The following is a 144,179-nucleotide window of genomic DNA, read 5'->3' as shown; positions in this document are numbered from 1 at the left end:
GAAATGAGGAAATGGGGATGCACCGCTGTCATTAAATGACCGATAACTACAGTGGATCAGGAGACTTCGGCCTGAAAACGCGGCTCCTGGAAGGGGCAAAGGTTGAGGCTGAGAAAATTGCAAAATCTTTTCCCGGCGTCTCTTCCTGGCCTGGTTCAATGATTTTATTTCACTGCCCTCAGGCCGACATATCATTCCCTGGCCATACTATCTGTCCTCAACTGTGACATTCCACAGCACGGGGTCTGCCTCTCCCTCACCGCCTCGGGACTAGGAGGAGACACTGGACACACTTTGTGCCGGCAGGAGATGGGGGCAGATATTCCCAGCGTTCAGGTCTGGGATCCGGTGGTTTAGGAGAGGGCCTCGAGGCGCGAGGGAAGCTAATCAGGACCGAGCAAAGTTTGTGACATTTGTGAGGGTAAATACGATTTTCTTTTTAAAAAGGCTTAATTCTTAAGCCTTGTTGAAAATAAGGAGACTTCTCTTTCCCCTTGTTTTTCTTTCAGATTGTCTCTCTCCGTCCTTTTCAAATGTGCATATACCTTCATAATGGCTACATAAGCTTCTTGCCAGCCTCCCAGCTCAGGCGTGTTTCCCCCAGGGCGTGAGAACCATCTTTTGGGAGTGCAAACATCAAGAGAGAAAGCACCCCTACTTCCAATTCCTGTGGTGCCTAAATTCCTAAGTTCCATGGGCATCTGGCTCTGATTCGCAAAACAGTCTCCGGCCGTAATGATTGGAGAAGTTTGGTTCATGAGTTCGAGCCCTACGTCAGGCTCTCCGCTTGGATCCTGCGTCCTCCTCTCGCTCTGCCCCTCCCTCCCCCATTTCTCTCTTTCAAAAACAAATAAACACTTAAAAAAAGAGGTTTGAGAAGTTTGTTTCTCCTGCAATAAAACCAGCCGAGGAGTCTCCCCAGTGACCATGCTACTTAGGACAATCATGTGTAACATAAGATGCTGTCGGGAGTCTGGGTTAAGCCTCAGTCGGTTAAGGCTCCGGACCCTCGGTTTCAGCTCAGGTCATGGTCTCCCGGCTGGTGAGTGGGAGCCCCTCATGGGGCCCTGCACTGCCAGTGTGAAGCCTGCTCCCGATTCTCTCTCTCTCTCCCTCTCTCTCTGCCCCTCCCCCACTCTCTTGTTCTCTCTCTCAAAATAAATAAACTTTATTTTTTTTAATTTTTATTTGTTTTTGAGAGAGAAACAGAGACAGATCGTGAGCAGGGAAGGGGCAGAGAGAGAGATGCAGATCTTAAGCGGGCTCCAGGCTCTGAGCTGCCAGCACAGAGCCCGACGCGGGGCTTGAACTCACGGACCGCGAGATCATGACCTGAGCTGACGTCCGATGCTTAACCGACTGAGCCACCCAGGCGCCCCTAAGCTTTTTTTTTTTTTTTTTTTACTTTTAACGTTTATTTACTTTTGAGAGAAAGAGATCTCTACTATCCTTGTGGAGAGGATTTGCGGGTCAAGAGAAGATTTTGTTTTTAATCTATTTTCCCAACACCTTCTAGTTTAGGGTTGGTGGTGTAAGGGAGAAAGGGGGGGAAATCCTTCTCTTCTACGGATCATGGGTTCTCCCCTGGGCCTAATAAATTGGACTGACAAAAGACAGATCTACCAGAGAAAAGTAAAGAGAAGTTTATTGACATATGTATCTCTCATACAGATGAGCATACCAGGGATGAGTAGTAGCTCAAAGGAATAGTTAGAATTGAGGCTTAAAAAAAGCCTACATTGGGGCGCCTGGGGGGCTCAGTCGGTTGAGCGCGCGACTTCGGCTCAGGTCATGATCTCGCAGTGTGAGTTCAAGCCCTGCGTCAGGCTCTGTGCCAACAGCTCAGAGCCTGGAGCCTGCTTCGGATTCTGTGTCTCCCTCTCTCTTTGCCCCTCCCCCCGCTCATGCTGTCTCTCTCTCTCTCTCTCTCTGTCAAAAATAAAAATAAACATTAAAAAAATTTTTTTTTAAAAAGCCTACATTTTCAGAGAAGTGGCAAGACAGGAAAAAGCGTTTTGAATTCTAAAGGCAGCAAACTGGGGTGCCTGGGTGGCTCAGTCAATTAAGCATCTGCCTCTTGATTTCAGCTCAGGTCATGATCTCACAGTTCAGGAGGTTGAACCCTGTGTAGGGCTCTGTGCTGACAGAACAGAGCCCGCTTGGGATTCTCTCTCCCCTCCTCTCTGCCCATCCCCCACTCTTGTGCGTGCTCTCTCTAGGGCGTGCGTCCTCTCTGTCCTCTCTCTCTCTCTCTCTCTCAATGAATAAATAAACATGAAAGCTTGATGAGTGAATGTTTGCCCTGGGGAACAATACATGGTCCTGAGAAAGGAGCTCTTTGCCAACTGTACAAATCCGGTTACGGGAATTCCCTGACACAAATGAGGAAGCTGTTGACCGGGTCAAAGCCTTCATTCCCAGACAGGAATTTTCTGGAGTGGACAGGTGATCTAATTCTCTGTCCTGATTGCTAAGCTATATGGATGAAAGTGGTCTGGGTGCTCACAAGAAGAGGCACGATAGGACCTGAGCTTTCAGCCCGAGCAGATGGTGATCCCAGCAACCAAGTCTGGGTCTGGAGGATGAGGGAAGGCCACACGGGGCCAGAATTACACTTGAATTTGGAGGTGTTAAGACTGAAGTGGCTATAAGCCACCAAGGTCGAGAGTCTGGTGGGCAGCAGGTGTTTATTGCTAAGAGCTGAGTTGTTGTCTAGGGGAAGGGAGTGCTGTGAGGTGTTGGCGGTTTTAGTCAAGCCATAGGAGCATTTCAGTGAAAAATGGCAGACAGTGCTTCTATCCATAGTCCTCCATAGTGCTTTCAGGTGTGGGTCTGCTGGATCCCAGATGGAGCCAGCTTTCAGCCTGTTCCATGGAAAGTTCTCTTTAGAAGGAGAATTCTAAAAATTTAAAGGAACCAATTAGCCAAATAGAGCTAAAGAAGTCTATGTTCCAGACTTGACTGAAGACTACTTTAGTTTGGAATCCAATGAGCCTGTCTTCTGAGGACTAGGAGTTTGGATGAGTTTGTTTTAAGAGGATGGGTTTTGTAGAATTGTCCTAAAAGAGATACTTATTTCGTAAAGACTCCCTAAGATAAGTCATGGTTGATGGTCTCTCTTTGCAAGAACTGGTTCATCAGGGACAAGGGTAAGGCCAAGGAGGGGTCTGGAGAGGGGGCAGAGAGGAGCCTGAACAGGCTGGGGTTATGTGGGGGCCCCCTACTGAATGCTAGCCTTGAAGTAAGAAAGTAAGATCAGCAAGATATTTCCCCCCCCACAGGGAGCCAGGAACTTCTATGTGGTAGTTTCCAAAGTATGGCTCTAGAACCATACGCTTAAGCATCACTGGCAGCTAGAGAGGGTTGCTGGTTAACAATTCACCTCCTGAATCTAAATTCTGCTGGTAAGACCAAAGATCTTCCTGTTCCACACATCCTCAGGCTGAATCTCAGGAACGACAAAATTTGAAAACCACTCTCTGGGAATAATCTATCTGTGTCAAAATCTCAGCCAGGCCACTTATAGCTCTGTCAATGGTGGCAGATTAGTTAACTTCTCAAAGGCCATGTTCCCACTTCCATTGAGACCCTGACAAAAGGTCTCCCATGGGCCAGACTCTCCTCAGGCTCCTCTGAACAAGGCCTGACTTTTGGACTTCTGCATTCGTCGTGGCATTGTCCAATTTTAGCAAGAATATTTTGCTCCTTTAACAACTGACCATCTATCAGCTATGAGAATTGAATAAGATTAGGTACATAAAGCAGTGAGAGCCATCCCTGGCACTTAGGAAGTGCTAAATAAATAGTAAGTAGCAGCAGTGGGAAAATTATAAGGAGAGCCCCGAATTATTAGGAAGGAAAATGCAGACCCTTAAAGTCACCACAGTTGAAGACAGATCTTTTGTCTTTTGCTACAAGTATGAAAGCCTAGAGGCATCCGGTGGCTACAGACCTAAACTTGATCCTATATGCCAACACCAATGGGTTAACTACCACACTCAAGATGATCTGTGCTCAATAAACTCACTGTCTTAGACCCTTCAGTACTAATGGTTTCCCTAGGTTTGTCCTTTCCTAGATGAAGCCTTTTGAACTCCATTCTGCTTATCCCCAACTCTCTGAGACCTGGCTCCAAATCTGAGTAGAGCTTACATATGAATTGACATGACCCTTCCAAGGTACCACGTCGGGGAGGTGAAGTCAATCTGGCTGCAACATCTGTCAGCCCATTGATTGTCAGGGTTGATTTGGTTGATCTGGCTGGTTAGGTGAGTGTCCCTTTCCTTCCTCACCACTCCATTGTGTCCTTCCCAAAGTGGTACACTTGGTCAAAGAAGACAGCCTTCCCTAGTAGAAGGCTGTTCTTTGCTAGCTGTGCTCCTCTGCTTAAAACCTTGAAGATGTTCGGTCAGAATCCTTGCAGGGGCCCTGAGTGGAGTTCTGTCTATACCGCTTTCTCCAGCACGTTGATGCAAGGAGCTGCAGGCTCCCGTCAGCAATAATTCATTAGAAACCTAGGCTGGGGATCAGGGGTCCCTAATAGATCAGTTTTCACTAGGATACACTGTGGCCACAGATATCCCGGTGGCTTATATCAGTGGTTTATTTATCACACATCTGGCATATCTTCTGCAGCTCAGTTTTGACTTTTCTTTGTCGTTTTCATGGAACAGAATCCATGGCTAGAAAAGCAAACCCTACCATGGCAGAGAAAAGAGAACAAGGTCACGATAGCACAATGGCTCCCAAAGTTTCTACGGCAAACAGCACACATCGGTTCCATTTACATTTCCTTGGCCAGAGTAAGTCATTTGGTTAAACCTGATACCCTTGGGATCAGAGACTCTTTTCCTCCTACATAGAGGACACTGCCGGTCACATGGCAACCATCAAAGATAAACGTCCTCTCATAAGGAAGGACAGCCAATAATTAGGACTGATAATGCATTCAATACGTTTTCCCTCTTGGTCACAAATACTCGCTTCTTTGCCTTACACAAGCAGAATCCAGTCATCATTCGTCCAAGGCAAATATGCCAGAAATTCTTTTTAACTGCAGCACCAGGCTCAAAGTCCCGGATCTCATTATTGCAGGTTATAAAAATAACCATTAATTCCTGCCCCTCCTCCCGTCTTCAGCCTTGCAAAGGGATATTGCAGATCCACAGATGTTCCCATAAAAGGGCAAGTTTATCTCTTCACCCACCGAATCTGGGCTTGGCCATGGGATTTGCTTTGGCCAATGGGACGTTAGCGAACATGACACAGGCAGAGGCTTCAAGAGAACTTGACCATGGGGCTCGCCCTGTTGCTGCACTTCGATTAGGACCTTGAGACCACTATATAAATAAGCCGAGGCTCATTTACTAGATGGTGAGATAAATAACCCAGTGATCCCTGCCTTAGCTAGCAGCCAGCCAAACACCAGACAGGTGAGTGAGGCCATCTGAGACCAGCCAACCTCGGCCAACCCGCTGGCTGAATGCAGTCACTCAGCCGAACACAGCCCTAACTGCAGACCCGGACAACCATGAACTAAATTCAGGATTGTTGTTTTCAGCCGTCAAGTTTTGGGGTAGTTTGTTATGCAGCAAAGGCTCATTCAGGATGGATTCCACATCAGGTCTCTAGGTGATTCCTCTTGATCGGATCACCCCCTAAATACACAAGGTATCGTGCCTGTACCGTCAACTCTGGTTACGTTATGCTGGGAAAAAACACCACCAACAACCACCTAAAGATCTCCGTGGCTTACGGCAGCAAAGGACTATTGCTTGTCCATATTACACGTGGGCCATGTCAGCTATGGATCTGCTCCACATACCTTCTTCATGCTGGGATCCAGCCTCTCCCTGGGACACAACACTCTCATGGCGGAGGGAGAGGCAACGGTGGAAACTCCGATGCCTTTAGAGCTTCTGTTTACATGTGGTAAATGGCACAGTCCATTGGCCAAAAAGCCAAGATGGCCAACTCTGATGTCATTGGTGGAAATGTCGTCCATCCACGGGCAAGAGCAACAAGATGGGCAAATGAGAAACCCGGGGAAGAGAAAGAGCTAACAACCAGGAATGATACAATTTACCAAACTGGCGTCCAGTTCTCTAGCTCCAACTTAGCTCTTCCTTCCCTGACCTCAGTTCCTCTGCCACAAAGTGGGGAGGGAGGGAAGGAGCGGGGTGGGGGGGGGCAGGGGAGGAGTGAATCTCTGAAGTTCTTTTCCAGTTCTGGGCACCTGGGTGGCTCACTGGGTTGAACGTCTGGCTCTTGATTTGGGCTCAGGTCACGATCTCACGCTCATCGGATCAAGCCCTGTGTCAGGCTCTGCGCTGAGAGCGTGGAGCCTGCTTGGGACTCCCTCTCTCCTTCTTTTTTAAAAAAATTAAAAAAAAAAAAACATTAAAACTCTTTTCCAGGCTTGCTGCTTATTTCTACAGTGACCATTCCCAGTTTTATGTTGATAGGCTATCGATCGCACATGTGATGCCAAGTGGCACAGCACCCCACCAGTGTCCCTCACCTCTGTGAAGGCAGTCAAGACGCTTGGACTTCCTGTCTCTCACACGTAGGCGTCTGCTAACACAACCAGCTCCTGGCTCCTTCCACCGTCCCTAGGAATTCCTGGCGACTCCCCCTTGAAATCTCACAGCTGTGTGAGAGTTCGTATGTGGCTGGGGGGAAGCCTCACTCCTCCGGTCCCATTGCTTCTAGAACCTCACCATATAATCAGGGTGGATTCTGTCCGCCCATCGTGAGCCTTCCTGAATCGCTAGCTCCTACCCAGACCAAACCACTGCATCACAACATACACGTATGATTTTCTGTACCAAATGGTCGGGACAATCTCAGAGTACTGGAAATTTGAAGGAGTACCAGAGCAGCATGTTGAGGAAGGTCATTAAAAAGATGTGTCCACCGGTTGACCCGTGAGCTAGACCCAGGAGCTCAGCGACTCCTTACCCCTTCCTCTTCCTTGGAATGTGGGTTGTATTTGCCCTTCCTGCTCCCAGAGCCTGATGCGAGCACACAGCCTTGAGACAGCGATGTGTTGAAAACACCTGCACGGTATACAGGGGGCTTCCAGCCTTTTCCAGAGGGATGGTCCCTATGGATGTTCCCAGCTTCCTCAGTCAGTCTTTTTCCTACTGGATTCCATTTTCATTATCCTCAACAAGGGTCTCAACTCAGTGTCCCGGACTGCTACCTGATTTAAGTAACTTTACCCTTCTAGGGCACCTGGGGGGCTTGGTTGGTTAAGTAACTTCACCCTTCTCACAGAAGGAGGGGGTTCCTGCACCTTACAAACTTTCACAGTGCTTCAGGCCCTTTTATGGCTGAACCATGGACATGAGAGGTGTCCCAAAAGACAGTACAAAAGATACAGCCCTTACAAGATGCAGAAAGTTTACTCGCAGAATAAGCCTAAAAAAGCAAAGGGTTTCGGGGCACCTGGGTGGCTCAGTCAGTTGAACATCTGACTTTGGCTCAGGTCATGATCTCACAGTCTGTGAGTTCGAGCCCCGCGTCGAGCTCTGTGCTGACAGCTCAGAGCCTGGAGCTGTTTCAGATTCTGTGTCTCCCTCTCTCTCTGCCCTTCCCCCGTTCATGCTAGGTCTCTCTCTCTCTCTCTCTGTCAAAAATAAATAAACATTAAAAAAAAAAAAGCAAAGGGTTTCGTTGTCACAGGTGGTAAGAACTGTGCAGGGAAAACCGTGTCTCCAGTCTCTCGTGGGAGCGTGAGATGTCTTCAGCCACAGACCCACTAATCTGTGACACTGAGCAAACACTACTGGAATGAGAATTTCCAGCATAGACAAGATTACAAAGGTTGAGATGACAAGGGTCCTTATGCGCCGGGACCTCTTACGACAAACTCCCCTGAGAGCTGGCTGTGTGCTGTGTGTAACTGTATGTCTCAGAATCCCTGTCTATGTGACAGGCCACCAATGTACACTGGTAGGTATGCCTTCTGAATGGCAGAAGCCAAAGAGAACATTCTCGCTGGTCACAAAGCTGAGTTCTCAGGACGCAGAACAAGACAAAAGGGAAAAACCCCGTCCGTTTTTTATGCAGACGACCCACCACAAAGCTTGTCTAAACAGACGCCAGTCTGATTAGAACCTTGAACTCACCAGTCTGTTAGACCAGCTTGAACAGCAGGCTGATGCATCCTATGCCTGTGTCCTACCCTTTGGGTTTTTTTTTTTTTCCCTTATGACAAATGACACAACAGACAGAGACAAAGAAATATAGTAACCATCCCTGGGAGGAAAGGGATCCGTAAAAAGCGAGAGTACGCGTAGCAAATCTTTAACAGAGTCACCATACCCAAGGGACTAGTTCCACAAATATTTTCTCCTGCTGATTTAAACTCGGACAAAGACTCTTGCACCTCGGGGGCCACCACACCCTGCAGACAGAGATTCAGGAGGCTGACGTAGCAGGAATTCTTACCTTCCTTAGGCTTTGTGTCAGAGGTCCCAGGATCTCTCATCCACAACAGTCCCGGGAGCGAGCAGAGCCTGCCAACTGTGCCCAAACTGTTGGGGAAGGGAAGTTTCTTCCTACCTTTCCTGGTTCTTTTGGCTGGTGTACTAATTAAATCGCTCCAAGACACAGTAACAGGAGAAAAAAGAAATTTAATCCACGCGTGCGGAATTCTCATAGATGCACAACCCGAAGAAGCGACCAAAGTAGGGAGCTTTGATACTTTTTAAACAAAGACACAATAAATTTGTGAGGAGTTGACGAGGCAAAGAAGTTTGGGGTAGGGGTAGTACATTAGTAAAGAAGCGACAAGTTGCATTTTGTACATTCTTGGCCTCCAATTCCCCATCTCCGGCAATAAGGGTGTCGTCTCCTTTCCTCCTGGTATAGGGAGGGTCCCGTCCACATGGGAGATTCATCGTCCTGCTTCCAGGGAGACAAAAGAGGGTCTGAGTGTCCTTCCCACATCAGCTGTTTCTTAAGTAACTTTAATTAAAAATAATCAATACACCGCTTTGGCTATTTGGGGGCAGACTGACCTGGGCCCAATTACACCTTTTCTGTAAGTTTGAAATTGTTCAAAATAAAAAATGCTAAAAATAAAGCCAGAGTGAGGAAAGCTAGGGGGGAAAAAAAATCCCAGAATGCTGATTTACAAAATGGGTAAAAAAGAAACAAGTTCTCTCTAAGGGGCCACCTCTGTGTTCAGTGGTTTGGGTAAAATGGCCGTCTGCTTAAATTACACTGATTCATTCATACAATAAATATTCACTATGTCTGAATATATTCTATGTCAATGCTATGCCCTGTGGATACAAGAGTGAACAAAACAGACGCGATCCCCCATCTATAGAAGTCAGTGAGCTAGCTGGGGTTACAGGCAAGTAAAAAGGCAATCACAGCATATTTTACGGGCACACACAAGTGCTCAAACCCAGACTTTGGAGATGATGTAGTCTTCCCAAAGGGAATAAGGACCAAGGAGAGGGTGAGCAAAAAGCCAGAAAGGAAGCTGATTTGCAGTGTGTGCAAGTATGTATTAAAATATGTTTTCTATGTTCTCTGACCCAAAGGATAGTGAGTGCTAAAATCTCAGCCCTCTTGGAATCATCTGAGCCCTGATGTGGCAAGTATTTGAGCAAAGCAATGATGTTCCTTTAGAGATGTCTCTCCAGGCATTGTTCGGCTCTCCATAAAGCAGACTCACCCTCCTTCCCCCATTCCATGGAGGTGGGCATGGGTGGTAGACCAAAAACCATCTTCCAAAAGTGACACAGCAATGCATCCCCGGAGCTCTGGGGATGTATCCGCAATGCCTTATAAACGGTTGCTATGACAACAACCAACCGAGGCAGTTACCTAATGTGTGCTTCTCAACTGGCTCTGACCCACTTGCTCAGTGCTCGTGCTCCCCTAAAGGTTGCTCCCACAGACGCCGTGTTTTACTGGATATCTGGGGAGTCCTGTGCTGAGATAGTGTTACGGAGACTTGGCGTATGGAATGTGAAAGAACTCAAAAAGGAATAGCCACGGCATTTGGGAAAGAGACTAGTAATATAAAGTGATACGCATCTGTATTAAAATAACAGATTAAAGCTTAATGAATCTGGGGAGTTCATTGTGCATGAATCAGCATAAATTCAAGACTTTTAGACGTCTTGCCTTCTTTTGAAATTGCCATGCTCTGCTTGGAACATGCCTAGAGCAGTCTTGCAGCCCAGGTTGTAGGACGTTGACCATTTTGCATGAAGGCACAGAGTCCTAACTCTCGGTCTATGAAAGAAGGTAAGACTGAGTCACTTTTTGTACATCAGCAATGCCATCTGAGTTTTCTTGTTAGGAGCAGCATTGGGCTGGACCAACTGGGGACAGCCTAGAAGCAATCCATACTGGTGGGACTGGACACAGTATACTGGTGGCATTGGTCAAGCAGTATCTACCCTAGCCCCTCAGAGAAGCAGAGCTTGTAAAAGAACCTTGAGTCCCTGTAGGCTGGAGGAAAGATGTTCCTTTTTCTCTCGCAAAACTGAAGAACTGAGTGGGCTGCCTGCCTACAAGGCTATGTTGAATAAGAGCCTTGTAGACGCTTCAAATGTGATGCAGCTGCAAAGCCAGGTAGTGCCTGGTTGAGATCATGAGAAATCGGGCTAAAATGTGGGGCCACACCCAGGTTAGCTGGGATACGCCTGTCACCTTAAATGCCTTCAGACTTGTCTGGAGGGTTCCAGTCCAGTGGGCTTGGAGGGCCAGCATGCTAATAATGAACACTAAATTCTTTCTGGGAACTTGTTCAGGAAAAACGTAGAGAAGAGCCATGGGGATCCGTACTTGATCTATTCCCACGGAAGGCTTATACCAAGAAGTTATACCAAGTATAACTGGGGATTTTCGAAAAGTAAGCTCTCAGAGCAGCTGACACAGAACTATTTGCTGTGAACGTCACCTGCCACAGTTGTGACCCTTGGTCCTCACATCCAGCCAGTCCCGACCCCTGGGCTGATCTAGGGCGCGCTCCCTAGCCCTACCTCCTCTTTATCTTTTATAAGCTCCCTTATTGCGAAACGTTGACAACCCAGCCTCTCTGCACCCTTGGGAAAGGATGGAGGGAAGTTTAGACAGGCTCTGGGAGGCTCATCACCCCACCCCTGCCCCTCCAATCATTCACTTGTTCAAGAAATATGTATGAGGGCCCTAGGGGCGGACACTGCTAGGTGCTGAAGATGTAGAAGTGAATAAAGAGATAATTCCAACTCTCAAGGAACTGCCATTCCGTTGGGAGAAGACAGACAGTAGAAAAGAAAACAAATACACAAGATAACTTCTAATTGTGAGAAATTCTCTAAGCAGAAAGCTTGACAGAAAGTGGCTGAGGGGCTAGAGAAGGTGGACCTCTCAGTGGCCTCTGGCCTAGTATGCTGGTGGCAACCAAAGGCTGCAGCCCTCAGCCTCCATGGAAGAAGGGAACCACCTTGGGGGCGGGGGGTGGCATGGGGGTGGATCCCTCTGTCACTTCAGCAGATTTTGGCATCTGAGCCTTGTGGTCAGGCAACCCAGCCAGGCCACGGGCAATCTTGGCCATGAGTTTGGAGCCCAGGTAAGCGAAGCCAACCTCTGCTAAGCAGGAAAGCTCTCATCCAGAGCATCTTTGTGCCCGGGTGGCCTTGCCCCCTAGGTCCTTGAAAGAGAGAGAGGAAGAGAAGCACTTTTGAGGGGGCAGAGTCAGAGGTCCTAACCCTTGGTCCGTGGAAGAGGCAAGATTGAAACATCTTTTCAAAACGGTGAACGTTGGAGTGCCTGCGTGGCTCCGTCGGTTAAGCCGACTTCGGCTCAGGTCATCATCTCTCAGTTTTTGAGCTCGAGCCCCACGTCGGGCTCTGTGCTGACAGTTGAGCCTGGAGCCTGCTTCCGATTCTGTCTCCCTCTGTCTCTGCCCCTCCTCCCTCTCAAAACTAAATAAACATTTTTTAAAAAAACGATTAATGTCAACAGCAACAATGCTTAGCAATAGACTAGGTAACTCTTGGTCAGAAAGATCACCCCCTGTCTCTTTCGATTACCTTTCCCCCCACCCCCTGCTTTCAGCTGATTGGCCCTTGTCTTCCCTGCACTCCCTGGTCCCACCAGGGAGTCTGGCAAACTGACACTCGGGAGAGGCAGTCAGCAGCAGGGGCTGTCCCCAGATGGCCAAAGGGCTCCGAGGTGTGGACACCTATACTGAGCAGGAAAGATGCCCCTCCCACTCCCATGCTGACACCCCCCAATCACCAGCATTAGGTACATTCCTTCAACCTCAGCGGAGGACGGTGCAAGCATACTACTCAAAAATCAGCTCTTAAATCTTGTTGAGGATCCCTGGTATGTGACCAGTTTCTTCTCTGTTGCTCCTTTCAAGATTCTCTCTTTGGCCTTCGACAGTTTGAGTATGGCATGTCTACGTGTGATTTCATTTTCAGTTACACTTTTCACCTCCAAAATTTCTATGCATTTCCTTTTTTTATCAGTTCTGTCTCTTTATCGATGTCCCCTATGTCATGAGAGCTTGTTCGCCTGGTGGTCCTCAGATCTTTGCCTGTGATTTCTTTTAGCTCCTTGAACATACTTAAGACAGTTGATTGAAATTCTTTGCCTGGTAATTCCAATGTCAGGGTTTCTTTGGGGGCAGTTTCTATTAATTTCTCTTTTCCTACAAATGAGCCAGACTTTCTTGCTTCTTTTAATTTTTGCAGAAATTGTACTTTTTTAATGTTATAACCGGCAACACTGGAAATCTGATTCTCTCCCTCCCCTGGTGTTTTCTGTTGCTGCTGTTTATTATAGTCGTTTATTTAGGGAACTAACTTTACAGTCTGTATCATTTTTCATGGGTGGTCTGAATTCTCTGTTCCCATAGTGGTCAATTAATGATGAGACAGAGGTTTCCTTAGATGCCTTGAACGACAACGCTTCTAATCTTTGGGGAGAAGTTTTGTGTGCTTGGTGAGGCACCTGTTTAACATGCAGCCACACGCTTTAGAACCCTACCTTAACCTTCACTTCCGGCTTCTTCAGAGCCTCAAGGTCAGCAGCAGGTTAATCCTGAGGACCCTCTTGTAGTCGTTCCTAAGAGCATGCGTACATGCCTGAGTCTGCACGTGGACTTCCATCGTTCCAGAAATTCGTCATAGCTTTTCACAGTCCTTTTAGGTATCTCATTACCCAGCCTTTCCTCCCGAGCTTTGAGGTTACTCTTTGGTTGGCTCTAACCGTTACCTATCACCTCAAGCAGCAACTAAGACGTTAGCCTGTTAGCTTGTAAAGTTTTCTTTTTTGGTGTGTGTGTATTTATTTATTTTTGAGCGAGAAAGAGCACAAGCAGGGGAGGAGCAGAGAGAGAGAGGGAGACACAGAATCCACAGCGGGCTCTGAGCTCTGAGCGGTCAGTGCAGAGCCCGACACGAGGTCCGAACTGTGAGATCATGACCTGAGCTGAAGTCAGAAGCTTAACCGGCAGAGCCCCCCCGGTGCCCCAGTTTGTAAAGGTTTTCGACAAATGGCTTTCGGGAAGCAGATGTAGCAGTGGGCCAGGTCCAAGTTAGGCGAAATAAAGACAAGCTTTTGAGCCAGTCTTCCAGGGAATCACCATACAGTCAGAACAAATAATGAATGTAGTTCTTTGTGAATGAGGTTCATTCTGTTTCCTCTGGTACTAAGAATAAGTACTACTGAAATGGGGAGTAAAGAATGGGGTTGGGATAAGTTAAAACACCGCAAAGCTCCTTATCGTTACCAAGAATCAGCCATTTTTCTTGAATAACTATTCTCTGAGTTGCTATAAGCCTTTGGTTAATTTCCAGAGTTTCAAAACATTGCTTCTCACAGATTTGGCCCATTGTTTGCTGCTTTTATAGAAGGATGGAATTTAGAGGGCTTTATTGCATTGTTTTGTGACCTCTTCGCCATATTTTTGACATATTTTTTCAGCATATAGTTTCCAGCTTGATTTTTTTTTTTTCTTTCAGTACATTAGAGATGGGTTTTCTAGCTTGCATTGTTTCCAACAAGAAATATGCTGTCATTCTCACCTTTGTTCCTCTGTTCACAGTGGGCCTTTTATTCTCTCTGGCTACATTGCAAGTTTCTCTTTACCATTTATTTTAAGAAATTTCATCGTAATGTGCCTTGGTGCGGTTTTGTGTGTGTGTGTGTGTGTGTGTGTGTGTGTGTGTGTGTGTTTTGTTGTTGCTGTAGTCAGTTTTTGGTTTCATTTGCTTTGATGTGTGTGTGTGTGTGTGTGTGTGTGTGTGTATGTACTTGGGTTTCATTGAGCTTCTTGGATCTATGGGTTTATCATTCTCATCAACTTGGAAAATCTTTCAGCTGTTAGTTCTCTCTATATATTTGGCTCCCTCCTTCCTTCAAGGGCTCCAAATGAAGTTACATTTAACCATTTGAATTTGTGCCACTGGCGGGCTCACTCGTGCTCTGTTCTTTTGCTTTGTTTTGTTTTGTTCGGTGTTCTTTTTTTCCCCTATGCATTTGATTTTGGATGGTTTTGATAGTCATACATTCAGGCTCGCTAATCTTTTCTTCTGATCAGCTGTCTGATCAGCTGTTAATCCTAGACAGTGCATTTTCATTTCACACAATATAGTTTTCATCTCTAGACGTTCAATTCAGATATTTTTTTAAGATCTTCTGTGTCTCTACTTAACATATTCAATCTTTCCTCTAGTTTCCTGAACACATGGAGTATAGTCATGACCATCGTTTGATGTCCCCATCTACTACTTCTGTCACTCGTGTCATTCCTGGGTCAGGAATGATTGATTTTTTTCCCCCTCATATGGGCTGCATTTTTCTTCTTCTTTGCCTTCTTAATAATTTTTTGTTGAATGCTACACATCATAATTTAACTTGTTGGATATATCGCAGTCTTACAAATACTCTCGAACATTGTTTTGGGGCACAGTTAAGGAACTTGGAAACAGTCTGATCCTTTTAATGTTAGGTAGGACTGGACAGTCATGTAGCGTAGGGTCAATTTTTCTCACTTCTGAGGCAAGACTTTTCTTAGCCCTTTTGGGATGCCTTATGAATTCTGAGGTATTCTACTCTGGTTTTTGAGAACAGGCACTATTCCAAGCCCTGGGTGAGCTTCGTGCACCATCGCCCCCTCTAATCCTTTTGAATGGCTCTTCCTCTGGCCCCTGGTAGTTTCTCACATACAGTACTAGGCTAAATACCTGACCAGCGCCCTCTGCATATCTCTGGAGTTCTCTCTTCGTGCGACTCACTTGTCTCCGGCACTGTGCCCTGAGACTTCTAGCCACTTTGGCTTTACCAGACTCCCAACTCCATCCCAGCTTAGGGAGACTTCTGGTCTCTGCCTAGCTTCTCTCTCCATGCATCATGTCCTAGGAATGCCCTCCAGGCAGTAAGCTGTGGCCATCATAGGGCTCACCTGATTTGTTTCCCACATCTCAAGGCTCACTTTCCTGATGGTCAGAGTCTGAAGTGCCATTGTGTCATTTACTATTGTCCTTCTTTTGTTGTTGTTCAAGCAGAAAGGTAAGTCAAGTCCCTGTTACTCCATCTTTTTTCTTAATCGAAATATAGTTGACACACAATGTTATGTTAGTTTCGGGTGTATAACATATTGATTTAGCAATTACATACCTTGCACAACGCTCACCACAATAGCTATCGTTACCCTATGTCATTGTACGAAATTATTACATTATGAATAGACACGTCACTGAAAAGTAAACACAAATGGATTTTAAATGTCTGAAAAGGTTCTCATAAGCTCACTGATAATATGAGGAATGAGTATTAAAATTCAGATTACTGGATATAACATTCCATGGGCAAAGGTTAGTAAGTGTAATAACACTTTGGTAAAGATATAGGAAAATACATTTCTCAGACATTGTAAAATTAATCATCTCAATTAACCATCAGCTCATGGCAATTTAGCAAAACCTATCAAAATCTCAAATGCACACACACTTTAACCCACCAGATCCATTTCTAAGAATCTATCCTACAGACATGTTCTCATATGTATGCAGAGATGAATGAACGACATCATTGTTTATGATGGTAAGAGATTGGGAACAATTTAAACATCCATCAGTATGAGACTTGTTAAGCTATGTATGTTGTAATTGTAAAAAAAAAAAAAAGAGAGAGAGGGATATTTAATTAATTAATTAATTAATTAATTTTAATTAATACATATAACGTATGTTATTAAGTGAAAAAGAAAAAGGGCAGTAGTATTGGAATGAAAACTAAAAAGTCAGGAGGAAAGAAACCTTAATATTCATAGTATATTCTCGTGTAATTTTAATGTTTTGTCTTGCATGCATAATTGTTGCGTTTACAGGCAAAAACCCAGTTGAAAATAACCAATTTCAAAATATATTATTCCAAAATCGCTGTTTTCAGTTTAATGATCAATAATAAGAGATAGTTTTATGAAGACCAATCTAACTCTGGATGTAGCAGTATTTGGGGGAAATGGTAGATTTTCATTAATAAGCCCAGTTCTTGGTTCCTCCTTGTACCCATGCCCTTTGTCTTTCTTAGATAACTTGTTCAGGGGTCTCTCACTATGGGTGGGACATAATTCCCCACTCCTGACATCCATGTGGCTGGCTTTGGCCAATACCGTGAGACTGAGGGTGGAGGTAAGCTCTAAGCCTGGGCTTCGAGAGACTCTGAATTTCAGTTTGCTCCCTGTGCTTCTGCTTTCTTCACGAAAAGGACAAGCCCAGGCTCACCCACCGGTCCCAGGAGGGGAATGAAAGCCAGACGGATCAGATCTATTCCAAATGAGACTGCTTGGCCATGCTTAGCCCAGAGCAAAGCCCCCTGGTGACCCACAGACACATGAGCAAGCCTCGCTAAGCTCGGCCAAGCCCTGGCTCATGACCTGTGAGCTCTAATAATGAATGACTGCTGTTCTCAATGGTTGTTAAGGTGGTTTGTTACACAACAACTTCTAACCAATTGGGCTGGTGTCGAGGTGTTTGAGATATTACCCTGGGTGATGTATGGTGAGACCAGAGAGAGAAAGTTGAAAGACTTTTACAGCTTTGTTACTTACCGTTCCCTGGGAGAACACAGCACACCATGCAGGGCCACTCAGGGAAGCACCAGGTTTGGTCAGGAGGCAAAACGAGAAAGGAGAACTGTGGGCACTGTGGCTTCTGAAGGAAGGAAGGGGCAGGCAGGATAAGCAGGTTTAGGACTGGCCAGTGTGAATAATTTCTGGGGCATAGAGTCTGTCCTTGACCGTTTGGTTCCTGGCCCTGGGAAATTGGGGCAGCCGTATGGTAGCCTGTGTGTGTGGTGGCCCAGGTGTAAAAACCTGATAGGATAGAGGGTGGATTTAGCTAATCAGGAAGAAGAACTAACCAGCTTCTAGTTAGGACCCCAAAACTGGGTCAGGGGAGTGTCTTTTAAAACTGCAATACACAGGGTCGTATCCCCTGTGGTCTTACGGACTTTATCCTGTAGGATATGTGCTAAGCAGAAGCCAGAAGCAGGAATCGTGAGGAGAGGGAGGAAGCCGTACCACTTTTTCTGACTTAGCCTTGGAGGTAATAGTTCCCGTCTTCTATATTCTGTCCCTTAAGGTAGTAGCAAAGTCCCACTGGTGCAAGAGGAGGGAAAATGAAGCATCTCTTGGTGACGGGTGTCCAAGTGCCGGTAAAGCATGTGGACTAGAGACATTTCTGTGCCGATTTTTGGAAAACACAATCTGCCACGAGGGGGTGGAGAGAGAAAAGTTGAAGACGGGAGGGGAGCACAGGAGCGATGAGGTGGGGGTGTCTCTTAGGCGGGAACGTGCAGAGGGGCACGAGTGAGTTCAGCCGCGAAGAGCCCAAGGGAGGAAGCGAGCAGTCGCTGCCCCGTCCGTGGTGGAAGCAATGCTGGGAGACGTGGTAGGCAGCTAAGAGCTCCCACATCCTGCCCGACAATGTCATCTTCTGTAAAGGCATCTGTGCTACTGATGCGGGGGCGGTGGGGGGGGTGGGGGGGTGGAGGTTGATGGTTTAACAGGAGTTGAGGGAGTCAGAGGTACCTGAAGCTGTATCGGGTCTGGCTGGGGTGCATGGCTCAGGCTGGCTGGCGGGAGGGGCCAATCCGACTGCTGCCAAGGGCATGGAGGGGGGAGCCAGTAACATCCCTCGTGTCTACCAGTGAGGTGTGGAGCTGTGCTCGGAGAGGGGGTGAGGGAAAGACTCCGGCACACAGCCTCGCCCCCTCACACCTCAGTTTCTACATCCGCAGAGCGTTCACTGCCTGCCTCTCAAGGTCACTGGGAAGATTAAGCACAACGACAGCCCTGAGCTGCCCGCCGGGCACCGGGTGCTCCGCACAGAGGCCACAATTGCTGTGCTTGGGTAGCTCGTGAACATCCTTGAAGGAAAAGGAGCTGAGCGTCCATTCCTTGGCCAGGGACAGACTGATTCTCAGGCGTGGAAAGTATCTCGTGACACGAACGCCTGGGAGCATTTAGGGGGAAGGCGACTAAATTTGACGGGGGAGATGCCCCACTTCTTGCTTTGCACCTGACAGAGCTCAGAGCCTCCCACTCACAGCCGGAGGGCTTGCAGCCTGGGTTTCCCGGAGAAACCAGCTCGTTGTTGCTGCAAGGGAAGTGCGTCTGTTTGAAGCTAAGACTGACATACAGCCCCAGATTCGGGCTGGAAAAAAGCCAGGAGGCTTGCTCTTCCCCCTGTACCGGGGCCTCCGTGCATTTACTCTCTCCATGTCCCTTCTCAGAAGCCAGGCTTGGGGGGGGGGGGGGCCAGCTCCTCTGCCAGCCTGCCCGGCTGGCTGGCAGGGCGGGGCAAGGTAGCACAGGGGGACAGGGAACAAAGCAAGCAGCACTCAAACATTATGACAGTCCCAGACGCAAGCGCTCGAGAGCACGCTCTTGGCCCTGATTCTGTTTTAAGCTGTGAGCCAAAAATGTGTCTCATCCAGATGGGAAAATCTGTCTAGAATAGCAATTGTCTGCACCCACACATACACACACACACACACACACACACACCCCACCACCACCACCGCCAGCACCAGCCCCATCAAATTTAGGGGGCTGTGCATTACGCCTGGCCAAGTAGTAGGTGCTTGGCTCCCAGGCCTTCCCTGCCCTCCCCCCCCCACCCCCCGTCCTTCTGCCCCTCGGGGGCAGCTCCCGGTTCACTCTGGACGACCGCAGCGTTCACCAAAGATTTTGTCTTTACTTCCTCCAAAGCACATGTCCGACTTCGTTCAACAAGCCTTTATGGAGCACTTTGCCGTGGGTCAAGCCCCATGCTTACCACCAGGACAGGCCTCCAGAAGCTCCGGATCTAGAGCTGCGCTGTCCAACAGAACGTTTTGGGGCAATGGCAACGTTTTAGACCACAGGACCCCCAGCCACGTGTGGCTACAGAGCACTGGAAGCGTGGCCGGTGTGACCAAGGAACCGAATTTTCAGTTATGTTTCATCTGAGCTGATTTTACTTAAAATCCCCATATGTGGCTGGCGACTGCTCTACTGGGCAGTCCAGGCTAGATGGGGACAGGCAGGCGCCCTAAAGCCCTATTCCGCCTCTGCTAAAACGGCGCAATGGAGGTGTGGAGACTGCCTGCCGGGGAGCAGCGCAGCAACCCCTCCCCTGAACAATAGGAGAATTTCCACGTGGGGGGTTAGGGAAGCCTTCCTGGAGGTGGCGGCCTGGAGAGGGGGGGCGGGGAGGGGATTAAGGGAAGGAAAAAGTTTCGACAGGTGAGTCTGGCTGGGAAAGGGACTTCCAGGCAGAAAGTAGCAATGGGCAGAAGTGCAGATGCCGGAAAGTGCAGTAAACCCTCGGACCGAGTAGGAAAGACAGGAAGTGCCTTGGGGGCAGAGGAGTCTGGACAAGTGATAGCCTGATCAGCAGGCTGGTGTCCAGGTGCCTCTGAGCAGTGGAACGACGTGGCCAACGTGAGCTTTAGGAAGCAGACGGTGTGGCTAAGCCACAAATAAGCCACAAAGCTGAGCAGCCCCGGACGGGGCGGGTGCTGGTCCACAAACCGGCACCGGTATACTGAGGGCGGTGTGACCAGAGGATTTCAACGACACGTTGCTCTCTCAAGGCAGTGTCCTTGAAAGCCGCTCCCACCATGGGAAAGATGGTTGAAACGAACATTCCAAGGACAGGGGAAGGGGTGGAGGAACCAGATCCAGCTTGGAGGTCATCCTCTCCATGACCGCCTCCAACAGGGTGCCGTAGTCCAAATGAGAGGGAATGAACACCTGAGTCAGGACGGAGGAAACAGTTGGGGGGCAGGGGAGTGTGGACTTGTCTTCCAAGGACACTCCTGGCACCTCCTACTCTGTCCCACATCCCTAGCACCCGGCTACATTTCAGTCCGTGAAATCGACTGTCAAAGCACGTAGTAGGTGTCCAATAAGTGTTTGCGGAAGGGTGGATGACATTGAGCAATCTCTCAGCCTGGGTGATCGATTACAAATTAGCTTTGGGAATAAAACCGAGTTGGAGAGTCATTCCCTCAGTCTCCAGATAGCTCCTGGGTGCCTACTGAAGGATGCGCGCAGAGGCACGGGGGACGCCACAGTGGAACAGCCCAAGTCCTGCCCTCGGGGAGGTCACGGTCTTGTTGAGGGACGCAACCAGCCTCTTCTGAGACTCCTGACTGAAGGGAAAAGGGCCCTTGATGGAAATTGAGAAATCAGGACCAAAACATGGCCCAAGGGGCAGAGCACTTATTTGGGGCACTTGAGTTTAGTGTGCCACTGACACTTCAAGGCAGAAAAAGTCAGCAGGTCCTTGGAAGAGGTGCTGGGGCGGGAAGACTTGCTATGAAGTCACGAGCACAGCAGGGAAACCGAGGCTGCAGGAATGAGGGAGATGTTCAGGCAGTAGGATCAGAAAAACGCAAAGGGAGGCAGAAGAGAAAGCTCACTGGACAGCCTCTGGGTCCCCCGCAGCCAGCCAGCTGTCCACACCCCACTTTCAGCGGTAGAGTCAACCGGATGCCATCAACCCTCAGTCCCCCCTCCACAGCCCAAAGTCACCATCACAGGCTCTGCCCTCTGCACTTGGGCCACTGGGGCTAAGAGCTCCAACCAAAGTCATTCTCCCTCAAGGGTTGCTCAGCAAAGCTGAGGCCTTTACCTGGTGCTATAGGCTGAGCCATGGCCCCCAAAATTCATGGATTGAGGTCCTAATCCCCACTGCCTAAGAGTGTAACTGTATTTAGAGATAGGGCCTTTAGGCTAATTATGATGGGCTCTAACCCAATATGACTGATATCCTTACGGAAAGAGGAAATTGGGGCACAGACACGCAAAGAGGGGAGACCATGCAAAGATACACAGAAATGACAGCCATTTCCAAGCATAGGAGAGGAAGCTTCCAGAAAAACCAAACTGCTGGCACCTTGATCTCTGACTTCCAGCCTCCAGAACTGTGAGGAAATGCATCTCTGTCGTTTTAAGCCCTCAGTCTGTGGTACCTTGTTACGGCGGCCCTGGCCAACTAATTCACCTGGTTATCATCAGTGGCGGGGGGAGGTTTAGCCAAAATGCCTCTAGTTCTCTCCTGTCAGACAGCCCCCTCCCGCTGTGCAGTTTCTCTCCACCCCCAACCCCCACTCTCAATCCCCCCCTCCTCACCCTGACCCCATAGGCCCACTACCGTCCCTCAGGATGAGACAGGGATTTGTAGACCCTTCAGATGGCAGGCTCCCACTTTATTTGTTTAATTGACTCCCATAAAAAGAGTAGACAAAACAGTGTTTGTCCTTTGGCAAAGACTCCTTTTCAGACATATTTGTGGAGTGCAGTTCACTTGAACTAAACGGCAGTGGTTTAATTTCACCTGGACACCCCCGGACAGCCCGTGCACTCTTTTCCCTTTAAATTATATGCAAAGGAACAGACGGAATGAGAAATTCAACCACATGTACCTTCTTCCTTTATATCCCAGCCCTCCATACACACACACACTTGCGCGTGCAGGCAAGCGTTCAGAGATGCTATTCTCTACTCCTGGCAAGAGTCCTGCTCACTCAGAAGCTGTGCCCTTGGTGCCCAGGCCACATTCCCCCTCCTCAGCATAGATGGCCTGACAGCCCGGCATCTCCAGAGTCTATTTTTGTTCTAACAGGATCTCTGCTGCTTTACAATTTTTATTTGAAAGCCCTTGATAGGAGGAAAGTGCTTCCAGGAAAGCACTTCAGTTACAAACCTAGATCTCCCTGAGAACTCTAACCCAATTTGGGTTCTTAAGGTCTGGGTTTTGATGAGCCACAAGAGCTGATGACGAAACTCGGTGATCCTGCGGGTGGTTCTGAGGGCTCAGGTGTGTGTCATCAGGGACACAAAGTCTGGGATGACCAGCTGCCTTTCATGCAGCTCTTCTGGTCTCAGAGCCCTAGCAGAAGGGCTAAAGTGTTTTTCCCCTACGTCTGCCCCAGAAGCTCTGAAAAAGCTTGAAAAAAAAGTTGAAAAAGTCACCCACCTCATCTGTAGTTCCGTTTCCTCCCTTGTGAACTCGGTAGCATTCCGTGTGAGGGACTCTTCCCCTTCCTTGGATGTGCCAGACCCCCTGTATTGTCCCCAGGGCCCTCCCTCGAGGCCAACAAGACCACCAACATGGCGGCAAGAATCCCCAACATCGTAGCTCTCACCAAGACAACGGACTTTGTGAACTGTGACAAAAAAACAGATGCCGCCCCCTCCTTCCCCCAGTGCCAGATTAACACCTGCAAGTCGGCAATCGAAGAAGCCAAAGGACTCCAGAGAAATGGAAACACGCTGACGTCTGCTTGAAGGGAAACTGAACGGAAGGGGAAGTTGGTGGAGTAGGAGATCGAAGAATAGTGTTTTGATTCTCAAGAAAACCTCCACCCTTTCTGTCTCTATACACAAACTAACTTCTCTGTGGTCCCCATGCGCTGGGGCTGGAGCAGGTGGGTAGTCCTGAGGGACAGGGTGGCTAGAGCTCCCAGAGCCTCAGTCTCCCTGGGTGGGATGGGGATGGTTGTGGTGGTAGTTACGTGAGCCAGTACTGAAGTACTTTTTCACTAAGTGACAGCCATTATGATTGTCGTAGCTCTTTGCCTTGTCTTAAGCCCCACAGCTAGATGAGTGTGTCTTCACAGCTCAGGACAGATGCCAGGGAATGTAGCAGGGGGGTATCATCAGTGGGGAGACTCAAGGTCAAGGTTGCTGCCAGGGGGTTAGAAGGTGTAGAGCCAAGAGTGTTAAGAGCAGGAGAAAGAGCCACCCGTGGCTCCCCCTTGACCCAGCACATTGGCGGGGAGGAAGCTCAGGCAGATTTGAGCAGGGGGCTCCTAACTACTGGAATATAATCTGGAGAGGGATGTGGATATGTACTCTTTTTGCAGGTTTGGGGCAGAGCGTTTAGGTAACAGTACAACGTTGTGGTACTTCTCTGGTCATTTCTCCTCACACATCTGTCTCCTTCAGGGTCCTTGCAGGACAGGAATCCAGGATTCATAGATCCTCCTGCCATAATAACCATCTCAATGCCTAACATCTCAAATTCCATCTCTCTCTCTCTCTCTCTGACACACACACACACACACACACACACACGCTCACTAAATTATCCCTGGCCTTCTCCAGCAAGCTGATCTGGGGTCTGGGATGCCTTGAACGTCCTTTTGGACCAACACCATGCAATTGCCAGACATCTGTGTCCCTGGGATCATCCTTAAGTTTATGACCCAAAGGATGGGCAAATCCACACAGCAGGTACAGTGGCCGCTCTCCCTGCAGCCACAAATATCTTTCCGAAGCAACTGAGACTGGCTTTGCCTGATCTTGTCACTCTAAATATGCTTTGGAGATCCTGACCGCAGAGCGCAAAGTCGGATGGCTGGCCAGAGGCCGTCTCCCCACCTGGCAACTTCTGTAACAGCACAGGGGTTAAGAGCTCATGGGAAGGCTCCCTGTTTAACCCGATAAACTTTCAGTCCTTCCCACAGCAGAGAAGCTGGGTCTGCCAACAACAGGAGATAGCTGATCCTCACTCCCACCCACCATCCGGGAAAATGTGTCTCCCACTTGCTAAGGGGGAGGGAGAAGCCATCAGCAAGGTACCGGGCGTTCTTTAGGTGGGTTGTTGTCTAGAAACGTCTCCTGGTGCTGCAGAATTCTCTGTTCTCTGCCTGACACATCATCTGGCCCTCCTCAGTGGTGCTGCGACCCGAATGACTGATAGGGCCTTTTGGGGGGAGGGGTTGCCCTTGGGAAGCAGGGTACTGTCACCGCTGTATCTTTGAAGTGAGACGTAAGATTGAAATTTGGCTCCTTATACTAGTTATGGGAATTCAGACATGCTCTTTAAAGCCTCTGAGCCCATTTGGGCATTTATAAAATGGAAATAAGGACACGAGCTTGTAGCTTGTTTGTAATTGCATTATACTCCCTTATTCCCTGCTTTTCTTCCATCGATGGACCAAGAACGGGAAAAGATTTCAGGCAACAATCTGTTTCCAGGGCAGGGAGGGGTAGTCACGAGTAGAGACCAGCTCTGGGGAAAGAGCTGGGCAGCTTTTGTGTGCCCTTTACGGAGGTGGGGACATTTCTAAGAGGGCTTTGTTTCCAGGGACTTAACCTTCTTTTAGAGACCGAGGCTATTTTTAACCCAAGTTTTAGTGATTCTGCAGGACAGCTGTTTCAGGGAACTATGTAGGCCAGTCCGTGATATTTGGAGTCATGGTTTTAAGGTTAGGGAGTGGGATGGGATGGGGAAGAGCTAGAATAAGTCTGGAGTTTCCGGAGGCATCCACAGAGATCTACACTTACCCTGAAGAACACTGTAACCCAAATTCACTTTGTGGCCACTCAAGTGTCTAGATGGGCTGAACAGAAGAACGTTCTTTCGTTACACTTCAAGTTAAGTGTCAGCTTCTGCCCTCTCTCTGTCCCCATTTGCCATGACCAAATCATGATGGAGAACAGATCGGCAATGCCCATGTTGGAGAGGCTGTGGGAGAAGCGATCTCTCACACCCTGCGGTGGAAACAAGACCGGGACAGCCCCTCTGGAGGCACTTCGCCAACATTATTAAAATTCAAACTGGAATCACCTTTGAACTTGACATTCCCACTTTTTGTTTGGGGGGATTTAAAAAACTATTTATTATTATTAGATTATTATTTTAATCGTGGTAAAATGCACGTCATATACAATCTACTACCTTAAACTTTTGTGCGTGCAACACAACAGCATTAAGTACATTCACATTGTGCAATCGGTCTCCAGAACTTTATCTTACTGAAAGTCTCTACCCATTGAACAACACCTCCCTATTTCCCCTCCCCCCAGCGTCTGACAACTACCATTCCACATTCTCTGTCCACGATTTTCAGCACGCTAGGTGATGCATATAAGTGGAATCGTGTAGTATTTGTCTTTTTGCAACTGGCTTACTTCACGTAGAATCATGTCCTCAAGGTTCATCCATGTCATAGGGTGTGTCCGAATTTCCTTCCTTTTTAGGGCCAAATCATATTCAGTTGTATGTTTATTACCAGCATTCCTACTTTTAGGGATTTAAATTAGAGAAGCGTTACAGCAAGTGTCCAGGAGCATCTGGGACGGTGTAAAATCGGAAGGAACTCACGTATTCAGCTGGGGGCATGGCTAAAGACCATGAATATGGTCCAGTTTTTAAAAAGAGCTAAATGTGCTGGCGTGGAAAAATGGCAAACACCAATGGCTCACTGAAAACTCAAGCTAAAGTGGAGGCCGTATGGTTCAATCCACTTTTGTAAAAATAAATACAAATTTAATTCCAAATTGGTGGTGCTGGTGACTGAGGACTCCGTAAGAGCTGGATTTTTAAAAATAGTTTGGATTATATTTGCCGTCATAGGAAACAGTAAAGATATTTTTAGAAATCAAGACGGAGGGATGCAGTGGACAAATCCTTGTTCAAATAGACGGTCAGAGAAGAACGTGCTTCACCCACTCAGGTGTTTCGGTGAGAGTGTCATATGGCCCGTGCCGATGATAATCCAGTAAGAAAAGAGGCTCTTCTAGAAACCCGAGAGGCCACGCAGATCTACCTTGGTCCCGTGCTTCCTATCCTAGCTGAACCCTATCCCACTGGCATACATGTGCAGCCGGCTGTGAGGAAGAGGGACCCTCAGCGTCCTTCCTTCCTCCAGTCATTACAAGACTGGCCCTTTGTCCCCAGAGAGAATTTGAGGAGAACAAGGGCTCTCGGCTAAGAACAGTCAGGCCAAAGCATGTACGTGTTGGTAGGAGCCATCCAGCCCCTTCCCTTCCCCCAACAATCCTCAAGGGCCCCAAACACCACCCTAAATGGTTAATGCTGACTGCAAAGAAGTGGGATCCATGTCTGAGGCAGTTAGGAAAACACCTGATTGTTCATGATGGGGTTTTGGAAGGTCATCTGTCCCTGAGAATCCACCCTCTTGACTGGGGAGGTAGACACTAGCTATGTCCACACTTGTCCAGCAGCGAGGTACACAGTGGGGGGAAGGACCACAAAGCAAGCTGGGGGTGGGGGTGATCACGACAGAGCTCCAGCCTGGGGGGACCCCTGAGGCGGAAGAGAGTTAACACAGTAGGTCTGTTAGCTTTTGAAAGGCCTGCTCGGAAAGGTGCCCCTTGGCTGGCGTCTGGGAACTTGAATTTCTGGAAGGTTCCTGCCGTCCTCAGAACCGATAACCGCACCTCACAGTGCTCACCGTTTGTACACCGTAGTTCATGCAGAACACCTGCTTTCCGTCTGAGACTCTGGGACTTTGCTACGTGCTAGGCAGAAGACGCCTACGTGAGCAGCCCCCGTCAAAAACTCTGAGCACTGAGTCGCTAATAATTTTTGATCGGCAACAATTCACATGTGTTGTCACACTTGTCAGTGGGGGAATTAAGTGTATCCTGTGGGAGTTCACCGGGAGAGGACCCTCAGAGGCCTGCACTTGACATCCCCCTCGACTCCGCCCATGTGCCTTTTCCCTTTACAGATGGTGCTCCGTAGAGCTTTGGCTGAGTCCCGTGAGCCCTGCTAGCGTTCCCGAACATGAGAGTGCTCTTAGGGACCCCTTACACCTACCCCCTTCCCGGACTTCCAGGCAAGGCCTGGGACACCAAAGCCCCTGGACCGGGTGGGGCCTGAGGATTGAGGTCATCGGGGGAAATTGCTGACCATACTGCTGAATCCCATTCCTCTCTCCCCAGCCTCTGCTCCCCTATGAGTCGAGGACCCCTATGAGTCGAGGAGGTAGATTCTCGGGAGTGGTTCTCTCCAGGGAGTTCTATCAGACAGCGTTGACCCAGGAGGTAGCAGGCTCATCTGGCCCAGTCATGAGCCTCCTGGACCTTGAGGCATAGGATCAGAGGACAGAGGACGCTTTGTTTCTGGAGACTCAGCTGTCCTGCTCATCCAACGCAAGCAAATCCTGAGATCCCAGAGCCAAGACCTGAGGGTGCTCGAACCCATGGCAAAAGCTACAGAGCCACTGGGCATCAGGGCATGCACAAAGGGCTCTGAGACCATTCAACTCCCCTAAAGGGGAAACTGAGGCCCCACTGGGTTATGTAAATGAAGCTGCCACCCACATGATATGCATTTCTATCACTGCTGTTTTTCCATGTCACCGCCTCTGTCCCCCAGCAGACCCCGAGCTCTCACGGACTCAAGTGCCACATCCAGGCACTCAGTGATCTGACCACCCCAGGTTACACGGCTCAGTGGGGTCAGGAGAAGATTTGACCCCGGGTCTCCTGCCTCCCGGGGCAATGTTCTTGTTGGGGGCAGTCCCAATAGGCAGCAGTGACAAAACTCCCACAGTCCACACCCTAAACGCTCAGGAGACACAGGCAAGCCCTCAAGACACCGCAACCAGCTGTGAGTCCCCGGATGTCTTCATTTCAGAAGGCGTCAACCAGCTGGCCAGAGAGAACCAGCCCCAGGATCCACCCCTTGACTGAGTGGAGACCGGAAATAAGTCAACGGACAGCTCCACGTAAGAGAAATGATTTCACTTTATAAAAATGTGATAATACGGCAAGATTTGATTTTTTTTTTCCGGCAAGTGAAATTTATAAAAACCACCTGGAATAAAAATTAGAAACAAGGAAATAGAGTCATTTAGAAAGACGATAAAGAGAAAACGCTAAGCAGCAAAAGCAGCAGCAACACGGCGGGGGGGGAAGTTGGCTCTGCTGCGAGGACAGATCAGGGAAGGACCGACATAAGCCGAGCTTTCACACAGGCTGAGCTGGGGGGCAGGGCAGAGGGTGGGCAGGAAGCGTGAGCGGCACGAAGGCCTCCAGAATGGGACCATACGGATGGCCGCTGGCTCAGTGGGAGTTGGGGGTAAAGCAAAAGCCTCCTTCAACCAAGAAAGTGAGACACATAGGGCTACATACAAACACTTGTGGAATGTCTGCACCATAGCCAAGGCAGAGTTAGGACCGCCTCGGAGAGGCAGGCTGGGAATCCCCCACAACGCCCCCCAAGGCTTGCCTTCTAGGGCAAAGGTCCTGAGGCTCCCACCCATAGGACGCTGGGGAGTTCTTGACTACATTCTGAGGTAGTCTCACCATCACTCGCACAGGTAGCTGGAAATGGTCACAAAAAATGGGGAGAAGGAGGGCAGAAAAGTTGCACGGAGACAAGAGGCCGTAACAGAAGGGCCCTGGCTGTAAGCAGGTTCAGAGATGAGCAGAGGGTGGCCTGGGGGTAAGGAGTGGCCAGCAGAGGGCCTACGTGGACCCTGGGCACACGCAGCTCTTGTAACAAGAATAAAAATCAAAGGCATGGCTAGACTCCCCCTTTTAAGCTAATTTACATTCTTTCCCCCCCCCCCATCTGCCCCAGCACTCGGAATTCTAAGTCAGGATGGAATGTTCTGAAGGCTTAGGAGGCAGCAGCCGAGCGGACATTAGTATTTTCTCGGCTTTCCACCTTTCCGCGAACGCCTTCGAGGACGGAGTTCACCAAAGTCCTCGGCTTCATTTTCGTAATCATCTTCCTGGACAATACCTGTTTCAAAAGCCAAAAAGAAACAAACACAACACTGGGAACAAAGCACAGAACGGTGATTTTTTTTTTTTTTTCACACCACTGTAAAACAGAACGTGCTAATAAAACCTAATGTCTCTGTAATTGTTTTAAATTAAAGGGCAAAAAAGCCTGGGTCAGAGCCAAAGGAAACACCCTTCTCTAGAATTAAGTTCTTGTACAGGCTGGTGCCCCTGCCCTGATTTCAGAGGCCCTTTAAATGGCAAAGAAATCAAACAAAAACCCAAATTCAACCACAAACTCGAGTTGGTATGCCAGTCATCTCCCTTTTGAAACAATCACAAAAATCATGGTCCTGGCAGGGAATATATTCTAAGGATATTTTTCCCCGACACAGATATTTGGGCCAAGTCCCTTTTAGTCTTCCCCGGCTCTGGGGTCTAGATTTTCCAGTAGCATCTGGATTAGGAGGACCCACAGAAGGGCAATCTGGGGCATATGAAATATACGGACTAAGAAAAGATTAGGTCTGGCCAAGAGGGGGTGGCAGTTGGGATGGGCAAGAGGGATGATACAGAATTTGGCAAGATCGTTCTGTCAGGAGAGAAACCTGACTCACTCCGTACAAGCCCTTAACCCTCTAGGAAGGGGTGTGTAAGTCTCCCCTGTGATATTGTTTTGCTCACAAATGCGTTGGCGTTATATCCCCAAGGCCAGAACAGCGCTGACACAGACTAGGCCCTCAATAAATATTCGCGGACTTACATGAATGGTTGACAGAGGCGACCCTGTTTGCCAAAAGACGGCTCTTCAATACTTTGTCTACGCGTGGGAGTCACTGTATTGAGCATGAGTAGTGACTGGGTGTCATCGATAGGAGCCCATGAGCGGCACAAGAGATTTTGGAAAAAGCAACTAACATGAGCCCTCAGTCAGAGGGGGGAACTCAGATGTTACTCGACTCACTGGGGGAAGATGACCCTAGACAGTGAGTGGACGTTATAGGTGACCCCACTTCGCGTTGACCTGGGAATGAGCGGAACCAAGAGCCACGAGACCCAGAGCATCGCCCTGGGATAAAGGGCTCCTTACCTTCCTCATTTAAGTGGAGCTCTGCCTTCATCAGCCACGCCCGCGCATCCCTGACGGACGGGATCAGCATGTTGACCAAATGAGCCATCACCTCCTCTGCTACAGGAACCAAAGAACAAGGGCTCTGAGTGAAGGGGCTGCCGCAGGAACCAGACTAATCGGTACTAGAGCCAGAGCCCCTACCTCCCAAGGGCCGTCTGTGTGCTTCCTCTGAGGGGGACGACGGGATAAGGACCCACAGCCACCTTCTGCCACCTCAGACGTAAATTGCAATTAAATGCTAGCCTGACGCCATCACTGTGTGACGGTAGAGGCTGCCAACAGCAAACCTTTCAGGGAACCTCGTTCAGCATGTCATTAAACCCACAGTCGGCTGAGCATCGGACTTCGGCTCAGACCATGATCCTGCAGTTCACGAGTTCGACCCCTGTGTGGGGCTCTGCGCTGACAGCTCAGAGCTCGGAGCCTGCTTTGGATTCTGTGTCTCCCTCTCTCTCTGCCATTCCCGGCTCATGCTCTGTCTCTGTCTCTGTCCCTCCCCAAAATAAATAAACATCAAAATGTCCTTAAACCTTACACTGGAGTGTCTGGATGACAGAATGAGTTTTAAACACGAAACTTCACTTATTTGGTACATAACACGACTTGCACTCGGTGTTGCTAGGAAATCGCGAACAAGGAAGTTAGAGGAAATCGATTCAAAGGCCACATAAGAATTCTTACTGTTAAGGTCTCACGCCGGGTATGGTTTAAGAACCCTCCTAAAAAGGAAGAGACCAGCTATGCAGCCCCAGATCTTAGTCAAACGTTCAGAACAGAGTAGGTGCTCAAGAAATGGTCACTGGAGAACAGATCGGAAGCTTGAAGAGTTTCCTCGGGACGTTAAACGCCCTCCCTACGTCCTTGTCACAGAACTTGAAACGCCCTCCCGACGTCCTCGTCACAGAACTAGTGAGCAAGGCCCTCTCTTCTGTGTGGTGCCAGGGAAACCATCCCGACTCAAGATAACCACATGTTTTCAGTGGGGTGGGGTGGTTCAAATAATGGGGGTTTGCCGTGGTTTGAGAACACCCGCTCCTCACTTGTATTTCTGCCAACGTCAAGCTCTGTCATTCCCAGGACTTGATCTGACATGTGTTCTCAAAGCCTGGGTTCTGACACGCCCCCCCGGGCCCCCACTTCTGGGGACGCCTTACCGCCAGCCCAGGCCTTCCGCCTGTAGAGGTCCTCCACCGTATCCGAGACCTTCTTGATGTTCTCCTGGACCTTCCTCTGCAACATGTGGCTGTGCTCTTTGGAGCCCAGGTGACTGCGGATCCACACGCTCTGCTCAATGTCCTGCACCAGCAGCTTGCCTTCGTCGATGGCCGGGTCCACCTTCTCATGGAAAAATTCGAAGTACCTCTGGTAGGCCACCTGCTGCCTCTGATGGCTTTCCAGGTGGATGTGCTGCTCGTAAGACTCGCTGTTCTTCTCCGGACCCTCCTCATCTCCCGGCTCGGCCGTGGAAGGGGCCACGGCCTCCGCAGCTGCTCCTTCAAGTGCCTTCCCGGGGCCGAAATAGTTGTCAGGACCTCGGCTGAACTTCACCCCACACAGGTCACACTGGGTCCTGTCGATGTCGGCCTTCTTAAAGTTCCCGGCCCCGGGCTCCCTGGTCTCCTCTCGGAAGCACTCCGCCTGGGTGCTCACCCTTCTCCTCCAGCTGATGCACAAGGACACGACCAGGCACACCCTCCTCAACTTGCGCCGGACGGAAGCCTTCCGCTGCTTCCGGGAAAGAATGGCGGCGAGGATGGGGTCTCGGTCTTCCGATGCCAGCTCGTCCGTCTCGTCCTGACCGATCTCACACTCGGGGTCAGCAAGGTAGTCCGCGGGCTCCACGCTGGGCAGGCGGCTCAGTTTCACCTCCTCGTGGTAGAGGCCGCGGACCACGGGCCCTTTGGCGTGCGCGCTGTCCCACCGCCAGCAGCAGTCCATCAGGTACTCTTCGTCCCGCTCGAAGAGCAGGTCCCGCAGCGCCTCAGCCACCGACTTCACGTTGCCCGCCATCAACGCCCGCTTCGCCGCTTTCAGGAGCCTCTCGGGCACCCGGTCGGGGCAGTCCCTACTCATCAGCTGCAGCCTCGTCTGGATCTCCTGGAAGTGGCGGCACAGGAGAGGCTTGCAGTACGGCTGTAGGACCTCCTCGGCGTTGACCAGCATCACCAAGCACAGCACCAGGGTCCGCTCTGCCTCCCCGGACACCACACAGTCTATCTCACCGAAGGCGTCGAGCAGGACGTTGAAGTTCCCATTCTCTTGGCCGCAGAGCACCTTGACGAGGTAGGAGAGGTGGAACCGGAAATCCTGAATGGCTCTGGCCACGTCCTTAGGCTTGTATTCCTGAACGATGGAGAACACGTCCCCGGGCTCCCTGTCCTTCTTGCTGACCAGGAACTCCCAGTAGTGCAAGAGCGCGATGTAGCTCTTGGGGAGGCGGAGGATGGCGTTCTTCCGCAGGCGGGCCAGGACCACCCCGCAGTGGACGAACTGGAACTCCAACAGGGCCACCGTGTTTCCAATGCTGGGGATGAGCGGTTCCTTGCACCTCTTGACGAGGACGTTCATGAAACGGAAAAAGAGCCTCTTGTAGTCTTCTGGGTTCCTGTACACGTAGAACTGGTCGATGCAATTCTCCAGCAGCCGGATGAAGCACAGGTGGGTCTTCTCGGCACCGTCATCGTCCTTGTTGGGCGCCAACATGCCGAATTTTCCTTCTATTCCCTTCACCTTGCCGCCCCTCCCCCTGCCCCTTTCCTCCTTTTCAGCCTCTAGAGCTTTGAGTTCCCTGTTGTAGTTGTCCTCCTCCTGACGGAGCAGCTTTTCGAACTCCTCCGGATAGTTGGAGGAGACCAGGAACGCCTGCATGGCGTTCAGCCACAGGTCTGTAGACTCCCGGCGGCTTCGTGCCCTCTCGTTTTGAAACAGAAGACGGACGTACTCTTTCAGAGCTGCCCTGTACGACCGAAAGGATTTGTAGTTCGGTTTGAGGATCTCTTTGCAGGCCGTGGGGTTTTCTGACAACACTCTCTGGTGGAAATGCTTAGGGAAGAGGACGTTCAGGAAGGATTTGCAAAGGCCGTACATATAGCCAGACGAAACGTAATCGATTTCTTCGAGTTCCTCTGCTAAGATTTTAGGGAATACTTTCTTGGCTTCCAAAAGCAACCCGCTGATTGCCACCAAGTGTATCTTTGCCTGAACCAAACACTTGGCCTCGCAGCGCCGCAAGGGCCTGTGGAAATCTTTACAGTTTTCGACCTCACATTTCAGGCCCACGATAAACCTCACGCAGACGCCTGCGTAGGTCTTCCCAAGCAGGCTCTGCGTGATCTGACGCAGCCTGCTCAAAAGGTGTTTGTTGAGGGCCAGTTTCACCTGGTCGGTCGTTACCAAGAAACAGTCTTTTGTTTTCTTCTCTCTCAGGTTCACATCCAGGTCAAGAATGATTCTTGATATGGGTCCAGGGTCGTTCTGAGCTATCTGGCAATACTTGGCATCCACCTGAGAAATCCCAAAAAACTCGAAGCAAGACTTGACCATCTCCTTCTCGGCGTTGTTGGTCACTCTTTTGAGGGCCCTGACCAGATTGAGGAGGACTTCCAAGCCCCCCGGAGCCAGGGCCAGGACCTTCTCAGGCTCGACCTCACACTGGCTGGCAGCTTGGTAGAGTGCCTCCACCACTCCCGCCGAGTGATTGAGTGTGTCAAACTTGAAGAAGGCGTCCTTGAGCTTTTGAAAGTCTCTCAGGATTACCCCCTGAAGGAACTGGGCCTCGGCAATGCCGGCCAGCTGGTTGGTTTCATAGCAGAGGTCAAGAGCTTCTCTCAGAATGGCCTTGGTATGTTCCACGTCCGAATCCCTGGCCACATTGAGGCGGGCAGCCCCCAGCAGACACGAGGCCTGGAAGTCCTTGTCGGCAGTCAGCTGGGCAGCCTCCAACAGGCAGCCATGTTGCTTCATCAGCAAGGCGGCCTCTTCTCTCCGACCCTCCCCGTTCAGCAGGTCTGCAGCTTCCGCTAGCCGTCTGCGAGACTTCAGGAACACCAGCTGGTCTTCTATGTCCAGCTTCGAGAGGACCGCCATCATCTCCTTGATCTTGTTTGCATTCAGGTACTTTGCTGCGGCTTCCAGGTAAAACTGACCGGCAGAATAAGACAGCTTGGATATGGGAAGGGTCTTGGCCCTCAGCATTTCCTCGTACCTGCAATGACAGACGACCCAAATGTCAGCTCATTACCACCCAGGAGAAAATCTCCTCCAAGATACAGCACAGAGCAAGTCAGACACAAGTCCCACCCACGTGTAGATCTAAATTACAAAACAGGGCCTAAACTTATCCGGCATCTTTACGAGTGCTTCATTTCGCGGGGGTAAAATGAATTCTTTATTCTCCAAAGGAACGAAGCTTTCGTATGTTCAATTAATGAAATGTTACGGCGTGACCACCTAAGCAAATGGAAGTTAGGTTTGAAAGTCAGTCTGAGAATTTAAAGAAATAAAAGTAAATAAAATTTTGAGAAGAAAACTAAGTAGATAAATGAAAGTCAATCTGAAGGGCAACGATTATGCATAACCAAAATTATCCCTGTAGAAAAAAAGAAACCCTTAAATTTTCATAAAAGCACGATCCTCATTTTGGGCCGACAACCCCACTGAGTTGGAGACAGGACTAAGGAGAAAGGGTGAAGACAGAGCATGACACGCCAGCGTGACATTAACGACATCAGTCTTCCTCTCATCACCCAACCTCTGATTTTTCTCTTCTGCCAGGTACGAGCGTGGTTGATAAGAGTGAGATTAACGAAGCTCCGAATGCTCCCCTTTACTCTGCTGGTCAAAGTCAGTACCTCCCACACTACCAATTTTCAAGGCACTGGAACAATCCAATAAAACATGCGTGCTTTTGAACCCTGATAGGACAAAACCCGTCTCCTCACAACCAGAGAAGTGCCCAGGCTCCTTATGATGGCTCAGAGTTATCCTACAGACATCTGCTTTCCTAGCTTTTCCTCTTCTACGAGAGGTCTCCCATGAAGGGTTGTAAATACAGATGAAGAAAAGGAGTATACTTCACACGTGAGCTTCGGCTAATGGAGTAGTGAGTACTTTCAGCAAGTGTAAAGAACTCCCCGGGTATTTCCTTTTCAAATCTACAAGGTCCACAATGCATTTTGGGTCATGCCAATTAGCCACTGAATTCTACACTCAATATGCACGGTGCTCAAAGGACACTCGGACAGATCTAACGTGAGTTTCCAGTTAATACTCAGATTACACTTAGATCTCAACTCAACACATAGGAACTCTCAGCTGTCTACCTCAATCAAGCTGAAAAAGAATAATGAGAGAAAAATATGTTTCTGGGGAAAATCTGTGACGATTCAATGCTCTGCTGAAAACCTGAGGGCAGAAGTTTAAATAACTAATTAAAACTTAAAAAAAAACAACCACCTCTCGGTCAGTTTTGTCATATGACTTCACAAGGGAATTGGTCTGGTCAATTACTCATATCACGACTGCATAGCACCCTGGTAACTATGTGCCCAACAAATGTCACAGCTGGCACCCTTTTATGGAGTGATAGTTTGTGTCCCCTGAAATTCATACATTCGAGCCCAATCTCCAGTGTGGTTGGATTTCGAGATGGGATCTCTAAAGGAAGTAGACTACGGTTAAATGAGGTCACAAAGGTGGAGTCCTGATCCAACAGGATTAGTGTCCTTATAAGAAGACACCAGAGAATGACCTGTCTTTTGCAGTCTCTCTCCATGTGGAAGTGCCAGGGAAAGGCCACCTGAGGACACAGTGAGAAGGTAGCCATCTGTAAGCCAGGGAAAGAGCTCTCAGCAATAGCCCAACCGGCCGGAGCCTTGATCTTGGACTTCTAGCCTCCAAAACTAGGAGAAAATGAATTTCTGTTGTTTAAGCCCCTCAATCCATGGCATTTCGTTCTGGTTGCCTAAACGGACTACTACATACCCGTTGCATATATCATAAACGTAAGGGTACCAAAGACCCTCACGAAGGAATATGCTCACTTTACCAGCCATGGCACAGAACACCTACTTTTCCATTTCCAAAACTAAAACTCGAGGTACTGGGCACCTTTATCGAGGTGCTGGTTACACAAGTAGATCTATGTTTTGAGAATTAGGTGCACCTTTTTGACTACATATTATACTTTAACAAAAGCTAACTTCCCAAAAACCTGAAGTTTGAACACCTGGGTCCGTTATGTTCATTTTGTCACATGCAGGATTTGGTAGAAAGCAAAGAAAATGTAGGACCAACCCACACCCTGCTTCTCCAGGAGCTGAGAGTAGACTCAAACAGAAACACAGAATAGCGGTGTCTGTCATTCTAGCTGCCCCATACCACCAAGAAGATCTCTTCGGGGCACCAGTAACATGCCGTTTCTGTATTCCTTGTCAACCATTAGCCCTGCCCATCTCGACATCATCTTTGGAATATGAGCTAGATAAAGGCTCGAGAAGGCCTCCGGTGGGTCATGTGTGAAGCTTATGAGGGTATGTGAACATACATTTCGTACACATATGTATGACTGCATGGCTGAGGGTCTGCCCATAGGTCACGGTGAAGCAAAGGCCTGACTGCCCACTAGTGCACTTACCTTCATCCGTCCATTCAGCGAAATTGCTACCTCGGCAGGTAAGGGTAGAGGACAGAACCATCATTAAGCACAAAATTGCCATGTGTCTTATATACACACTTGTAACAAACCCTTCATCATCTTCTGCCTCTTCTCACGACACTGTGTCAAAGCTTATAAAGAGAGTAGAATATATTAAATGTGAATATATTAAGAGCGTGTATGTTAAAGGCACTGGAATGGCTGCCGATGAGAGAGTGGGAACGGAGACCGGCCATGACGAGGAAGAGGATGAACAAACTGAAACCAATGGTGACTCTGCTGGGAACTGGAGATTATATTCCACTCTTTTTCCTCCCGCACTTCCCATTCAGCTCCTCGGTTAATCCTTTAGGTTTGGTTCTTGCTTTCAAGGAGCTCTTGACCCAGCACCGAGGCCACCACTCGAGTGGAAGGAGGGCGACACGGGCAGGCCGCTTCAGAAGAGCAGAATAACACCTTCCAAGGCAGGCTGCCCCCAGAGAGCAGCGGGAGGGAGGGAGCGGGGTGGGGGAAGGGAGAGAATAAAACCACCTACTTTTCGGCTGCAATAGCAGCTTCTTCAAAAAGCTCCTGTTCGCAGTACATTTTGAGTGCTAGATCGAATTCCTGGATCTGCTCAAAGCATCTGAAAGCATCTTTGTAGCACTGGCTTCGCTTATAGAAATAGGCCGCGTCTTTTATCTAGGACAGAGTAAAATACACTCTTAGAGTATTCATAGCATAACTTTTGATCTTAAAAATAAGCCAATACCACGAACAATATGTCTGCTATTTGTTAGGACCCAGTGAAAAATGCTAAGACATAGGCGATATTAGGAAAACAATTTCTTTATATAAAATTACATAAAAATTATATATAAAATGTAATACATATTGTATTATACATATTATATATTGTATAGAATTATTTATAGAGAGAAAAATAAAGTTATATCCCAACCTCACACCATATACAAAATTAACCTTCAGATAGGATAAAGACCTAAATGTGAAAGCTATTGGACGAAAACATAGGAGAATATCTTTGTGACCTTGAGGTTAAAGAAAGTCTTCAATAAAACCCAAAACACATAAACTTCCTTTGATGGAGTCAAAACTGCTGAACAAAGGGTACGTGAAATAAAGTTAACAGAGAGAGGGCAAACATGAACATCCAGACCAGCGCCATCAAATAGACCTTGCAGTGAAGATGGAAATATTCTACAGCTATGCTAGCCAATATGGTAGCCACTAAGCACGTGTGAAGAGTAAGCACGTGGAATGTGGGTAGCATAACTGAGGAACTGAATTTTTCATTTCATTCCATTTCCATTCATTTTAACTTTAATTTCCACATGTGGCTAATGGCTAGCATATTTGACCAGACAGATCTAGAACATAAAATGGATTCTTTCGACCACAAGACAAAGACTTTCCTGAAATCACAACAGAAAACTAGGCAAAGGATACAAACAGGCAGGTCACAGTGGGGGAAACTTGCGTGACTAACAAATCAATGAAGATGCTCAAGCTCACTGATAGAGAAACGTCGATTAAAACCACAGTGAGATACATCCATGAAATTGGCAAAAATTAGAAAACCAGAGCCCACTGAATGTGGTCAAGAACATGGGGCACGTGGAACCGTCCTGCACAGAGTGGTACGGCTGTTCTAGAAAGCAAAGTGGCTTCCACTTTCGCTTGGTGAAATTAAGTATATGCGTACCCTAGGGCCAGCAAGCCCATTTCCAGCAGTACCCAGGACTGGCAGGAGACGTGCTGTGCCACATAGTACTGTGTGTGGCAGCCGGGAGTTGGTGGCAACTTGGACGTTCACCGCTAGGGAAATGGAAAAGTCAAATACAGTGGATGCCCATTCTGGAATACTATCAGGGGTCACAAACCTGGCCGGACCTCAACACTATAGCAGGGGTGGAAAGAGTGAAAACCAGAACAATATGCTATTTACAAAAGCTCAAAACATACATGTATAGAAAATACTAGAATTTGTTATTCAATTAGGCATGCATATGGGGATGACACGTTACATTCACTGGAATGGCTGCCAGTGACGAGAGAATGGGACCGGAGACTGGCCATGAAGAGGAAGAGGATGAACAGACAAAAACCAACAGTGGGTTTGCCGCGAACAGAAGATCATATCCCGCTCTTCCCCCCACACTTCCATCCAGCCCTTTGGTTAACCCTTTGTGCTTGGCTCTCGCAACGTTTCCGCAATTCCCCTTCCCGGCACCCCACCGCCATCATGGCAACCCAAATCACATCCACTGGCCTGTCTGCTTCTACTCTTGTTGCCTACAGACCCCCCGCAGAGCCTCCAAACAACGAGCTCCGTGTGGCTCCTGCCATCAGAACCTTCCACTGGCTCCCTGTCACACGTCAACAAAATCCAGTCCCCACCACGGACTTGGAGGCCCTACATGACTTGCTCCTGCCGCCCTCTCTGGCTCATTTTACCACTTCTACCCCACTCACTCTGCTCTGGCCCAACCAGCTTCCTTGCCGTTCTTCAAGCTCGCCCACACGCTCACACCTCGGGGGCTGCTGCCTGCAAGGACGCTTGGCCCACGGTGCCCTCCAGGTGTTTGCACCGTCTCTGCTCACAAGACAGCTCCCTGCCCGCCCCCTGCCCAAAACAGCAACACCCGACACCCCTCTCCCCTCACCCAGCCTCATCACCACTGGCATCTTCTATGCTACTGGCTTGTCCGCCGTCCCTCTCCCACACTAGGAACGGAAGCTCTGTCAAGGCAGAGGCCCCTGTATTGTCGCCTACCGGCCACTGAGCACCCGCAGTGCCCGGCACACAGCCCGGGCGCGTCTGTTTGTTGAATAGTTCATTTCATAATTCTACTTACGGCACCTGAGGTCCAAAGAGAAAACAAAACCAAAATGAAATAAGCCAAAATATATTCCAGTCCCTCCAGTAAATTTTAGTTGGCTTTTATTTATCTAGACCATCTGCACCAAGTGCCAAAATTCAAAGAAGATTCAGGTATGAGGGGTGTCTGGATGGCTCAGTCAGTGAAGCATCCAACCTTGGCTCAGGTCATGATCTCACGGTTTGTGGGTTCGAGCCCCGCGTCGGGCTCTGTGCTGAGAGCTCGGAGCCTGAAGCCTGCCTCCGATTCTGTGTCTCCCCCTCTCTCTCTGCCCCTCCCCTGCTTGCACTCTGTCTCTCTCTCTGAGGAAATAACTAAACATAAAAAACAAGGAAAGATTCGGGTGTGAGGTTCTTCTAAGTCCCGAGACCTCATAGAGCCGGGAGCATCTAGACCCATCTCGGCCACATGAATAAAACCCCATAACCGGATTACCTACCACCCCACCTCTTTCTTCCCCTGACGATGCTGATTACTCTGAAGGAAAACCCCCCCGTGTGAAGGCAGGCCCTGCCAGGTGCCAAGCGTGTGCCCAACCGGAGAGAGAGCAGAGGGCTGGTTCTATGCAGCAGCTCCCTGAGCGGAGGGCTCCCACCTGCTGTCCAGAGCAGGGGCCTTGAGAAGTTTCCGAGGGAGCCAATGTCGCTCTCAGGAAAGAGGCAAGAAGCGGATGAGGCAGAGGAATCCTTGCAAAATGGTCTTGCATCCCCAGGGTCCCCTCAAAAACACTTCTTGGCAGGGGTGACACACATCTAGGGGCTGGGAACAGGGGGACAATTTGGTCTAAGGATACAGACGAAGGCTGCTGCCCAGCTGGTCAACGTGAATCGTGCCGGTTAGTGTGGCAGGATGACCACGTGAGGTCTGAGGCTGGCTGAGGGCTGCACACCCTTCCAGGGAGGGGGCTGGGACTAGACCCTTCCCTGGCTGGGGCTTGGAGCTGCTAGAATGTACTGGGGAGAGGAAGCAGACGAGGCTGCCACCGGTGGCCAAACCCGCGGAAGGGGAGCAGGGTGGCCTCCACGTTCTGAAGGTGCTGAAGTCCCGGAGGAGGGAGCACAGGCTGTACTTATGGCCTCCTGGTCCCTGAGCCCCCTACTCTCAGAGGAAGAGCTCTCCAGGCTGGGGGTGGGGGTGGGACGGTGGGCAAAGTGAGTCGATAAGGAAAAGGTCTCTGACTCAGTCAAGGCGGGCACTGCTGGGCAAAAACGGGAAGCAAAGGCTGAGGCTGGTTCCCTGTAGTTGTCAGCGAGTAGGTCCAAGGTGGCGACACAGGGCATTGAGGATTTGGTAGCTAAGGAACGTGGAAAGGTTAGAAGCTACGCTAGTTCCCGGAATCTTAGGACCCAAACTCCCTCCCAGAGGGGAATCCCTATCCCATCCCCGTCTCCCACACCCTAACAGGTCGCACACCCTAATAAATGTGGGGCCGGGCAGGCAGCACCATGAGGGCCTCATGCTCTTTACACTGACTTGGGGGCCACACTTCAAAGTCCCCAGCAGGTGCCGCTCCCACCCCACCCAATGCCCGGGATGCTCTGCACATCCAGGAGCTACTAGGTTTCACGGGGAGACGAGAGGCGTGGAAACCCACTTTCCTGCTGGAAAGCCTTTTACATGGGGGAATACCGCAGCCCGAGCTGGGCATTCTAGAGCAAAGCTTCTCGAACCACCTCGCTCTACACCTCCCATCCTTCACAAGGGATACACTGAACGTGAACCGTGTGAGTTCAGATAATGCCGTACCGCACCCTTGAAAGATGCTCCGAGAACAGATCTTAAAAGGTTTCATTGCGAGGGAAAACAATCTTTGTACGGTGATGGATGTTAACTCAACCTACTGTGGGCATCGCCTCGCAGCACGCACATGTATCGAATCATTACGTCGTGCATCTACAACTGATTTTCCATGCCAATTCTGTCTCGAGGAGAAAAAGGAATCGCCAAAAAAATCATCACCACTTGGATGTCACGGCAGTGCCGAACTGCCCTAACAGTCTCTCACTGGTCACTTTGACCTTTGGTGCTAATCTTGGTGCAGACACGTGAAATTGCGTGACCCGCCCGCCAGCCCGCTGACCCCGCAGTGAGTAGCTATGCTCTAGACCATTAGCTCTGCCCAACAGAGCTTTCCGCGATGATGGAAATGTTCTCGTAGCAATGCGCATTTGAAACGTGGCTAGTGGGACCGAGGAACTGAATTTCTTATTTTTCGACATTTTAATTAACTTAAATTGTAAATTAAATAGCCACCTGTGGCTAGCGGCCCGCCAGATGGGTTGGCAACTAGAGCAGTGACCGAGAACGCGGGAAAACCGCCATGTCATGCCGGGCCATCGCCACAGGCAGACTCCGGCCTGGACAGGGAGGACAGGAAGGCAGGACTATGCCAAAGCCCATCGGCCCTTTGATTTGAACACTCGGCCCCTCTGTGACTGACACTGGATCGCAAACCTTCACACGGACGTGGACACGCACACACATCTTTGGAGCCGTGGAAACGCTCGGGCGCGTGGAGAAAACGACTGCCCTGCAGTCCTCGGGGCTGCCGTGTCCCTCTTTGGAGGCCCGGGGCCCCTCCCTGACGCAAGCGGGGGCTGAGGGAGTCGGCTCCGGGGTGGCCCGGTTCTCCCAGCGACAGCGCAGGCTGGGCCTCACCTTCCCCAGCCTCTCGCACAGCTGGGCAGACAGCTGGAACTCCTTGGCGCAGCTCAGGCACTTGAGGCACAGCTTTGGCTCGTTGCACTCCAGATAGGTCTTGGCCAGTTCCAAGAACTCCACCTGCTTCTCCCTGGAGGAGGAGACAAAACAGAGTACCCGCGGACCGGCGACGGAGCCCCCGCTAGGTTTCACCCGCGGCTCTCACCAGAGCAGCCCCGAGATGACCCCCCGGGACTCTTACTTGGGGCTGACTTTCTTGGATTTCATGTTCAGGGCGGTGTTGTGGGCCAGGGCCAGCTTCTCCTTCTCAAACGCACCTCCTTTTTGGTAACACTTGGCTGCCACCTGGAACGGGCAGAAGGCTTTGATTCCCAACAAGGAACTGGAGGTGACGTACGGAACGAGGGTTAAACACACGCACGCACGCGCACACACACACACCCACACGCCCGTGTGTGCACCGACAAGGGAGTGAGTCTCACCCCGGCCCAGCCTGAGGGGAGGAGCCGGAACGTGCCGATGAGCTAAAGAAAACGACCTCACGGGACAAAGCCCAGTAACGTTACCAGCGAACCCTTCCCATTCAAAGGTTCCTTTTGGAAGTGCCCAGAATCCATGGAAAAGGGATTCAGGGCCTAGTTTTACAGGCCGCCGTAAGTAACACCCTCACTTAATCTTCCAAAAGCCACGTGTGAGAAGCTTCATCGGTCTCGTCCTATGCACTGGCAACCTCAGGTCAGAGACACGGAGCGTTGGCCCAAAGGCACCCACACGGGTTTTTTCTAGTCCGGAACCACAATAGCTACCTGGGAGTGTTGGTGGAAGAGCTGGGAACACAGAAAGGGGGGTAGGGATGGGGATAGAGACGGGGATCTTCTGAAAGATAACTGGCCAGACCCCCGGGTCATGCGCCTCTGTGTTGAGCACGTAGAAGGTGGGCATAAAAGCATCACAGGAGAATGGCCTGGACCCCCATCCCGGCCTGCAGAAAGCTGCTTTTCTAAAATAGGAATGCTGACGCCACGTCTCAGCGCACAGGCTACAGGGCAAAAAGTCAGGTTTGGTCCAGCAGGTAAAGATTAGGTCTCAGCGTGGGCGAGGGAAGGATTAAGTAGATGGGACAACATCTTGTTCCCTCAGGCTCTTTGCTTCAGCCTCCCCAGCCTCATGGGCCTCCTTGCGTTCCAATGACCTGTGCCACACTCCTGGCAACCACCCGGCCTTTGCACATGCTGCTCCTTCTAACTGAAACGCTCTCCCATTCCTTCTCTGCCCAGTTAACTTCACTCAGCCCATAGGACTCAGCTCAAGGCTCCTACTTGGAGCATCCTTCCTGGCCAACCTGTCCAGGACAGCTGGTTCTAAGGGCAGCTCATCTCTCATCTGTGACAACTGCAGCAGGAGGGGCCGTGAGCCCTTCCGTGTGTGTCCTGCTCACCATCGTATCCCTGCAACCTAAACGCAATGTTTGGCCAGTAGTTCAACAGGAGCTTATCGAGTGAATGAACCTCTAGTGGTTGCCATTTATATGGTGGTTCTGGAACATTCACTGACATGCAGCCAAAAACTCAATAAACAACCTGGGTCCTGAAGTCCTTTCGCGGAGTCAAAACAAAATCAGGTGAGGAGAAAGCTTTTTATAGCATTCTCGTCGGGGCCAGCTCCCATAAAAAGATTTTAGATTCGAACGTTCAAAAGGTCTTTTTAAAGGGCTAAAGAACTAGAGGGACCCCTGGGTGGCTCAGTCGGTTAAGCTCCAACTTCGGCTCAGGTCACGATCTCCTGGTTCGTGAGTTCGAGCCCCGCGTCGGGCTCTGTGCTGACAGCTCGGAGCCTGGAGCCTGCTTTGGATCCTGTGTCTCCCTCTCTCTCTGCCCCTCTCCTGCTTGCTCTCTTTCTCTCTCTCTCAAAAATAAAATAAACATTAATAATAACAATAATAATTTAAAAAGGGCTAAAGACTTGGAAATGCTTGGGCGACATGTATAGGTTACACCAACACTGTTCTGAAGGGAGTAAAGGGAAAGACCGTCTAGTTTTCCAAGTTCATATCCATACCTGCTGCCCATATTTCCCCTCTCTGCTGCTGCCCCCAAAGAGAATCTTGGTTTTATAACAGCATCCAAGTTATAACAAAGATGGGCAGTGGGTAAAGTTTCAGAGCTCTGTCCACTTCTGGCAGCTAAATCCTACATATTCACCCCTTAGGACGGATCGCAAGGTGGCGACAGTCCTTCAGTGCTCCCGGTAGCGGTCCACACCCCTTCACAGTATAATTCTGCAGCTTTTCCCAAGACTGCTGCCTATGTCTCCTCCCTTCAGATCTGGGCTGTGACCTACTCTGGCCAACACAACACAGCCAAGTAATACAGGGCCAGCTCCGAGGCCAGGCTTCAGGGGGCCTCATGGGCTTCTCTACTCTTTGTTTCGTTCTGTTTTTAATGTAATTTATTGTCAAGTTGGCTAACATACAGCGTTACATACATAGATTCCCGTGACTCATCGCTTACACACAACACCCAGTGCTCCTCCCCACAGGTGCCCTCCTCAATGCCCATCACCCGTTTTCCCCTCTTCCCCGCCCCCCACATCAACCCTCAGTTTGTTCTCTGTATTTAAGGGTCTCTTATGGTTTGCCTCCCTCTCTACTCGGAATGCTGCTCAGCCCAGGCTCATCTGCTGGACGATGAGGGGCCCGTGTCCCCATTCACCCCCATCACCTGAGCCAAATGCCAACTAACCCCCAGAAGCCGACCTGCTTGCCGACTGGCTGCTGAGTTCAGACGTGGGTGGCCTGGCTGAGACTTACAGGAGCTACAGCCGAACTCGGCTGCGGGTTAGCTGCCCACAGCACTCCCCGCTCCCTCCCATGCGTCATGGCAGAGCCCGCCTTCCATGAAGGGCTGAGACCGCAGGATGGGACTGCCCTCCCAGACTCCCTTGCACCAGGCGTGGGCACGTGACCTAGTACCGAGCAGTGAGATGTCAGAAGAAGTCCACGGGGGACTTCCTGATAAAGAAAGAGACCCCTGAGGAGAAAAGTGCCTGCCCTCAGCCCTGCTTGGGTTGCTGCTGGGGAGGATGGGCTGCTTAGCCACCTGCTGCAGTCATCATGTCACCTGACAAGCCGCAGATGACACAGGGAAGGAATGAGACGGGGCCCAAGATGAGCTTGTTGGGCTGAAGGTGTCTGTGCCTTGTGGGTGGAGACATCGTTACCACCGCATCACGGCAAACACACAGGCCCTGGGGCCTCACCTGAGACCGTGTGACGTGTAGGGATGCTGACCGTGGGAGAGGGATGGGGCTTCTCACGCTGGCTTCATTACTTCAAAAGGACCAGCAGCGATAACGTTGCCCGGAGGAAGGCTGCTCACGCTGGCAACACGGCTCGTGGCCCAGAATTGGTCAACTCAGTCTGGTGATAAAGCTTAACCCATGCTCACTAGCCCCAGACTGGCAGTCAGGTCTGTGTCGGATCAGTTTGAGAAACCAGTGACCAACCTGTTACTGTTTTATTTCCTTTAACGTTTATTTATTATTTCCTTTGGGAGAAAGAGACACGGGGAGGGGCGCAGAGAGAGAAACCCAAGCAGGCTCTGCCCTGTCAGCGTGGTTCACCATCTCACTGGCTCATGAGATCATGACCGGAGCTGAAATCAAGAGTCGGCCGCTCCACCTACTGAGCCACCCAGGCGCCCCCAATCTGCTACTATTTTAAAACGCGGTGGGATGACAGCAAAAAAAGTGGAAACGAAGAGCACAGGAGGAAAAGAAAATTAACAGAAGGGTCTGTGGGTGGGGCAGAAGCCATGACACTCCCTCTTCCTACTGGTACATGCTGGCACTTGGCCACAGGGAAGGGACGTCACCCTTGCGCTGGGGAAGGAGCAGGACAGGAAGCTCACTTCATCGCGGGGCGACCTGATGTTTCGGAAGAAGTAGCACAACAGCCATAACCTTTGCCCTATCTTGGTGATAAGCTGGATGGCGGAAAACCTGCCTGTGAGGCCTTGATGAGGTCCCCAGTCACAAAGACCTCACCCCCAGGCTCCTGGTCCAGCACTTACCTTCCAGCACTGGTGTTTAGCATAATATTCTCCTTGCGCGATCCATTCCTCAGGGGTTGAGGTCTTAACAAACATGCTGTCATCAAAGTCTGAAATGAAAAAGAAAAGTGGGTTTGCTTCTCTGGGCATTCATTCCCTTAAATGTGCTCTTATGGGCTGAAGTTTGCCCCCCTTGCACCCGGGCAAGGTGACCCTTGCACCCGGGGGACATTTTACCTTCACAGCAGAGCTCCACAGTAGCTCGGCACAGGGCAATGAACTCTGCCGGCCCATGAGGAAGAAACCCAAAAAACACAGTCACTGCGCTCAGCCCAAGCTCCCCTGCACAGTGGGAACAGATGTTCTCACAGACTTTCCCATGTGCAACTTACAACACAGCAAAGACTGCCCTTTTCTTGTATTCTTCATGCACCAAGATGGAAAATAAATTGTGATCTGGTTTCATTCTGAATGTTTAAATTAAGGAAAATTGCCTCTCCTGATGATCTTTTATAACAGGTGCCAGAATCTATTTTGAGACCAAAAGGAGTTTGCGCTGCAGGAAAGGCCAAGAACAACCACGGGAGGCCAGCCCACTCGCTCCCTTTTCGCTGAAGAAGTGAAAGCCCGGGGTGAGACAGTGTGCCTGAACAAGGTCACGTGGCCGCATAGGTAGAAAGTTCTAATGAGAAGCTAGGGTTTTTTAACTCCAAGACTTCAACTTCCCCTGTTACACCTAACCGCCAGGGCCCAGGAATAGAACGTCTCACCCTGGTCCCCAGCTGAGCCATTGGCTGTAACCAGAAATAGTCTCCATACAACTGGCTGGAAAATGCTCAGCAAATCAGCAGACCTCTGCACCGTGGCTGAGCCCTGCGCCTCCCCCCATCCTTGGAGAAATTAACTGTGGCCTAGAGGAGCCAACTCAACAGCTAACCCACAAGAAAGACAGCAATTTTCTCCTTTATGAAGGGCTGATTGTTTCTCCGTTAGTTCTCCTACTGGGAGACCTCCATTCCGGTTTTTAATTAGCCAGTCTCTGTAAGTTATCACAACAACACACAATATTGGTTTGGCTTTCTCAACACTGCAAACAGCACAGAAGGGAAGAAGTAAAAGGCATCCATATCTACTCAACAACCCACACTCACGTGTCGCAGGACCAGAGGAGCCGCCATAAACAGCTCCTCGTTGGTGGACACTTGACACTTAGGTTGTTTTAGTTTCTGATAATTACAAATGGTGCTGTGATGAACACTCTTGTGCATAAACTTTTGAGGTTTCATACAGGAATGTTCTAGAACAGTCTCCTAGAACAAGAATTGCTGAGTCACTTTTAAAGCTGCACATTCTTTATTTTGATGGGTATCGCCAATCAGCTGTCCAAAGACCATAGCAATTTGTGTTCCCCCAACAGAGCCTATTTCTTCTCACCCTCGCCCATGACCCTCACTTTTGCTTTTTTTTAAGTAGGCTCCACACCCAACATGGGGCTTGAACTCACGACCCTGAGGTCAAGAGTCAGATGCTCTACTGACTGAGCCAGCCAGGTGCCCTCTGTGACCTTCACTTTCAAAGGACCAATAAAAGATCTTCCCTGCAGGAGTTAACCTCCCCCCATCCCATTACAATCACACTTTCCCACATACCTTAGCGGTAAATACGAACGCTCATTTCTCAGAAGAATGTGCAAAGGAAAGAAAGCACGCTCTCAAAAACCTATACCCTGTATAGGTTTCACAGGTATCGTAAGAAGAAGTCAGGGGTAACCGGTTTTGTATCCAACAGCCAGAAGAGTTTAAGGAGATCTCACCTTTATTTTCATCTGTCTTCACAACCTGGACAAAATTTCTTCTCATGAAATATTTGAAAGCAGGAGCCCGCTTCTCTGGGTTTTCGTCAAAGATCCAGAGGTTGACCCGGGCCCGTGTGATAGCAGTATATAGCTGCTTCAGCTCTCCGTTGAGGAGCTAAATCGAGGACAAAGACAGACAGCCTCTTGTTTAAACCTTCAACGCAATACACTTCGATGGGCTTACTCATGTGGGTGAAACACAAAAAGCCAACGTCAGTATAGCCCGGGCACGGGCGGGACACGAGGAACTCAACTGTGGTCACAGCACAGGTAAGCAGAGCTCTAACAAGGGAGCACAACCCTAGCACGGGACTGCCCTTGGACCTAACGTAATTTTATATTTTGAAATATTTACAGGTGCATAGGGAGTTCCAAAGACAGTGTAGAGAAGTCCCACGCACCTTTCATTCAAGTTTTCCCAATGGTTACATCTTACACAATTACTGTAACTTACTTTTAAAAATTAAGCCACTCATACACGTCTACAACCACTGTCATTAGTACAAAATTACTCATGACCTATGCCACGCTTGAGGGCAACAGATATAAGGGTATTATGATTTGAGCGTGGAGAAGGCCTACTTAATTAAATAATGCACATTTCAAGACAAGAGCCGATTTGTGGCTACCTAGAGGTTTGCATAGCTTGGCAGTGATTTAACTTCTGATTCTGCAGTGCCCGATGACTGCTACTCTGCTTGGTTGTTTTGCACTTTGTATGAGACGTTAAACTAGGGCAGGAGTTTCTCCCAAAATTTTTGGTTTTGCTGGCTCAATTTTCTGTGATGTTGCCCTTACTCTCTTGAGGCCCCATCAACCTCCCCCGGTCAAAAACTCTGCAGAACTGTTCGGGTTTAGCCTCTTTCTCAGTGAGGTAGCTGGGGTGTAGGGAAGGGGAAGCCAGGTCCCTTAACAGTATATGCGTGCAAAATCTGCCACCCCAAAATGTGGATTACCATCTCTTTGGCATGTGGATTATTATTATTCTTTTTGAGAGAGAGATAAAGAGAGAGGGCATAGTGAGCGAGAGGCAGAGAGAGAGGGAGGGAAAGACAGAGAGAGAAGCAGGACTCACCCAAAGCAGGGCTCGTGCTCATCCGACATTGGACTCGAACTCACAAACTGTGAGATCATGACCTGAGCTGAAGTCAGATGCTTAATGACTGAGCCATCCAGGCACCCTGGGCCAATTATTTTTAAGAAACGAAAGGCTCAGGAAGAAACTTTGACCTTCTCCCTGACTGCCTAAAAGAATGTAGACAGAGGACCTGCTCCAGGAAGGGGCCAATCACCAGAGACAAGTACAGTATAATATGAACAAGGGGTGGTAAACAGGAACAATGGTAGCAAACTCTGTGTAAATTCCTTTCTGTGTCCCATTGTTTCTGGATGACCCAGCAAACATTTGCTTACCAAACGTTTATCTTTTTCATCTTCTTGTGAATTACTTTCTTTCCCTTTGAAGCCCTAAAGCCCTACCCCCTTCTCCTTGGTTCAGGGTGACGTATACACCTCATTTTGCTTGTTTTTGGAATCTCAGGTCTATGTCGATTTGCTGTACATACATAATTAAGTTTTGTTGTCTTCTGTTAATCTATCTCCTGTCGATTTAATGTTTAGACCAACTAGAAGATAGAAGAATCCTCAAATGTAGAGAAAATTTTTTCTCCCCAACAACAGTTAAGGCTGGTATACAAGTCTCTATTAACTATTGCCCTGCATTTCACGTCTGAGTTCCCTGTCGGCAACATCAAAATTTCCAAAGAGAGCTGAGTGCCAGAGATGGATAGAAAGAACAAGCCTCCCCCCTCCACGTTCAGGACAGTGCCCCACCCATCAAGCCCCACTCTCTGCTGAGAAAAGAGAGTTTGCCAACACTGAGATCCCAGCCATGCCCACTCCCATCCTCCACTCGCCATTGCTGACGTACAAAAAAACCAGTCAAGTACCAGACTCTGTTTTCAACCTCGTCTTCTCATCCAAACCTTGTTTACTGCCTCCCCATCAAACCAGCGTGTGGACAAATGGCAGAAAATCACCTTGTACATTTCTGGATTCATCACAACAGACCGACCCTGAGAGGAGCTGGGTTTTTCCAGGGGCACTTCAATCAGTGGCCGGTTTTCCTGTCTGGAGTCGGATGATGAAGGTGTAAATGAGGAAATGATCTTCCATTCCTTGTAAGCCTGAACAACAAGGACAAATTAGAGACCAAGAGAATATGCTTTTGAACTGTACACACAGCTTCACGGTGAATTAAGCCCCCTTTTCCTGGCCTGGGGCCCTCAGCCCCAGCTGTAAGGAGGCGGCCATCCTATGGCCTCAGTTGGGGGGACCTCAGGTTGCACAGGCAGGGAACGGGGAAGCCACCGTGAAAACTCCCCCGGACACTCGGCCAAGACAGCTGAGAAGCCAGGCACACGTGCCCACTTCCAGAAGGAATGCTAAGCACCCAGGAAGCTTCTTGTTTCAGTAACTTCAGCAAGCAGTAGGGAGGGAGGAATCCAGTGTCCTTCACCCCTTTTCACAACGTGTTAGACATGCCACTTAGTGTCAGCTGTGAAGACATATATGACAACACTTCTAACTATTCAAGCAAAGATGGAACAACATTCAGGAACTGTGGACACGGTAGAATGATGTCAGAAAGAACATATTTATATCTCAGTTCTTTCTCTTCTCAGCTATGTGACCTCAGACAAATTGTTTATTTGTTTCCGCTGGTCTCCCACTCCTGCTCTGAAAAATGGGGGTGATAGAACTACCCAAGTTTGGGGGGAAATAAAAGGAGATCATCAACGTCAAGTGTCTAACAATACGATGCTTGACAAGGAGTTGATATTTTAGCCACGCGTCCCTTTATCCAAACTCATACCACAAAGTGACTACGTAGACCAGAAGTTGGCAAGTTTTTTTCTCTAAACGGTCAGGTGATGAATATTTTAGGTTTTGCGCGCCATGTGGCCTCTGTCACCACTACTCAACTCTGCCTTTATGATGCAAAACCAGCCAGAGTCAATTATGTAGATGTATGGGCATGGTGTGTTCCAATAAAACATTGTTTTCCAACACTGAAACTGAATTGAATGCGATTTCCATGTGTCATGTCATATTATCTTCCTTGGATTTTCTTTCTAACCATTTAAAAATGTAAAAACCACTGTTAGGCCACAGGCGGTACAAAAGTAGACAGTAGGCTGGATTTGGCCGTCACGGCTGGCAGACCGTGGCGAAGCTAAAGTGCCCAGAATACATGCCGGACTTAGAGGGCAGAATTCCCATGAAATTTCAGATTTCAGACTTTACTGCGTCTTGGGAAAGTGGCTAGTTAACTGTCCCTAGCCTTTACCTTTTCCATTTATAAAATGGTGCTACCCAACGTGGATGGAACTGAAGAGCGTTGTGCTAAGTGAAATAAGTCATACAGAGAAAGACAGATAACACATGTTTTCACTCTTATGTGGCTCCTGAGAAACTTAACAGAAGACCAGGGGGGAGGGGAAGGAAAAAAAAAAGTTAGAGAGGGAAGGAGGCAAATCATAAGAGACTCTGAAAAACTGAGAATAAACTGAGGGTGAATGGGGGGTGGGAGGGAGGGGAGGGTGGGTGAGGGGCACAGAGGAGGGCACCTGTTGGGAGAAGCACTGGGTGTTGTATGGAAACCAATTTGACAATAAATTTCATATTAAATAATAATAATAATAATAATAATAATAAAATAAAAATTCATCCTTTGAATGACAATAAATAAATAAATAAATAAATAAATAAATCACATGGTGCTACCTTCTCAAGAACGATGAAAACATGAAGCAGAATACGGTTCATGACGTCCCTCAAGTCACTCCAGGACTTACGCTATAGAAGTATTAGGGTAAATGCTTTATACGCTGCCTACTATGTAAAAATGGCCACGCTACTAACCAATTGTGAGATGAATCACCACGCTCTGAACAAGATGTGAATCATGTAATCATTTGAGTGGTTGGAAGTTTAAAAAAAAAAAAAAAAAAGCCTTCCAGACGTCCTTATGACTATGGGCCTTACAGAGCCGCTCACGGTCACTGAATTGCGTGCCAACGAAGGCAGGCAAAAGACACAAGTGTTCTGACATGTGCGAGGCTCTCCTGGGGGACAGCGCGAGGAGCAGACCGGCTGACCTTAGAAGGGCTTGTGAAGCACCAGCGTATTTTAAAACCACTGAATGAGGAGCAAAGCCACTCATCGGGCATGTGACTAACCTGCCTCCAGGAATAAAACACACTTTACTTTCAAGACAGGGCCTTTGAGGAGTGAGCACGTGTCTTTGTGGCAAGAATCCGGGCCTCCAGCACCTCTGAGCATCAAAGAAGCAGGATTTAACTCTTCCAGCTCCTTCTACTGGGACTGAGAATTGGGAAGGCCAAAGGTGGGCCTGTTCTCTAAGTGATTAACCCATAAAAGCTGTGGTTTCCAAAGTCCCTCCCGTCCTCTTCACAGGCCAGGGTGAAGGAAAGGAGTCCCCACGGGGGCAGAGTAAACGGCAGGCACCCTTCCAAGTCCCCACAGGAGGAGAGTGTGGGGGTGACTGGGAGAATGACTGCTGCTCCCCCCAGTTGAGGCCAGATCCTAGAAGAGAAGGGTTTGGCGTAACCATTCTTGGTCCCTTTCCCGTCTCAGAAGATGGCCCTGGCACCTACAGTTGAACAGGTCACAACAAATCCTCTAGACCGAAGACTCACAACGAGGCAACAAGAACTCCCCACCCCCCACATACACATGCTCAAAGAGAGTGTCTGCCAGAAACACAAACTGGGGGTAGAAGAAGAGGCCAGGGATGGAGAAGGGAACTCTCCACGGTCGCCCGTATCAAAACACCATTGCTCTGCAGCAGCCTTCAGCCAGTCACCCCGAAGGAAACCCCACATGAGGAGCCAGACTACAGGCGACTGAAGACTTAAGTGATCCCTGTCTTTCCTCTGCTTTAATTAAAGCATTTCCTCTCATTTAGAAATGAGACGTTTGTTGGGCTTGAGTTTGTCTGTGATAACAGGGGGTGTGCTCTGTGCCGGGGAAGGCATGGTTACATCCCCCGGGAACGGAGAAGCACCCCATCAGAAGCCTTTTTAGAAATCTTATCGCATGCACAGATGAAGTGGCGGTTACCAAAAGATTCCATTTGGCATTATTTTCGTTTCATGCGACAAACGGAGCCATTGGTGGGAGCACAGGGCCAAGATGTTTTCGCCTTTGTCATTTCCAGGATCAAGGTGAGACAGGATAACTGGATTTTTCTTTCACAAGTAGAACCGACCACAAGTTACAGATCCCTAGGCCCACAGCTCCTCAGGCTTCTTACTGGCACAAGCATACAGCCGGCACTTAATAAAGGACAGGAACAACAAAGTCTTACCCCTTCCTCTTTCAGCAGAGCCTCGGTCCAACCATGACCAATGGATGTATTATGAGAAGAAAAGAGTTAGTCCTCAGAGATTAAAAACGGTTCCAGGGTCAATGAGAGTGCATCTGATTGCCTTAGCAAAAGTCAATAGAAAAAGAATGCACTTAAGGTCTGGCAATGTCATACTCATCGTGGAAGATTCTGGAAGCCCATTTGCATGCAGGGCTTTAAAAGGAAAGGAGTACAGAGGAAAGATCTCGAGACTCAGAACTGAAAGCATCTGAGTTGGTCTCCGGGCTCTGGCACCTACATCATGACTATTTTCCCACAACCCTCAGCTCTACCTGTAGAATGAGGATGATGAAAATACACACAACCTCAGAGGGTTAGAGGAGGATAACGGGAAACAAGGCCTTCAAAAAGTACTTCATAAGCCGTAAAGTACCCATAGCAATATTAGTCCTAGGTACCATCAAGGCAATCATATTTTTTTAAAAGACCAGAAAGAAAACGCTAAGGACCCCCTGTGAACGGTCAGTTCCGGGACAGATTTTAAGGTGTCAAAGCTAACAGTGCTCCTAAATCAAGTACGAAAAACAGCCCCTTCAAGCATGCACGTGTGCAGTGGGAAGTCTGCAACAGGGACAAGGACACAGCCAGCTACGTCCCCAGAGAAGACCCCACAGCACAGTCGGCATCCAGCCTGAGCCCCCATCAAAAGAGAGTGGTGAAGAGAAACCAGCGGCTCGAGTTGCTGACTCTACCCACAGTGTACTGAGCTTGGGAAGAAAGACCCTCCCAAGGACTCGGGAGCCAAGTCAAAGCAGTGGGCTGGCACGGAGGTCACTGGGGGTCAACCCAGGGACTCTTTCACCGCCATCGTCTACACGGGCCGCAAGCAGTGGTGAAGCCATGCCAGAAGGGAGCTCCCAGGCGGGGCAGCTGTCCTCATCCCCCACATTACCTGATGCAGTGGGCAGGAACCAAGCCTCATTTGTCTTCCCGGAGTTTTCTCTTTCTATGAACTGAACTTGCCCAGTTCTGTCCTCATAGGGTGGACACTGCTAACCTTGCCTTCCTTTGTAAGGCTCTCCTTAGAGCTCACTCCAACTGGAGCATCCTTGGGAGTCAAGGATAACAGAGCTAGTGAAAACTGGAAGCTGGCGCTTGGGTACCAGGCACTCGGAAGAAGATGAATACAAGAGAGTAGGGCAGGGCGAACCAGCCCGACACACTAGAAAACCACCCGCAGCCATTGACAAAACCCGTATCCAAACACAACAAGCCCCCCCCCCCACCACCAAATGGATGATGCTCTAAAACGGAAACCAGTACCTGTGACAGACTCACTTCTACTCAGCTCCAAGTTGCCTCTCCCAGAGCGGAAGCCCAGCTCATACATACGCATGCACAGCGTGAACAGAATTCACTATGACATACCTCAGAATCAGTAAAAAAGTTGTAAAGGAGCACATCGTCAAATTCTAAGCCTTTGGCTTCATAAACGGTGAGCACAAGTGCTAACCCCAGCTCTTCTGGAATTTTCTCCTTTGCCACTTCATTAGCTACAAGGATTACCTGGGGAAGGAGGGGAGGAGAAGAAGAAGGTAGGAAAGAAAAAAACCATCAAATTCTACAAAGAGAAATCTGGTAAAAGCTCACTCTATTTCTGTGGGAGGCAAGTAACGTCTTTAAACGAGAAGTGGCCGGCAAGGAATTGGTCAACCAGGCTAGCTGAAATATTTATAACCGTTCACTCGCCCATCTCTGACACTCACCCATTCAGGAAGAGGGGCTATTGAACTCTACACTGTGGAATAATTCGGCCTCCCGAACCTTTTCTCAACTGCACACTGCTTTTTATTTCACAACACGCGTTCCCCAGAAGCTCACCTGGTGGGCTCCAAATTCAATGGGCTGGGTTTTCCTTTTGTTCCCTCGGAGCAAAATTGCCAAGTCGCTTACACTACAAGACTCCAGGACAGTTGGTTTGGGACCATCAAAGAGGCCAGAGTCCCTGGGGAGGCGATCAAAAGATTCTGGGAAATAGAACTGAAGTAAATCCACCACTCCAGAGGCCAGATTAAGGATTCCTGACATAAAGGAGAAAACACATGTCACATAATGAACAACACAACAACACGACTGGTTTTTTTTTGTGTTTTTGTGCTTGTGTGTTGGGGGGGGGGGGGTGGTATGTGTGTGGTTTTGTCCTGAGAAGCAGCATTGGCCCTGAGAGTGTGGATCACTGCAAGCCAATTTCGGGTTCCCATTAGGTTACCACTTTGACCCTGTGCGGAATCACTCTGGGGACAGGGGATGAAGGCAGAGACGCGTTGCTAAGGTGTTGGTGGGATCTCATTCTCGACCTACGTTCATATTAGAGAAAAACACCTCATAAAGAAATGTCAAGGCAGAAATGTAATTTGAACAATCAGTGTTGTTAGGATGCTAATATAAGGGGCTGGTATAGATGGTGAGGAAACAAAAATGATTCTGACCCTTGGAGCTTGGAGCACTGGAAATGTTGCCACGGTAACTGCAGTGCTGGATGTTAGCTGGGGGCAGCAGCCAAGGCCTCCATCACCTTTCCACCACATTTATACCCAGCCGAGATAGGACTAAGATGCAGAGCGGTTTTGCGAAGAGCTTTCTCCCTGGGACCCGTTTCTCACTAAGCTCCTGTCATGTCTTGTCCTGTCTTGTCTTGTCCTATCTTAGCCGGTCAGCTGGCTGAACGCTACCGCACAACAAACACCTTCATAAAATTATCTCATTTAATCCTCAGGACCGCCCAGTGAGATAGACCAGACAATCCCACCTTTATGAGCAGAGACTCCCAGGGCCAAGAAGTTAGCAAACCCCTCCAAGTGACAGGATTTGAAGCTGAATTGAACACAGATCATCTTGGGTCTCTCCGCTGTTCACAGGGGCCACGTGTCCTTTGCCTAACACCAGATAGAATACTACGTCTTTGGTAAAACGCCACGAAATGGGCATACGTGTCCCAATTGCTATCATCACCAAATAATGAGAACTTTTACTATCCAATAATAATATTACTAGATGTATACAGTGAGACCACAGGTGGAAACTATTGAGTCAAAGCAAATCAGCCGCTACTGAGGCTCCCTCCCCCTTAAGAGCTAGCAAAGGCCAGAGATCCATACTCATGGGAGCATCAGAAAAGGGCAGGGAAGTGCTCGCTGCAGTGATAAATGGGAACCCACTTCAATGCCTTCTAGAGAAATTTAAGCGAGCACACCCAAAAAATAAAAGATGGTTCCACCGTAAAAAGGAATGAAATTCTGGCACATCCTCCAACACAGGGGACCCTGGAAAACGCTATGCTAATCACGTAGCCAAGGCCACATACTGGACGATTCCTATGACACGAAATGTCCAGAACAGGCAAATGCAGAGATAGAAAGTAGATTAGTGGTTTCCAGAGGAGGGAGGGTGAGGGGAACGGGGAGTCACTGCTAATGGTACAGGCTTTCTTTCTGGGGTGATGAGTGACAATGTTCTGGAATTAGATGTTGGTGACGGTTGTACAACCTTGTGTATATATTAAAACGACTAACTTCCATATTTTTAACAAGTGAATGCGGGAGCACCTGGGTGGCTCAGTCGGTTAAGCATGTGACTTCGGCTCGGGTCATGATCTCGCAGTTCGTGGGTTCGAGCCCCACGTCGGGCTCTGTGCCGACAGCTCGGAGCCTGGAGCCTGCTTCGGATTCTGTGTCTCCCTCTCTCTCTGCCCCTCCCCCTCTCACACTCTGTCTCTCTCCCTCTCTCTCAAAAATAAGCAAACATTAAAAAAAATTTTTTAATAAAAAAATAAATGAGCAGGTGAATGCTGCACTACATGAATCTCAATTTTAAAAAAAGAATACAGCGTAAGAGAAAATATTCACTAAACACAGTGTATATTCACCACATAATCAATACATACAGGTGCATGATAAATGCATATCATGTATATTTTTAAAAGATCCAAAGGACATGAAACAAAATATTAGCAGTGAGCGGCCCTACAGGTAGCTTGTAATTTTTTTAAACAGTTTCTGTGTTTTACAAAGTCCCTATATCTAGTACATCTAATCCGGGCTTCTCCTGGTTCTATAACCAGAAACGTATACACACAGTCTTCCCTCTATCCCAAGAGAGGAGGTGGGAGGTGGGGTCTATGCAGTCGCTATCCTCACGGGTTACTTAGCCAAAGTAACCAGAACTGGTCCCAGGAACAACTCCCCCTGCCAGGCTCTACCATGCCAACCATAAAGGCTGTTGGCCCCGGACCAGCAGCGCTGAACCAGGGGGTCGACCAGAATGAGGAGCTCATCCAACTACTCGTGCCAGATCCTGCCACTGGATCCAACGACACAAAATGGGTGCCACTGAAGCCACTCCCTGGGGACGAAAAGAGGGAGTCATCCAGTCCACACACAGTGCCAGGCAGGGTAGGAGCTCTGCAAATGATTCCTGAACGGATGAAAAAGGGTCAGGGCTCTAGTTCCTATACGAAGAGCGTAAATTACTTTGTGCCAGCTCTTCCTACACAACCCAAGTCTCAGGGATAAGACCACAGAAGAACAAGAAGTTGAACTGCTCAGGCCCAGCCAGGTCCCACAATTCAAATGCAACATCTGTGAGGTCTTCTGGAGCCCGGGAAGCTGGGCTGAGTTCTGTGGCGTCCCCTGCACTCTGGGAGGCCACCTGCCTTCCGATCATTTTCTGACTCCTTGGCTGAACAAATCAGAATGTTAATCTAATTTCACAGTGTGTGTGTGTGTGTGTGTGTGTGTGTGTGTGTGTGTGTGAATGTGCATGTCTATGTGTATGTGTGGTATGTATGTATTTTCTCTTTCCACCAAACCAAAGCCAATCTGAGATGCATCTAGAAAAAGAGCATCTATCAAATCCTACAAGAAACATCAGACGTAAATGGTGAAATATTAGAAATGGTCCCATTAACTTCAGAAATAACAGGCATCTGTTATAAAGTCTCCAAAATCTAGTACATCTTATGTGGACTTTAACAGATACCTGTTAAAGCTACTACTTAAGATCCTAACCAATGAAATACAACAGGAAAAAAGAATGATCAATATAGAAAAGAAGATAAATACCACCCTTATCTGCAGAAAAATGCCAAAATCTAAAAGTTAGAATGTTCAGCAAGATTGTTAAATTGACCAGATCAACGTATAAAACCCAACAGCATCCTCTATACCAGTCATAACTGACTAGAAATGTAAAATAAATAACTGAACGGGAAAAGGGGGCAGCCATGAGAGTCACAAAAAGTAGAAGATCCCGAGGACCAATCTAACAGCTGTGTAAAATGTCTGCGGAAAATGATAAAATATTACTGAAGGCACTAAAAGATCTGAATAGAGAAACATGCCAAGGTCATGGCTCAGAAATCCCAAGGATGGAGAGATGTGAATTCTTCCCAAAGAGCAATAAATTCAATGAAATTCCAATCAAAATTACAAAGAGTCCGAGAATCTGATGACTATGGTAAATGTGATATCGTGATAATAGTACAAGAACAGACAAATGAGACAAATCAAAGAAAACCGTGAGTCACAGATGCAGGAGAAAAGCAGCCTTACAAATCAGAGGCAAAGGTGGGCCAAGAAGTGAATGGCGTCAACACAGCTGATTCTCCTTACGGAAAAAAGTCAAATTAGATCAGAGAAGAAGGGTTAGTTCAACAAAGACACTGTCACACCACACACACATTTTAGATAGATTAAATTTAGTTAGTTAAATTTACCCAAATTTAAATACCCGTCTACAGGGGTGCCTGGGTGGCTCAGTCAGTTAAGCGTCTGACTTCGGCTCGGGTCATGATCTCCCAGCTTGTGAGTTCGAGCCCCGCGTCGGGCTCTGTGCTGACGGCTCAGAGCCTGGAGCCTGCTTCGGGTTCTGTGTCTCCCTCTCTCTCTGCCCCTCCCCTCCTCGTGCTCTGTCTCTCTCTCTCTCTGTCTCTCAAAAACAAATAAACATTAAATACCTGCCTACATATAAAAAGCAAAATTTAAAATCACTAGAAGATAATCTAAGAGAATATCTTAATAACTCTAGATCAGAAGAATTTTGTAAGACACAAAAGAACAGATCTTAAAAGAAAACATTCATAGGTTAAAATTTAAAGTATCTTCCTACTAAAGAGCACCATTAAGTACATACCGTTTTACCGTAACAAAGTTAAAAAGACATGCCACAGAATTGGGAAAAAGATCTGCAATAAACATACTCAACACAGGATGTGAAGGCAGAATTCATAGAGAATTCTGAACAAATCCGTAAGAGAAACAACTCATTAAAAAGGCAGGCACAGGAGAGCAGACAATTCACAGAATACCGAATAGCCAGTGAACGCAGGAAAGGATGCCACATCTCAGGAAAATGGAAATTCAAGCCACACCAGATGTCATTTCACACCTACCCCAGGAGCAAAGCAAGAGGCTATAACACAGATCCAGAGAGATCTGCTCAGGAAGGTTCACTCCGGGATCACAGTGAAAAACTGCCTAACGCCCGTTACTGGAAAATGAATAACAAGTCGTGGTACAGCCATAAAATGGGACGCTGACAGGAGTCACGACTGCAGGGACTAGAGCTCCACATTGTCCATATGCAGAAATCTCAAAACATAGCATGAAGCAAAAATGCAAAGTGGCAGGAAGATATGTCTGGCACGATGCCATCAGATAAAGTTTCTAAGCGTGTAAAATGATAGTCTCTTGTTCACGGACACATGCAGGACACAGGGGGGTGAACGTGCGAGCATCCTGTAAACCATAAAGGAAGGGCTCCAGCGCGGATGTCGTGTTATTCAAACCCTCTGCCCCTTGGTGTTCTCTGTAAAATGGGAAGGATGCCTAACCGGCAGGGTTTTTGTGACGATCAAGTACAGGTGCTCTGCCTCAGCTGCCTGGCGCCAGGAAGGGGCACAACTGAGGTTCAGGTTAAAAGCACCTGAGTGTGTGCTATTCCCGACTGCCTCCTAGCCCTCTCTTTTGGCTTCTCCTGGAGAGAAGTGCCGCTTTGGGGATTAGTAACTGGTCATCGGCATATTGCCGTATATGGCACAAGCTCCTGCTTCCCAAGTGTTTTAGCAGACGTTCTCGAGCACTTTCAGTGCTCCCCTGGAATGTTCTCACGTCATGGCAAGGTCCCCAAGATGCACCTTCCACTCGGCCGCAGCTTGAATTATCAGCCTAAGGATGAGCGGCAGCCGAAACCACAGGATCTCTCGTTCACGGGCTCATTTCCTCACAGACTCCAAGATACTCCCCTCACTTCAGCTAACAAGGCCCAGCAGTGCCAGGCCAGCACCCAGGCACCTCCCCTGCAGGCAGGCACGAAGCCCGGACATACCCGAATGGGACCTGTAATTCTGGTACAGCTGGTGGATCTTCTTGGGCTTCCGGACGGCACACTGCTTGTCCGCGGTGCTTTTGCTGGCGTAGTGGAACAGAGAGCGCAGGTCGCTGAAGCGGAAGGCCACCCCCTTCATGATGCTCTGGGCCGTGTCCCCCGTGAGGAACATGGCGTTGGGGTCATTGATGCATTTCATCAGCAGCGCCAGCTCGGCTTGAGTGAAGTCCTGGATCTCATCGCCATAGAGCTCGTGGATGGACCACGGGAGCACCTTGACCTTCGACAGCCTCCGGGACAGGTTGTACAGAACGTCCTCTTCGTCGAAATAACCTTTCTGAGACCTGATCTGCTGGTACAGGCAGAAGAGACCGTAGATCTCGCTCCGGTCTTCCTGGAAATTGGGGCACCGCTTCCTCCCTAATTTCTTATATGCTTCTTCCGTGAGTCTCCCCTGCGGGCAGCTGAGGGCCTCAAAGGACCCCTTCAGAAAAGATTTGATCTCTTTCCAAATCAGTGCAGGGTTGTAGGAGGTTTTCCCTTTGGTCATTTTGGGCCATATTTCATTGGCGAACACCTCAAATGTCACATACACCCGGGGGTCACTGTCGCACGGACGCATTTCCGCCGCCCTATCCTCCTCACCATTGTCGCCGTCCGCCTCGGCCTCCTCCTCCTCCTCCTGCCAATTGGGGATGGTCACCTCCTCCTGTGTGGACCATCCCACGATGCTTCTTTTCAAGCTGCCGTCTTCGTTTCTCAGAAAAAATGGTTTGGGCAGAGAAGCGTCCAGCAGGAGGAGCAGCTGCTTGGAAGTGACAAACAGCGGAAAGTTCTCGTCCCTCAGGTCCTGGAGTTTGTGGACGTTGGGTTCCGGGGGTCTGTAGTGACTGGTGGCCTTGGTAGACTTGGAAAGCTCGATGAAATTCCGCTGTACCTCCCGGCACAGGACGTGGTTCTTGGTCACGAAGATCTGATGTAAATGCTCCAGCTGGCGGAGATGCTCTGGGGTGCGCGCTTCGGCCCCCCGGCCAGGCCCCCCCGGCTCCCCGCCGGGTCCCCCCGCACGGGCTTCAGGGTCCTGCTCCTCGTCTGTGCCGTCCACGGCTTCCGCCTCCCGGGAGCCCTCCGCTTCCTCCTCCTCCTCCTCCTCCTCCTCCTCCCCTTCCTCCTCCTCCTCTTCCTCTTTCTCCGGACCCGGACCCTCCTTTCCGGGGTCTACTTCCAGCCTTCTCTTCAGCCACATCTGTCCGGCCAGCAGCGGGCTTCCCGCCTGCCCAGCCTTCTCCCAGTAACCGTGGAAATTCTTCCACAGCCGGTACAGGCAGCAAGTTGTCTTCCCGGTGCCGCTGCGGCCGATGAGGATGATGGGCTCCAGCGGCCTGGGGTTGAGGCCGATCACGGCATGCTCGAGTTCGCCCACCCGGAAGGGGTACTCCACCGTGGCCGTCGTGTCGTTGAGGATGTTGAAGGCCATGCTGGTGCTGAAGCTGTGGAACTTCATGATGTTGTACTCTGTCTCCACCGCGCTGGCGGGCGGGAAGTACTCGGGGTCCGCGTGCCCCCGGCTCTCCTCGGCCTCCGTGTCTTCCACGTAGCAGCGGGGTATGCGCTTGAGGACCTTCACGTTGGCCGACACCTGGCCTTGGTGGATGCCCTTCAGCTTCTTCCGCAGGACGCAGGACCGGCCCCGGTTATAGGCGCTGCAGATGGCCCTGATGGAGTCCGACAGCTTGCAGTGGTCCAAGACGATGTCCCAGATCCGGATGATTTCTGTGTAGACCCGACCCGACTTCTCCGGGCAGCGCAGGGTCCGCTCCGTGGTGATGACCTTCTCCGGGTTCTCGCTGCATCGAGGGGAGAAGTCGATGGCCAGCTCCCAGAGCATCCGGGCCCCCTTGTCCAGCTTGGCCTCGAAGAGCCGGATGCTTCCTTTCAGATGTTTCAGCCGCTTCTGGAGGCCTTGGGTCCACTCGCCGTTCCCCAGCTGCTGGATGGCTAGGATGACTTTCTTCTTCATGACCTTAGTCATTACCTTACTGGACAGCTTCTTCAGCATTTCCGAAGTGCACTCGATCTCCCATGTCATGTTCTCGAAGTCCTGGAGGCAGGCCTCGATCTCCTGCGTGCTCCAGCTGTCCAGATCGTCACTGCCTTCTCTCCCTCTGGGGCCAGCGGGAACGAGCCGCGAGGCCCCGAGGCCCGCCTGAGCAAGTCTGCCCCCTGCCTCGAGGATGGTGTGGCTGTTCCCACTGGAGTCGGAGCCTCGCGCCCCCAGGGCTCGCTGGAGCTCGTCCTTCTTTACCTCCCTACCAGCTCCTGTCTCCAGAGGCTCAGAGCCCTGAGAACAGTCCTCTGGGAGGGACGGATTCGGTTCAAGCTGCTGAATTAAACCCGTGATGTCCCGCACCAGCCGGTCTCTCAGAGAGCAGGGCCTGACGGCCCCCGGCTCCTGCTTCGTTGCCTGTGCACCCGGGAGAGTCTCCCAGCTGTCGGGGACCACAGCTCCTTTGGGCAGGGTCCTGGCGTTGATGCTGCACGACAGAGACTTGGATGAACCCTGGGACCTGAGCTGAGACGTGTGACCGGGGGCGGCGGGCCTCGGGAGCCTCCCCGAGTGGGCGGCAGAATCCTGCCGGCTCCTGTGCCTGGACTCGGCCAGAGCTTTGTTCCAGGCCAAGAGCAGGGCATCGTTCTTCTTGATCCGGTGCCGCGCGTCTTTGCCTTCTTTGTTCTTCAGGTTGATGTTGATGTCAAACTTCACCAGCAGGTCTATTAGCTTCTTCATCCGCTTCAGCATGCCCTTCTGGAAGAGGATGTGCATCAGCGTGTTTCCGTTGCTGTCCTGGGTGTTGGGGTTGAGGTAGCAAAATTCAGCGGGGTTCGACCAGAAGAGATCCAGCAGGTGGCTGAGGAAGTTAAAACCGATGTCAGCTGAAAGACACAAACCAAACCCTGTGAGTGCTCCGTCGCTCTCCCCAGGGCACAGAGACCCCTGGATTTGGAGAGACGCCAGCCAGGGGCATCTCAGAGCACGAAACTTCCCCCAAGTACTTGACAGCCCAGGGGTTCACAAGCAGGGACGGTCTGCTCCCCGAGGGACACCTGGCCTCGCCTGGAGACACCGTTGGTTGTCACACTTTGGGAGGCGGGATGGGCATCTAACGGGTAGAGGCCCAGGATGCTGCTAGACATCCTACAATGCACGAGACAGCCCCCACAGCAAGGAATCGCCTAGTCCAAATGTCAATAGGGTCAAGGTTGAGAAACCCTGAAATAGCTTCATAGCATTCCTGACATAAGATTTTTGTCAGGGCCCCTGAAAATGGTGTCGATAACCGGGAAGTATTCGTCGGCTACGGGCAGCCAGGTGAAGAATCAACCCGCGCCGACCATTCACCGTGACGGTTGCCCCTTCTCATCCAGCTATGGGTGAGGGGCCGGGAGACAACAGGTGGGCCTGACCAGGAAATGGGCCTTTTTCAGAGCGCTGGCTTTCCCCACAGGAAAGACAAAAAAGCACGGCATCAGTTCTAATGCCCAGCTGCCCCTCCGAGGAGAAGACTGCTTAAAAAATAAAGGCCTACCTCTGATATCTAAAAAGATGTGGAGCGCTGCATGCAGAGGGGTATCACCTTCCGTGAGGGTGATACCGCGGGGGTCCGCACCCTTGGTCAAGAGAAGAAAAGCCAGCTCAAAGTCCTCGTGTTTCAGGCACAAGACAAGCGGCGTCTCCTGCCTGTCCTGGAGACCCTCGGGCAAGGCTGAGGAGGCAGAAGAGAAGGACACCCGTGAGCCGCATCCCTGTGACGGGGTACAGCCTGGCTCACCGGAGGAGGAGGGGCCCCCTTCTGCCACTTACTCCGAGAGCTGACGCCGACCCGGCTTCTGAGCCCCTCTTACCACCACCCCTTCTGGGAGGCGAAGGCTTCCCAGAGCCCTCCGGGTGAAAGCCCAAGTCCGCGGGCCGTGCCGCTCCCCACTCTTCTGCTCCCCCTCACATCTTCAGCACTGGCCGGGAGCGGGGACAGGGCCCGTGAACAACGGAAACGCCGGGGCCTGCCCGCCGCCCTCCCTGACACACAGTCGGTGATCAGGTGATAGGAGTATGGCTTCCCCGAATCTTTTGCGTCTACCGAGCTCCTTCTTGAGGCTGCCCTTCTACCCTCAAGTGCCATCTTCCGTGACACCTCTCCACCCCCGACATCGGCTTCCTTCTAGCCCCGTCCGCACCCCCTCTGCACCGCAGGCTGCCGACCTCCACCCCTACACTCCGCACACGCCCCCGGCAGCCACACATTCGCTCCGCCCTTGCCCCCCCAGAACCCGATTCCAGGGAGGCGCTTCCTAAGTGCTCGCTGACTCGGGCACGAAAGAGAAATCCCATGACGGCCAGGGTCCAGGCAAAGGTAGTAGCAACGCTCTGCTCGAGGAATGGGTTTAAAGGCATTAAACTACGGGGGGCATTCCATCTACCTCCTGGAAAACGTGGGTACAGCCAACGCCTGCAGGCTTTGTGTGGCACTTTGAGAGCGGAGGACCAATGAACGGCCTTCCCCCTTAAACAGCCAAGCAAGCAGAAAGCCACACAGCCACGGTGTTCTTCCAAGAACCTGCATGCATGAACTCATTTTATTTTCAAAACAACCTAAGAATGGGGGGGCTGTTATCATTCTCATTTTATAAAGAAGGACATGAAGGCAGAAATAGCATGCCCGAAGCCCCACAATTTGTAGTGGCATTAGTTGGGGGCGGGGGGAGGGGGGGGAGAGGGGGGAAGAGAGGGAAGTGGGAGGAGGCTGGTGCTCCCAAATTAGTTTTAAAATAAACCCAATCCGGGCCACCTGGGTGGCTCAGTCGGTTGAGCGTCCGACTTCGGCTCCGGTCATGATCTCGCGGTTCATGGGTTCGAGCCCCGCATCAGACTCTGTGCTGACAGCTCGGAGCCTGGGGCCTGCTTCGGATTCTGTGTCTCCCTCCCTCTCTGGCCCTTCCCCCGCTTGCACGCATGCTCTGTCTCTCTCTCTCTCAAAAATAAATAAAAGTTGGAAGGAAGGAAGAAAGAAATAGAGAGGAAGGAAGGAAGGAAGGAAGACCAACTCGATGGCTCACTCCGGACATACACTGACCCACATACAGTGATTGTGCTGATTACAATGGCAGATGTTTCCACCCAGCAATTATTTGGCCATGTCTTTAAAAACAAGCACCAAATCCCAGTCCACTGACTAGAAAAGAATGCCAGACTTTGACAGGGATGCACACAGCATCCTGAGCGGAGGGAAGAGTCCGGCCGGCCATCGGAAGGAAAAGACTGCCGTGGGCCACACCCAGGGCCAAGGGCCCCTCCACGCACCTGAGGTTCCTCACACAAGGCAGAGGACAAGACAAGAAAGGTAAGTGGAATTCACAAAGACGCACAGAGTTCCTACAGGCCAGCTACAGGCCAGCACCAACCGACAGGGCATTAACCCGGCCACTGTTGCAAAATGAGACGCTCCCCAAGAAGAGAATGAGGCAACATTTAGAGGAATCTCCAAAACCAAGTGAAAGCCCCGCGACCAGCGGTGGCCTGACATCCCAGGGGACAAGCCTCCAGGGCTCGTCACGGGCCTTCTCACCTCCACTGTCGATGAGGCAGCCCAGGAGCTGTATCCTCCGAGGGTCCCAAGCGCTGAGGCGGGGGATGAGGGCGCAGAGGTCAAGGTCGGAGAAGTTGCAGCCCTTGAGGAGGCAGTCGCCCAGGGGCGGCTCCCCATTTACCTTGCGGGTCAGCAGCAGAAGCACTTCAGGCCACTTCTGTTTCTCCAGCAAAAACTTGATGAAGGTGTTGGCGCAGTCACGGTTAATGTCACAGACCAGGTCAGGAGGAATTTCTTTGAAAAATAAGAATACACCACACGCCCCAAAAAAGGTGCATATGATTTCTGAACGCAAATACCGCTCAACACATTTAGGCATAATTAACAGGAATTTACCGGTCAGTGTTTGTAAGCACTGGGGAAAACAGAAACAAGCCATTCCTTTGAGCACACAACTCAGCCACTCATTAACATCAGTAGCAGCACCGGCCATGTGACCCTCTTGGGAGGGTTAGAAACACTTGAAGGAGAGTAGAGCCTGGCCCCGAAGGAGGGCAGCAAGATGACTGTGTCTTAGAAGAAGACGTAAGTCAGGCCACTCTTCAGAGGTTAGAAGGGCAAGAGCCTGCCTTAAGTCTTGCATAATATAAAGAGTGTCTTCTGCTTAAGGAACACTGAAATGCAACGAGGCACTGTAGAATAATTACATCAACAGTTGCCGGATGGGAGCGAGAGGATGGTTTAACCCAAATTCCTAATTTCACATCACAAGATGCCAAGTGTTTCCATCTGATCTCTGATGTATTCCATCAGAGACAAGATAATGTTATCCCAGTTCATGACGCTGGTATAGCCCATGGATGGGAAACTTCTAACAGAGGTCCTCAGTAAGTAAATTGCCAGATTCAGCAAATAAAAACATAGGATGCCAGTTAAATCTTTCACGTACTATTTGGGACACACTTAAGCTATATTCATTGTTTATCTAAAATTATAGGGGCGCCTGGGTGGCTCAGTCGGTTAAGCGGCCGACTTCGGCTCAGGTCATGATCTTGCGGTGAGTTCGAGCCCCGTGTCGGGCTCTGTGCTGACAGCTCAGAGCCTGGAGCCTGTTTCAGATTCTGTGCCTCCCTCTCTCTGACCCTCCCCTGTTCATGCTCTGTCTCTCCCTGTCTCAAAAATAAATAAAACGTTAAAAAAAAAAATTTTTTAAATAAAATTATAATTCAAGGCGCCTGGGTGACTCGGTAGGTTAAGTGTCCCACTTCTGCTCAGGTCATGATCTCACAGTTAGTTCGTGAGTTCGAGCCCCGTGTCGGGCTCTGTGCTGACAGCTCAGACTGTCTCCATCTCTCTGCCCTTCCCCTGCTTGTGCACGCTCTCTCTCTCTCTCTCTAATATAAAATAAAACATTAAAAAAAATTTTTAATTATAATTCAACTGGCATTCTGCAGTTTGTCTGGCAATCCTGGCAGTAAGAAAGGAGGGAGGAAGAGAAGAAGGGAAGAAATCAAGAGTTACCTAAATGAGAGCAATTTAATGTGCCTTGCTAGTTTTTGCTTCCCACCTTTCTCGAAGATTTCTAAAATAAACACTCACTTTAATATTGAAAATACTCATTTGAAAACGAGAAAAACAGGACCCTGGACGAGGTGCTCTACGCCCATCATCTCAGCAGGTAGGGACCCTAGCTAACCTGCTGCATACCCTGAAGAGCATTTTCCTTCCACTGGCTACTCCTTCCTGCGTTCTCTGGAAAATTAAGAAATCTCAGCCCTTTGGATGGTCCGAGTGAATGCATTACAGCCCAATTTTAAAAGTACTAACTTTCACCTACTTAGGGTTTCTAGAATCTTCCCTAGTTATCTAGAATGTGTCTCTGAAGTTCTTTTCTAGAACTTTCCTGATTTCCCCCTAATGAAAAAAATTACATTCAATTCTACAATAACTTTATATCCCGACATTAGCCACTATCTATAGAAGAGAAAAACATCTGTAGTATTTAAAAAACGATCATATATGTAAAAGTAACTGTTGCAGGATACATGATAAACCGGAAACAGAGGCTGATGCTGGGGGTGGGATTTAGGGACTAAAGTTCAAGGTGCATGATCTAGACTTTCCACTGAATAATGTTCTGTGCTGTTTGAATGTTTTACATGTAGCTCATCACTTTTATTTTTTTTAATTAATTTTTTAAAGATATTAGGAAACAGGGGGAGCCTGGGTGGCTCAGTCAGTTAAGCATCTGACCTCGGCTCAGGTCACGATCTCTCGGTTTGTGGGTTCGAGCCCCCCGTCGGGCTCTGTGTTGACGGCTCCGAGCCTGGAGCCTGCTTCGGATTCTGTGTCTCCTTCTCTCTCGGCCCCTCCCCTGCTTATGCTGTGTCTCTCTCTGTCTCTCAAAAATAAATAAATGTTTAAAAAAATTTAAGGATACTAGAAAAGAGTTTTAGTGAGCATAAATCATCTTTGGCACAACCGAACGTTGCGAGCAAAATTACCTTGCAGAGAAGAAAGGAGGCGTAAGAACCTTTGAACTACTTCTTGCTTCAGAAAGTTTTTATGCAGCAGCTGGTTTCCTGAGTTCATGTACTTGACCAGCTGCTCAGCGGCCTTCCGGAAAGTGTCAGTCTCGCTAGCGGGTCCATCACCATTGGTCAGTCCTACAAAACAAGCAGACGATGCTTCTGAATACAGGGGCCACAGCCATGGCAGGTTGCAAAAACAACCCCAGGTCTCCACCCCTCCGTGTACGCCCGTGCTTTGCCAGGTGACTTCGCATCACCTTCCATCAAGAGGTGGAGCCTTTTCTCCTCCCCACCCTGGCTTCTGGCCTGGCTTCTGGACTTCTAGAATGCAGTGGGTGTGATTTTGATGCTCGTTCTGAGGCGGGGTCTCGAGAGGCCTGGCTTAGTTCTATTTGCTCTCTTGAGACCCAGGCCTCTGCCATGGGAATAGGTCCAGTCTCATCCTTGGGAGGACAAGAGACAGCGTAGAACAAAGAGGAATCAGTCCAGCTGTCCAAACTGAGGCTCCATAGACGTGAAAGGGCCTGGCCAAGACCGGCACGTCCACAGACACTTGGAGGAGGAATTCAGTTAAAGCTACGAGAACAGCCCAGCCTAAACTACTGACCTGCAGGATCATGAGCGAAATAAGTGCTGGCTGCTTCAAGAGACTACATTTGGGGAGCGATGTGTTACATGGCTATAGATAACTGACATAACAACAGTTCAGGGAAGTAAGACAGCAAGAGGAGGGCTTAGCACCACAGTAACATCCAACCACACGCCAGCCACCCGTGAGTCTTACTGGCAAGCAGGAAAAAGCCAAGAGGAAGGAGTCACCTCTCTGGCCAGAGAATGGAAGACAATACCCCCTTGGTTCCATTTACTTGAGAAAGTCGCCATGATTAGAAAACCTCCGCGGAGACAATGTTGAAAAGGACAAATGTTTTATTTTGCTATCAGGTGATACACTCAGAAAGCGCTCGTGCTTACAACGGAATCTTACTGAGCACATAGGTTGTGTGTTTTCACACCCAGTGGAAAGGGCCTGGCCCACGGCGTCAAGTGCCATCACATCGTGCAGAGACGAACGAATATTCAACGTCATGTTCTAATAGAGCAGGGACGCTTTAAAAGAGATGAACTAGTTGAAAATGAGAAAAAGATTGAAAGCATCCTGTCTTCATCAGCTTCCCCAGCAGCAGGCCCCGAGTCAAGGATTTGTGTGCAAGCTGCTCATGAAGGAGGCGACCAGCGGAGAAATGGGGGAAGCAGATTAGGGGTCAGGGAGGAAGCCAGGTGGCCTTGCCTGAACCCACAGGGGAGCTCCAACGTGAGTACTCCTAACAGGTGTCCCCATGAGAAGTCAGGGAGACGGGCTTTCAAATGCTCACCTCACTGTGTCACTGGCTACAGGCTGCCCTGAGAGCGTGTAAATTCCCAAGCACTCCTGGTTTGAAGGAACACAAGCAAAACTGGCTCCATAAGCCGGTCTCCTTGAGAGCAAGCCTTGGGTGTTGGCTTCCCACACTGAAGGCACAGCATGTCAGGGAGCACACAACAATGGTGAAAGGGACCCAGGATCCAAGCACAGTTCCAACATTACCTGCTGTGCCTTCTGATATACACCGGGATCCCCTTTCAACACATCAAGTCAGAGCACCAGAAACACACACACATACACCCACACAGCAATACATACTGACCTCGGGGACAAACGCACTTTGACTTCTACTCAAGAGACCTCCAGGTGCCAGACAGAAGCAAGACCCACTTTACACCATCCTCCACAGAAAAAGAGATGGAAACCACGTGGCAAAGGAAGATCTACATCACCTCAGCCAGAGACCCAGGAAACGTGTATGTGGTGTAACACTGACTGACTAGCACTCCCAGATCGGCCCTCCCAAGTTCATCCTAAGATGCCAACGAACACATAGAAAACAGTGAAAATTCATAGAACAACACAACAGCGTTTCACAACAGTGAAATTCACAGAACAACCGGACCCTTGGAAAAGGAGCCACTTCCATCAGTCTCGTGTGCCCGACCTCACGCCATCAACAGCTTTTCTAGAACATCATTCTTCCACTAGGGAAACTAGTATAAAAGTCTTCTTGAAACTGAACAGAAATATACTAAGCTTGACAATACAGACAATTAGATGCGGTTGTATAATAAACGCATGGTTGTGTGGTTCTGAATAGTCAAGCAGTGGGTCAGAGAAAATTCCACACGTCAGGAAAGAAACCAGAGAATGATATCAACAATGTAAAGGTGCGTAAAAGGGGGCTCCTGGGCAGTTCAGTCGACGAAGCGTCTGACTCTTGGTTTCGCTCAGGTCATGATCTCGTGGTCTGTGAGTTTGAGCCCCACATCTGGCTCCATGCTGACAGTGCGGAACCTGCTTAGGACTCTCTGTCTCTGCCTCTCTGTCAGCTCGTGCTCTCTCTTTCTCTCTCTTTCCCTCTCAAAAATAAATAAGTAAACTTAAAAAACTGTTTAAAAAGACACATAAAAGGAAAGGTGCTAACACACTGATGATGGTGTTTCTGGGCAGACACAGGCGACTTGCTTATTACTCTGAATCTGTTTTGTTCTAAATTTTCCATAAGCTTAATAAGAGACAAGAGAAACATCAGAATATAAAGTTGCTTATACATTATAATCACAGATTTTTTTTTTAAGATGATTATGTAAGTGCTGAATAACAACAACAAAAAGACTGGATAAAATAAATGTTTGTTTTTACATAAAAGTCTGTTTTTACAAATTTTCTACAATGATCAGGTTTACTAGAGATATATATAAGCAGATTTAAAATTAAAAGTTGGGGGGGGCGCCTGGGTGGCTCAGTCGGTTAAGCGTCCGACTCCGGCTCAGGTCACGATATCACGGGCCCCACATCGGGCTCTGTGAGGCCAGCTCAGAGCCTGGAGCCTACTTAGGATTCTGTGTCTCCCTCTCTCTCTGTCCTTCCCCCACTCGTGCTCTGTTTCTCTCTGTCTCTTAAAAATAAATAAACATTTAAAAATTTTTGGAAAAAAATTAAATCAAAAGTTAGAACGAAAAGAGATCTTCTGGAGTTGCAATCGTGCTCAGAAGTGTTAGAACATAGAAACAAACCATTTCAAAAAGAGATTTCATTTTTGCCTGAAATTCTTCTTTCAAGCTAAAAAAGGCAAAACCGGTTAAATTTTAGTACACACATTTTATCAATTTAAATTTATGTACTCATTTCACTTTTACAAAAGAAAAGAAAAATGTATAACCTTAAAAGCATGGAATAAGACTAAATGACCAAATCACAAACATATTAATTTGGGGGGGGAGGGAGGTGAGTTTATGGAAAATTAATATTTTCTTGTTTTCCTTTTCTATACTTTGTGAAATTTTTAAAAAGAATGCATTGTTTTTTTAATAAGGAAAACATATCAGGAACATCTTTTAGGTCGATTCCTGTATGTATGAAAATGGGGCACCATCTCGGTGCTGAGGGCTGGTAAGATGACAAACCAGGGCCTCTGAGCCCCAAGTTCCGTCTACGGGGGAAGCCCACACACACAGAGAGAAGCTTCTCGTGTCCTCCGAGGGCTGTGCACAACACAACGCAGCTGGCTCCCACTGGAGCCCTGGAGGGAAGGCCTCAGAGGCCTGGAATGGTCCTCATTCTAAGTGAATCAGATAGTACAAAATGAGGAAAATGAGGGCTCCGGTCCTGAGAGAAGAGCGACAGAGGCCAGAGCGGTGGGCCTGCCGCCACCTGGTGGTGGCCGTGAGAGGCAGGGAAAGGCAGTTAAGAGTTTCCCTCGCCAAGGTTTCAGTTACACGGTCGACGGTCGACTGCGGTCCAGAAACAGACGGTGCTCCTGCTCACAAATCGTCAGAAGGTCAGTAGTACCCTAAGGCTCTGTCGCAGTGCCCACCTCAGACTCATGTCGCCTCATCAGGCAGGCATTTTATCGTCGCGCATCATCACAAGAAGGGCCAGAAGAGTACAAATAAAGTGTTTTGAGAGAGCGAGAGAGACCACATTCACCTAGCTCTTCTTACAGTCTAGATTGTTATAACGGTTCTGTTTAATATTAGTTATTGTTTTCAATCTCCTGCTGGGCCCTAATTAAACTTTATCATAGGGATGTATGAATAGGAAAAAACATAGGACATCTGGGGTTCAGTACTGTCCACGGTTGCGGGCGTCCACGGGGAGTCTCGGGACGTGTCCCCTGCAGATGGGGCGGGGGACTGCTGTATGTAACCCTGACTCTAGGACTAAAGCTTTGCTCCTCCAAATGGGCTCTAGCTTCCCCAGGTAGTTTGCAAGAACTGCAAAATCTCAGGTCCTGCCCAGAACCTGCTGAATCAAAATCTGCATTTTAACAACCTCCCAAATGGCTCCCATTAACATCAGAAGCTCTGGTTTAGAGAACAGCACAAGTCTTCAGGAAGACCCTTTATTTCTCACCTAGGTGCAAAAGCCATCCTCTCCAAAGACGTTGTCGCCATAATCATCAAAACGGGGCGCAGAGACACCCAGGATGAGCCCAGGGTGACAGCTTCTTTTACCCTACTCTGTACATTAGAATATTGTCCGTCCGGGTACGAAAAGCTAGGGTCTTGAAGGCGCTTTACTTGGGACCCCAGATGTAAAAAACAAAATGATTAAGTTCGTGGACTCAGGTCAGGAGCAAGGGTCCCCAACTCTCTAGCAGCACCCTTCCCAAAGATAGTGTGTTTCGAACCAGCCCATTAATGTGTGAGGATGGGGAAGGATTAAAGTCCATAAAACCCTAATCTTTATGACTGGAGAGTTACCTTTATGCCCATAGCCCTGGGCCCTCCCTCTGCCTGTCTTCTCAACTACTACGCTGCTGAGAAAGACCACGCTGGGGCTGAAGTCTAAAACTACACTGTCCACTACGATGGCCACTAACTTAATTAAGTAGAATTAAAATGCATTAAATAAAATGAAATTTCCAGTTCCTCCGTTGCATGGGTCACACATTTCAAGTGCTCACTAGCCGTATGTGACCAGAAGGCTATCACATGAGACAGAGCAGATATAGAACATTTACATCACTACAGAAAATTATATTGCATGGTACTCGTCTACAAAGATTCCCGGGCCCCACCTTAGATTTTAAAGTTTGTGCAACTGGCAAAAATCTTAGAAATGAAATTTACGCACACTACTCCACACAGCCGTATTGATGCTCAATGACGTTCAATACAGACATATTCCAACGACTTCTACAAGGGTTCCACTGCTCGGAGTCTTTGGGAAATACACTACCAGAAGACTCCAACTCGCTAGCTCGTCCTGACAACTGTCATCCTCCTCTTCTCCAATTTCTATCTATCAGTTTCTTTTGCCTTTTCTGACTCAGGGTTTCCCTATGGTTTCAATACTCTTCTACACGGCAAGAAAATATTCGTGGTTGACGGTCCGGAAAACTTTAAAGTAATATCCAATAAGCTTACCAACGCAGGCTGTAGGTTTCACAGCATCCACCGTCATCACAAACTACTCAGTGAGACAAACGGCAGGCTTGGAACAAGGCACATTCCTCTTGAATGTGCTTTTCTTCCCATGAGAGTATAATTGAATTCTAATAGGTAAGAAGGGAACTGGCTGCTATTCTACTGAATCTCTTCTCCCAGTTCCAAACCTAGGCCACAAATTTAGTTGGTGAAGGTGGAGAGAGAGGAAAGGAGAACAAGACCCTGTCTCAGAAACTGAGATGCTTTTAGGATTAGCAGATACTCAAAGATTCTAGTCTAAAAAAAAAAACAAAAAACAAAAAACAAAAACAAAAAAAAACTTGAAAAAATCAAAACTTTGAAAACTAAACAAAAATGAATGACTTAATGCTAATGTCTGTAGCCCTAAATATAGCATACATACACACATATACAATATTCTAAGAATTAGGGTTAGAACTAATTGCAAACACAAAATTAAACATAAGTGAAAAATCTGCAAACAAATCGGCCATTTTCTACCATCAACAGGTGGTCCTTTTTTGTTGTTATTTTAAAACCTGGAAATTCACTGGCAAAGAAATCTGTTTGGTTAGTGTCAGTTTCTCAAACAGTAGAAACCATCCCGAAGCTGAGATTACAGACATAAACCTCTCAGGAAATAATTTCACAATGATTTATTAATTACACTACCTTACAGAAGAAATCACAAAACCATTTAAAAACTAAACATGAACAAACTGAGGGTGGATGGGGGGTGGGGGGGCGGGTAGGAGAGAGGGGAAAATGGGTGATGGGCATTGAGCAGGGCACTTGTGGGGATGAGCACTGGGTGCTGTATGTAAGCCAATTTGACAATAAATTATATTTAAAAATAATAATAAATAAAAAATAAATAAAAAATAAACATGATATGTCACAGCTTTAAAAGATCATTTATGAGAAACAGAGGACTCTGCAAATACACTTCAGTCCCCTCATTCCCACGATCTCATGGAAACAACAGAAGATATTTTAAACAAGTAAATGAAAATAAAAACATAGGGCAATGAGGGGCACAGGGATATTAAATGAAAAGCAGTTTCTCCCCCAAATAAAACCTTCCATACCCTGGCAATTGTGATGACCTTGCCTGTCCCACTGCCTTTGGTTCCAACACACACACCCAATGGGCTTCCTTCACCTTGTCACCTACTTACCCACTCCAGCGGGGGGCAGTGTTTCCGGGGGAAACACATCCAGATAACTTCAGGAAACACACACTAACCATCTATTGAGGATTAGGCAGTCTAGTTCTTCATTCATGCACAAAAACCATCCAAAGATCAGAAGATAATTAAGGAAGAACAACAGCGGGGCCCCAGGGGCGGGGCAGCGGGGCTGGGTTGGTTGAGTTTCCGACTTCGGCTCAGGTCACAATCTCAGGGGTTCGTGAGTTTGAGCCCCACATCGGGCTCTGCGGTGACAGCCTGGAGCCCGCTTCGGATTCTGTGTCTCCCTCTCTCCCTGCCCCTCCCCTGTTCGCACACTGTCTTTCTCTCTCAAAAATAAACATTAAAAAAAATTTTTGTTATTTAAAAAAAAAAAAGGAAGAGCAATAGCACAAAAGAGAAATAAGAAAATGAATCTACTAACTGCCAAAGAAACAAATAATTCAGAGAAGAGAGGATGACATTCTTTTAGGAAAGAAATTCTTGATATTCTTTTTTTTTAATGCTTATTTGCTTTTAAGAGGGGCAGTGGGGAGCGGGGGGGGAGAGAGAGAGAGAGAGAGAGAGAGAGAGAGAGACAGAGGATCCAAAGCGGGCTCTGCGATGACAGCAGAGAGCCCGACGCGAGGCCCGAACTCACGAACTGCAAGATCATAACCTGAGCCAAAGTCAGATGCTTCACCAACTGAGCCACACAGACGCCCTGAAATTTGCAATATTCTCAAATGCCATTCAAGAACAGGCGCGAATGCGGAACAAGCACGAGCTGCCATAGATAAGAAAAGAAAGAATCAGAGAACAAGAGTTGCTAGAAATTAAAACTGAGTTTCCAAATTAAAATATGCAAAGAGCGAGCTGAGTTATAAAAGAAACGCTGGAGACCAAGTTAAAGATCTGGGAAGAAAAAGCACCTAGAAAACATTTGGGAAAAATAGAGAGACGTGTTATAAATTCAGGAAGCGCAGCCATTTAATGGTAGCACCAAAAAGGCATCGGAGGGGAACAAAATGCTAAAAGATAAATTTCCCTGTGCTAAAAAAAGTTAGATTGAAAGGGGCCAACAAGAGCCAAGCGGAAAGAACGAAAAAGGACCCACACCTAGAAATACCCCGGGACATTTCAAAACTCGAAGGTCAGAGAAAGTCCTAGAAGGGAAAGTAAACGAGACTGACATCAGATTTCTAATCAGTAGCAAATGGAGGCTAGAAGACAATGACAGTTTCCCCAAAGTTGGGAGGAACAAGGTTTTACAGAATATTCTATCAATCTAAGACCCCACACACTGATGGACACACCAGAAACAGCTGCCCCCAAATCGACATGCCACATGTGAAACACACTCCGATTTTAAAGACGTTAAAATGTGGGGGGAAACTGCAATTTAGAATCGACAAAACACAATACCTGTGTTCAAGAAAACACTGCCTATACTCAACCAGTGTAAGGACAACATAAAGACATTTTCAAAAAACTCCATAAGTCTACTATCCATGTCTCTCCTCCAGGAAAAATACACACATCCACACAATAATGTATATGTTTTGTTAAACCGGGATGCTTAAATAGTATCACAATTAAAGAGCAAAGTTTTCGGGACATTTGGTGATTCTTTTCTACGGCTTCAGCTAGGCTACCAGTTGCAGAACATAATTTACATAATCATTTACATAACCACACTACCATGTAAATGCCATTTACTAGAATTCCATTTCTAGAATTCATCTGTGGATGAAGCACAGAAAACTCAGCGGTAAGGAGCAGAATGTAAACGACACACATAACATTACTAGGCAAAATACAACAATTAGAGCTAACTTGTTGCATTTCATCGGATACGGCAGCCAGTCAATAGATGCTGTCCCATACTGATAAACCATATGTGTTTAAGAGATACGAATGTATTTTAAACTGTTGGCTGTAGTTGCTTCTGGGGAGTAGGCTTCATTTTTGTTATCTCCTGTTTTGTATGAATATATTTTTTTTTTTACTGTGTGCATGCGTGGAAAAAAAAAGTCACCTATACCGCCCAAAGGCGGACCTAGCAAAGTTACCAGAATGTCACAGACACTCTGTAAGTAAGAGTTGTCTTACTGTATCTTTCCAAACAGGCAAACAAGTTTTCCAAAGTTGAGGGGTCTCACCTCCATCATCATATACTAAGAAAGCATAAAGTGATTCGCATCTAATATCACAGACCCAGTTTTAGCACCTCCCCCACCTCCAAAAAAGTTATTTCACCGGAAGCTGTACCTGATAGGTCCTTGGAACACGTGGCCAGCTTTTCCAAGTGACTGTTGATTTTCTCGATGGCTTTGAAGTTCTTATTCCTCTTCAGGACATCCATGGCAGACCGGGACTGTCGATCCAGCAAGGTGGGGTCTGCCCCAAAGCTCAGGAGCATCTGTACGTCCTCTGTTTGTGCTAGAGCAGGCCAAAACGACAACAGGGGATTGTCGAGGTTCCTTCTATAAGGAGACGTCCCCATGAAGGCTCTTCCTCCCAGTTCTCTGCCCAAGCAGCCTGGGGCAAGGAGACCAAGGTCCCTCTGCTTCTAGAATCTTAACTGCTGGCCTTGGGCAATCCACCCAACTCCCAGAGCGAGAAGTCCTGTGTGGAGTGGGTAGGACAATAGCTTTTAAGAGGTTCAGAAGTGCTCTCCTCTCTACCTTTCTCCCCTCTCCTTGGCAACACGCAAGGAGAGGGGGGGATCTGGTTACTAAGCAACAGTTACAGCTGTAAGGATAACAGCAAGCTGTGACTTCAGATTTCTTTATTCCCTAGAGGGGAAACAGAATATTCTTCCAGAAAAAAAAAGGGGGGGAAAAAAAAGCCTGTCTGGGGATAGAAGAAAGTGGCAATTGCTTTCGCATCAGGGTCTTTTTGTTGTCACTGTTTCCACCCTCCCAGTCCCAACCCTCTGGCTGCCAGCTCCATTTGCTGCTTTGACATATCTATTTGCCGAGCACCAAGGTGCCTCTGTGGTCACGGATGCAACAGGTTTCCGAATGGAACGGGTGTAGCCCTGGGGGTACAAAGACTTATGTGGGCACAGAGAGTTAAGCAAATCAACGCCTGATCCCCAACTTCCAAGCCCATGTTTTCCTAAAATTCACCACCTTGACAAGGCACCTATCCAGGCATCATCCTGTTCACAGAGCTCCCTTTTCCCATGTCCCCAGTCACAACTGCGCTTCTCCTAGTCAAAAATGAGACAAAATTACAAAGTCAAACTTCTTACCCATCAAGGATCTCACTGGGGCAGGCAGAATTCTAAGACAGCCCCCAACTGCCCAGCTGCACTGGCACAATCGATCAGCACGCTGTTTGTGGGTTCGAGCCCCGCGTCGGGCTCTGGGCTGACAGCTCAGAGCCTGGAGCCTGCTTCGGGTTCTGGGTCTCCCTCTCTGCCCCTCCCCTGCTTGCTCTCTGTCTCTCTCTCTCTCTCAAAAATAAACAAACATCAGGGGCGCCTGGGTGGCTCAGTCGGTTGAGCATCCGACTTCGGTTCAGGTCATGATCTCACGGTTTGTGAGTTCGAGCCCCGCATCGGGCTCTGTGCTGACCGCTCGGAGCCTGGAACTGCTTCGGATTCTGTGTCTCCCTCTCTCTGCTCCTCCCCTGCTTGCTCTCTGTCTCTGTCTCTCTCTTGAAAATAAACAAACATTTAAAAAAATTTTAAACGTCAAAACGTGATGAGACTTCGCACAGGTAATCAAGGCCCCAAAGCACTTGACCTGAAGATATGGAGATTATCCTGACCTAACCGCCTGAACTACATAAAGGTCAAAGGTATACAGGTCAGGAAGAGGGCAAAGAATTAAAATACGAGAGGGGTGTGATGCACAAAAGAAAGTCTCCCCTGCTGGCTTTGGGGGGGGGGGGCACATGACAAAGAATGTATGGGGCCTGTAGAAGCTGACGCAGCCTCTGGCTGCCAGCCAGCAAGGGAACGAGAACCTCAGTCCTACAACCGCAGGGCACCGGTTTCTGCCACCACCGTGTGACCCCGAAAGAGGGCCCGGAATTCCAGATGAGAACAAAGCCCCGTCAGTACCTTGACACCAGCCTCAGGGGACACCGAGTGGAAAACTCAGTCACGTCATATCAGACGACTGTCCTACAGAACTGAGCTGTTTTGAGCCACTACATTTACAGGGATCTGCTACACAGCCTAGAGAACTGACCGCGAATTCATGTACTGCCCCAAGGAGGTGAAAATTCCTGGCCCGCACAGTATCAACAGAAGGGAGGAGCAGGTGACCGCCAGGTGACTCTTTTCGAAGGAACTACAGGCTACCCCCTCGTACTGTCCTCCGAAATTATTATTTTTCTCTTTAATAATTAGTTACAGAAGATTTTAATAGAGTGCTGTGGCTTTGATGATATCTGGAGTAGCAATTTTGTAATAATTAAATCTAGAAAAGAGACTAACTCTAGAGTTTTAAATCACAGGAAAAAAAAATTTTTTTTTTTAATCTAAAGCCATATAAGTATTTTTGTTCCAGAAGAAGATCACTGGACGGCTGATGAGACTTTCAGGCATAAATTATATTAGGGTAAACTTCTCTCTGAAAAGTAAACGAGAGATATGATCCCCCCAAAAAATGAATGAACAATTTGATATTTTTGGCTACTAAAGAGCTGGTCCATAATTTTTTACACAGATGTTAGAGGACATCAAAATTGCTGTAGCATTTATATTCTAGTATATGCAAATGAAAGAGAGAGAGAATAGGTGTATTTTAAAATATCTGTGTACACAATTCTGAAAATTACCTTTTCTTACACATTTTTGACTCACAGATAAAAAATTCTAGATGTCAACATGAAAACATGTAAAGTGCATAGGTTTTCAAGTCTTGAAGGAGATAAAGAGGCAAAATTTGAAGACACACTAGACTTTTTTTTTTTTACTTGACTAGCACGCATTACCCTTTTTCCTGGTAACAACAGCCCAGTTTTCCTTTGAGAAGCACCTTTTCCAGCCTACCTGACTTGATGTGAGTAAACACCAGACAGACACACATTCTACCACCATGACATCCTCCACAACGGCCTCGGCCAGGGCCCCAGCTCCGACCCCAACCAACCCCAGCCCCAGCCCCAGATCCAGGGGCAAACGCCTGATCGGGATCTGGACAATCAGATCATTCCATCCCGGAGCTCTGCCCCAGCCCCAGCTCCGGGGAAAATGCCTCACCAAGAACTAGCCAATAAGATCATCCCATCCTTCTGGCTCTACTGATTGGTTCATGGAGGGCATGTGACCAACGTCAAGTCACCAAGACTCCTTCCTAGGACTTGAGCTGAAATACTGAGTGGAGGTATCCTCTTTGGCTGCGATTGACAAATAGGCATAAGATAAACTTAATATCAGCTGGCTTCAACTGAAAGAGAGCCTGCCTAAGAAGGAACCTAACACAGAAGAAAGCAGAGCTGAGAGGTAGAAAGATTCTTGAAAACACCTTTAGAGTACCTGGACCCAACTCTGGACTCTTGAGTCACATGAGCCAATAAATCCCCTTTCTTGCCAAAGCCAGTTGGAGCGTCTGCAGCTTATAACCAAGTCCAGTGCAACTACTCCTGGCCTGGCTTGATGTCAGTTGTAGGAGATGACCGTTTCTAGGCTTTGGGTCCTGCTGCTGCCGGGCTCTGGTAATTCCCTGAGACTGTACTCCTGGGCCTCCCAAACCACATTGATCCAGAGCCAAGAAGACCACAGTAACAACTGCCACCCACCAAAATGCCGACAGAACTGATGATTTCAGAGGCTCGATGATGCTGCAATTATTTTAAATGGTGAATTTGGAATTCAGGCCACGTTAAAGTCGCTGGAGAGCTCCTGACTCTCCATCTATCAAAAAAGTATTAAAAATGGAGAAAACTCATACACTGTTGGGGCAACCTTTCTGGGGTTCAAATTAGCAATAGCTTTCAAAAGCCAGATACATGCCAATATGCTAACATCCTAAAGTTGCACATATGTTTTTATTTATACATTCATAGAATATTTGTAGGAAAAAATCATAAGATATTGGTAACATTGGTTTTTAAGGCTAAAGGACAAAGACTCTCAATACTTTTTGTATCTTTTGAGTTGTGAATGTAATCTATTTAAAATTTAAATAAAATGAGAGTCATCCAAATAAATAAAATGTACAATTCTTTGAACAAACAATCCCTCAACTAGGAAATAATCCTACAGATACATTCCCAGCAGTGCACAAAGATGTATGTAGGAAAATATTCTCTGAGCTTTATTTTCGGTAGCAAAATAACTGAAAACCATTTACACACCCATCAGTGAAGTACAGCCATGTCAGAAAAAACTGTGGGCTGTTAAAAAAAAAAAATGAAATAGCTATGCAGTTACTAGTAGGGGAAAATGGCCAAGATTATTGTTCAGGGAAAAAGCAAGTTACTCAATAAAATGTAGAGTATGCCCACATTCATATTTAAAGCAGGAAAATAAAAATTGGATACACACACACACGCACATGTACACACAGGTACACACATGTATATATCCCGGCAAGACTCACGAAAAAAATGCTTGGTAGCTGACTTTGTGAAAGAGAATTTACTTTTGATCACATATCTTTTTTAAATGTTTGGATTTCTTTTCAACCAAGAGCATGCCTTTCAATTTTCTTTTTTGCTTTTAAAATATTTTTTAAATATTTTTAAATGTTTATTTATTCTTGAAAGAGAGACAGAGTGTGAGTGGGAGAGAGGCAGAGAGACACAGAATCTGAAGCAGGCTCCAGGCTCTGAGCTGTCAGCACAGAGCCTCATGCGGGGCTCGAACTCACGAACCGTGAGATCATGACCTGAGCCGAAGTCGGACGCTTAACAGACTGAGCCACCCATGTGCCCCTTAAAATATTTTTTGATTGAACATACCATAAAATTCATCCTTTTTAAAGTGTACAATTTAGTGGGTTTCTGTGTATTTATGAAGTTGTGTAACCATCACCACTATCCACTTCCAAAACATTCCATCCCCCCAAAAAGAAACCTTATATGCATTAGCAGTCACTCCATATTTCCCCTGTCCCACCCCCAGGGGCAACGTGGAATCTGATTCTGTCTCTAGGGATTTCCTTATTCTGGACATTTCATATAAATGCGATCGTGCAGTATGTGGTCTTTTGTGTCTGGTTTCTTTTATTCAGCATAATGTTTCTTTTTTTTTTTTTTTAATTTTTTAATGTTTATTTCTGAGACAGAGAGAGACAGAGCATGAGAGGGGGAGGGGCAGATAGAGAGGGAGACAGGATCTGAAACAGGCTCCAGGCTCTGAGCTGTCAGCACAGGGCCCGACGCGGGGCTCGAACTCAGCATAATGTTTCAAGGTTCATCCATGTTGTAGCATGTATCAATATTTCCTTCTTTTTTATGGCTGAATAATATTGCACTGTATGGATGTACTGCCTTTTTTTGTCCATTCAGCAATTGATGGAGATTTGGGTTGCCTGAACTATTTTGGCTCTTATCCGATAAGGCTGCTATAAAGCTTCACGGGCAAGTGTTTGTTGGAATACGTTTTCATTTCCATGAGGCATATACCTAGGGGTGACATTGCCAGATCATATGGTGACGTGAGTACCGCCAGACTGTTTTGCGAAGCAGGTGCACCATTTTTGATTCCCAATTTTTCCACATCCTCGTCAATAAGTTCCTGTCATCTTTTTGTATCTCAGCCATCTTGGTGTGAAGCGTACTTTTAATTTTTAAACTAGTTTTTGAAAGGCGATTCAAAGAAGCCTCCGTGAACAGGCAAAGAGACTAGTAGACCAGGAGAGAAAGTTCAGAATTAGTGGCATCTCAGATCCCTGAGGTCTTCCACACTTTAAAAATAAATGATGCTGAAAAATAAATAAAATAAATAAATAATGCTGAGACAAGTAAGTGGACATCTGGAAAATGGTAAAACTAGATCTTTGCATGAAACTCCAATGGACCAAGGATCTAAATGTCAAAAAGGAAACCAGGCACCTGGCTGGCTCAGCCAGTTAAGCATCTGACTCTTGATTTCAGCTCAGGTCATGATTTCATGGTGGTGGGACTGAGCCTCGCGTTGTGCTCCATGCTAAGAGTGTGGATTCTCTCTCCCTCTCATTCTGACCTTCCCCCGCTCATGCTCTATCTCTCTCTCAAATAAATAGAAAAAAAACTTAAAAAAAAAAGAAAGAAACCATACAGGTACTAGAAAAAAACAGAAGTCTTTAACTTTGATGCAGGTAAAGATTTTCTAACTCTGACGCCAAATACAGAAGCAATAAATCAATAGATCAATAAATTTGACTACATAAAAAGAATCAAATTTGCATGACAAAAAAAAAGAAGGCAGAAGACAACTGAAAAACTGGGAGAAAAAAATTCATAACTTATACCATAGACAAAGAGCTAATGAACAAAGAATTCTTAAAAATTGAGGGCAAAAGACCAAAACTTCTATGGAAAAAGGGGAAACAGACATGAACATATAACTCACCAAAAAAAAAAGTATGTGTGTGTATATGTGTGTGTGTGTGTGTGTGTGTGCGTGTGTGTATATAAATGGTTCTCAAATGTATTTTTCAACATCCAAACTCATACATAATTAGAAGGTAAACAACCTTGAGATACCAAGTTTTACCTCTCAGACCAGAAGAAATTTAGAAATCCGACAACAAATTCTGTTGGTGAATCTGTGGGGAAAGACGCATACATGGCAGGTAGTTGTGCAAACTGACACTGTCCTTCCAGATGGAAATCTGACGATATCTAACAGAACTAAATATGCACTTATGATATGGGGTGACCTTCAGGACATAACTGTTAATGGAAAAAAAAAAAGCCAGGTGCCAAACAGTATCTGTAGAAGGGGACCCTCCATGTAAAAAAGGAGATGTAAGAAAATACACGTGTATCTGCCCATCACTGCAAAGGGAATCCAGAAAAAATAGGCCTGATATAAAAGAAACTGATCGCTTACAGGGAGCGGATGGGAGAGGGGCAGAAAGCAGGGGGGAATTGGGAACTGAGGGTGTCAAGAGAGGAGTAGGAAATGACCCTTCTCTGAGTATATCTTTTTGTAAAGTTCAGACTCCTAGAACCATAATAATGTTTCACATATGTGCCTTTCACATACCAAAACATAAACAAAACCAATCAGGACATGAGAAGAACCCTAGAATGAAATGCAAACACTGAAAAAATAATCCTCGGGGTACTACAAATGAGCTGCATACCTACAGTGAATAGGGTGGGGAGGAAAAGAACTTAATATCTTGACTGGATGCCATAAAGTTGAAGACAAAAAGAACTGAACACAGACGAACATAAAATGAACATAAAACAAACATAAATCTAGTTAGTGGATGTGTTTCTCAAAGAGGCATGGGATAGCAGGTCTGAAACTCATAAAAGTGAGCACATAAGTAAATATATTGTAGAAGAGAGCGGTCACAAATTTTAAAAGGCTAAATGACCGTGGTGTTGGTCTGCAATCAGAGGTATGATAGGGCTCATCAAAGGAACACAGAAGCCAATCCGAAGGAAAGAGTGCCTCATGGCCACAGCTGGAACAACTTGGGCAACAAAATAAATAATGATAGTATTAGAATTAGATTTTATCCCATAGAATAAATATCCATGAGTCCATATTAAAATACACATACATACATACATACATACATACATATATCGAAGAGTAGCTCTTCATAGCAAAACAATCCCAAGTAATAAATGTAGAAGGAAAGAAGAAAATTAAAAATCAACATTAACCAAAGGTCACAGTAATAGTCGATGCTGACAAGATCCACCAATGGATACTAAAATTAGTGTGCAAAAGTATAAAGGGAAACAGTACTTGCATAGACGGTATTTGGAGAGTTCACACTATCTCCTACAAGGTATTTAACAACTATGAAAGGAAAGATGGTAACTTCACAATGGAGAAGTCCCACAGGTCACAACTTAACCAGCCAATCAAGGCTAACGTCACAGGACATACTGCCATCACGAACTCTTGGATATAACGCTGAGAAGAACACAAAATTATTTCCGTAGAATTCTTACCAAAAATGCCTGACTTTATTCCAATGATGAGAAAGCATCAAACAAACTCAAACTGATAGATCATCTACAAAACGACTGACCAGTACTCTTCAAAAGGGTCAAGGTAACAGAAGCCCGAGGAACTGTCAAAGACTGGAGAATACTAGGGAACCCCGACAAGGAAGTGAGGTACAGGTCTCCGAACGGAAAAAGGGCATTCATGAAAACAGGGGTGAAATTCGTATGAGGTCTGTGTATGTTGATAGCATTCTGTCAAAATTAACTTCTTGATTTTGACGATCAAACTCTGACACGTAACATGCTAAGATTAAGGGAAGCTGGGGGAGGGTATACAGAAACTCTCTGAACTATTTTTGCCTCTTTTCTGTATGTTTAAAATTAGTTGAAATTGAAGATTTAAAAAAAAAAAGCTTCTTTGATGAAAAAGAGAAGCATCCTGCGAGAGTAGTGAAGCCTCATTTGTCAATGCCCGGGGGACAGCCCATGTTTACACCTGCATGGAGAAAGGAGCCTCTCTTTACTTCACGTGCTTATTCTCCCATGTTGCAGAAAGTCCGAAGGTTTGTGCCTTTGTAAGAAACAGTATAAAGTTGTGCCGTTCCATATGGCAGCCGTGAGGCACAGATGGCTACTGAGCACTTGAGATGTGGCTAGTCTGCACCGAGATGTGAGCGATCATATGCTGGATAGATGGGCTAAATAACATATATTGGATAAGCTAAATATACTGGCTTATATATATATAGGCTATATATATTGGCTAAATACATAGGCTAAATATATATAAACATATATTGGATGGGCTAAATAACATCTATTGGATAGGCTAAATATACTGGCCTATATATATATAGGCTATACATATTGGCTAAATACATAGGGAAATATATATAAGCATATATTGGATGGGCTAAATAACATCTATTGGATAGGCTAAGTATACTGGCCTATATATATATAGGCTATACATATTGGCTAAATACATAGGGAAATATATATAAACATATATTGGATGGGCTAAATAACATCTATTGGATAACGCACATCGGATAGATGGGTTAAATAACATACATGATGAAAATTAGTTTCACTTATTTTGCCTTTACTTTTTCATATGACTACCAGAAAATTTAAAATGTTATATGTGGCTCTCATTATGCTTGTACTGGACAGTCCTTGTATAAGTCCCAGGAAAGGAAATGCTTGCCAAGTTATCAATGCAGAGAGTTGGCACCCGAGGCGCTCCATGCATGTAAAATACCCCACATTGCACAAACCACCTGGATTTCAGGAGACTTGGAGCTGCGTTTCTTTGCAAACTGAAAAGTCCTGTCTGGAAATACTTTTGGGGGGGGGGGGCATTTTCAGAGTAGGGATGTGTAAGGAGAGCACAGTGATTGGAGACACAGACGTTAACCATAAATTACCAGGGTAATTATCATTAGCTGGAACCAGATCACCCTAGTCCACAAGGGCCAGTAGTCGAATGTCTAGAAATGCTACAAGATGGTTGATCAACATAGTCATTTAAACTTACAATAAATAGGGGCGACTGGGTGGCTCAGTCGGTTGGGCGGCTGACTTCAGCCCAGGTCACAATCTTGCGGTACGTGAGTTCGAGCCCCGCGTCGGGCTCTGTGCTGACAGCTCAGAGCCTGGAGCCTGTTTCAGATTCTGTGTCTCCCTCTCTCTGACCCTCCCCCATTCATGCTCTGTCTCTCTCTGTCTCAAAAATAAATAAATTTTAAAAATTTAAAAAAAAAACATACTTATAAAAAAAATAAATAAACTTACGATAAATAGGTTACATTAAAAACAAAACTCGGGGCACCAAGTCTTGGTGTATTTACACCAAGAAAATTGGCAAACACCACAATTCAGGGCTTTTCCTTCTGAAGAACCCACTTGTCAAACATTTGCCAGGATACCATTGCCTTTAAGAAGGTACTAAAATAGGAAGTGATCCTACATGGCGGAGAAGCAGGGGGATCCGAAGTTCCCTCGTCTCTCGAACACAGCAGTGTTGAGTCCAAAGGACTTTGAACTGCAAGACCCCGGGTAGCAAAGTGACAGAGATGCCTCCAGGGACCTACCAGGACAAATTGGTGGACCATAGGTGCGTGACTGCAAACTGGGAGAGATACAATGGGCGGCAGAGGAACAGAAGGGAGGGATCCCCTTCTGCAGAGAGACAAAGAGAAGAGAAAGGGAGGCTGGGGAAGTGTAGGGCGGGATCTGGACAAGAGAAGAAGGTAGTAAAATACACAGGACACCAAAAAAGACAATAACAAGTGCCGGCAAGGATTTAGAAAAATGAGAACTTTTGTGCGTTACTGGTGGGAGTATAAAATGGTGTAGCCACTTTGGAAAACAGTCTGGCAGTTCCTGAAGGGATTCAACATGGTTACCGTATGGTCTGGCAATACCACTCCTAGGTATCTACCTAAGAAAAATGGAAATATATTCCAACACAAAAACACATACACAAACGTTCATAGCAGCATTATTCGTAATAGCCGAAGGGTGGAAACAAGACACGGGCCCATCCACTGATGAATGGGTAAATAAGATGTGGTTTAGCTACACAACGGGGTATTATTTGGCAATAATAAGGAATGAAGTCCTGATACATGCTACAAGGTGAACATCGAGAGCATGCTCAGTGACAGAAGCCAGTCACGAGACTGTATGGTTCCATTTGTGTGAGATGTCCGGAAGAGGGAAGTCCCCGGGCACAGAAAGTAGGTTAGTGGCTGCTTAGGGCTGGAGAGGTAGGGAGAAATGGGAAATGACTGCTGATGGATCCGCGGTTTCTTTTGGAGACGATGAGAATGTTTTCTAACCGATCGTGGTGATGGTTGCATAACACTGTGAATGTGCTAAAAACAGGGAATCGGACCCTTGAAACAGGTGAATTATATGGCACCTGAATTATATTTCGATAAAGCTCCAAACAGTATCTGTAGCACACCCTTTCTCCGTTTCCCCAGATGTGGGTTCCTGGGACGCAGTTCTTTGGGGATGACATTAGAGAAAGAATCCTCGCTGGGCTTCCCTGGGACACGTTGAGGAAAAAAGACTACAAGTGCCCGGGACGTCCCCAACCAGAGCCCTCCAGGCTGCGTCTAGTCCACAGGCACGTTTAATTTTGAGCAGACATTTTATAATCTTGAGTTGTCTTATTTTTTTAAAAATCCATCTTTCCAGGGGGCGCCTGGGTGGCTCAGTCGGTTGAGCGTCCGACTTCGGCTCAGGTCATGATCTCACTGTTCATGGGTTCGAGCCCCGCGTCGGGCTCTGTGCTGACAGCTCAGAGCCTGGAGCCTGTTACGGATTCTGTGTGTGTGTGTGTGTGTGTCTCTCTGCCCTGCCCTCCCTCGCTCGTGCTCTGTCTCTGTCTCAAAAATAAACATTAAAAAAGTACATTAAAAAAAAAAAAGAACCAACTTCATCCTTGCATGCACCAGCCTCACTCTTCCTCGTGGCCTGTCTGGCCTTGGCAGGTATGGAGGATGCGATCCCCGCGTTCGATTCTAAGTGGCCAGGAAGCAGGACCACTTCTGTGGTCTGGCTCGTTAGCGTAGATCTGGCATAAAATAAAGCGCTTATAGTAACTGTGTGATGAGGGAAGGAACAGGGCAGCCAGAGGCCCATATTCCGGAGACATTCAACCCCACAGAAGCCATCGAAGCCAAAAGAGCATGGGGACCCCAGCCCATCTTCCTTCCCTTGACCCGCATCTTTCCTGCATATAGCCTGCCCTCCCAGTCATGCTTAGGTCGACAAAAGGTTTAGCCCTCTTCAGCCCATCCCAGGAGGAAAAGGGTAAAAACGTGTGGTCAGGCTCTCTAACGCCTGAGGTCATCCAGCCCACAGCACCCCCTCCAGCCTGGTGTCGCCACTTACGTTTGATGAGGTATCCTGGGTAGTGAGCCGCGGCAACGATGTGGAGAACGGTGCAACCATCCCCGTCCTTCTGGTTGATGCGGCCTTTCCACTCGGGCTTGTGGTCCATCAACCACCTGAAAAGATGGTTTTCCTCTGAAGGGAATTAAAATGAGTTCCTGATGTTATTTTCCACACACAGAAAATCAATCTGAAAGCACATCGACACGTACCGTCCTGAGGGAGCCAAATGGGGACTCCGACACACGTGTGCCACTCACCACGAGAATGGGAGACACAGAGTTTGTAAACTAAAAGGACGAGTTCTAACTTCAGCCAGATTTCCGAGCAGCAGAGCCCGAGACCAGGGTTCTTGTACGTGTGAGTTGTTGACAGGGAGCTCAGGAGAAAGAGCGTGAGGGACGCAGGGCGGGGCAGGGGAAGGAGGCGAGCAGAGATGTGGTCTCCCCTGAGTCGGCCTCAGCCTGACCCCACAGGGAGCTCTGCAGCGTGAGCTGCACCACGGTGTTGACCCACGAGGAGGCAGGGGCTAACCTTTGTGTCAGTCAGTCAAGAGCTCCAGAACACCTCTAGGGAGGGGGTGTGGTTGAGGGGGGAGCACCTCCAGAGAATGGGGGGCTGATTGGCCAAGAGCAGCTCTCTGGCCAAGGAGGCAGCTGTCTCCTAGGAGACACTAGTCGTAAAGAGGCTCCAGGCAGGGCAACGGTGCCCGTGTCAGAAAGCAGGTCAGTATCCGAAAAGGTTACCCTAATCAATACTGTTAATAAGACTGTTAATCAAGACTGTTAATATTTTTTAATGTTTATTTATTTCGAGAGACAGTGCATGTGCATGAGCGCACATGCAAGCAAGGGAGGGGCAGAAAGAGAGGGAGAGAATCTCAAGCAGGCTCAAGGGCGCTCAGCTGGGCGCCCGGTGTGGGGCTTGATCCCATGACTGTGAGATCATAACCTGAGCTGAAGTCAAGAGTCGGACGCTCAACTGACTGAGCCACCCAGGAGCCCCGATAGGACATATAGTTAAAAGTTATTTTCCCAAGTTCCTTCCTTGGAGCTCCTGGGATCAAGGAAAGCCACACACTTCTGCCAACTCTTTGAACACGGTTTGTCACCACGTCAGACTTTTCCTCTGAGAAACAAATCAGGGATAACCTTGAATGCTTGATCGTATTGACACGTGCCTGTACCCATGGGAGCTAATGTAAAGAGCAGACACAGCGGGGAATCATGACTTTCACAACCAGAGGCACACTTCTCTGGGCTCCAGATTCCTAGTTTAAAACTGGGAGGACTGGGGGCGCCCGGTTGGCTCCGTCAGTCGAGCGTCCGACGTTTGCTTTCAGCTCAGGTCGTGATCTGATCCCACGGTCGTGGGATCGAGCCCAGAACTGGACTCCACACGGAGCGTGGAACCTGCTCAAGATTCTCTCTCTCTCCCACTCTGCCCTTCAAAAATCAAAAGTAAAAATTAAAAAAACTGGGAGGATTGGACCAAATTGCTTTTAGTCAGACTTTACTTTTAAATGTTTGATCCACCCGTCCCTGCGCAAGAATAAAACATTTCATGGACTCCACAGTACATGAAATGGAAATCTGGTTAAAGGAAAGTGGGGGCCCAGATCTTGGAGGCCCTGCCCACCCCCCTCACTCCTTCATTCCCAGGAAGGCAATCCAGCCTAGAAGAGGAAGACTGTCTAGACAATTCTCTTGCCTCTTCTGGCTCTAAAACAGTATGGGTAAATGTCTAACTCTGGTGCCGTACATGCTTGGAAAAGAAAAACAAGCTTTTATCTTGTGTATGCGTGCGTGTGTGCGTGTGTGTGTGAATGATAAAATTTAAATATTTTCAAATTGAACTCCTATAGCCAAGTGGTGAAGACTTAAAAAAAAAAAAAAAAGAATTCCATGAAAATCGGAGTCCTTTAAAAGAACCACAGCAGACGCTATCAACAACAGCCAGTGTTGAAGAGTGTTGAAGCGGTCGACTCTCCGGCTAGAGACAAAATGAACCCGAACAAGGGGAAAGACCACACGTGCCTTCCGCGGCTCGGGGAGCTCCACCCAGCAAAGGCTGTCTGTCCCAAGGTCCCTCCTCGGGTCTCAGCGCCCCTGTGCTGTCAGGATCTGTCTAGGAACACAGAATCCTTTCAGCTTGGGCCCCTGTAGCTACTAGGTCCCGGGCGAAATAAAAACAAGGCTGTCTGGGGAGCCCGGGTGGCTCAGTCAGTTGAGCGTTTGACTTTGGCTCAGGTCATGATCTCACGGCTCGTGAGTTCGGGCCCCGCATCGGACTCTGTACTCACAGGCTGGAGCTTGCTTGGCATTCTCTCTCTCCCTCTCTCTGTCTCTCCCTCTGCCCCTCTCCCCCCTGCTCGCACCCTCTCTCTCTGTAAAATAAAAAAAATAAAACGTTTTAAAACCAAAACCAAACAATGCTATCTCCCTGCTGCCTTTATTCATCTGAATAATCAAACCATTTGAATATTCAAATCGTTTGAACATTCCACCTTCAAGTGGCTAAATTCTGGCTAAATTCTGGTGGTTAAATTCAAGCGGCTAAATTCAGCAGAGCTCGGAGCTCAGAGCCGGGAGGGCGGCTTGGGTGGGGTGAACCAGAAGAACACTCACTTGCTTGGATACAGAGCCGCATGAGGGCATGAAGAGGGTATGGTCCTATCGTCTCGATACTCGCACCGATGGAGACGAGCCACTGCACTAGCTTGGGCACCTGTTCCATATTCTCGTAAAGCCCAATGAAGACATATTTCTGGGGGGGAAGAAAAACACAAAGGAAGAATCATGGAAGTCACTACATCAATATTAAACGTCAAACCCCTTCACTCATAAAATTTGGGATCAGCAAAACCTAGATTCGCTGTGGCCCACGCCTGAGATCATTATACACAACCGATATGCAGTGAGGCAGCTGAAGTCCCCTTATCCAAGCAGAGGTCCCAAATACAAGCCCCAAGTGGCCTGACTTAAAACCGTATGTTTCAAGAAGCCACCTCACCTCAAAGAGACTCTTCAGTGATAACTCTGGGACATGGATATTTCGGGGTAGCCGGTCCTTTCTCGCTGACAGAAGTAGGAACGACTGGTGAGAAGGGAGAAAGAGAAAAACCTGGAATAATAATGCTCTCCACGTAGGTTATTGGAACAAACGTTACCTTTGGGGTGAAAACAAACAAGCAAAAACCAAAACAAAATACCCTCCAGCCCTATCTCTCTCTCTCTCTCTTTTTTAAATGTTTATTTGTCTTTGAGAGAGAGACAGAGCGAGCACAAGCCGGGGGAGGGGCAGAGAGAGATGGGGACAGAGGATATGAAGCGCGCTCTGTGATGACAGCAGACAGCCTGATGCGAGGCTCGAACTCACGAACTGTGAGATCATGACCTGAGCCGAAGTCAGATGCTTAACCAGCTGAGCCACCCAGGCGCCCCAACCCCGTCGCTCTTTTTAAGTTACGTGCCAAGCTTTACAGCCTGAGCCATGATAATCGAAGTCCTTCCGTCCGGCCGATGTCCTGCTCCTGCTGACAGCTAAGCTCTCTCCACATTTCCTCAAAGCCTGCTGCAGACGGGAGCAGCTGACGTTAAGCAGCATTGCCGAGGGCAGAGTGGGTAAAAAAGTGATTCTCTGCGAAATTCTGAAAGCCGAGCAAGCAGAGGAATCCCATCCTTTACAAGCATCTCATCCCAATTAATTCTGTAGCACACGGGTGTTTCATAAGCCCCAAGTGTTTGGGGTCCGTTAGACCCCGGCGAGCAGAGCGTGCTGGAAAGGTCCCTATCAGCGAGTGACAGCTGGCTGCACATCTCTCCCCAATTCCACACCCGGTAGCCCTGTTCGTGGCTTCAGGTTGGCCATGGCTGGAGTACTGATGCTACAAAGATTGACAAACACTACAAATCAGGCCTTTTTCTCGCAGACAGCCAGTTGTTGAACCACTGACCCAATCTAGAGTCAATGAAGAAACTGAATCCCTCAGAAAGGTTAAGCAATTTGTCCTAGGTCACACAGAGAGGTCCCTCCTGAGATCATCCAGGTGTGCCAACAGGTCTGAGGGCTCCAGATTCTGGTATGGTCGTGACTGGGGACCCGGGCTCCGCATCAGTCTCCCTCGTGTATGCCCAGTGGACATGGGGACCACAGCGACTGAGCCTATGGCCACATCTTGTTTCCAGGTTCCTTCAGCCTGCTGCCCTCTCTTTACTGCTCACCCTGAACACACAGGCCCCAATCTCAGATGACATACTCAGGGTTCTGACAATCCTGATTGCTGACCCAGCTTTTTTTTTTTGGTCTCTGTTTCCAATATGTGAAAATGACCTGGGCCCCACTGCTGGGGTATTGGACCAAGTGCACCTGCCCCTTGGGCTGCCTTCTTGGGCCTTCCCTTCCCTACCTACCTGCTTTCTCAAGACCTTGGAATATGGGACTGAGTTTCAGAGAACTCGTGGCTGGATTTTAGGGGATGTCCCATGAACCCCCTGAAACTATGTATACAAAGAGAACCCCATAGATTTCATTAGATTTCCAGTGGAATCCATGAGCTTTCTAAAAATTGAAGAACTCTGTCTTCTAAAGTCATTCGCCCTGCCTGGCTCTAGAGTCCTTATGGCTTGCCCTGGCTTTTAGTGACTTTTCTGGACTGCCAGGCTTTAGAAAGCCCAGCAGGCCCTTCCTGACCTAACTCCCATCCTCGGCCGCCTCTTTTCACGAGCACGGAGAGGCCACCATCAATGACAACGATGCACTGGGCACATAGCACAGCCAGCTACCATGAAGCTCCATTAGCTCAGTGCCTGGCACATCATAAGCCCCTGACAAGCATTAGCTAATATTATTATTAGGCGTTCTTGCTCCGGTATTTCTAAACTTCACCAAAGCCCCGAGGGAGTAAGTTTATATCCTGAAACTTACAAACGCGGAAATGAGGCCCAGAGGGGAAACAATTGGTCCAAAACGGAAAGTGGAAGATGATGATTCGAGGAGGCATCTGTGTCACACCAAAGCCCAGGCTGCGGGTGCACTGGGCACCGGGAATCCCTTCCACGGATTCCCCGCCTCGGGCCGGCTCCTGCAGCCTCACTGCTACCTGCGGGCAGCGGTCCCTTAAGCCTACACAGAAGCGCTGGGGGCAGCACAGGCAGGTCTCCTGAGCCCACACTAGCAAATGCAATATAGAAGAGATTGCATGAGGGCGCCTGGATGGCTCGGTTGGTTAAGTGTCCGATCCTTGATTCTGGCCCAGGTCATGAGCTCACGGTTTGTGAGTTCGAGCCCCACATCGGGAGGGAGTCATAGCGTGGAGTCTGTTTGGGATTCTCTCTCTCCCTCCTTTGCTGCCCTTCCCCTGCTCGCGTACTCCCTCTCTCTCTCTCTCTCTCAAAATGAATAAGTAAACATTAAAAAAAGATTATATGAAGATGAACATTCCAAAATTTATTTTCCTCATTCCATATTACCATTGGCATCTGGACTTTACACTTCTATGATAACCATGGAGACATAGGGCAAGGAGAGAGGGTGATACACGTTAGCTAATGTTATTATAGGTGTTCTGAATACGTTTCCTATCTTAAAAAAAAAAACTGGCTAGTTAATATACCTCAGTGACTTTCCATTTTTAATGATGTGTCAGTTAAAAAGTTATTTTGGCATCAAGATAAACAAATAATAAATTACAATCCCCCTCCCCAGTGCCAGCAGAAAGAATCTGTTTGATCGAGAATGTGCTTTTCCCACAAGAGAGTCATCTCCTTTTACTTACGTGCCATAATCCTTTCTTTGCCAACTTTTCTATTACAGATTGCCACACTTCTGTTGAGAATCCAGTAGTAAAAATATGATCGAAACAGGGCAAGAAACTTTGCAAAACAATGGGGTCGCCTGAAAGAAAGTTCCATAGTTTAGAAATTTTAACCCAGGCAGAGTCTAGAACATTTGGGAAAAGGTCCTCCGTTTAGGATCACACATAAACAAGTGGTAAATTAAAGATATCAGAACGAGAGGCATTCTCGGGCACCAGGGTGGCTCAGTGAGTTGAGCCTCCGACTCTTGACTTAGGCTCAAGTCATGATCTCATGGTTTGTGGGTTAAAGCCCCACTCTGACAGTGAAGAGCCTACCTGGGATTCTCTCTCCCCCTCTCTCTCTGCCCCTCCCCTGCTCACACATACACACACACACACACACACACACTCTCTCTCTCAAAATAAATAAACTTTTTAAAAAATAAAAAAGAAAGAGAGGCACTTGCAAAGTAAAAGTCCTATATAATTGACTGAAGCAGCAATCATTTTAAGTTCACCTATAAACTCAATGCCCCAAGGGTTAAGCGGTATAATGTGAGCTAATACTCACTTAGCTCTTCTATATGTGAAGCCCAGTGATATGTGCTAATATTTAATCCCTCAAACATACCGACAAGGCACTGCCTATTATCTCTACTTAGGAAGAAATAGAAGCTCAAAAAAGTTAAAAAAAAAAAAACTCACTTCCCTTAAGAAAGATGTGACATCATATGAGGCACGTTAAGATACCAAACACATGAACCAAGGGAAGGGAAGCAAAACTAATATAACAGGGAGGGGGACAAAACATAAGCGACTCTTCAATATGGAGAAGAAACAGAGGGTTGCTGGAGGGGTGGTGGGAGGGAGAATGGGCTCAATGCGTCAGGGGCATTAAGGAATATACTCCCGAAATCATTGTTGCACTAGATGCTAACTAACTTGGATGTAAATTTAAAAAATAAAGAAATTATTAAAAAAAAAGAAGAAAGAAAGAAAGAAAGAAGGAAAGAAAGAAAGAAAGAAAGAAAGAAAGAAAGAAAGAAAGAAAGAAAGAAAGATGTGACAAATATTATCCTCACCCAACCAATGAGAAACAGAGACAAACGAGGCCAGGCTTCATGGCATATCACGCAACCAGTTAACGACAAAAACAGAGATGGGAACCCAGATCCACCAACTCTCTTATTCAACACACATTCTTCTAACCTAGTGGCCCAATGCATCTCATGATCCTCCAAAAGCCACATTTCTCAAACCCATGGGTGAGATTATCCAAGGAGACGAGGCAGGTGCCAGAATAGCATCGCACCTCCTCCAGAATTATCAATTTCCACAGATAGGTAACTATCAAAATAAATAGATGTTGCACAAAAGGATACAAAATTTCCATAGGCATATTTTTCAAATTTTAGAAATCGGGCCGTGGGCATCCATTCACCCTCCAAACAGGAGTCCTTTGGCATAAAAGTCTGGGATGAGTTGCCCTACGCAGTCCTACGACGTGCCACTCTCAGGATGGGAGCAGAATGGAAACCGTCCAGATTTCTTAGGGGAGCAGTCGCCAAGAACGAACGGTGACTTTACAAAGATGCAGAAAAGACATGAGAGATCGAAGGGGAATGGCCAAGCCATCAGGTTCAGAGGAATGGGACACAGGCTCCGTCACGGCAGTGAAAGGGTGCCTGGAAAGCTGTGACCCATCAGCACTCATCTGGGCATCTTCCATTTCTCTGCTGGGGGACGTGGCTGTGTGTCTACCTCCAACCACCCCCCACTCACTGCCTGATGCGGCTCTCACCCCCCATCTGTGCCAAACTTGCCAAAATCTGTGGCATGCTGGCCACAGACCACACAAGCTGCTTTCCCACACTCCCAGTGGGAACAGGTGGCTCTGTCACAGTTGAATTTATTTCCCCACCTCTGAAAGCCAAAGACCATTTGCCCACCGTTCTAACATGTGCCGTGTTTCACATCCTAACATCTCTAGAATGGGGACGCGTGTGACGATTGAGTTTGTCTCTTAGTGGCAAAGCATTTGTTTCACTGGCACATCTTAAATGGGTACAGTCTTAAATGTGATCAAACACAATATTTGAAAACAATGGGCTGGTCATTGGCAGAACTTTTAGACTGCGCCAAGATAAACACAGAAAGGTTCCGTGGTCACTGGCAGGGAGTACATTACATTGTGTTACGGCTTTCTGTCTTTGTCTAATCCAGGCCACTGACAAAGCCGGCTCATGGGCCAGGTCATGAGAGTAATAACTCAAGGCGGTGACGCAGAAAGCCCCCGTGCGTCACTGACCATAGCGGCCGAGACGCCGGGCACCGCGGCAGCTTCCGTGGGACCCTCCATCAGCCCTTCCAGGCTATTCTGACAGCGAACAAAAATATTGCCTCCACGTATGGGATAAATCCATGCAAAACTCATAGGAAAGAGCACAACTCACGTAAAACGAGTAGTATGAATAGGGAAAGATCTCTCAGTAGCAACACAGAAAACTGAAGTCTGAAACAAGAGTGGCGGAGCTCTAAGTGATTTCTGCAAAACGATTTCGGTGTTTTTACAAGAACCTGAGCCACCCCAACTTCCAAAATGCTTTCTAATGTGAAAATCAGTTTCATTCAAACTGCATACATCAGCCACAAAGAAACCCCCTGGAATTATCTCTCCAGGAGCCATTCAAATAAAATAACAAGGACATAGAAAGAAAGAAAGAAAGAAAGAAAGAAAGAAAGAAAGAAAGAAAGAAAGAAAGAAAGAAAGGGGGGAGAAAGAAAGAAAGAAAGAAAGAAAGAAAGAAAGAAAGAGAGAAAGAAGGAAGGAAGGAAGGAAGGAAGGAAGGAAGGGGAAGGAAGGAAGGAAGGAAGGAAGGAAGGAAGGAAGGAAGGAAAGAAGGAAGGGGAAGGAAGGAAGGAAGGAAGGAAGGAAGGAAGGAAGGAAGGAAGGGGAAGGAAGGAAGGAAGGAAGGAAGGAAGGAAGGAAGGAAGGAAGGAAGGAGGAAAGGCAGATTTCCCGTGGTTCCAACTTACTGCCCATAGTGGTAAAGACTCCCACAAGGAAATCAGCAATCTGGATCTGGTCCGGGCTGCCCTGGAGAAGTCGCAGACCCTCGAAAAACATTCGAGCAGCTTCGTAAGGCTGAAGCAACCTCAGCAAGGAGTAACCAGCCCGGTAGTATCCCTGGGACAGAAGAAAAGCAAACCCGTAACTCACCCATCCCTCTAACCAGCTGCTAAAAGGAAAGGCAAGATTGATGACATGGGGAAATGAGCTGGAGAGGTTTCACTTCTGTGTCAACACAGATTTCTAACAAGCACTGGCTACAGGATTTCCACGTTACGTTCTGTGCCACAGTTTTCCTGTCATTTTTTAACTGCCAAGAAAACAATCATTTCCAAACGCATGACTTCTACTGCATCTAACGTAGGACAGAGCGAAGGAAGCGGGCCCGCTTCCAAGTACATGTGTGGCTTAGTTATTCACGCAACAAATCACAGCCCTGGCAAGAAGAGAATGAAAAAAAATCCTCCGACGACAGCGTTCCAGAAAAGAATGAGACTGTCATGTAAACACAGAACTTGTTCGCTGCTCCTTTCAATCAAAGTCAACACGACTTCCACGGGTACACGGCTGGAAAAAAAAGTTGTCATGACAAGCGTTGAGGTATATCGAGCTCCACGTTATAGGCATTGCATACCGGAGGCAAAAATTGTTTATTTCTGTGGAGAGGAAAATTACAATGATTGTTGGAGGAAAATGGCTGACTTTTGCCTACATAAAATGGTGTGCCTTGAGTAGGAGCAAAATGCCATTGCCTTCCCCCTCTTTGATTCTCTAAAGGAATCCACACCAGGATCTATCACGACAACATTCTAAGATGACGAAAGGTGCCCAGCAACTGGGTTCACACAAGAAGCAAGCACTTAAAAATTCCACTGAACACCAAATTTCTGACTATTGATTTGTTTTCACCTTCATTTGAAACGTCATTAGATGACGACGAGGAAAAAAAGGGTTGGGAGAATGTCTGGGTTTTTTTCGCCCAGCCCAGTAAGCTGGATACAGAATTCCCCGCTTCCTTCCCTTCCTCAGATTTTAGTTTCTTTCATCTTTTATTTTGGTGGGGAGAGGAAAGGGGTTCAGAATAGGCCACCCCAAAATATGGCACTTCGGCCTAAGGATTATCTTGAGCCCAAGGCATTTGAGATTCAAAAGATGTGGAAGGAAACCTTCCTGGAGCTCCCCTGATCTGAGTAAAAGCAGAAAGTCTAAGAAATGAGGACTGCCATAAATTTTCTCTCCCAGGGAATTTTTATGGCCATGAAGAAGACGGACATTGGCACTGAGCCGGCCCAGCGCTGCTAAACATTACTGAGATAGCCCTTCTCTCCCCTCTCATGAGTTTCCCCCACGTGTGTGCATGTGCGTTCCCACAGTCCGCAGCCCCCCGACGTCTAAACCCCTCTCCTTTGTCTGTCCCGCCTCCACACTTTGCCACTCTGTTAAAAATGTATAGGGGCGCCTGGGTGGCTCAGTCGGTTAAGCATCCGATTTCAGCTCAGGTCATAATCTCGCACTTCATGCGTTCGAGCCCCGCATCCGGCTCTGCTGACAGCTCAGAGCCTGGAGCCTGCTTCGGATTCTGTGTCTGCCTCTCTCTGCCCCTCCCCCCGCTCCCACTCCGTCTCTCTCAGTCTCAAAAATGAACAGATGTTTAAAAAAAATTTTTTAAGGAAAGGCTGAAGGTGAAATAGGCAAATCCCTCCCTCGAGGGTGGAGAACATGCAGGTCAAAACCCCTCGCCCCTTCCCACTGTTCCGTACACAAAATGCAGATCCCTGAGAAGACAACACAAACTCTTATGTCCTGAGTGCCAACAACTCGAACCAAGACCTCCTTAATCCTTGAAGCGACTCTGAGACCTAAGCAGCCACTCCCTACACAGTCGGGGAAAGGAAGGCTTAAGGAAGGAAACACATTTCCTCCCATGCTGAAACCAGTCTGCCGCACAGCAGAGCAGCGGGGAGAAAGGCCTACGAGTTTCTGACCTTGGAGCCTCGCCATAAATGGTCCGTATCACTCACGTGACACTTAATTGTCTGTGCCTCAGATGGCTCCAGAATGGCAACTCCTTTATGGTCTCCGATTTTGCTTTTTGTCCTCTCCCCAACTTGACCGAGAGTTCCTCAACAGCTGGGCTGGCGTCTCCCTGGCCTTTTGCTCACCCTGAGGCGGGAAGAACTCGAAGACTGACAGCATTTTAGCTGCGGAAAACGATCAAATACTCATTTAAATACTCATTTACCGATCTTTGTTAACCCCTGGTGGGGGGGTGGGGGTGGGGGTGGATTGCTGGCCATTCGAACCTCCCCCCACCCCCATCCCTCCAACGGAGCTGATTTCCAAGTAAGAAGTGCTTCGGAAGGAAGAAGTAATCGGTGCCATGTGGGTCCGCCCAGCTTGCACCTGCAACACAGCTTAGCTCAAATGAAACTCGGAAACATCAAAGTACACTTCGGACTACGAGTAGTGGTGAAACTACATCAGAGCACAACGAGCTCCACCTGCAAGGGCATTGCCACACCTGGCCCTCAGTGTTCCCGGTCTTCTCCAGACAGGCTCGCACGCCCTACGGGCACCTGTGTGAAGTGCAAAGGATTGAATGAGATGCACTCCTCATATTTCCATTTTAAAAAGAAGGGAGGAAGGAGGCAGGGCCCCCCAGCTGTCCCCGTACCTTCACGTAGGTTGGATCCCACTGGAGACATTCCTTGGCCGCCACAAAGGCCTCATTCCATTTCCCGAGGCTGTAAAATGCACTGGATTTGTTGCACAGCAGGACGGCCAGCTCCCTGGGGGGAACCCTGTCAGAAAGAACCAACCGGTGGTCAGTAGAGCCCGAGCCATCTTTCTGCAAATGCAGAAAACCACCTTCGAGGTCACAATTCTGGGGCTGACTGCCACCATCACCAGCTAAGGTCCCAATTACACCGATCACATCTGACCCTCCAGCCCCCAGAAATCCCGGGGCATTGGCAAAGTGCAACCACTCCCAAATCCTCTGCTCCTTTTCATGACAGATGTTCTCAACACCTTGGTTCTACCTCTGACTGATCTCCACGGATCTTTTCATTTTTTAGAGACCGTTGGTGAAGCTTCTGTGAAAATGGTGACTGGTCCTGGGGCGCTGGGGTGGCTCAGTCAAGTGTCCGACTTCAGCTCAGGTTATACTCTCACAAGTCATGGGTTTGAGCCCCACATCAGGCTCTGTGCCGACAGCTCGGAGCCTGCTTTGGATTCTGTGTCTCCCTCTCTCTCTGCCCCTCCCCTGATCATGCTCTGTCTCTGTCTCTGTCTCTCAAAAATAAGTAAGTGTTAAAAAAAAAATTTTTTTTTTAAAGTTAGGTGATGCAGATAAGCACAAATAAAAAGCAAAGTAAACATCACCTCTACAACTGCCCCATCGTCAGTGCTTTGTTTCCGGCTTCTGTCCCCTTAAGTTGAAGGGATGAGGCCCCAGAGGTGCACAGAAGAGGCAGTGGGGCGGTCAGTGGCTGATCGATCAGCAGGGGCTGACTGCAGGTGTCCCACCCAGATAACCTGGGCCGTGCAGCCATCCACAGCTGCAGTGAGCACTGGCTGCCACTAGGGGCTCCCATGGCCCTGTTCTCCAGATTCGCCCTCAACCTAACGGGAGCTGCCCTCTCCCCGGGAAGTTGTGCCCCTGGTGCGGACTAAATTGTGCCTCTCCGTCCATATGTCGAAGCCCTGGCCCCCCGTGTGATGCTATTTGGAGATGGAGCCTTTCAGGACGTAATTAGGTTTAGATGAGGTCATGACATGGGGCCCTCATGATAAGATTAGTGCTCTTATGTGAAGAGACCCCAGAGAGCGTCCTCTCTCTCTCTCTCTCAATCTCTCTCTCTCTTGCTCTGCCGTGTGATGATGATTCAGAGCGAAGGTACCCATCCGCAGGCCAGGAAGAGGGCTTTCACCGGAAACTGAGCTGGCCAGCACCTTGATCTCAGACTTACCAGCCTCAGAACCGTGAGCAGTAAGTTCCTGTTGTTGACTCCGCCCGGTCAATGGCATGTTGTTTTGGCAGCCCAAGCCCCACTCCTGAGGACAACTCCCTGGGGCCAGACAGCCTACAACCGAGGGTTAGCTGGCATGGGAACCAGAAGGTCAGCTCCCTGGCCCCAAAGTGGGACGGGCTCTGCAGTCCAGCTCATGCACCAGAGCTCCCCAGGGGATCAGGCTGAAGCTGCCTCCAGAGGACGCACCGTTCCTGCTCGGAGCCCCTGCCCCTGCCCCATCCTCCTTCCCTCAGTCCCCTTCTCCTGAGAGCACTTGCTCTGCAAACCAAACGCACCTAAATCCCTATGTCAGCCGGCAGCGGCAGGGGGGAACAGTGGCAGGAAGGTTATGAGAGATAATAGGGGAGGGTCCGGGCAGGGGTCCCGTTAGTGGCCCCACGGTGCGGGGTCAGTCTACAGCCATAACTGCTACACCCAACTGCCTGTTTAAGAAAGTCAAATGCTTTGTGCTCGGGGCCCAGCTCTGACACCGTTCTGATCTGAGCCGGGAGGGGCGGAATTACAGGCCCAAATCAATGACACTCAACCCACATCCAGCTACTGGGTAGACACCAAGGTGACAGAAGGCAGGAGGTGGGAGCCGGGATTCAGTAATTTCATCCCGGGGCATTTCCCGGTACAAATGTAGGCCGCAGGCCCCCCACAAATGCCAATCTCGGCCTCCTCTACTGCAGCGGTCCCCCAAGTATGGTCTGGGAGTGTCTGGTGTGCCCCAAGACCATCTCAGGTGGCCCACAAGGTCAAAATATTTTCCCAACGATAGCAGGCTGAATAATAGTCCCCCAATAATGGTACCACTTGTTGGCCAAAGAAACTTTGCAGATGTGATTAATTTACAGATCTTGGGGGGAGATTGTCCTGGATCAGGATACAACCACAAGAGTCCTTATGGGAGAGGGACAGAGGGAGACGTGGCTGTAGCAGAGGAGAGAGTGACATGACGTGGCAGCACACTGGGAAGAGACGCTTTGAGGATGAAGGAAGGGACCACAAGCCAAGCCGGGCAGGCAGCCAGCCAGAGCCGAAAGAGGCAAGAAATGGGTTCTCCTCTGCAAAAGACCAGCCCCACCAGCACCCCGATTTTAGCTTCGGGAGACTCATCTCAGCTTCTGACCGCCAGAACTATAGGATAATAAACGGTGTTTTCAGCCGCTAAATTGTGGTCATTAGTCACAGCGGTAACAGGGGACCACGCATGTGTCTTTTTCACACGTTCTCTCCCATGTGTGCGGGGAATCTTCCAGAGGCTACACGACGCGTGGTATCACAGTGGATTGAACGCAGAAGCAGATACGAGAAGTCGGATGCCTTCTGTTGGGACGGACATTAAAGAGGTCTGCAAAAATGAAAACTGGGCCAGCCACCCTTCTCACTAAATTTTCAGCTTTGGAAAACATACTTATTTTGCATTATAATATGTTACTTCCGTTAACATATAATGGACTTATTACTGATCTTTTCAATAGATGCTTAAAAACGTATTTTAAGCTTATCTCCGTTTTATTTTATTTATTTTTTTAATCTCCGTTTTAAATTCAAATACAGGCTCTACTGAAAGCTACACCCTACACAGACAACAGGCTCTTAGCTGTTAAGCATGCTGCGATAATAAAAATGTTTGGGAACAGGTCTCCTGAAAGCCGAGGGGGCAGAGGAAGGGGTGGACCTGAGTCCCCCCGGGGTACACACGGTAGCCTGGGGGTAAACATCACAGATGATCAAGAAAGTGAGAGAGATGGCCATTGAGAGAGGCTGGGGGCTGGGATCGTCCCAGGAACTCAGATTCCCACAACCAGACAGAAGGGGAAATTGTGCAATGCTTACCAACAGCGTCCTATGTTTCACTTTCTATTTCTCCGGTACTTGGTATTCTCTGTGCAGTTTCTGAGCTCACAGCACAGAGCAGATAAATAGGAAGTGGGCGAGAAAGAAAACAGAAACTAGGCGGCGTGATAAGAAATGAAAACATAAGCGGCAGAGTGAGTTTCCTTCCATTTGCTACAAAAAAACAAACAAACAAACAAACAAAAACAAAAAACGAAAGGTGAGGAGTAAATCCCAGCACTTACCCCCACGGATATAACTGCAGGAGAATCTGGATGGCCTCATCATACTTTCTGATGGCCAGAGAGAAGTTCCCGTTCTTAAGAACTTGGTTGCCAGATTCTTTCAACAGCTCAGCGTAAGCTGTGGGGTCCATCCTGTGAGCAGAGAGACGGGGGGAAAAGGCTGGCGGCCCGGCCACTCTCCCTTCACGTCTGCATTGCTGACTGTGTGGAGAGGCACTTGGTTCATTCTGGCCCCACCCACCTGCCAAGCACATCCTGACAACACCCCTCACCACCAGGGGACCACACGGGGCTCTTCTTTTTCCGACCTCAGTGGCAGCAGCCGGGGTGGGGGTGGGGGTGGGGGGGAAGGGGGGGTGGGGTGTATTCCATTTATTCTGTGCTAATGGCCTGGCCAGGCACTGAGTGGTGAGGCTGCTTCTGCCCACAAGACAACTGACACCTGGCAGGTCGTGTGTGCCCCAGAAGCGGTGGCTGTTCCTGAAACTGGCACTGTTGTTACCTTCTTGTTTACCCACCACCACGGCCCCCGTAAGGAGGCGCTGTCCCCACGGTGCAGAGGCGGAAACTGAGGCTCCTGGAGGTTCAAGTCACCTGCCCCCGGTTCCGACCCGATGGCCAAGTTTCTGCTCCTGACCACTGCACCGCATCGACTACTGGTAGCGGCGAAACTCAGTGGATAGCCCTCCCATCCTCTTGGAAGGGGGGAAAGGTCTAGAGGCCTCCATATACGAGGGGTTAGGACACAGGGCCACAGCCACTGCCTCTTCCGCCCTTTCCCCTTTCTCAAACACTCTAATATAATCCCCAGAGTATTTGTCCCCGAGATTACTTCTTGCAGGTCGTACCTTCTGTCTTACTTTGTCGCCCTACAGACTAGCATATGAGGGCCATTTAAATATTCATGGTGTAACAGATTGGAATGCCAAACCCAGAAGGAATGCCAAACCCAGGCAACCCAGAAGGTTGCCTGTTACTGATTCTCTCTGATGTGTAGTCGGAGACAAGCGTCCAGAGCCTCACCTGCCCATGGACCCCAGAAGTGTTTGCTGAGCAAAGGTAGTAGAGAGGAGCTTGAACCCATAACCCCAAGATCAAGAGTTGCATGTTCTACTGACTAAGCCAGCCAGGTGTCCCAATATGCCTCTTTTAGAAATAACTCCCCGGGGCACCCGAGTGCCTCAGTCAGTTAAGCGTCCAACTCCCGATTTCGGCTCAGGTCACGAGCTCACAGTTGTGAGATCGAGCCCCACGTCATGCTCTGACCTGAGCACCGAGCCAGCCTGGCATTCTCTCTCTCTGCCCCTCCACTGCTAGCTCTTTCTTTCTCTCTCTGTCTCTCTCAAAATAAATAAAAACTTTAAAAAATACTTCTCCACTGCAAGAAAAGGCCACAAATTTGTCCAAAATGTGTAAGGCTGTAAGCCCACAATTCACAGAGGAGTACAAGTAATTTCTAAATATATGGAGAGTGAATAAAAAAGATCACTCTCACTAGAGAGCAAAGAAATGAAGAATTACAGCAACAAGGTATCATGGGGAAATACTTAAACAATTAAAAGAATGACCCCAAATGTTGGGGGCTGTCATATACCGCTTAGAGGGGAAAGGTACTACATCACGGACAGATTCAGTCTTACGGATGTTTGCCACAGTGAAATGTGGAAATAACCCTAAATGTCCTATGACTCGTAATGGGTTTGAATCGGTTATAGAATACCCATATGGGGGGTGGGGGGGCACCTGGGTGGCTCAGTCGGTTGAGCTTCTGACTTCCGCTCAGGTCATGATCTCAGTTTGTGAGTTTGGGCCCCGCGTCAGGCCCTGTGCTGACAGCTCGGAGCCTGGAGTCTGCTTCGGATTCTGTGTCTCCCTCTCTCTCTGCCCCTAACCCACTTGCATTCTGTCTCTGTCTCTCTCAAAAATAAATAAACATTTTAAAAAAATTTTAAAAAAATATATCCATATGGGAGAATACCATTAATTAAAAAATCATGTTGTAGGGGCGCCTGGGTGGCTCAGTCGGTTAAGCGGCCGACTTCAGCTCAGGTCATGACCTCGCAGTCCGTGAGTTCGAGCCCCGCGTCGGGCTCTGGGCTGATGGCTCGGAGCCTGGAGCCTGCTTCCGATTCTGTGTCTCCCTCTCTCTCTGACCCTCCCCCGTTCATGCTCTGTCTCTCTCTGTCTCAAAAATAAATAAACGTTAAAAGTCATGTTGTAAAAGAACATTTAATGATTGGCTATGTTAGTAAATGAAAAGTACAGTCTACATAAATAGGTGTATAATCCCAAACTGAATTTTTAACACATATAATATATTGAAAATATGCCAAAATGAAACACCATTGAGATTAGGCAGGGTTTTAATTTTCCTTCTTGTACTTTTCTGAATTCCTAGCTGCTCTACAATGAACATTAATAATCAGAATATAAATGTTATTAAAATGAGACTCTTTAAGGGCTTAATTGAAGAATTCAAACACAAAACATTTCTACTCTATTTACGAATACAATAAAAACAATTCATGTCAGAATTTTCGGGTTGTTTCCACCAACAGTGGGCTTTTAATGTTAGGTGAGCAAACGTCAAATGTTTCTTCTCTTGTTTCTGCTTTTTCTCGGTAAGATGACGTCACGGGAAATAGGGGGATTGCCAGCCACACAGAAGGCTTTTTGCCTCTTTTTTTTTTTTTTTAAGTTTTTCTTTATTTATTTTGAGACAGAGACAGCGTGAGTGGGGGAGGGGCAGAGAGAGCGGGAGAGAGAGACAGAATCCCAAGCAGGCTCCGCATGGTCAGCGCAGAGCCCAAGGCAGGGCTCGAACTCACGAAAGAGCGAGATCATGACCTGAGCTGAAACTGAGAGTCAGATGCTTGACCGGCAGGGCCGTCCAGGCGCCCCGCCCCGGCTTTTGGCTTCTTATTAGGATTTATTAGCAGCCACGGTCTCATGATAGGGAAGAATGCTTTATATCTCTTCCTTAGAACACAGAGGGCTTGGTGGTTGAGTCTGCTTTTTTTTAAGCAACCGGGCAGTCTGTTTATAGGATGAAATTGTTAAGTACAAATGGTAATGACATACAGTTGATGGCTAATACGTACCAAGTGCCTACTATGTGCCTGACATCAATCACGCCATTTCATTCTTACAAGAAAACCCACGAGGGAGTCATGACTGCATCCCCGTCTGACACACAGGGACACTGCAGCAGAGAGAAGTTAAGCTACTTGCCGCGGTGACACAGAAAGTCGTGGCACTACAGTGCACACCTAGGTGACGTGACCTTGAACTACAGTCTGAAAGGCCAGGACAGGGGCTCAAAGGTCAGCACCCAGTCAATCCCCAAGGCATGTGATGATTTGGCTGGCACCGAGCCCTCACTTCCAGGGTCTTTTTTGGTGTGATGAAAGCCCAAAGTAGATAGTCTCACAGCTGTGGTGCTGGCTGGCAGTCATTTTCACTGTGTCCCCGTCAGGATTCAAGGTCCAGTTGTGGGGAGGTGTCATGGGCTGCCTGGCTACACCCAAGGAAGTAGAAATAAGAAAAATACAAGTGCCCTCGGTAGATTTTTTTAAACCAGCAAGTCTGAAACAAAGCAGATCCAGGTTGTTATAGCTTTTATTACTTGTTGTCTATATACACATGAAACCCTGTAACTGCCTTATAGGAATAGAGCAAAAACTTCAGACGGGGCTGGGCATGGGGCCACTAAAAATGGGCACAGGGAAGCTTTACCTTCATGCGTCATCTGAGCACTAGAAATCTTGATAGCAAATTCACTTTTCTTGTTCTTGGGGTTTTTTTTTTTTTTCTTTTTTATGAAAATCCTTTCAAAAACCCCTGCAAAGACAGTCAATGATTTAAGACGAACCCTGGAATGCTGGGGATAGACAGTTCCGAACCAAGGCCAGGGGGAAGAGTTCTTAAAACTGACTCCTTCCTACTCCCCACAGGAGAGAAGGTGGCCACAGACAGTCTGGGATAGAAATCCAAAGTCAGAACTCATTCTGGAGATTCCAATTTGTTTTCTTTGCCCTTCTTTCTTTTTTCTTTTTCTTCTCTTTTCTCTTCTTTCCCCCCTCCTCCCCCCGGGGGAAGGCTTGTAAATGCTGATGGGGAAGAGTAGAGGTTTTCTGGAGAAACTCACCCAAATTTTTTTCAAAAGGCCTGTGGAAAAGTATGAGGTGCTGGACCCAAGCTTTTCCTACCTGGGTGTTTAATTAGAACAAGAAAGACCAGATCACCGTGTGCACCCCGCAGACGTCTCACCAGCCTGCACCAACCCACCAAAGCCCAGCTCAGTGGCCTGCCATAAACCCCAGGGCTGGCCTAATCCAGCCAACCCCCTTTATCCAACAACTTTAAATGACTTCCACCTTAATTTATAGCCTCAATTACCCCCAACTACATGTTCACCAAAGTCAGGATGGTGATTTGAAAACCAATGGACTAGTTCAGCATCAAACCACCCTTGTGAAATTTACATCCTAAACGTAAATAAATAACAATCTCCCTAATATGTGGGGTCTCTTGACTGCTTTTATTTATTTATTTTTTTTAATTTTTTTTTTCAACGTTTTTTATTTATTTTTGGGACAGAGAGAGACAGAGCATGAACGGGGGAGGGGCAGAGAGAGAGGGAGACACAGAATCAGAAGCAGGCTCCAGGCTCCGAGCCATCAGCCCAGAGCCCGACGCGGGGCTCGAACTCACGGACCGCGAGATCGTGACCTGGCTGAAGTCGGACGCTTAACCGACTGCGCCACCCAGGCGCCCCTCTTGACTGCTTTTAAAGCTATGCCTCTTTTAATGAAATTTTCACTTACTCACCCAACATATTCGTGCCTCTCAAGAGGATCTAGAACTTTAGATTACTCCAATGTTAATATTTACATGGAATTAACCTGGGTGAGGCACTGTCCTGGGCATCGGGGGTTTCGTGGTGAAAGGGCAACCACTATTTCACCTGCAAGAAGTTTATTGTCTGTTAGAGAGATGGACATAAAATAAATAACCACACAAATATTATAGCTAACGGATTGTTCCTCTGAAGCAGAAAAGTAGAGGGTAAAAGAAAGCTTATAAAATGAGAATATAACTTTAGAATGGGGAGGGCAAGTGACATGTAAGCCAAGCCCCAAAAATGAGTAGTTGGCCCAGTGAAGAATAGGGCTGTGGCAACAGTATATGCAAAGGCCCTGAGCTTCATCGTTCAAGAACTGCCAGGGGGTGGGGACAGAAGTGAGGCTGGGAAGTAATTGGTAATTGCTGTAAGAGATAAATAATCTGGGATCATGAAGGCCGACCAAGGATACCAGAATTCATCTTACATACGATTGAGAAAGCAGCCCTGTCCACTCCAACTTTCTATGATGACGGGAATGTTCTGTTTTGTACTGAGACAGTGGCCACCAGCCACCTGTGGCTATTACGCATTTGAAATGTGGCTGGTACAGAAGAACTGAATTGTTTGTTTCAGCTTCACTAACCTTAATTTACACAGCCACCTGTGACCCATGGCTACCATACTGGACAGGACAGCACCAGAGGCTTTTGAGCTGGGGATTAACAAAAACTAACTCCATCATGCTGGCTGCAGGCAAGATGGAGAGAAACGAACCAGTGTAAGGCACATTCAGGAGGCAGACACTCTCCATGGGACTAAAGGGCAGGAAGAGTCAACTCCAAAGATTTTAGTCAAAATTAGCCTTGCGTTACAGAAATAGGAGCTCTAGGGGTCCCTGGGTGGCTCAGTCGGTTATGCGTCCGACTTCAGCTTAGGTCATGAGCTCACGGTCTGTGGGTTCAGGCCCCGCGTCGGGCTCTGTGCTGACAGCTCAGAGCCTGGAACCTGCTTCAGATTCTGTGTCTCCCTCTCTCTCTACCCCTCCCCCACTCGTGCTCTGTCTCTCTCAAAAATAAACATTAAAAAATTTTTTTTAAAGAAATATAGAAAGCTCTGGTTTCAAACACAAATGGATATAATGTTGAATTATCTTCCACACACACACACACACACACACACAGCCTCGCCCTGAGGATCCATTCTGATGGCACTGAATCCAACGGTGTGAAGTACCCAATTTGGGGAAACACACAGAAGCCTGACAATGGATCACGTGTGACCGTCAGGGATGTGCCAGGTAGAAATATATTCTACAGGAAAAAGAGAAAAAAGGATCAAGAGAAAATCTCTAACATTTTAAAATATATTTACAAAACTTATCTGATTTTTAAAGGATGATACTAACATGGGAGTAGGCAGATGGGTGGGACAAAATAGAATATCCAGAAACAAATATATACTACTATCAAAGAACTCCATGTGTGATAAGGACGGATTTTTAATAGATAGGAAAAGAATGAGTCACTTTGGTACAACTGGCTGACCATCTGGAAAAGAAGTTAAATTTCTAACTCATACCGTGTGCTAGGCTAAACAATGGACACACACACCCCCGCCAAATCTGCCTGCGCCCCAATCCCCAGAACCCGTGAATGCAAAAGGGACTTTGGATATGTAGTTAAGATTATAGGCCTTTAGACAAGGATATCATCCTGGATTATCTGGGTGAGCCCAGCCTAATCACTGAACGCTTACAAGCAGGAAACCTCTCTGGCTGGAGTCAGGAAGATGCCAGGGAAGAAGGCGGGAGAGATGTGGCACATGATGTGGAACAAGGGAAAGCCCAGCCCCATCACTGACTGCCTTGCTGGTGGAGAGAAGGCAACGTCAAGAGGAAGGGAGGCAGCCCTGGAACCTGACAGAGGCCCCTGGGTGACAGTCAGTGAGGACACAGGGCCCTCAACACTACAGCTGTAAGAACTAGATCCTGCCTGCAACGTGAATGAGCCTAGAAGGCGCTTCTCTGCAGACCTTCCTGTAAGAGCCCAGCCAGCCAACACCTTGACCTCAGCCAAGCTAACCCAGACTTCGGACCCATAGACTGTGACACAACCCGTTTATGTGGCCAAGTCTGTGGCATTTGACACGGGGGCAATAGAAAACCAATACAAATCATATGATAAAATGCACAGCAACACAAAGAACCTCAAAAATATGTTGAACAAAAGAAGCCAGACTCAAAAGAGGACACACTGTGTGATCCCATTTGGATGACGTTCTAGAACCGGCAAATCTCAGAAATCAGAACAGCGGTTGCCTAAGGAGGGAGGGCCACTTTTGCGGGGAATGGAAATGTTCTAGATTTCGATGCACTGGTGGCCACACAGGTATATATACCTGCAAAAGCTCATTGAACAGTGCACTCAAAATCTGTGCCTTCTATTACATGCAAATAGCTCATTTAAAAAAAATTGAGGAAAAGAAACCATAAAAGCCTTAAGAGAAAATGTAGGTACACATTGTAGATCATCTTCAGCTGCTCTAGGAGGAAATTTGGGAATACTGAACCAAGTGACACATCCACACGGCCTTTGAGCTGGCGATTCCACTTCCGGAAATCAATCTTACAGACTGATTGCACACACTGGAAACGGAACATGTACAAGATTATTCACTTGTCAAGCTGTTTGTAATTAGAAAAGACTGGGACCAGCATTAATGCCCATTGACAGGAGACTGGTTTAATAAATCACAGTGCAGCTCTCCACCACAAAGTCTTACAAAAGTGTTTAAAAAGAAAGAACGAGGGGCGCCTGGGTGGCTCAGTTGGTTAAGCTCCGACTTCAGCTCAGGTCATGATCTCGCAGTCTGTGGGTTCGAGCCCCGCGTCAGGCTCTGTGCTGACAGCTCGGAGCCTGGAGCCTGCTTCGGATTCTGTGTCTCCTTCTCTGTCTGCCCCTCTCCTGCTCATGCTCTGTCTCTCTGTCTCTCTCTTAAAAAAAATTTTTTTAGGGGCGCCTGGGTGGCTCAGTCGGTTAAGCGTCTGACTTCAGCTCAGGTCACGATCTCGCAGTCCGTGGGTTCGAGCCCCGCATTGGGCTCTGGGCTGATGGCTCAGAGCCTGGAGCCTGCTTCCCATTCTGTGTCTCCCTCTCTCTCTCTCTCTGCCCCGCCCCCATTCATGCTCTGTCTCTCTCTATCTCAAAAATAAATAAACGTTAAAAAAAAATTTTTTTTTTAATTAAAAAAAAATTTTTTTAAACTATGAGGCTGATCTAAGTAAGAGGAAGCCATGTCAAGATGCGCGATGACGTGAATAAAGCAAACTGGAGAACAATTTGTAGAGCAACTTGGAAAGCTTAGGGACATATTTGTGTATGTGTGTACGCTCGATCTACTGGGAGAAGTTCTGGAAGGCCTTAAGAAGCGAACAAGAGGGGCACCTGGGTGGCTCAGTCGGTTAAGCGTCCGACTTCAGCTCAGGTCACGATCTCACGGTCCGTGAGTTCGAGCCCCGCGTCGGGCTCTGGGCTGATGGCTCAGAGCCTGGAGCCTGCTTCTGATTCTGTGTCTCCCTCTCTCTCTGCCCCTCCCCCGTTCATGCTCTGTCTCTCTCTGTCTCAAAAATAAATAAACGTTAAAAAAAAAATTAAAAAAAAAAAAGAAGCGAACAAGAGTGGTTATCTTTGGGGAGTAGGTCTGGGAATGGGAAGAACATTCCCAAACTATGATAGAATAAACTTCTGTTGACTTCAGTCACCCACTTTGTGGTAATTTGTTATCGCAGCCCTAGCAAACAAGTATGACACCCTCACTGAATATGCTCACAGAATCATATAAATAAAAAGGACTTAATAAAGTGACACTATTAGGCTAGTTTCCAGAGCAAGGAAACCAAGGCTCAAAGATTTGGGGGCCTGACCGCGGTCACAATGTAGTGAGCACCAGAGTTCAAACCTGGGCTTATCTCCTGGACCCCGGCACCCCGGTCCACACCACCTGTTGTGGGGGCAAAAGAGCCAGGGCCAGAACCCAGGTCTTGCCCCTGGTCTGTGAAGGTTTCGGTTAACGGTACCGGCCGTGACAACCTCCATAGGTTATTTGAGTGTAATCCCTGCAACATTTACAGAACCTTTGCTTTGTTTACCCAGCAAAGAGAAAATATTTGGTAGAAAACACAGCCTTAGTATTTGCCTGTTTCCACAGGGGATCCCTGAAATTACCAGTCAAATAGCTATAGCCGAGAAAATCGGAGATTTGAGGCCTTGGATGAGGGGAGAGAGGGGGTCAGCACTGCAACATCTGAAAATGGCCCCCAACTTTCTCCTTCTCTGCTGTGACTGTTCCTTTGAAAAGAAGGGTCCACACTTGCTTACAGGCCTTAATAAATCCTTGTCTAACGTGAAGCTGTAAAGAGGCACGAAATGGGCAAGCTGCTCTCCTTTCCCCCCTTTCTAGCGAATGAAAATAACGATTCAAATTGCTTAGGTAAAAGAAGGAAAGTTCTAGAAGGCGGCCAATGAACCGACGTGAACGCACTCTGGGATGGCTGCTTGGCTCACTACAGAGCCTTCTGACAGGAGGTGTGAGGTGCACAGAGGCAAACCCCAGCCCTCACACCTGTTCTATGTGCCAGACCTGCAGGCCAGCATTCCCGGACAGAACCTTTCCCTGGGACTTTGAACCTGAACTTTGGGAAGAGCTCCTCTGGTAGTGGCAGCTGAGGTAGGAGGCTCCAAAGGGGTACAGCCTTACCCCCACCCCGAGAAGAAGCCACTCTGGACTGAGAGTGGACAGAGAGCGGAAGAGGCAGAAAGAGGGGCTCCCTCCACATTCCCCTGCCTCTTCCCTAGTTACTGAAGTCATGGGCCACCTTCTAGAACTTTCCTTCTTTTACCTAAGCAATTTGAATCGTTGTTATTTTCGTTTGCTAGAAAGGGGGAAAGGAGAGCAGCGTGCCCATTTCATGCCTCTTTATAGCTTCACGTTAGACAAGGGTCTAAATCAGGGGTGTCCTGCCTCCACCCCACTCCAGACATCTCTAGTCACAGTATCCCTCCCTGCAGGGCTCGACGAGGCCTCAGAATCTTTCCCTCCACACTGACCCTGGGAGGTACACCCTGCCCCAGACGAATCCTATGTGCCACTCCCAGTTGCACACCAAAGATTTGGGCCAAAAACCAACTTGGGCATCTAAGCACGAACACCCACAGTGCCGTGACTAGGAAACAACAGGCCGAAGACAAGTCAGCTCTTCCCCACCTCGGCATACAGCTTCCAGAGGAGCTGTCCCCAGGTCTGGCCCACACACACCCTCCAGAGACATCTTCCTCGTCGGCCTGGGTTACTACAGTATCCGCCTTGCCACCCTCCCCTTACCCCAGCCTCACCCGACTCCAGCTTGGCCTCCTCCCCGCCACCAGGGAGATGGTCCCCAAATCCATCACATCGCCTTCTGTGTGGGGTTAAAAAGCCTCCAGGATCGGGGCACCAGGGTGACTCAGTTGGTTAAGTGTCCGACTTCGGCTCAGGGCATGATCTTGCAGTTCGTGGGTTCGAGCCCCGTGTCGGGCTCTGTGCTGACCGCTCAGAGCCTGGAGCCTGCTTTGGATTCTGTCTCTCTCTCTGCCCCTCTCCCGCTCCTGCTCTGTCTGTCTCTCTCAAAAATAAATAAACATTTAAAAATTAAATAAATAAATAAATAAATAAATAAACATTAAAAGGAATTTTTAAGTGTACCATCATATATGAAAATAAATTCAAAATGAATGAAAGACCTAAATATGAGACAGGAAACCATCAAAATCCTGGAGGAGAAAACAGGCAACAACCTCTTTGACATCATCCATAGCAACTACTACATATGTCTCTGGAGGCAAAAGGGAACCAAAAGCAAAAATGAACTCTTGGGACCTCATCAACCTAAAAAGCTTCTGCACAGCAAAGGAAACAATCGACAAAACTAAAAGGCAACCTACAGAATGGGAGAAGATATTTGCAAACGACATATTGGATACAATCTTGTAAAGATCCAAAATCTATAAAGAACTTTTCAAACTCAACACCCAAAACATAAATAGTCCAGTTCAAAAATGGGCAGAAGACATGAATAAATATTTTTCCAAAGAAGACATACAGATGATTAACAGACACATTAAAAAGATGCTCAACATCACTCATCATCAGGGAAATAGAAATCAAAACCATAATGAGATATCACCTTACACCCGTCAGAATGACTAAATTAACAACACAGGAAACAACTGATGTTGGAGAAAATGCAGAGAAAGGGGAGCCCTCTTACACTGTTGATAGGAATGAATGCAAACTGGTGCAGCCACTCTAGAAAACGGTATGGAGGCTCCTCAAAAAGTTAAAAATAGAACTACCCTATAATCCAGCAATTGCACTACCACTTACCCAAAAGATACAAAAATGCTGATTCAAAGGGTTACATACACCCTGCTGTTTACAGCAGCATTATTGACAACAGCCAAACTACGGAAAGAGCCCAAATGTCCATCAACTGGTGCATGGATAAAGAAGATGTGATCATGGTAATTGGGGCGCCAGGGTGGCTCAGTCATTTAAGCATTCGACTCTTGGTTTTGGCTCAGGTCATGATTTCATGCTTCATGGATTCAAGCCCCACCTGGGGCTCCATGCCAACGATGAAGAGCCTGCTTGGGATTCGCTCTCTCTCCCTCCCTCTCTCTGCCCCCCCCCCCACCTCTTCTTCTCAAAATAAATAAATAAACTTAAAAAAAAAAAAAGAAGACGTGATAATACATATACAACGGAATATTACTCAGCCATAAAAAAGGATGAAGTCTTGCCACTTGCAAAGATGGGGATGGAACTAGAGTGTATTACGCGAAGCAAGGTCAGTCAGTCCGGGAAAGACAAATATCATACGATTTCGCTCATATGTGGAATGTAAGAAACAAAACCAATGAACACAGTGGGGGGTGAGAGAAAGGCAAACCATAAAACAGACTTTTTTTTTTTAATTTTTTTTAACGTTTATTTTTGAGACAGAGAGAGTCAGAGCATGAATGGGGGAGGGTCAGAGAGAGAGGGAGACACAGAATCTGCCAACAGGCTCCAGGCTCTGAGCTGTCAGCACAGAGCCCGACGCGGGGCTCGAACTCACAAGCCGCGAGATCGTGACCTGAGCCGAAGTTGGACGCTTAACCGACTGAGCCACCCAGGCGCCCCTAAAACAGACTCTTAACTATAGAAAACAAACTGAGGGTTGCTGAAGGAGAGATGGGTGGGGGGATGGGCTAAATGGGGGATGGGCATTAAGGAGGGCACTTGTTGGCATGAGCACTAAATGTGGCAGGTAAGTGATAAATCATTACATTCTACACCTGAAACTAATATTACACTGCATGTTAACTAACTGGAATTTAAATAAAAACTTGAAAAAGGAAAAAAAAAGGATACCATGGAGCCAAGGGTATCTGGGTGGCTCAGTCAGTAGAGCATGTGACTCTTTGATCTCTGGGTCATGAGTTTGAACCCCACATGGGGCACAAAGTTTACTTAAAATTTTTTTAATTAAAAAAAAAATGTTGGGGCGCCTGGGTGGCTCAGTCGGTTGAGTGTCCGACTTCAGCTCAGGTCATGATCTCGCAGCTCTTGAGTTCGAGCCCCGCGTCGGGCTCTGCGCCGACAGCTCGGAGCCTGGAGCCTGCTTCGGATTCTGTGTCTCCTCCTCTCTCTCTGCCCCTCCCCCACTTGCATTCTGTCTCTGTCTCTCTCAAAAATAAATATTTAAAAAAAATTTTTTTAAATGTCTACGTGGGGGCGCCTGGGTGGCGCAGTCGGTTAAGCGTCCGACTTCAGCCAGGTCACGATCTCGCGGTCCGTGAGTTCGAGCCCCGCGTCGGGCTCTGGGCTGATGGCTCGGAGCCTGGAGCCTGTTTCCGATTCTGTGTCTCCCTCTCTCTCTGCCCCTCCCCCGTTCATGCTCTGTCTCTCTCTGTCCCAAAAATAAATAAAAAACGTTGAAAAAAAAATTAAAAAATATATATATTAAATGTCTACGTGTACCCTCCACCGTCCCATAATTTCACAAAATAAGGAACATTTTAACTCCTAAAAAAAAAAAGAAGAAGAAAGAAGAATGTAAACTCAGACTAAAGAATGCCGTTCTTGGAAAAGGATCGGCCAAGGTCTTTGCATCGTAGGCTTCAATAGTGTGCCGATGGTATGAGCTTTGAGAGACAGACATTCCAAATTCCCAAAACCACACCAGGTCTCTGAAAGCTACTCAAGAAATATCGCTGCATGCAAAGCTGGCTCAGTCGCAACTCCTACTTCTGAACTGGAGTCCTGGACTCTCGACGTCCCTCCCAGTCAGGGGCTAGCGGTGGGCACGGTCTCTCCTCAGTGTGTGCACAGATCGGCACCCTTCCATTTTGCTGTTGTTATGAGAGCAGCCTGAGGTAACATCGGCTAAAATTTATTGAGCACTTACTACGTGCCGGGCCCCGTGCTGAGACCTTCTCCGGCATTTTCTCACGGAACATCCCTAACGGTGCTAGTGAAGGAGGTGTAAGTATTATCCTGGCTGTACACATCAGGAAACTTTTTTGATCAAGGTGCAGGGATTTCTCCAAGCAAGGTACAAACCCAAGTCTGCTACCAAAAATCTGTGTCCACAGCTCCTCGGGGAGATGGATGTAGGAAGGGTGAGGGTGACCAGGGAAAACATAAAGGACGGCCTTCAAAATTGAAATCAAATCCAGGAGTGCCTGCCTGGCTCAGTTGGTAGCACATGCAACTCCTGATCTCAGAGTTGCGAGCTGGAGCCCCACACTGGGTATAGAGAGTCCTTAAAAATAGGGCACCTGGATGGCTCAGTCAGTTGAGCATCCAACTCTTGATTTCAGCTCAGGTCTCACGGTTCATGGGATCGAGCCCCACATCGGGCTCTGCGCTGACAGCACGGAGCCTGCTTGGGATTCTCTCTCTCTCCCTCTCTCTCTCTCTCTCTCTCTGCCCCTCCTCTGCTCATGAGGATGCGCTCTCTCTCTCTCTTTCTCTCTCTCTCAAAATAAATAAACTTTTAAAAAATAAATTGAATACAATAAACTCTTGAAAGAATGAAATCAAATCCCCGTAAAAGCAAACCTGAAGGAAACTGAAAAGTGAGCACTCTGTACTCTGCTTCAGGACAGGTGAGGGAGGTAAGCATCGGCCACCACAGGTTGCTTACAAATGCTGACCTGGCTTCTGTGCCAAGATAACTGCCATATTCCCCTCACGGGGAGCACCTGCTTGTGAAGTCAGGAGCAGCTCCCGAGGAAGCGACAAAGCCCTCCTACGACAGCCCTTGAAAAAAGGTGCTTTCTGATTCAGAGAGGGCTCAGTTTGAATACTCACAGCCCAGTCACCTCCTCCCCCAGGTCCACCCCCAAGCCTCTCCACAACCGCAACCTTTCAAATGCTGATTAATGGCCTCCATTGCACCTCCCATCCTCAAACCACAGCAGTCTGCTTCCCCCTCAATCTGGAAGGCAAGACAAACCCTGCAGAGAGGCTAAAACACCATCTACTGCAGCGTGGGGAGGGTCTGGAGGTGCCCAGGAGCGCCTCATAAGCCAGTCTCCCCCAGACAGGGGCCCCTGAAGGACAACCCCATGAAAGGGAGGTCCCTTAGCAGCACCGGGACGAGCTGAGTTCTAGCTCCCGCTCTAACACCAGCTGACAGATTCCCAAAACACAGGGCCTTGAACTTGGCCTTGAAAAAAGTATGAACTTTGGCCAGGCTGAACAATGTATTCATCCACAATCTCAGCCTTCTTAATAAAACACAGAACCATGTACACACATGCACACACACACGCACACACACACACACGCACACACTTTCCATGGCTCTTAAAACCGTTTAGAATAAACTCTCAATAGCTTAGATTCCCATTCTCAGCCTCTCACACACACCACCTTCAACTTAGCTTTCCAGCGTTCTCCAACACTACGCCTGCCATGCTGTAGCCACACGACCCCAGAATTTTCTGGCTCCCTCCTCCCATGCCTCTGCAAGGCTGGGGCACGTGTCAGGAGAATATGAGGATACGAGTGTGTCCTCCTCATAGGAAAGAAAGGCCCAAAACGTGGGATCAAGTCACACGTTACCTGGTACCACAGCAGCCGAGGCCTCAGTTTCCATCCTGGGAAACAGGGACAGCATCACCTATCTGACGGGACTCCCTGTGTCCTCAGTCAGTCAGCACAAATGAGTTGAATGCCTACCGCGTGCCAGGCACTCTGCTGGATGCCTGGGATATGGGGCTGAGCGTAACCGGCCAAAACACTGCTGCCCAGAAGCTTACGTTCTGCTGCAGGGACATCTGAAATATGGGTATTGCTCACAATACTTCTGTGAGAATCACATAACGGAATGTCTGACACACACCAAACATAGAGCCGGGCTCCGGGTCAACCGTTAATATCCTTGCTAGTATTCTCTTGACGGTTAGAGTCTAAGCCCTTTTGTTCAGTATTATTCTTACTAAGAAGCTGCTTCTTTCACTTGGACTGTCCCTCTCTCCCTCCTGGCCCCCCTCAATCTGCCTGCTGGAAGTTCTCCTGTCTGTCTAGGCCTGGTTCAAAAGTGGCCTCCCTTACTTCCTCCTGGGAAGGATTCAGGAGCTGGGAACTGTCTCGGGGCGCTTGTCTACGTCTCCACTGAGGTCTTCTCACGGGTCTGCCCGCCATCAGCTTTGTTCTACCAGCACGAGAAGCACCTGTGTCTCAGATGTTTCTATCCTCCATAGGCCAATGCAGGGCCTTCAGTTATATGAGAAGAACGGACTTGCAAAGAGGTAAGAAGAGGTAAAACCCCGAGGGGAGAAGAAAGGCCTCGTCAGAGAGAAAGTCTAAGGGCCAATCAGGACCCTTAGACCCTGGCCAACAAGTTTAGACTTGAGTGAGCCCTCAAAGTTACCATATTTTGAGCCTCCAGGGAGAGGGGACCCCAATGGGCTGAGGGATGAGCTGGCCCAAAGGTGACCAAAGGAGAGCACCCTGGAAGCCAGAGCTGGATATGACTCAAGGCTGTGACCCGAGTACTCTGGTCACAGGGAATCAAATTGCCCGGTATGGCACTGTAATTCTCCATATTTTCTGCACTGTCGGGCAGTGGCATGGTTTCCCCCCAGATAGCATCAGCGTTTTCCAGGCTTGGCACTCGTGTTCCCTTTCCCAGCGCTGCCCCACGGATCGGAGGACCCAGCGCTTAAAAAAATTCTCAGTCTACGTGTGGTTGGAACTTCAAACACAGAGCCAAATTCGCACCTGGCCCGGCTCTAACAGACACACAGGGAGTGAGTCCCATCAGCTAGCCAGGCCCACAAGAGCTCGGGCAAACATGTCATGGTGAGGGCAGGTGGGCACTGACACTGACCGGACAAAAGATGGAGTCAATTCGGCTAAACTGGTGTCACAGGTAAGGCTCGTTCACCTGTCCAAAAATTCAACAAGAAACAAGGAAACAAGGCAGTGCTTACTCATGAATGTTGAGACCAAGAAAAATGTCTGGTCAGGCAGAACAGACGAGCATTGCTCTTGGTTTGGGTGCTGTGACATTTGCGGGTTCTGACGTGTCTGTTCACCTCGTTCAATAGTTTTTGTGTTTCAGCCTGAATGTTCTCCCCACCACTGCCACCGTCCCCACCATCAGTCTCTGCTGCAACCTGAAGTGTCACCTCTGCTGAGGAGACTGTCCATTTCCCCCAAATTCCTCTTCCTTGTAAAGATTTCTTCCACCAAGGATTTGTTGGCCTTGAAAACTTCAGGCTGCACTCCAAGGAAACTTGTCACAAAAGCCATGAGCCATACTCCTGAGGCCAATATTGCACTGTATGCTAATTAAAATTTGAATTAAAAATATTTGTAAATAAATCAAATAAATTAAGAAGTAAAAGAAATTTTAAAACGTAGAAAGCCATGAGCCCACCGTCAGTTGTGTCACTGACTGGAAAACCAGAGGCAAGCCAGTGACTTATGGGCTCGACTTCCCAAGGTGGGGAAAGGTAACAGAGAGCTTGTTCCTCAAGGTCAAATGAAACAATGCCACGCTCTTGACAATGGCCGGAGGCCCAGGCCCCAACCTCCACGTCAGTTCTTGAAAACATCCACAGAATCACTTTACCTTCCTCAAACTCGGGACCTAGGGGCTTCACTTTGGCTACTAAAAGAATCTGCAGAACTATACGATCTCTCTTATACCTGGGATCTTTAAAAAAAAAAATGTTCAGAGATACAGAGAACAGATTGGTGGTTGCCAGAGGTGGGGAAGGAGGATGGGAGAAATGGGTGAAGGGGGTATAAATTTATTAAATAGAAAATTAAAAAGGGGCGCCTGGGTGGCTCAGTCGGTTAAGCGTCTGGCTTCGGCTCAGGTCATGAGCTCCCAGTTCGTGGGTTCGAGCCCTGCATCGGGCTCTGTGCTGACAGCTCAGAGCCTGGAACCTGCTTTGGACTCTGTGTCTCCCTCTGTCTCTGCCCCTCCCCTGCTCACGTTCTGTCTCTCTCTCTCTCTCTCTCTCTCAAAATAAAAAAAATTTAAAGATTTTAAAAAAGGAAAATTAAAAAGAAAACATAACTGATTTAACTTTGCATCTCTCACTCTGGAGAAAAGATTTTCATTTATTTTTGTTTTCCATCATTCAATTCACTCTGAATGTAACACCCATATGTACAGAATGCTGTTACCCGTTCTATGAATAGAAAAGGATTCAAAGATATCTAAGACACAGCCTCCACCTTCAACACAATTTCAAATCTTAATTGATAATTAATGAGGTTATATGGTTGGCATATGACAAATCCCAAAAATAAATAAATAAATAAATAAATAAATAAATAAGCAAGCTAGCCCTTAAAACAGTGACCAGGATATGGTAGATGTTCACCAAATGTTTTGAGTAAATAGTAAATGCATAAAATGATTTTTACAGCATTTATCTTTGGTATCTAGGGAGGATAAAAGGTGGTACTGTAATCCAGAAAATTTCTTTGTGACATTTTCCCAGTGGCAGCTAAGGCTTTAAGAGGAAAGATGGGGTCACACTTTCAGTGAATCTAAAGTTAAAAAAATAAATAAATAAACTAAAATAAATTCAGCAGCTATGGACTCCAAAACCAGGCCAGGGTCAGGGGGAAGGCCAGTGATCTTGAGAGATGGGAAACAAATGAGGGAGAACCTTACGGTTGTCACAATTTATTGCCAAAAAGCATTTTCTGAGTCTAGCAAATGCAGGGGAAACCCAAGCAAAAAGAAGAAGAAGAAAAGAAAAAAAAAAAAAAGAATCTTCATCCCAAGAAGCAAAGATAAAACGGTAAGACGGTATATGCCTGCATTTGGTAGGGACCCAGGAAACAAAGAATCAGCAAAGAGGAGTTTGAGAAGTCCACAAGGGCAAAGTCTCTATTTGGTCCTTGAGAGTCATGCGCTGAGAAATCAAGACAGTGGGTGTTCAACCCCAGGGCTACCCTTCATTAGCTGTAATGACTAACAGGTGATGGGCCTCAGTCTTTCCATCTATACAATGTTCACGGCCCTGCTCCTAACACTGCAGCTGTGGAATTCTGGGCAGAGATGTTAAGGATCCTCTTTTGAATTTATGAATCCAGAATTTGAGGCAGCTTTGCAGCCCCCTCCTTCTTTGTTCCTTCACCACCCCAAAAAAGGCCTCACGCCAAGGAGACATTACGCCCCTATCTCTCCAAAACTCAACCAAGGCTCCACTGGCCTCCATGGCGGGTGGCGAGCTCCTTGTGGACGGACAGAACCAGACTAACTGGAAGCATCCCTTGGTCTGCCTTTGTAGATGCTACTGATGGGAACCACACAGCCATGTCCTGTGGTGCTCTCAGGACCCAGGTATGAATTTCCTTACTCCGGTCTGAACTTCAGCCTCCTTCATGTCTCCTACACCAACTCCCCCCTCCCAAAGTTGGTTTCTCCGCGAAATGCTGATGTTCTCCTCAGCCCTAAAGAGAGCTTTGCACTTGCCACCTAAAACCGGTTAGTCGATCACAAAATCAAGTTCACGGATTATGACTAGCGTTTTTAAGCAACAGAAAATAGAACAAAATAGAAAATATCATTGTGCCCCACCCTGTAGAAAGAATAATATACTGTAAAGTCCTTGTTGCAATTTTATACTTGTATATATGGGGGCAGGGGTGGGTCTGGACTGTGGATCTGGTTTTCAAAAAAGATGGGGAGAGTCGCCTGGGTGGCTCAGTCCTTTAGGCTTCTGACTTCCGCTCAGGTCATGATCTCTGGGTTTGTGGGTTCCAGACCAAGGAGGGGCTCTGTGCTGACAGCTCAGAGTCTGGAGTCTGCTTCGGATTCTGTGTCTCCTTCTCTCTCTGCCCCTCCCCCATTCACAATCTCTCTCTCCCTCTCTCTCTCTCTCTCTCTCTCTCTCTCTCTCTCACACACACACACACACACACACACACACACACACACACAAACATTAAAAAATAAAATAAATTAAGAAATTTTAAACATGGGGAAACCCACATCCTGAGGCAGTGGGATCCTACTCCAGGGGGTGAATGCCACACATACCTCTCCTACCTCCACGCCCTGCAGAGGATACAGGAGCCAGCAAAGGTTACTTGGAACTCAGTCACCCAGCCTGCAATTCTACAAAACAGACTAGACTGGAAAACAGTTGAAACAAACTTCTGACTCTCCTACTACGATAGCCCTTTCACTGGGACACAAAACAGGATACTCCACAAAAGACCAAGTCATCCGGGTAAAAGCTTCGCCTCCAAAAGGCTCCTGGCACCCGGGAGGCTCAACACCGGGGAGCGGAGGAGAGCCTGGGCGTTGGGAACGCAAGGCCCTTTGCTCCCGCTCGTTCTCCCTGCTAAGGATCCACCGACAGAAATCGGACCGAAAGCAGCTGGGGTGGGGGCTAGAGACCTCAGAGCCCCCCCCCTTTTCAAAAATTTCCCCTTTATTTTCCAAATTGGACACCTCCCTAGAGATCGTCCCGGGGAAGCACGAAGGCTCTCTCGGGCTCCCGGAACCGCCTCCGGCCGGGCGAGGGGCCGGCCCGCGCGGCGCACCCAAGGGAGGCGCTATTCCAGCCGCGCCGCGGGGCTCCGAGGGGGCGCGCGGCGCGGGGCGCGGAGAGCGCCTCCCGGCCTCCGGGCTGGGAACCCACGGCTGCCAACGCTCGCCAGCGGAACCCCCCGCTTCTCGGCCGCGGGGCCCTGCTGCTGCCCCCTCCCCAGGCGCGTTTAGCCGAGGATGGAGGACCGGACGGCCCCTTGCGGGCCAGCCCGGCTCCCGACCGGGCGGGCTGGAGACGAGGGCTCCCGGGGCCGGAATCGCGAGCCTCCTCCCGCCGGCGGGGGGGGAGGGGGCGGCCAGCGCCGTCCAAGTTCCCGTAAATCCCGCCCCACGTCCGGACCTGCCAGCCCCGACTGCGCGCCCCGGGGGCGCGTCCGCCGGTCCGCGCCGCGCCACCGGCCAGCGGCCCCGGGGTCCCCCCGCGGGAGGTGGGAGGTGGGCCCGGGAGCCGCAGCTTCGGCGCCCGGGTGGGAACGGGGCAGGCCGCGCGCCGCCGCGGTCCCGTCGCCGCGCGAGCCCTCGCCCCCCACCCCACCCCCCGGGCCGGAGCCGCCCCCGCTTGCGCGCCCCCCGCGCGACAGGCCCGGGTCGCCCTCCCCCGGCCCCACGACCGCTCGGGGGTCGCCAGCCCCAGCGCGCCGCCGCTTCCCGCCGGGCAGAGGCGCTGGGCCCGCAAGGCCAGAAGCGCTCCCCGCGTTTCCCGCGCCGCTACGCACCTAGCTGCCCGCGGGTCCCACATGGCCGGGGCCGCCGCCGCCGCCGCCGCCGCCGCCGCCGCCGCCGCCTGGGGGGCTGCTTCCCGGGGGCGCAGGGCGCGGCGCCGGAGCCCGAGAGCCGCGGCCCCGGGCGCGGGGGGCGGGAGCGGCGGCCGCGCGGGGGGCCCCTGCCGGCGGCGGCGCGGCTCCCGGGCCGCGCGGAGGGGGCGGGGGCGCGGGGACCCCGGCGTCCGGGCTGTGTGCAGCCGCAGACCTATTCCAAGTTTCCACGTAGTTGCGAGAGCCCGAGGACTGTCACGTGCACGTCGCCGCTGGGTGGGAGGGCGTGTTTGTCACCGTGTTCAGAGGAGGCGTTTCGGTGTCTTCCATCAGGCGTGCGAGTGCTCCAATGGGGTGGCTCCCGGGCCGCCTTTGAAAAGCGAGGGCTTCGAGCCGGCCGCCACGAGGGACCCAGCGCGCACACGCGCCCCTGCGACACGTTTGGGTCCTCGGGGACTCCTGCGTTCTTAGGCTGGGCCCGCCTGGATGGTGGAGTAAACCGAGCACACGGTCAGCTGACGGCCCCAGCTCGCCTCCTCTCTTGCCTCCCGCCCCCTCCAACAAAGAAACCAGGGACACCAGGCTCAGGCAACCAACAGCGCGCCCACTGGCTCCCACTTCGTGGTCGCCTTGGGCAGTCACTCGTTGGCTGTCTAGCGCTGTGTGCTCGGGCCTGCATTCTGGGGACGCTGGGCATTCAGGGACCAGGGACAGGGACCCTGTCCCTGGGAAGAGGCCAGGGACACCCCCGACGTCTCCACGCTCACAGCCGCGTTCATTGTACTTGCCCAGGAGTGCGCCTCTCCCTACAGGCGGAATGGCCGGGAAGCTCCTGGAAGGGCAGTGATGACTCAAAGAGTTAGAGACAGTTAAGGTGACTGCCATCTATCCTTCGGTTGTCATGGGCGCAACGGGCTGCACAGCCTCTCAACCACCACTCGGGTTTGGCCCCCAGCTTGTCTGGTACGGGGATCACTTTGCCACACACCTGGGGTTTGGCCCAAGCCGAGAGCGAAGCTCGCAGCTCCTCTCTTGGGTCAACAAGGCTTTGCCTGCACTGCCACCTGGTGATTCTCTGATCAATCCGGGCCCACCACACTGGGCAGCCCCCTGGCAGGGAGGAGAACACCACAGAGTTTTCCGAGAGGGGCAGTACAGCTTCCAATGAGGCAGGGAGGATTTGGTGACACACGGACATAGCTAATGCCCACAACCCGTGTCCTCTGCGCTGTTTAGTCTGAGTCAAAAACTAGCCTATCACACCTGTTGGGATGACCACTGGGTGTTGTATGGAAACCAATTTGACAATAAATTACATTAAAAAGAAAACTAGGCTATCAGTGTAGCTGGTGGTCTCTTTGCTTCTAGAGTCTCAGTCCCTCCCAGTTCAGAATCCTTCAGTGGCGCCCCATTGCCTAGAGACCAGATGAGGTAGCTGGGCATTTGAGACTCTTCACGATTTTGCCCTATCCTCCCAGTCTTACTTCCCAAGTTTGGGAAGCACTTCTAGTCTCCAAATACTTGGAGCTACTTCTCATTTCCCAGACATTATCAGTCCTTTCACTTTTAGGAAACTTTACCTATCCTTCCTCCAGTTTTTTCTCAATGCCTCCCAGTCCTATATTTAGGAATCCAGATCTCTTCTACACACCTTTTCTAGCACGGCTCTTCTTTTTAGCCAACTTCAAGGAGTCTCTGCTTCCAGAAGACTCCCAGGTTCTTACATGAAGGTGAACATGTCAAGAAGTTGGTGATGGTGCAGAAGGTTGAAAAGGATCCTCTAAACTTTGATCACCCTTTGACCAGTTTCCATAAGCATCTTAGAACCTTTTTGTCATACTTCTTTCTCTGTATCTTTTGTGGTGGTTTTCAAAACAATCACATCAGCTCAAAACGGTCCTCCAGTCACCTTTCTTTTTTAAAGTTGTTTCTTCTCTTTCTGATTTTAAATATTTTTATCAAAATTATACATTCTCACAATTAAAAGAACAGTCTCCCCACACCTGACTTGTTCTCCAGAGGCAACCAATTTCATCCCTGCTAGCTAATCATTCTGTTGGCTCCATTTCCACCTCTAAATAATACTCCTACTTCTTGTTGGGTGGTTTTCCCCCCAGTTTTATGTATCATCGGGTACTTCTTTTTTAGATTGTGCTTGTCTAAAAAAAAAAAAAAAAAAAAAATTCCCCCTTGATGTAGTTTGGCTGGGTATAAAATTCTAGGTTGAAAAGGATTCTCCTTCAGGATTTTGAAGCTATTACTCCAGTGACCACTAGCTTCCAGTACCACTGTTGAAAATCTGAAAACATCCAAATACCCATCTTATGTGACCTCTTTTTGTTTTAAATTTCTGGCAACCTGAAAAATCTTTTCCCCCCCAACGTTTTGAAATTATGCAATGATGTAATTTGCTATGGGCCCATTCATCTTTTCTACTGTGTATTGAATGGGTTCTTTGAGTCCTGACATTCAAGCTATTTAGTTCTGAGAAACAATCTTGAATAATTTTGTTGATTATTACTTCTCCCCCATTTTCCCTATTCTCTTTTTTTTGGAATTCCTATTATTCAAAAATTGAACTTCCAGGATTGGTTCCTGTGATATGTTTCCCTGAGGCTCAAATCACTTCTCTTTTTTGTCTTTTTTGCTGGCAGATTACTTCAATTTTATCTTCTAATTCTTCTTAATGAGTTTTTAATTTCTGATATCATTCTTTGATTGTTCCAAGAGCTCTTTATTATTCTTTGTTGGAGTGCCCCATTCCCTTTTTCATGATTATATACTTTTCTCATCTCCTTACAGATATTAATAGTGGTTTCGTTTTCTCTACACAGGCTCCATTCTCTGGGTTCCTTTTTCTATTAATGTTTCTTGTTTTAGTCTCATTGTTATGGATTTTCCTCAGATGATCATCTGCTCAGGATTAAAACTATGGGAACAAAATGTCCATCAATAGAGAACTGATTGAATAACCCATGGTATATCTACACCATACAGAACCGTGCAGCTGTACTAAGAAATGAAGAGAATTGCTATGTAACACTATGGGCTGGGGCCAGGAAATACCGTCAAGTCAAAATAGCTAGATGAGAACAGTATTGATAGTATGCGACCTTTGCAGTAAGAAGGGAAAGTGAATATTTTCATGCATTTGCTTACATTTTCTGAAAGAAACAATGGAAGGGAAACCAAAAACTAAGACAAATGGTTACTTATAAGGAGGGACAAAGCAGGAGGGAAAGTTAGGGTAGCTAAAGTTCTTTAAATAAACCTTGTTTTAAGACTCTGAATTATAGGGGTGCCTGAGTGGCTCAGTTAAACGTCCAGGTCTTGATTTCAGCTCAGATCATGATCTCACAGTTTATGGGAATCGAGTCCCACATTGGGGTCCATGCTGATAGCGCAGAGCCTGGTTGGAAGTCTCTTTCTTCCTCTCTCTCTCTACCTCTCTCTCTCTTTCAAAATAAATAAATAAACATTTTTTAATTTAAAAAAAAGACTGAATTATAGAGAACAATCTGATGGTTACCAGTTGGTATGTGGGAGGGTGGGGGGTGGGGATTAAGGTTATGGGGATTAAGGAGTACATTAAGTTGTGGTGAGCACTGGGATTGTATGGAAATGTTGAATCACTGTATTTTACACCTGAAACTAATATATTGTATTTTAACTAACTGGAATTAAAAATGAACTTTAAATCTTACACACACACACACACACACACACACACACACTTTGTTTCATAGTTTTGTCATTGGAACCATGTGAATATTTAACATAATTGAAAACTTAAGTCTAAAGTAGTTCCTGGAGCCCCTGGGTGGCTCAGTCAGTTGAGCGTCAGGCTCTTGATTTCAGCTCAGGTCATGATCTCATGGTTTATGGGATCCGAGCCCTGCTTCAGGCTCTATGCTGATAGCATGGAGCCTGCTTGGGATTCTCTCTCTCTCCCTCCCTCTCTGTCCCTCTCCTACTCACACACACACACACTCTCTCTCTCTCAAGATAAATAGATAAATTGTTTTAAGTAGCTCCCAAAATTGAAGACATACTGAAACAAATAAATATCACATGGGTAGCATAACCACACAAAAATTATTTCAGGTTTCAATATTGATATGTTTTTAAAATATTTATCTAAAAATATTACTCAGTAATATTTTTATTACTCAGAATGTATATAAATTAGAATCAGCAAATAGTTAATTATAATAATGTTATCCAGAACTGAGATTTTTAGCGTAAGAGCAAAGAAATATAAATATAAAGTCAAAGAAGTTAAGGAAAAATTCTGTAATCTGAGAACTTAACTGGAAATATCAGTATGGACTTGTGGTTTATTACCTAGCTCTGTTCATTCTGTCCATCCTTGATGTGATGCAGTATTGCTAGAATCAATCATAGTGTGCACCCCAGCACCCACAAGGTGATCTCTAAATGCTATTCCTCTCTACAAGGAACCATGACTTGTTAAAAAAAAAAATCACTAATTCCATGTTGGGGGCAGAGATGTTCAAGTTGAACCAGGGAGTCTGTGTTGTTCCAGAAAGCAAAGAAGCTGCCAATGGGGAATGTGGTTATGTCAGAGAATCCTGAAACCAACTTATAGGGGTTTCCACTTGTATGTTCAAACAAGGGAAATTTAAGCATTTTTTAAATCATTTTTTAAGGGGCACACTTGGGTGGCTCTGTCAGTCAAATGTCCAATTTTTGATTTTGGCTCAGGTCATGATCTCAGGGTTGTGAGATTGAGCCCCACGTTGAAGCCCACGTCGGGCTCTGCACTGATAATGTGGAGCCTGCTTTGGATTCCCTCTCCCTCTCTCTCTGCCTCTCTCCCACTCCCACTCTCTCTCTCTCAAAATAAATTGACATTTAAAAAGTTAAAAATTAAGTCATTTTTTAATTCTATCATTCTTTCTGCATTTATTAGCTAGAGGTCTTCATTCAAAAAGAACTCTCCAGGGATGCCTGGGTGGCTCAGTGAGTTAATGGTCCAACTCTTGATTTCAGCTCAGGTCATGATCTCACAGTTTGTGAGATGGAGCCCTGCTGACAGCACAGAACCTGCTTGGGATTCTCTCTCTCTCTGCTCCTCTCCTGCTCATGAATGTGTGTGTGCACTCTCTCTCTCTCTCTCAGAGTAAATGAATTAACTTTTTAAAAGACAAGAGAGGGGCTCCTGGGCAGCTCAGTCGGTTAAACATCCGACTTCGGCTCAGGTCATGATCTCAGGGTTCTTGGGTTCAAGCCCTGCGTCGGGCTCTGTGCTGACAGCTCGGAGCCTGGAGCCTGCTTCACATTCTGTGTCTCCCTCTCTCTCTGCCCCTCCCCCCCTACAGTCTGTCTTTCTCTCTCTCTGTCTCAAAAATAAATAAACATAATTTTTTTTTAAGTCAAGAGATAACAAGTATTGATGAGGATGTGGACAAAGGGGAACACTTGTGCACTGTTGATGGTGATATAAACTGGTGCAGCCACTATGGAAAACTATATGGAGTCTCCTCAAAAACTTACAAATAGAACCAAATAGAACCCAGCAATTCCACTTCTGGGTATATATTCAAGGAAACTGAAATCAGTACCTTGAAGAGATATCTGTACACCCATGTTCATTGCAGCATTATTCACACTAGCCAAGATTTGGAAACAACTTGTGTGTTTAATGATGGATGAATAGATGAAGAAAATGTGATATGTACATATAGATATAGACAACTGGCTATCATTCAGCCCTGAGAAAGAAGGAAATCCTACCATTTGCAACAACATGGGTGAACCTAGACGACATTATGCTAAGTGAAATAAGCCACCCAGAAAAAGACAAATAATATATGATCTCACACATGTGGAAAGAAAGAAAGAAAGAAAGAAAGAGGAAAACAAGGAAGGAAGGGAGAAAGAAAGAAAGAAAGAAAGAGGTGAAAGAAAGAAAAGGAAAGAAGGAAGGAAATAAGGAAATAAGGAAGGAAGGAAGGAAGGAAGGAAGGAAGGAAGGAAAAGAAAGAAAGAAAGAAAGAAAGAAAGAAAGAAAGAAAGAAAGAAAGAAAGAAAGAAAGAAAAGGAAGGGAGTAAGGGAGAGAGAGAGAGGAAGAAAGAAAAAAAGAAAGAAAGAAAGAAAGAAAGAAAGAAAGAAAGAAAGAAAAGAAGAAGAGAGGGAGAAAGAAAGAAAGAGGGGGGGTGAAAGAAAGAAAGAAAGAAAGAGAAGAAGGAAGGAAGAGAAAGAAAGAAAGAAAGAAAGAAAGAAAGAAAGAAAGAAAAGAGAAAAAGAAAGGGAGAAAGAAAGAAATGGAAAGGAATGGAGAAAAGTAAAAGAAAAAGAAAAGCCAAACTCACAGAAACAGAAAATGGAAAGGTAATTACCAGGCTGGCGACTGGGGAGACGCTGGTCAAAGAGCACAAGCTTCAGTTATAAGATAATAAGTTCTGGAGACACGACGTACAACACGGTGGCCAGAGTTAATAATCCTGGAGTGTCCACTTGAAATCTGCTAAGAAAATAGATCTTAAACGTCCTCACAACCAAAAAAAGGTCACTATGTAAGGTGACGGATATGTTAGTTGCGGTAATCATTTCAAAAAGTGCATGTATATCAAATCGTCTAGCTGTACACTTAAATGCATGTGATTTTATTTGTCAATTATACCACAATAAAGCTGGAGAAAAGAAAAGGCCATTAACTTGAACGAGCAGAAGAACGACTGGCAAGACTGTCCATGGGCCTCCTTCCGATATGCTTCGTCCTTTACCATAATGCTTTGAGGGTTGGAGACGCCGTACATAACCTTTCTGTTTCTCACCTGTGGCTGCTTGTTGAAGGATTAACAAGCTCTTCTCCTTTGATAAATATTTGTCCTTCTGACTTGATTAGCTCTCTGGGCACATACGGTTAGGTCCATACCTCCCTTTGGACCTAACCGTATGTGCCCAGAGAGCTAATCAAGTCAGAAGGGCAAATATTTAGATAAATGATCAGGAACATAGAGTATATAAATAAATATCAGTCGATTTTTTTAAAAGGGAAGAGCTCACCTAATACCAAAAAGAGGAGGAAGTACAATTCGTTTTCATTCAACATTTAGGTAGTACCGTTTTTTAAAGCATGACAGTGTCAGAGTCCCCTGAGACTCCTGAGAATCCTCTGAGAAGGGTATTACTTATCTTCATTTTACAGAAAGGAAAACCCAAGAAAAAGAAAGGCTGAGCAGTTTGTTGTACAGCTAGTTTTTCAAGGGCTGAAACTGGAAAACACACATGAGCTTGGAGTGGCCTTGGCTGTGCTCCTGGGCCCCTGAGCTTGGCCCACTGAGACCACTAGGGGCATGACCCATTCGTGGCACGTGGTAGGAGCCCAGAGGCAGACAGGTCCACCCAAGAAGAAAAGCCACTCTGAAGTAAGTTCTGGTTTTCATTTCAACTTCAGTAAAGCTAATTCTCACCCCGGGTGACAGTCTGATTGGTATTAATCAGGTCATATATGGGACTGATATATGGCACTATCATATATGGCACTAATCTCTCCTGATTACATAGGAGGAGGGCAGTGTGCGCTACGTGCCGTCCAACCTCAAGACATACAGATACCTGTGTCCTCACTCAGATACCTTTACACCCACACAGAGAACTGCCCAATCTCGGAAACGTACACACAAAGAGGAAACCACTGAACATGCTCGTTCAAACCGACGCAGCTAAAACACACACACGCATGTGATACTGCCTCGGTTTCCCCACGTTGATCGATCACCGCTGCTCATATCTGAACCCATCGACTCTCCACCCAACCCCCTGCCCACAGCAGGAGCTGCCCCTCTCAGCCTCTAAGCCAGCGCTGAGGAAGGCAGACATACAATCACTATTCTTCATCTTCACGCTGCTGACTAACTCTACGCCTGGATGGGCTAGCACTGGAGCCTTCCATACTCTTAGAACTGTGATTCTCCACCGGGGGTGAGTTTCCTCCCAGGAGACATTTGGCAATGTCTGAAGACATTTCGGATGATCATAACTCAGTGGAAGTGGGGAAAGGGTGCTTGCTGTTAGCACCAGCTCGGCAGAGGCCGGTCATGCTGCTGAACATCCTACGATGCACAGGTCAGTCCCCCACAGTAAATAAATACGCAGCCCAAAATGTCAATGGTGCCAAGTTCAGGAAACCTTACCTTTGAGGAAGCAGTGGACAATAGCCTTGTCTTGGACAACTTTGCTAACAAACCACCTGGGGCTGCTTCCTCCATTGATAACCTGCCAGGGTTTGTATTATAAGACCCAAACCCCGGACCAGGGCGGGTAGGCATCTACCCAAGGACAGCCAAGGCAGACTGGCCACTTCTCACTGAGGCAGACTGATAAGAAAGCTGTTCTGAAAGGGACTACAGTGATTTTTCTGGACCAGACCATCTCTTAGTGGTCTGAGGGGTCTCTTAGAGGTCAGGGTCCGGGTAACTGGCAGAAGAAGCCAAAGATGAAAAATATTGAGAGGGAACAACCCCACGGATGGGTCATGAAGACCAGAGTGGGCCAAAGGCGTGAGGCAGATAAAAAGATACACGGAACGAAAGCAGCTGATTGACAATGCAGCATGAGTACTGGGGGCACACGCCCAGACTTGGGCCCCGTGCTGTTAGATGATAAGAAAATTCTTATGAGCAAGAGTCAGTGAGAAACAAGCTATGCCAAGGAAACATCCACCTTGTGGATGCAGGAGGCCCGTCTGAAAGGTGCTTTCTGCGAACCTATGTCTCACCTCCCTTGTCGCTTGCCTGCGACCCGCTGTGAGGTCCTGTTGTGGGTTGAATTGTAACACTCCTCCCTCCCCCTCCCCTGAAAAATGTTGAAGTGCTCACCCCCAGTACCTCAGAATGGGACCTTATTTGGAAATAGGGCTGTTGCAGATAGAATTTGTTAAGATGAGGTCACATGGGACTCGGGCGGGCCCTAATCCAGTAAGACTGGTGTCCTCTATGAGAAGATGGCCATGTGAGGACACAGAGACAGGGGAGCACCCTGTGAAGGTGGAGGCAGAGGTCACAATGCTGGGTTTCAAGCCAAGGATTGCCACGTGTCACCAGAAGCTCAAGAGAGGCATGGGACAGATTCTCCCTTGGAGCCCTCCAAAGGAAGCAACCCTGCTGACACCTAGCCTCCAGAACTATGAGGGAAGAAGGTTCTGTTGTCTTAAGTCACCCAATTTGTAGTACTGTGTTACAGCAGACACAGCAAATGAATAGAGGCCCCATTACCTAAGGTATCCCCAGTACATTTCTGTTCTTAACACTTCCTGTGGCCAATGGCTTTAGAAGGCTCCAGGATTCAGGCTCTCCTCCGACCATGCCCTTCCCTAGGGGGTGAGGAGTCCACTGGCCCAAAGAGACATGCCCCTCCGGAGCCCACACCTTCCTTGTAGACCAAGATCTGAACCATAATTCCCAGCCCAAATGGCTCCAAGCCTTCTTTCAGGGTCTGCCCAGGCCTGGTTCTTGACTCTGTCCTTCCAAGAGTGCACCAAGCTCCCAGTGCGCACCCAAAGGGCAGCCAACGAGTGGCTGTTTGCCAGGAGCATGGAGAGCTGCTGACAGAGCTCAACTTGTGGGCTGGGGTGCCCACACGCTGTGATGTGTACTTCATCCTGCGGGGCAGAGGTGAAAATAGGAGGAGAAAGAGAGCAGGCTTCAGGCTGTGGATCTCTATTTGTACCATTGCCCTGGCCCCCGCAACAGTTGGCGTGAACCTATCACTCTCACGCTCCCAGGCCAGGAATAATGCCCAAGGAATGGGCATGATCCTTCATCGCTCTCTGCGCTCCTTGTGTAGGTCTTGGCCGCAGGAATGGACTGTCCCCTCATTTCTCCTCCTTTGCTCTGACTCATCGCTCTGCGGAAGGTGGGACCTCTGGGTAACCCTCTACACAAGCAGTAAGACGACCAAGATCCAGTTGTCCAGCTAAGGCTGCTTGTGGTTTGCCCGACCTCACTGAACTCCAGACACTTTGAGGAACTAATGATGTTTAGTTGTGATTCTGCAGCCCGATATGGCCTCTCGACCCACCCTCTTCCATCTGGCAAACCCGCAAGTCCCTATATGACTCATCTCTGTCGTCACCTCCCATGTGAACGCCTGGACTGACCCATCCACCGAGCCCAGGCCTCTCCATTTTCAACACTTCCTGCTCACTGCATGTCTCAGTGTTAGCCCACAGCACATTGCTTTGGAACTGTTCACTTGTCATCTACCACTACACTGTGAACGCCTCCAAATCTACGGTTTCATCTTCTTTATCCTGTGTTCCCAGCTCCCTGGCACTCAGCTGACAATGCTTGAGGAGTGAATGAACAAACAGTACACATCGGGAATGAGAGCAGTGTCAGGAAGCTTCTGGATACACAGCTGACCTTTTGAACAACACCATTTGAACAGTGTGGGTCCACTTATGTGCAGATCATACACTATAGCACTGTAAATATATTTTTCTCTTCCTTATGATGTTCTTAACATTTTCTTTAAAATTTTGTTTAATGTTTATTTTTGAGAGAGAGAGAGAGAGAGCAAGCACCAGTGGGGGAGGGGCAGAGACAGAGAGGGAGACACAGGATCCAAAACAGGTTCCAGGCTCTGAGCTGTCAGCACAGAGCCTGACGTGGGGCTCGAACTTGGGAACTTGGAAACGGTGAGATCATGACCTGAGCCAAAGTCGGACGCTTAACCCACTGAGCCACCCAGGCGCCCCATTATTTTCTTTTCTCTAGCTTACTTTATTGTAAGAATAGAGCGTATAATACCTCTAACATACAATGTGTGTTAACTCACTGTTGATGTTATCCGTGAGGCCTCTGGTCAACAGTAGGCTATTAGTAGTTAAGTTTCGGGGAGTCCAAAGTTATTCGTGGATTTTCGGCTGGGTAAGGAGTCGGTGCCCCTAATTCCAAATTGGTATCTGTGACAATCCGTTCATTATCAGAGCTTGGGAGGTGGCCAAAATAATGTTGAGCAGCACGGGCAAGGACTGGGAAACCGACTTGCACTGTGGGAGGAGGAGCAAAACCAGAACAATCCTGGAATGAAACTAACGGCTCAAAGGACGGAAAGCCCTCGGCGACTCTGGTGGTGAGGATGCGGGCAGTAAGGCGACACATGAAACAGAGTGGCTGCGATGGGGTGGTCTCACAAGGGAACTGTAGGGTGCAGGGGCAAACGAGGTGGTAGGGGACAGGAACTAGAAAGTGCTTCCAGCACCTTCTGACGGCCACCTGGAGCGGCGCCACCCTTGGAAAGGGTTTTGTTTCCTCCCATGATAGGATCGGTGCTGCTTCGTTTCCCCAGCTTCCTTCCCCGGACAAGCAAGCCCTCCTCTCATTTCGGTGTGCCGCCCCCGTGAGGCAGGAGTGTGTAATTACACCACCAGGCGGCCGGCTCGGGCTTCACCTCCAGGCAGGCGGAAACCGTGCTGAAGCCCCGCCCTTTTACAGATCCAATTTCAATAACGTGTAAATAAATATCACACAGATTGCTCTTTACGTCAACTGAGGTCAAACAAAAGGAAGACCACGCGCTACTCATTTCACAGTCAATCATGGGCCTCCCTGATGCTAATTCCTTGTCTTGTGTCGGCCTCCCAAGCAGTCTGTCCCAAACCATTTGGAGACAGAGGTCTGTCCATGAAGAAAAAACATCTCTGCTCAGTGCATTTATGTGAAGATGATACAACATGTTTGTTTAAACCTCCAGAAACAAGTGAAACAAGCTATCCCAAAAAAGACAAATAGCATATGATCCCACTTCTGGAGGCACCTAGAACACTCAAATTCCCTAAGGACAGAAGGTACAATATTGGCTACCAGGCCCTGAGGGGAAGGGAAAGGCGTCGTTGCTATTTAATGGGTATAGAATTTCTGTTTGCAATGATGAAAAAACTCTGGAATGAAATAGTGAATGTACTTTATGCCGCTAAATTGTACATTTTAAAATGGCTAAAATGGAAAATTCTATATTATGCATAATTCTTCACAATAAGGAAATGACAGAAAGCTCATCTAACCCTATTAACATCAGACAACACAGAATTTAGATTAAAAAAGCATTAGAGGGGCGCCTGGGTGGCTCAGTCCATTAAGCGGCCTCTTGATAATTTTAGCTCGGATTAGTGAACTCACGGCTGGTGAGTTCAAACCCCACATTAGGCTCTGTGCTAACAGCATGGAGCTTGCTTGAGATTCTTTCTCTCTCCTTCTCTCTGCCCCCCCCCTCTCAAAATAAGTAAATAAACATTTTTTTTTTAAACATTAGAGAGGGACATTTCACTATGATAAAAGGTTCAAGGGGCACCTGGGTGGCTCAGTTGGTTAAGTGTCTGACTTTATCTCAGGTCATGATCTCACCGTCTGTGAGTTCGAGCCCCGCATCTGGCTCTGTGCTGACAGCTTAGAGCCCGGAGCCTGCTCCAGATTCTATGTCTCCCTCTCTCTCTGCCCTTCCCCCACTCACGCTCTGTCTCTCTCCCTCTCTCAAAAATAAATAAACATCAACAAAAAATTTTTTTTTAAGTTTCGAGTCATCAGGAAGAATTAGCAATATTAAGTAATTAATTTAAAATGTGTATGTGCTGAATAAGGTCCTTCACATGTGTAAAGCAAGAGGTGTCAGAGAAAGAGAAATTCACAGTGCTGGTGGGAAATTTTAACATTGTATCACTAGCTGGTAGAACAAACAGTCAAAAATTCTCCTCAAATCAGCACCAAAAGCCATGTATAAGGATGTTTACAGCAGCTTATTCACAATAGCCCCGCACTGGAAGCAACCTAACTATCCATCATAGGTGGAATCGTGTTGGATTCATCCACTAGACATCGGTGTAAGTGGATGAACCATTGCTACGTACAACAACATGGATGAGTCTCAAAACATAATGTTGAATACATGAGGTCAGATACAAAATACACTGTAGAATTCTGTTTGTGTGAGACTCAAAGATAAGCAAAACTAGACTGTGTGTTTAGGGATGCGTGTTTGCATAATAACATTATTTTTTAAAGGCAAGCATTAGTTCCATAAAAGTCAGAATTGTGGATAGCTCCAAGAGGGAAGGGCAGCTCTATCGTCGGAAAGGGGCATATGAGTTGGGGGTAGAGGTATGGTGTGGACTTTTAGGGTTTGGCCAAAATGTCATTTTATGGCCTGGCTGGTGGTTGATAACAATCCATGAAGATAAATATTTGTGTTTATGCACCTTTCTATATTTGTGTTCTATTTCACAATTTGTAAAGCGTTCAATGAATTAGTGAAGCACACCTTCAAGGCCTGCGGGAAAATAATTTTGAACCTGGAAATCTGTACCTACCCATACTAGCTATCAAAATGGAGACCTAGGGGAACCTGGGTGGCTCAGTCGGTTAAGCATCCGACTTTTGATTTTGGCTCTCATGGTTCGTGGAATCGGGCCCCCCTGTCGGGCTCTATGCTGACAGCATCTAGCTTGTTTGGGATTCTCTGTCTCTCCCTCTCTCTCTCTGCCCCTCCCCCTGCCTCTCTCTCTCTCTCCCTCTCTCAAAATAAATGAATAAGTAAATAAACTTTAAAAAAAAAGATTGAGAACTAAAACCATTTTTATACCTGTAAAGACTCAGAGATAAAATGGCTTATCTACTATTTAGTCTTTGTGAAGAAGAGAATTAAAGATGTTGGCAGAGAAATCAAGTGTGAGGTGCACATAGAAAACAAGAAACTAACATAGAAACTAACAAGAAACATAGAAAACTAACCTTGCTCATCTAATGAAAAGAAATCTCAGGATGATAGCTTGCAGCAGGTTTTGAAAGAAATCCGAAGGTCAATCACCTCCAAAGAGATGTCCTTAAGAAGAATTCTAGAATAGACACTGCACTATTTAGAATGAAAAAGAAACTATCAGGGGTGTGATGAAAAAGTCTTTTACTTCTCCCAATGAGAGGGAGGGGCAACAAAAAATTCCAAAAAGACAGTAAAGTTATGACCTGTCTTCGAAGCAAACTAAAATGTGATATGCATTTGAGCAACTGTGGTTGGTAGTTTAAGAAAAAGAATTCATCTGATGATTTGCTAGGAACATCCTCCTTTGAGGAGCCCAGGGCTGTAACATTGTAAGCATAGGAGAAAATGTAGCTAATCATGTCATAGCAATTGATTATTTGTTAATTTAAAGCGTGTATCATCACCTAGGTACCAGGTATAGGGAATAGTTCTGATTTCTGAACAGAACCTTCTAACCCCGGGCTGGATGGCCAGAGGCACTAGGAGGTAGAAGTGAGATGAGGGATGGAGGGCTGAATGGGGCAGAGCTGAGAGAAACTGGTGAAAATTGACAGAGAAAAAGCAAATAGTTTAAGAATAGCATCTAGGGGCGCCTGGGTGGCTCAGTGGGTTAAGCGTCCGACTTTGGCTCAGGTCATGATCTCACGGTCCATGAATTCAAGCCCCACGGCAGACTCTGTGCTGACATCTCAGAACCTGGAGCCTGCTTCAGATTCTGTGCCTCCCTCTCTCTCTGCCCTTGCCCCTCCCTCTCTCTCTCTCTTTCTCTCTCTCTCAAAAATAAACACTGAACATTTTTAAAAAAAAGAATAGCACCTAAATTTTCAAAAGTAACCACTGGAACAAAAACCAATGATCCCAGAGGAATAGTGACACACGAAGAAGGAAAGGAGAAACGACGTGGTATGGACTCTCTAAGTCTTTATTTCTTTTAATAGGCAATAAAGGGATAATGTGGACAGTGGATCAGTCGAGTGCATGATATACGGTGATTCATATGCAACCAAAAGAACCAGTATAAGCAAAAGCCTACGCGCGGTTATTACCAGAGCATAGCCGTGTGGGAGGAGAGCAGTGAGTGGGGGCACCAAAGCTTTTTGTCATTATCTTCTGGCAGCTCCTGATTTTGTTTTTAACCATCAACAGAGCTGAGAATGCAGAGTGAAAGAGGAGGTGCTGCGTCTCTGTGCATGCTTGCTTTGGATGTGTTCGTGCCCGCTGCCCGGCACCGCTCATTAAGTAGGCTCCCGTCGCCAGGGAAACCAGCTTCTCACTGAAGCCGAAGATAATGCCGCAGGCCCGCTGTTCACCAAGCACCCTTCCTCTTGAGCCCCGCCACCTTCCTGGCCCGTCGCTTGCCCCTGTGTGGCGCTGTCCCGCTGCAGGAAGCTCACACCCGCTCTCTCTCACGTCCCGCTTTGTTGCCCGCGACACTGGCTAGGGGGCTGCACCAGCCAGCGCGACCTGCTGCCTGTGTTTTGTTGCAGGCAGACCTGCTCGTTAGACATGAGCAATGGTTGTTTTCTTTTTTTCTTTTTTTTTTTTTTTTTTTTTTTTGAGCAATGGTTGTTTTCTAAATGATACACGTTGCAGCCCAGAGAATAGTGTGAAAACCACATTATTTTTTTTCAGCCTTGCTTCACGGGCCCCAGGAGCAGAGGGAGAGAGCAGAGAGAAGATATTTTTTTAAATGTTTTATTTATTTTTGAGAGAGAGTGTGTGTGTGGGGGGGGAAGGGGTGGGGGGGGGGGAACAGGGGATTCAAAGCGGCCTCTTCGCTGACAGCAGTGAATCCAATGCAGGGCTCAAACTCACAAACCATGATTTCTGGACCTAAGCCTAGTCAGCTGCTCAATCGTCTGAGCCACTCAGGTGCCCCAGAGGACATTTTTTAAATACTGTTTATGATATAGTATAAATAATATATAGTAATGCACAGATGCGAAGTATACAGTTTACGAGTTTTGACAAATGTGTACCCCCATAGAACTACCACCCCCATCAAGATACAGGGTATTTCCATCAACCCCTGTAAGTTCCTTCTTGAACCTTTTTCGTCAATAACACATGCACACACACACACACACACACACACACACACACACACATTTAACCCTTACTTTCACCTCCCTGCCCTCTCTGCATCCCTCCCTCCCCCACCGGCTCTGATTTCCATCACGATAGTATCACCATCATTTAGATTCTTCCATTCTTAACTTTCATATAAATAGTTTATGTTCCCTTTGGCCTGACTTCTTTTGCTCAGAGTAGCGTTGTTGGCATTCATCCGTGTTGTTATATGTATGGGTATTTGTTGCAGATTAGTCTTTCATTGTACGAATAGAACATGTTTTGTGTATCCATTTCGTATTGATGGGCATTTGGCTTATTGCCAGATTTTGATTATTCTGACTCAAAGTGCTATGAATATTCCTTAACAATGAACATTTTGGTCACATATGTTTTCATATCTCTTGAGTAAATACCTAGGAGTAAAATGGCTGAGTCATGGGATAGGCTTACATTTAACTTTATGGAGTATTTAGGGGTGCCTGGGTGGCTCAGTCAGTTGAGCGTCCGACTTCGGCTCAGGTCATGATCTCGCGGTTCGTGAGTTCAAGCCCCGCATCGGGCTCTGGGCTGATGGCTCAGAGCCTGGAGCCTGCTTCCGATTCTGTGTCTCCCTCTCTCTCTGCCCCTCCTCCGTTCATGCTCTGTCTCTCTCTGTCCCAAAAATAAATAAACGTTAAAATAAATAAATAAAATTTAACTTTATGGAGTATTTAAACTTGATTCTTTTTTTTTTTAAGATTTTATTTTTAAGTCATCTCTACACCCAACGTGAGGCTCCAGCTCAGGACCCCTGATTGAAAGCTGCATGCTCTTCTGACTGAGCCAGCCAGGCGTCCCAAACTTGATTCTTTTTTTTAAATTGTGGTAAGATACACATAACATAAAAGTTACCATCTTAACTCTTTTCTAAGTTTATTTATTTATTTTGAGAGAGAGAGGAGGGGAAGGCAGAGAGCGGGAGGCGGAGAAAGAATATCAAGCAGGCTCCACGCTGTCAGCACAGAGCCTGGCACAGGACTCAGTGCCACGAACCATGAGATCATGACCGGAGCCGAAATCTAGGGCCAAACGCTTAGCTTAACCGTCCGAACAGCCCAGGCATCCCCCTATCTTAAGCATCTTAAGTATGTTCACATCGTTGTGTAAACATGACCGCTGTCCATCTCTGGAACCTTTTTCACGTGGCAAAGCTGAAACTCTACATCCATTAAATATCCCTCAGCCTCTGGCACCCATCTTTCTACTTTCTGTCTATGAACTTGACACCGAGAGTAGAATCAAACAGTATCTGTCCTTTTGTGACCAGCTATTTCTCACTTAGCATGATGTCCTCAAGGTTCATCCACGTTGGACTGCATGTCAGAATTTTTTTCTTTTTTAAAGCTGAGTCACATTCCGCTGTATGTATATGCCACATTTTGCTTATGCATTCAGCCACTGTTTCCACGTTTGGGCTGTTGTGAACAACAATGTTATGAACTTGGGCCTATGGATATCTCTTCAAGTCCCAGGTTTTCCTCTTTTAGAGTACATACTCAGAATTGGAACTACTGGATCATCTGATATTTCTATTTTTAATATTTTGAAGGACTGCCATATTGTTTTTTATAGTGACTGCTTCATTTTACATTTTCTCACCAAAAGTGCATCAGGGCACCAATTTGTCCACATCCTTGCCCAACACTTATTTTCCGCTTTTTTTTTATAGTGGCCATCCTGATGGATATAAATGTGATTCATTTTTTAAAATCTCTTTCTTATGGAGTCTTCAAACATACACAAAAGATGAGAGACCTCCAGGTGGCCACGCATAAGCTTTAACAATTATTGGCATTTGGTAGCAGGCAGAGAAGAACATACATTCTCTAAAGTGGCTGAGCATGGAGGCAAACAAAGATCTATTTGGAACTACCAACTAAGGACGGTGTTTTTCAGGCTGCCTGGATAACTACTATCTAGTCTCTCTGCCCGTGTTCAAGAGATGGGATAACAGTCAAGCATACTTGGTAAAGGAGCAGCAAAGAAGGGTTACAAGCAAGGGGCCATAAGGGAACCCTCACCACCATTCTTTATATTCCAACTAACAGATGATTTTCCTTTTTTAGGAGACTGAGGTTCTGATTTGTCTTGATGACTCATGTGATCTACCAGGGGGACCCTACACCAGATGCCCTAGGTAGTACTTAATCTGACAGCAGTCATGAGCTGGTAGGCTTGCCTGGTTACACGGAAACTTGAGGAGCCCAAGCTAAGCACAAAAGCCAGAACTCATTTCTCCATCAAGCCATTGGCTTGCCCTTGATTGACATGTTCATGCTTGAAGAAAGAGCCAGTATCCTTTTGAAAAGGAAACTCCTAAAATGAGTCCCTTGAACACCTGTAAGAATAAACCAGCTATCCCTGAGCTGGGACTTGCCGTTCCTCTGCCAGAAAATTACGGGATCCGGAATGGTAGTCACCCCCTCCTGTTAACTATATTTTCTTATTTTCTGTTTTCCTGACTTTCTGGCATCTGGGTCCTTCCTGATCCAGGAGAGGCCCCAGGGTAGCTAATCCCTACACATAGCAAACTACTTCCCTTTGAGCATGCCTGTCATCTGTAAAACAACCTAATCCAGAGTCTGTACTCTGGCCCCCCTTCCTCCATCTGGTGCTTACACTCGAAGAGACAATATTCTTCTGCCCTAATCATCCCCTGGCCAGGTACTAGACAACTAGAGAGAGCCCCCATATCCCATATTCTCAGCTGAGATTATTCAAACCAGCCAATCCTAAACCTGCTCACCCTGCCTTGCTTTGTCTCTCCCATGGAAACCCTGCCTATGCTCTCCCCTCATTCCTCATAAATCCTGACCTACCCTGGTG

The 144,179-nt window shown here is 47.9% G+C and overlaps 1 protein-coding gene and 1 long non-coding RNA gene across 2 annotated transcripts; both read right to left on the bottom strand.

Annotated features, from left to right (window-relative positions):
• Positions 1 to 28,006: 28,006 nt before the first annotated feature.
• TRANK1 (tetratricopeptide repeat and ankyrin repeat containing 1) lies at positions 28,007 to 125,458 on the bottom strand. Its single transcript, XM_053904040.1, has 24 exons — positions 125,420 to 125,458; positions 104,743 to 104,874; positions 101,314 to 101,440; positions 98,606 to 98,756; positions 95,549 to 95,667; positions 92,785 to 92,868; positions 92,400 to 92,538; positions 89,773 to 89,907; positions 78,052 to 78,222; positions 69,104 to 69,265; positions 66,639 to 66,893; positions 64,605 to 64,781; positions 61,018 to 63,951; positions 55,516 to 55,715; positions 55,063 to 55,200; positions 50,282 to 50,428; positions 48,201 to 48,357; positions 46,409 to 46,497; positions 42,580 to 42,683; positions 42,336 to 42,468; positions 37,331 to 37,476; positions 31,295 to 34,344; positions 30,099 to 30,197; positions 28,007 to 29,027 (listed from the first exon to the last, which is right to left on the bottom strand). Exons 1-24 carry the CDS (start codon positions 125,440 to 125,442, stop codon positions 28,927 to 28,929), a joined length of 8,973 nt encoding a protein of 2,990 aa, XP_053760015.1. The 5' UTR covers positions 125,443 to 125,458; the 3' UTR covers positions 28,007 to 28,926.
• On the bottom strand, positions 107,209 to 112,546 carry LOC128777352 (uncharacterized). The gene is made up of 2 exons (XR_008422651.1): positions 109,573 to 112,546; positions 107,209 to 108,950 (listed from the first exon to the last, which is right to left on the bottom strand). It is a non-coding gene; the product is annotated as an uncharacterized LOC128777352 (long non-coding RNA).
• Positions 125,459 to 144,179: the final 18,721 nt, after the last annotated feature.

Source organism: Panthera pardus, unplaced genomic scaffold (assembly GCF_024362965.1).
Source record: "Panthera pardus isolate Hobbes unplaced genomic scaffold, ASM2436296v1 HiC_scaffold_16, whole genome shotgun sequence".
NCBI classification, from domain to species: domain Eukaryota; kingdom Metazoa; phylum Chordata; class Mammalia; order Carnivora; family Felidae; genus Panthera; species Panthera pardus.
Note: the sequence above shows the minus strand (reverse complement) of the source record. Positions and strands in the feature narration are given on the sequence as shown.

What these genes read in the sequence shown, in the direction of transcription:
- TRANK1 (XM_053904040.1), bottom strand. Translation starts at nt 125,442, where the DNA reads ATGTGGGACCCGCGGGCAGCTAG. An exon ending in GAATTACAGGTCCCATTCGG is followed by an intron (nt 55,716 to 61,017) that starts GTATGTCCGGGC and finishes CCTTTATGTCAG; the next exon opens with GAATCCTTAATCTGGCCTCT. An exon ending in CTAAACACCAGTGCTGGAAG is followed by an intron (nt 42,684 to 46,408) that starts GTAAGTGCTGGA and finishes TGCCCGTTCCAG; the next exon opens with GTGGCAGCCAAGTGTTACCA.